The 129,215-nt window shown below is 48.8% G+C and overlaps 2 protein-coding genes across 2 annotated transcripts; one reads left to right on the top strand and one right to left on the bottom strand.

Moving 5' to 3' along the window:
• The first annotated feature begins 46,457 nt into the window (after window positions 1-46,457).
• Window positions 46,458-104,787, top strand: PTK2B (protein tyrosine kinase 2 beta). The gene is made up of 31 exons (XM_054576001.1): window positions 46,458-46,552; window positions 49,583-49,820; window positions 67,296-67,474; window positions 67,961-68,048; window positions 69,276-69,355; window positions 78,832-78,894; window positions 79,080-79,134; window positions 79,569-79,709; window positions 80,051-80,125; window positions 80,702-80,803; window positions 81,533-81,650; window positions 82,201-82,240; window positions 82,660-82,706; window positions 83,832-83,882; window positions 84,355-84,452; window positions 85,271-85,355; window positions 85,593-85,693; window positions 85,978-86,093; window positions 87,674-87,774; window positions 87,957-88,046; window positions 88,927-89,131; window positions 92,122-92,230; window positions 93,504-93,569; window positions 94,691-94,816; window positions 99,210-99,356; window positions 99,578-99,613; window positions 100,022-100,046; window positions 101,502-101,548; window positions 102,234-102,371; window positions 102,696-102,776; window positions 104,448-104,787. The coding sequence occupies exons 2-31, from the start codon at window positions 49,620-49,622 to the stop codon at window positions 104,661-104,663; spliced, it is 3,027 nt and encodes a 1,008-aa protein (XP_054431976.1). The 5' UTR covers window positions 46,458-46,552; window positions 49,583-49,619; the 3' UTR covers window positions 104,664-104,787.
• Window positions 104,788-107,395: 2,608 nt separating this feature from the next.
• On the bottom strand, window positions 107,396-115,574 carry CHRNA2 (cholinergic receptor nicotinic alpha 2 subunit). The gene is made up of 6 exons (XM_054575916.1): window positions 115,502-115,574; window positions 114,539-114,690; window positions 114,057-114,101; window positions 112,627-112,736; window positions 108,950-109,955; window positions 107,396-107,521 (listed from the first exon to the last, which is right to left on the bottom strand). The coding sequence occupies exons 1-6, from the start codon at window positions 115,572-115,574 to the stop codon at window positions 107,396-107,398; spliced, it is 1,512 nt and encodes a 503-aa protein (XP_054431891.1).
• Window positions 115,575-129,215: the final 13,641 nt, after the last annotated feature.

Genomic DNA, 129,215 nt, shown 5'->3' on the forward strand with positions numbered 1-129,215 from the left:
GATGAATAGAGTGTGTGCCTCTCAATAAGGAGGGATGTTGAAAAAAGTGAATATGTAAATGTTTCAGGGTAATATTATGTAAATGTGCCATTTTGGGGACACATGTTTTAAATCACAGACTATATAAAATGATACATAAAATTGAAAATATGGCTTTTCCCCAACCCTCCCTGTGTGTAAAACATTCAGACACTTCTCCCCCACCTTTGACATCCCTGCCGTCCTCACAGAACCGCTTTTTGAATCCATTGTCTGTGTTCTGACCTGTATCATTGTCCCTAAGGAGAGCTATCTATTTCTTATTCGGCCAGAAGTGTTTGGTCATTTATTTATTTGTTTATTTATTTATCTCTTCATTTACATTTAGTCAGCGTACAATCTTATATTGATTATGTTAGCCTCAGGTGTACAACATAGTGACTCAGCATTTTGATACCTTACAATGGGATCACCCCACTATTTTTTTTTTTTAATAACAGCTTTTGTTTTGGGAGATGTAATTCACGTACCATAAAATTCATCCTTTAAAAATGTACAGTTTGGTGAATTCACAGAGTTTTGCAACCTTCACTGCTGTGTCATTGAAGAACATTTCATCATCCCCAAAAGAAACCATTAGCAGTCACTCCTTATTCCCCCGTCCCCTCGGTTTCTGGCAACCACTAATCTACTTCAAATAGAATTTCTCTGTTCTGGACTTTTCATATTCATGGAATTGTGCAACGTTGTAACCTTTTGTGAGTAGTTTCTTCCACTTAGCATAATGTATTCAAAGTTCATTCATGCTGTCGCATGTATTAGTCTTTCATTCTTTTTTTATTGCCCAATAATTCCATTGTATGGATATGTCTCGTTTTGTTGACCCATTTGTTTGTTGATGAAGATATGAGTTGTTTCTACTTTTTGACCATTATAAATAATGTTGCTATGAACATTCATGTACAGGCTTTGGTGTGGACATATGTTTTCATTGCCGTTAGTTTAATACCTGGGAGTGGAATTGCTGGGTCATGTGATAACTCTGTGTTTAACATTCTGAGAAATGGATGGACTGCTTTCCACAGCAGCTGCACCAATTCCCAATTCCCATTACCAGTGAGTGATGATTCTAGTTCTTCTCCATTCTTACCAACACTTTGTTATTGCCCATAATTTTGATTACAGCCAGTCTAGTGCACATGGAGTGGTATCTCACTGTGGTTTTAACTTGCATTTCCCTTATGACTAATGATGTTGAACATCTTTCATGTACTTATTGTCCATTAAGTATGTCTGCTTTGGAGAAATGTCTAACCAAATCCTTTAGAAGGTATTTCCTTTAGATAGCCACAATATACCAGTAAATATATTGCTTTTAAAAAGATCTTTTAAATGTTTGCTTACAACAAATTCATCACTTATAATTGGGAGGCTATACCTCAAGAAAAGTTACTAAGTCTACATTATAGTCCCATGCTTAAAAACCCCCAACAGTTCTATCCACTGACCTTTGTAAGCATCCAAGACTTGCATTGACTGAAGTGGAGTCAGGTTCATATTTTTCCCCAAACAGTATATTTTTGTTCAAAACAGAGTAATTGAGGAAGAATTCTGTCTGGGCTAGAATATAAACGTCCTCTTTTCTGACAGATAATTTTGGAGAGGGGGAGGGCTTTACCTTACATTTAAACATGTATAATACTTAAAAATGGGTGGTGGATGGACAGATGGACAAATGACTTTAGATATGAAGGCATGAGTGAAAGAAGGAAGGAATGCAAGCCGGTAAGCCAGTCAACCAAGCAACCACACCAATCTGTCTCTCTATTCCTTCCTAAATCCTACCCAGAAAATCAGCATTGGTCTTCCTCTTATACTATAGAGAATCCTATATGAAACTGTTTAGAAAACAGGTTTGCAGTTACAAGTTAGAAACAAAACACCATGTTTTCTGTTGTGTGGAATATCTTTATCATCTTTTAAAATGGGAGAACCTGAGTCTGCCTAGTTTCCTGAAGGTGATTGAGGAACCCAAAGATCAAGTAACGTGACTGTAGGATTTGATTCAGAGGTGTAGTTGCTGGAGCAGGACCTGTAGGGATGCATGTGATACCAGGATTCTCTTAGGGTTTGCCTTGCTCAGGCCCTGAGTCCACTGCTGCTCTTCCACCGGCGTGAGGACCTCAGGGTTGCTGATGCCACATTTGAGGGGCCTTTCCCTTTTCTCTTCTCTGCGGTGGGACAGCCACATCCGTCTCCAAACCACGCTCACTAGTGATTTGCCAGTAAATTCCCCAGACTTCCCGGTCCAGTCTCCCGCTTTGGTCTTCTCTTAAGAAGACACACGTGAGCTGGAGAATAGGACTCTGGATTTTAGGGTAGAGCAAGGAAAGAAGAGAGACAGAATAGCAGGCAAAGGGACAAGAATGGAAGCTGTGGCCAGACATAGGAAGAAGTGGCAGAGACATGGGTGAAAGTTGTAGAGGTGGCTGTTAACGGCACAGACTCTAGAGGGGGAATAAGTGACAGGTGATATTGCTCTTTAGAGAGACCTTCGTGACAGTCTCAGAAGGACAGGCTTCTGTGGCATTTACTCTGGACTGTGTGTGGTCGGAGTTGAGGTCCGGGAGCGAGGGACGGGGGAAGGACATGTGGGCACGGCCTGGACTCCTTCCTTTCCCAGCGGTGGTGTGTAACAGAAAGTCAGGGGTCCAGGTCTGTGTCTGTCAGGCAAGCGTCCGGGTCCATTCCATTGCCTTTTAGTCCATTCCTAGATGGGATCCCAGTGGCAGCGACAGCTAGTCTTTCCTTCTGAGCCATGGCAGGACTGAGTCAACACTGTCCCCCCAAGCGGGTGTTTCCCTTGGTTTTTTCAACCTCTGCCAGGAAGGAGAGTTTATATTCTTCTTCTTCTTGAAGTTTTGTTTCTTTATTTGAGGATGTGAGAACAGTGGCTCTGACATGGTGAATCTGAGACACAGCTCCCCACTATTTAGCACCAGCTCTGGCCCAGGGGCTGTGCTGGGCTCGGGGATACAAACACGAATGAGGGACCGTCCTCAAAGTGACTGAGCAACGCTAACAGTCCCAATAAAACCAGATGTGTTGTAAGAGGGCGGTCAAATGCGAGAGGCACGAAGGCCAGAGCTACCAACTTCACCAAGGGGAGACTAAAAAGGCTTGACAAGCACGGTGCTTCCGGGAAGGGTTTTGAGGAATGGATAGGAGTGCACCAGGCAGACAAAGGGCAGGAAGTGTCTTCCAGGTAGAGAGCACAGCGTGTTCAAAGATAAGAAGGCACCGAAGAGCGTGGCCTGTGTGGGAAGCTGTGAACAGCTCAGGGAGGCTGACTCCAGCAGGACTGAGGTATTGCCCTTTATCATGGTGTCTTGGCACTGGACGTTATTCTCTAACAACAGGAAGCTCTAGGGTATATAAGATAAGCATATACTGGGCTATATCGCTATGGGGGTTTTTTAAGCAGGGAAGAGAGTCAGATTCTTATTTTGGAAAAGAGAGCTCTGGCCCCAGGTCAGAGCAGCTCTTGTGCCAAACACAGAGAAGGCTTTGTATTGGAGACCCCGAGACAGGCATTTCTGGGGCTTGGACAAAGGCTGCCATGCGTACTGCCTGGAGCTCTGCCTTCGGCTCGGGTGTCTCAGCTACCCGCACCGCTGGCTGGCCAGAGAGGCCGGTGCCAAGGGCTGGCCCACAGGGCATGCCTGGAGGAGGAACCCGCTTCCTGCCGACTCCCCCTTCACATCTGTGTGCAGAGGGGAGCTGGGCAAAGAGGACAGAGTGTGGCGTGTCCAGATGAGCAAGAATCCAGTGGGGAAGTGCAGAGGTTGAGACGGTACTTCCTTTACAGGAATCTATGAAGAAGTCACCTACCTGGAGAGCGAAGGAGGGGACAGATATCTAATTTTTGCCCAACAGTAGCAATAGGGTGTTCCACTGGGACTATGGAGCAGACAGGATACTCAGGACTGGAAGCCTCTGGTGGAGGGAAAGGGGACCGGGCATGGGACAGAAGCTCAGATGCCACCTTCGCGGCAGCCCTCCTGCCCGAGCTCTCGGCTGTACCAGCTGTTCAGGCCAGGCACGTGTTATCTGGAGATGGAATTATTTTTCACCAGTACATACCTTGCTAAACAGAATGGTGGAAGGCAGGGACCTTATCTTGTGCCTCTTTGCCTCCCAACCATTTTCTAGCGAATGTTAGGATGTGATTCTTGTACTCAGCCAACATTTGTTCAGATCTGAGGAGGTTTTAGGGAAATGAGCTGAGGAAAAAGTATAATTTAGAGGTGGTCTCCGACACCTGTGGAAATGGTGGCGTCAGAGGGATTTAAATGAAAACAAGACACATGAAGTTTCATCAGCTGTTAAAAAAGACCTGGGACAGAGGGCTTCTTGATCCCAGGATGAGCGCACTTGGGAGAACATTCGGAGTGGCAGCAGCCTGGGCCCCCCAGTGTAGCACAGAGTGGAGCTTCTCGAAGGCCAGTGCCATCAGAGCCGCCAGGAGGGCTTTTGACAGCACTAGCTGCGGCTCCAAATCCAACTCCAACTCCAGGGTTACGGCTGCGTTTTATCGGGATGGAGACCAAGAGTCTGCATTTCTGATGGTTTGGCAGGTGATGTGAATTCTGCTGGCCCAGGAGCCACACTTTGAGAACCATGGGTGTGGAGCCAGCTCTGTTACTCAGGGGCGAGTGCTCAGAACCCCCATCTGCAGTCAGACCCAGGCAGCCATTGCTTCCTTTTTTGCTTTTGATTTAAAAAAAATATTTTATTTATGTATTTTTAGAGAGGGGGAAGGGAGAAAAAGAGGGAGAGGAGGAGAAATATTGATGTACGAGAGATACATATCAATCGGTTGCCTCTTGCACGCAACCCATGCATGTGCCCTGACTGGGAATTGAACTGGCGACCTTTCAGTTCACAGGATGGCACTCGATCTACTGAGTCACATCAGCCAGGGCTGCTTTGTTTTGTTCCTAACACTCCAAACATGGTTTTGATGCCCACCCTGAGTGAAACACCCACCCCGCATCCATTAGCTCTGCCACTGAGCCCCACCTTTCATCTGCCCAGGGCCCCCTCAGGGCTTGGTGGACTTTCCCTGCTCTGGCTTTTGTCCATGGTCTTCTCTCTGTCAGGGATGCTGCTCCCAGGCTTCCTAAATGCCCACCTCTCAGACCCCTCTAGGCCTGAGCCTCGCTGCCTACTCGGCGTGCCCTCCCGCCACCGTGCCCTCAGTCTGGCTTCCTCCCACCATCCTCTCTGTCCCTTCAACCTTCTTCCTGACTCTGATAGAACTTTCCTTCTGCCTTATTTTATTGCTGATTATGTGTGTGCTCTCTGTCTTAGTCGGTGTGGGCTGCCATAACAAAATACCACTGAGTCCGCGGCTTGAACACCAGACATTTATTTCTCACTGTTTTGGCGGCTAGAAGTCTGTGACCAGGGTCCAGCATGGTCAGTTTCTGGCGCAGGCTGTCCTCATGGCTCGTGGGCCTTTGCCGTCTTGCTGTGTCCTTTCACGGCCTTTCCTCAGTGTGTGGAGAGAGAGAGAGAGGGACAGAGAGAGGGAGAGAGAGAGAGGGGGGAGAGGATGCTCTGGTCATTCTTCCTTTTCTTATAGGGACACTAAATCGATCAGGGCTCACCCCATCTCCAGATACAGTCATGGGGGTTAGGGCTTCAACATTTGGATTTAGGAGGGACAAAAACATTCAGTCCAGGACATTGCCTCTCCCAATTAGACTATAAACCTTGGCGGTCACAGTCATGGCGCCTTGTCTGCCCTCAGTGGCTATTGTGGGAGTTGTTCCCTCAGTGTCTGCTTCATCACTGTGAAAGTTTGAAAAACAGATTGAAACAAGCCAAGACCCATTTGTTTACTTTGGCCCTTACTGGCCCCTAGTTCTTGAAATGTGTCCATAGAGGCCAAGGAGGTGGAGAAGAGAAGGTGCTGGCTGCACCCCGTCCATGAGATGGCGTGGCCGCGTGCCAGACTTGTCCGTGGGCTCATCAGCCTTGAAAATAATGTGATTACTAATCTGTATCAGTCAGGGAACTACCACCCCCAGAACCATATTAAGAATGTTTTCCTCAGGCCAAAAAAAAAAAAAAGAAAAAAAGTGCTGCCTTTGGCAGCCAAGTCCGCCTAGGGAATCTCATTTTATGATGGATCCTTCTCTTTTTTTTGCTCCTTCCTGCACTTCCTCCAGATCTGCACCTTCCAATTCTCAGTCTATAGGTAGCCAAGCCCTTGTCCTGCCCTCTTCAACACTTGAATAACTTCCAAACATGGTTCCTTTCCCCAAGGCTGTCTGTTAGTTCTTGCTCAAATGAAACCTCTGAGGTTCCCCAAGCCAATGGTGTCCCCTGGTGTGAGGACCCATATGAATCCTAGAAGCCCAAGTGACCCAGATACGTTTTTGGGAACTACTGCCATTTGCTGTCTATTTACAACAGCTTAATGACAAGGTCATCCCAGGGGAGACTCACAGAACGTGCCTTGAACAGGTCATTGCTTATTTTTTCCACCAACATCTACCTTATTCATGAACCTTGTCCCCTGCCTTCTGGCCTTTTCCCTATTTTTTCTTTTTTTCCTATTTCTCTGAGTCCCCTGGCTAAAGGAAAAAGAATAGAAACGTGCCCTAAGTTTGGAAAAAAGGTTCCTAGGCTCAGTTCTTGACCCCATCTTTCACTTCTTAGGAAAATGGCAAGCTCCTCAGCTTGCTACTTTGTGTGCTGTCCCCGGACTCCATATCCTCCCTCCCTCCGCCCCGCCCCTCTCAGCACAAGCTTGGGCCCGATACTATTGCTCCTTTAAATATGGAGCGATCCAGTCTCCCAGTGGAGTCAAGGGAACATCCGCCTTCACACAAACAACTCGCAGTCCATCAGCAGGCAGTGTTCATAATGGTTAGGAGTGAGCCCTCAGACTCAAGGTGTGGCTCCTCACTTCCTGGAGATGTGGCCTCAAGTACATTCTTAACCCTTCCAATCCTCAGCTTTCCTATGGCCTAATGGTGATAACAGTAGTGCTTTCCTTAAAGAGACAGTGCAAAGAGTAAAAAGAGATAATGTATTTATGTGTATAAAGCACTTAGCACTGGTTGCACCTATGGACGCAATACATTTAACGATTATTTTAATCAATGGCATACTATTAGAACACAATAACTGAGATGTCACTTGCCCCTCCCCCACCCTGTCTTTCTCACTTGGTGGACACCTCAGCTCTGCAGGCTGTGGCAGCCCAAGGTCCTGCCCCAAGATCTCCGCCAGTTCTAGGCTCACTCCCCTGTTCTCTGGCCGGCTCTGTGCTGTCAGACCTTGTTCAGGCTCATCGCCCCAAGGCACAGAACTCAGACCACTCGCCCATGACCCAAGAAGTCCAAACCCACAAAATGCTGGGTTTTGTGGTTTTACAGAAGAATTGGAGGGGGGAGGAAGAGTGCTATGGAGAGGGTCGGGTGCGGCGACATTAGTCTCTTTCTGCTCTCCTTCCCCTCCTCCTTCCTTTGCTTTTCCAGAGCAGTGAACAAATTATACCTGCCCAGCCTCCCTGAGCCTCATGGAACTGCAGTGATTTAGTGGAGTGTTATCTTAGTCAGTGGAGCTGCTATCACAAAATACCCTGGACCGTGTAGCTGATAAACAGCATTTCTTTTTCACAGTTCTGAAGGCTGGAAAGTCCGAGATTAAGGCCCTGGCACATTCGTTGTCTGGTGGGGACCTGCTTCCTGCTTCATAGGCTGTCTTCTCACGGTGTCCTCATGTGGTGGAAGGGGCGAGGGGTCTCTCTGGGGTCTCTTTGATAAGGACACAAATCCTATTGTGAGGGCTCTACCCTCATGACCTAGTCACCTCCCAAAACCCTTACCTCCTCATATCATCCATTGGGGGGTTAGGATTTCAACCTATGAATTTGAAGGGAATACAACTTTTCAATCCATATAGCAGGCATATTTTTAAACAAACACAGTTTTATTACCCTCTCCTGAGAAAATAGAAACATCATCATCTTTTACTTATATTTAAACAAAAATGCTACATCCTTGGGGCAGGACAGCACACGCTGACACGTGGGTGAGCCTGAGTGGTGAGCGGCAAGGGGAAGGTGGGGGCTTGGAGGGCGCGGCCTGTGGGAACAGACGCCCGTTCCCCAGCAAAGCAGGCTGAGCCCGGACTGGGCTCTTTACAGCGTTCGAACGGAAGTGATTGCTTTCCCCACACTGCACGTCTGACTTTCTGGCCGTGGGACTTTGTAACCCATCAAAAATGTAAGAAGTAGACAAATTATATTACATAGTGTTGATTCAGGCATGAAAAATAAACAAAACCTATGCCACGCTGACACGTACGGGGAGATGACTCAGGTAACAATGTATATACAGCTGCCTCGAAGGAGACCGGGAGCTCATCGCCCCGGAGGTCACGGGGGTGGGGGGCTCAGGTGGTGGCGGGCACTTGGAGAAGCAGGAGAGGCTTATACCACTGGCTGCAAAGTGACTGGCCTTTTGGACTCGTCATTCCCAAAGGTGTCCACACTCCTCGTTCCCCAAAATGGTATTCACATCTCACACCTTTGTCAGAAGAGCGGTTTCTTCTTCCCAAATGCTCCTCATTGCCTCTTGCTTCCTCGTTCTTTTTATTCACCATTTGAAATCCTCCTCAGCTTTCGGCTGCACCACCTCTGCCTTCCTGACCTCCTCTTGCCTGTAGTCAGAATGACTGGCCCTGTTCTCACTGTTCCCAGCACATGGCCTTGGGTGACAATGGGCACTTTGTCTGTTGTGCTCTCAGTGAGCCCTGTAAGACCATCTTACCTATCTTTAAAGCTACCTATCTGGTGGCTTAGTCAGTGTCTGGCATGCAATAAATCCTCCACATATCTTTTTTAAAATTCTCACCAGAGGATATGGTTATTGATTTGAGAGAGAGGGAGAGGGGGAGAGAGAGAGAGAGAGAGAGAGAGAGATCAATGTGAGAGAGAAGCATTGATCACTTGCCTCTCATATGTACCCCCAACAGGGGATCAAACCCGCAACCTTTTGGTGTATGGGATGATGCTCCAACCAAAGGAGCCACCCAGCCAGGGCTCCACATATCTTTTAAAAATCCATTCACTGTGATTCTGAAATTATGGAGAACCTCGTTCAGCTACAAGTCTGGTCACTCCAGACCATGGTATTTATGACACGCAGTTTGCCCTCTTGGAATTTCCATTTCTCATTTGTGGATGAGGAAGAAAGAACTCAGGAAAGGGGTTCTGTGAACCCTTATTTTTACTCTATTCTCACAGATCTACTTGCTTTCTGCTTGCCATGTTGCTGTGACCATGGGGAAAGTTATGGAGAGTTTTCTTTGATCACAGAAAAGTGGAGCATCTTAAAGGACCAGAAACGCCCCCATGGGAAAAGAATTATTTGGGAGAAGAAGTGAATAGACTGCAAAGTCAACTGGTCTAAACTCCATCTCTTGGAGAGAGGTCTTCTTTCTTTTGAGCACCTGTGAAAAATGTCGCTCTAGAGAACTCACCATTGCGGAAGAAGCCTTATTGCCAGAAGATTCTTGCTTTCGCGGAGCTGAGCTCTCTAAAACATGCCTGCTGGAGCTAGAACTGCCCTCTGCAACAGCCCAGGATAATGGCTGTTTCTCGATATGACAGCCCCCAAAGAGAGGGACCACCTGTCCGTTAATCTCTGATTCAGACTTAACATGAAGAGCTGTCTCCCACCCCTTCCTTCTGTGGCATGGTTTTCAGATGCCCTGCCTTCTGGCTCTCCACTTCTGCACCAATCATTTGTCACCACCTTAAAATGTCACGGCCAGCAGCACACAGAACACTCCACAAGAAGCAAGGCCTCTTAGCTGGTGGTTCCCGGACGTCGTCACGGTGGGCTCCTGTCTTCCCCCTCTCCAAGTGGGCCTTTTGTTTGGGAATATTCTGCTAATGAGTCCTACTAAGTAAAGTCCACCTACAGATCTCATGTTGTGTGACTTCCTCGGCCTGGCTTCCCAGGCCCCAGGAGTCCTCTGCAGCTCGTGTCTGGTCTGCTCTCCCAGCCTGGCCGCCTACCATTCTCATGTCCATTAGCTCAGGCTGCTGAAACAAACACTGCCAGCTGGGTGGCTTAACCAAAAGACATCTTTTTCCTCACAGTTCTGGAGGCTGGAAGTCTAAGATTAAGGTGTCAACAAAGCTGATTTCTTCTGAGGCCTCTTGTCTTGGCTTGTAGATGGCTGTCTTCTCCTTGGATCCTCACGTGGTCTTCTCTCTGTTCATGTTCTTGTCCTAATTTTCTCTTCCTATAGGGACATTAGTCATATTGGATGAGGGCCCACCCTAATGACCTTATTTTACCTTAATTACCTAATTCAAGTTCTTATCTCCAAACACAGTCACACTCTGCAGTACTGGAGGCTAGGACTTCAACCCAGGAGTTTGGGGGGACACAGTTCTGCCCTTAGCATTCTCTTCCTTACCTCTGTCCAGTTAAGCTGATTTTACCTTTTCTTAGAACATAGCTTTTATTTTTAGTTCTGATGCCTCTGTTCCTCTTCCTCTTCCCCTGACTTCCCTACTTCTCTTTCAAGGCCAGTCTTCCAAGAAGCTCTCATGCTAAGTGGTTGTCCAGTCTGTTTAGACCCATAAAGATGGAGAATTTGCTTGCTCCTGAACCAGCCCATTCTGCTGAGTCAGAGAGCATTCCATTCTAGTAACATAGACCTAGGACGACCTCGTGTTTCACAAACCAAAGGTGCTTTTCCTTCCAATTTGGATAAAATGATCTCTTTATAAAAAAATTATCTCCAGATAAAATGAGAGCTGAGTAGGATTGGGGGGAAACAAATCTGAAACATTCCAGTAGTTGAAAACTAGTGAAACTAGATGCTGAAGCCTGTCTGCTCTGAGATACTGTCCTGGGGGGGGGGGGGGGGGGGGTCGTCTTACTCAGAACGTGGTCCTCTTTCTGTGTTGTAAACACTCAGACATGTCTTGATTGCTTCCCCACACTTCAAGAGAATCGCCCATCCACATTCCCTCTGCAGGACAGAACTTTCCTAAACTTGACCTGCCAAGATCCCTCAGTCAAAACAAAATTGGCAGAGCCCATTTTTCTCTCCACTCCATTCTGCACTTCCACCCCAGCATGCACACACTCCGACGCGTGCGCGCGCACACACCTCCTAGAGCTTCCGCATTGTATATCATCTTAATGCTGTTGCCTAGCAACCAGTAAGGGAAGTGTGATAGCACCTCCTAGCACTGTCCATGGAACACAGCAGACAATACAAACAGTTCCCTGGCTTCTTTCTGCAACTAGAGGGAGGTAACTGTCAGAGGTGGCCAGCATTATGATCCAGAGATATTGGCTCATCATCCAGGAGACCCAAATTGGTTGCTGCTTTGCTTTTACTTGGCATTGGGTAATGCCTTTGTGGGGGCGGCTGGGTAGGTGGTTCTGGAAGGGCCGGATCTCTCTGCTTGCGTTTGTTCTCAGGATGCCTGTGATGCAGAAGGGCAGCTTGCAGAATCCTCTCTGCTCCCACGCAGCCCTGCCCTGCACCAAGCCCGCATCCCACCGGCCGCTGTGTTTCCTGCAGTCTTTTCCATTTGGAGGTTGTTCCACACGCTCTGGCATGGCCCTGCCCCAGTGCCCTTTGTGCAGCCCTCTGTGCTTCCAGTCCCTGGTTCCTCTGTCTTTCAGATGCTTCTCCGGGCTGCTGGACAGCCCCAGCTCCTCTGGTCACTCATGTCCCTTCCCCCTCAGTCCCTTACATTCCTTCCATCCCAGCCTCAGACCACTGGGCCAGACGCCACACAGGTGGCACCTGAGGTCCAGCTGCCCTCTGTGGATGTCCTGATCAGGTACCGAACTGTTGTGACTTGGAATTCGCAGGTGTTGTCTAGCATGAAATAGTAGAGAAGGCTAGAGAGTACGGATTCTGAAAACATGTATTTCAATTCTGGATTCCTTTTTTTTTGACTATGTGATTTAGGTTAAGTTTTTCTAACTTCTGTAAGTCTTTGTTTTCCAAGGAGATGGGAATATTTGCCTCACTGGGCTATTATGACAATTCTATAAACTAACATATAGAAAGAACCCAGCAAAACACACAAAATACCGTTGGAGAACTCCAGTCCCTTCCTGTCCTTCCACCCCTACTTCCTTACTCTTCCTCTGGCACCTGCTCTTCCTGAAGCAAAAACTAGTCTTCTGGTTGGATTCTCAGAGGCAGCGCCATGTCGTAACAAGACATTGGGCCAGGGGGCCAGAGGTCAGCTCAAAGTCTGCCACTTATTATCTCTGACCTTGGGTCCTGCACTCAACAACTCTGAGGTTCCTTTTGCTCACCTGTGAAATGCACCAAGAGCACCTGACTTGTCTTAGATGCAGAGCCACTGTAAAGCTCAAATGAGATAATAGTGTGTGCTAACGCCCTTTACACTTGTCAAGGTCTTTTATGACTGTATCGATTGAAGTTCTCTTGGACAAACCTGGTCCCATTCCCTCTACTTTGTAAAATGAAGAAATTAGATTCCAACATGTCTCAGGCCCCCTAAAGTTCTGAAATTGTAGCACACTGAGAGATGACAGCTACTTGCCCTCCAAAGGTTTCAGCAGACAGAACTGAATCCTCTTTCAAAGACACAGGATTTGTCTTGTGGCTGTGAGAATAATTTGCATTGATATGTCCACTCCCCAATCCCTGGGGTCCCATGAGCAAGACCACTGGTTATCACCCAGTGAAAACCTCACCCAGAAACATTCTAGAGGCTTCTTATAGGTCTGGCTTGGGAATGCATATAGCCCAGTCCCTTCGATAAGGAAAATAAATGAGTCAGAACATGCCCACAGGGTGACAGAGGGACCAGCGAGGCAATCGCTGGTGTAGGTGTGTGAAGTTTGTGTCACGGCCCTTCCTTGGTGGCGATGTGCTTAGTAGTGGCCTGAAAAAAAGCTGAATTTGCAAATGGAGGATACTTGAAACAAGAGATGTTAATGTAGGTAACATCAGTAATTTACAGTAATTTAAATAAAAATATGACCAACAAACAGAATTTGGATGTTACTGAAATCTTGAAGATGGGGAGGCTGGCCAAGGATGAACAAACGTTCCAGAGACATTTACATCCTCTTCAGTGAGATTTCCTCCAGGCAATTATAGAGTCTCCTTATAAAAAGGATCCCAACAGGGAGGATGGGTGATGCGAGCCGTACTTAAAGCTCTGGCTTGGCTTAGACAAGGGTGCAGCCTCACTCAGTGGCTGCACTGCTGCCCGCCCCTGAGGCCCAGGACTTCTGGGGAAGGGTGAGGAGAGCCTTCTGTAAGAAGTGGGGCCTCCTGCTGTACAATAAGGTTGCAAGAGGTCAGATACAACACAGTGTCAAAGGTTAACCGCAGTACCACTAACTCTTTACAAATACAGGTATTTGGGTGGGGAGCAATGGAGAGACAGATGCGATCTGTGTTATGACTGGGTCCATGGAATAGTTGTCAGAGTTAGAGAGTGTTAAATTGGAAGGGACCTTGGCAATCACCAAGTCCAACCCTTTTATTAACAAATAAGAAAATGGTCATCAACATGTTAATAGCGGTCAATTTGGGGTTGCAGAAATGTGGGTGATTGTTATTTTCTAGGTTGTTTCTTTTACTTTTTAAATAAAAATACAAAAGTAAGAAAACAGGGAAGTGACTTGCCTAAGGCCCTAGTAGCGATGTAGAGGCAGCAGTTGCCTGGCCCCCAAACCTGCTGACTCGCATTCCTCTGCTTGTCTCAAGCGGATGGGGTGCAGGGGGTCGGGGGTGTCTACCTGAGACTAGAACTGGGCTCCTGAAAAGATATTTTACAGTAAGAATGTAATCGTGCTGCCCCTTAGTCTTCACCTTTTAAAATTTACCTTTAAATTATCCACATTTTAAACTTTCCAGGATAATTTTATAAACTTTTTCTTCTGAATCAAACATAGGCTTATTCTACAGGAAAAGTGAAAAGTAAAATGCCAGTTGTAAGCAAATCTCTCAACCCACACCTGGTTCTAAACACCGCCTGCCGAGGGATAATGTGGAAATGGAACCTGTGTTTGGTTTTCTTATCCCACATCCCACATAGCCCATCACTTCAGGAAAGAGGCACCCAGCCAGTGGGGCGGGCAGAGCACTGTGAACGCCGTCCCCCACACAGGCTCTGTCTGCAGCTTTTGTTCCACGGTCTTGTCAATACATATGACTCAGCCTGCTGTTTGGGCCCCACCTCCCCTGCGTTCTGCTGGGCCTGCCATACGTGACTCAGGGGGCCCACGGGTCGCGCTGCCTCTCACCTCCCCAGCTGACCAAACTCCCTTCTGCTTGTCTGAGCCCTGAGATCCTCTACGCTTCCCAGCTTTCAAAGCACCGGTTAATATAGGATGGCGTCACCCCCACCATCCCATTTAAAAAAAAAATTGCTGTACACTTATCTTGACACACTGCCAAAGTGCTTTTTTCACCCACCTACTCATCTATAATATTTGTAGTCTCCAGCATATGCATGATAACCAGAAGGCCAAGTAAAGGTCAAAATGTGTTCCTGTGAACAAGGAAAACAAAAGACAGGAAAGCCTCCCAATCACCTCTCTTCTTGTAAATGCCTGTTAGAGCAAGAACATTATATGCTTAGTGTGGGTAGAGGATGGGTCATCTGGGCCAGCCCACACTTGTGAACTTGCTGTGCCTGGGAGAGTCAAGATAGGAGCTTCAGTTTATTTGCAGGCAGTTTATTTTGAACTCAAGGGAAAAATAAAATGTCCCAGCATTTTCTATAACAAAAATAACAAAAAGCATTAAATAAGAAGCATGGGGTGTCCCTCCTCTAAGCCACTGGGGCCACAGTAACCTCAAGGAGAGAGAGGCGGTGCACTGCCTGCGCGTGGCGCTGCTGATATGAGCTCAGGATTAAAGGGGCTTTAATGTCAAGAACATTTCTGTAGCAGCTCCTGTGGAAGACGCCCAGGAAGTCTCTAGTGCAGATTTGCCATGAGCTACACATCAGTGGGGCTGTTAATGTCAGAGGCTGTGTTCCATCAGATGCCCAAGATAAAGGCGATGTGGTTACTACATCAAGCCATTGAGTCACCCTTAGTTTGGCAGATGGGGTGCCCTGTCTAAGAAGGTACTGTTGTTTGCCAGGACATCTTGGATGGAGTGCCCATTGCTTGCCTAGCTGTGGTAGGATTTTTCGCCCTCCTTCTCCTTTCTTCTCATGGAATAGGAAGGGCCCACCTTGGCCTAATTGTACATGGTGACTTCTGAGTATGAGGAAGCAAAGTCCCTAATGCTTTTGTTCACTCGCGAGTTCTCTCTCTCAGATACACACACACACACACTCATACTTTGGTCACCACAACACACCCCCATCCTGCCCTGTAATGGCAGATCAGACTAAGACCAGTTTTGGAACCAATAAGGCACTTTAGTGGTTGGGTTGTTCCAGGAGGTGCTGCTTTGAGGGTGTGATCCCCCATGGTCCAGCTGCTGTGGGAGGAAGAGCCTGGGAATGCCCACTCGTTTAGCCTTATCAGTCACTGAGATCTGACCAAGGGTGGCTTTGGAAGACTTTTCCCAAGAACAGGAGAAGTACAGCATCCACAGATACAAGCCTACTACTGAGGATGAGGTGAGGAAAGGAAGGCACCACACACCCGTTAGTGTCATAGTCAGTACTCTTATAGTTGCAGGTGACAGAAACCTCAAAGAGGGGATTTGCTGGCTACAAACTCAGACTGAAGGAAGATTCTAGAAGCAGCTAAACTCAGAGATGACTGCCACTAGAAGCTTAGACACGGCCAAGTGTCTCTGTGTGTAACCTCTTTGCCTCTTTGGTTCTCTCTGCATGTTGGCTTCATTCTTTCAGGGCAACTTTTGTAAAAGGTGGGGGACATAGCTGCTAATGGCATCCAAGCCCTCACCCACAGCCTTCTCAACCACAGGAAAAAGCCTTTTTTTCCCCTCAGCTAAAGTTTTAAAAATGCCAGAGAAGAACTCTGATTGGTTTAGCTAAGATCATGTGTCCAGGTTGGACCGATGCCCCTGGCCAGGAGGGTGGGGAGCCATGATTGCCCTAGTTTGAGTGACGCATCACATCCTGTGGTGCAGACCACAGGTAGGAGGTAGGAGTGAGGGTCTGCCATGATAGTAGCCTCCTTGAGAACTAGCCAGTTGCCACAAGAGGAGGAATGCTTCCCCGAAAAGGTTGTGAGTGAAATTTCTCTGAAGGTGGAGGAGGTGTTGCAGACAGACCAAAAAATTGTGTTCTCCTGCAATAAATTTGTAAGCTTTGGTCATGTAGCAGTTTGTGACCTGTGGCGAACAGGTATGTGAATCTGTTGGGAGACCGTTGAATTTGAGAAATGGTGACATCTAAAGTGTTTGAGAATTGAGAATGTATAATTGTGTTATGGCTAAGAACTAAATGAAACTTTGCAGAAAGAAGAGGCAGCAAGATCATGAATTATACATCAATAAATCATTTACATAGTATTAGGCTGTTTGACAATAATTAATGTGTAAAAGAGATAGCTGAGCTTGACTTCCTGGTTAGGTTGGCATGTTTATAAGATTTAACAGAAGAAGCCACATGTTTACAGGTTGTTCTTTCTTTCCTGGGTTCAAAAGCAATGTCGATATTAGTGATAGTCTCTCCACAGAATCATCCCTGATTTTTTTTATTGTACTACACGTATCTGAAACTGAAAAACAACCTTGCTCTTCCATCTTGAGTGAATGGTGTTCTTAGAGTAAATGGCTATTTTTGATTCTGCCTCTTAACTCTTCGGACTGTACTTTGCCTTGTTCAAAGGGAGTTTTAATGTTTTAATCCTGGTGGGTACATAATAATGGCCTTCCACAGATGTCCATGTCCTCACCCAAAACCCTGTGAATGTGTTAATTTATATGGCAAAAGAGACTTTAAGGGTGTGATTAAATTAAGAATTTTGAGATGGGGAGATGATCTTCGATTATCCTGGTGTACCTAATGTTTTCACAGGGTCCTTGTAAGGGTGAGATAGGAGGGTCAGAGCAGGTGAGGACAGAAGGAAATGTGACAACAGAAGCAGGAGTTAGAGAGAACGAGTGGAAGATGCTACTCTGCTGGCTTTGAAGATGGAGGAGGGGACCATGAGCCAAGGAATGCACAGTTTCTAGAGGCTGAAAAAAGCAAAGAAAAGGATTCTCCCCTAGAGCCTCCAGAAGGAGCACGACCCTGATGGCACCTCAATTTTGGGACTTCTGACGTCCCAAACTGTAAGACAAATTTGTGTTGTTTTAAGCCATGAAGTCTGTGGTAATTTGATACAGCAACAGTGGAACACTAATACAACTACCTTTCTAGAAAGCAACTTGGCAACATGCAACTACCAGATATAAGAGTTTATGCTTCCAACTCAGTCATTTTACTTCTAGGACTCTCTCCCAATGAAATAATCAGATATGCAGTAATGCACTTATCTATTAAGAGGTTCATTACAATATTATCTATAATAACAAAACCACATGAAGACTCTACTGGTGGTCTTATCTTTATTTCAGTCACAACATTGTTCAAGTAAGAAAACATGGCCCACTGAACGATGGCCATCCTCCTTTAAGGTGCTGCTTCTAGGATGTGTTGTAATCACACGTGAGGCTGGCTTGTGCTAGAAAATGACCGTGATGACAGCGTTGCTCTTAACCTACTGGCTCAACAAACACTGAGCCCTGAGCCAGTGGGGAGTGGTATATAGGGACCAAGGACACATGGGATTATGGGAGCTGCAGGAGCCTGGCCAGAGATGGTTATCAACACAAAGCCTTCTCAGAAAAGGTGGTGTTCCTCTTAAAACCTGAAGGATCAGCAAGAATGAGCTGCAACTGAAAAGCCAATTCATGGAATGCAGTCATCTTCCCATGCTGTACGTGCATAGTACCTGAAAATGGGGATAGACCCAGGCTGCTCACCAGGAATTCAGAATGCTCTGCAGTCTGAAGCAGGACTAGTTGCCCTCTCGTTAAAGAGCTACAGGAAAAAGCTGGAAACAACCTAGATATCTTTCAGTGGGTGATTGGTATACTACTCAGCAATAAAAAGAAATGGACTATTGATACATAAAATAACCTGGATAGATCTCCAGGGCATTATGTGTTGTGAAAATGAGTCAATCTTAAAAGGTTTCATACTGTGTGATTCCATTTATGTAACATTCTTAAAAGGACAAAACTAAAGAGACAGAGCAAATTATTTTAGATATGCATTGCTTAACAATGGGGATATATTCTAAGAAATGCGTTGTTAGGCAATTTCATTGTTGTGTGAACATCATAAAGTGTACACACACAGACCTAGATGGTACTGCCTACTACATACCTAAGCTCTATGGTATAGCTATTGCTCCTACGCTAAAAGTCTGTACAGCATGTTACTGTACAAGACAACATGAGATTAAGTCAAGCACAAGATAAAATGATGCGACCAACAGAAAACATGAGATGTATGAGGCTGCTGTGGGCATAAATTGGCATATTGTTTTACAGAAAAATTTTTTTTAAGTAGAAAGAATGCACTCTGATTTTCAGTCAAGATGGAGGAGTAGGTAGACACGCTTCACCTCCTTGCCAACCACAAAAAGGAATTACAACTAAATCTCAAAACAACACCCAGAACTGTCAGAAAATTGAGCTGTATGGAAGTCCAATAACCAAGGATTTAAAAAGCCACATTCATCCAGATGGGTAAGAGGGATGGAGATGCAGAGATGGGGCAGAGAGGCTAGGAGACATGTTGTGGTGCAGCAAGGCAGTGACGGTGGGGGAATGGGCGCGGGCAGCCCCTCATTCACGTGTGGAGGCTGAAAACTGGAGGCGGGGATACCTTGGGAGCGAGTGATCCCAGCTCCAGACCAGACTGCATAGCCCAGGGTTCCAGTACCAGGGAGATGAACACTTGTAACTTTGGCTGTTAAAACCAGTGGGTATTGGGGCAGTGGAAGAAACTGCTGGATTTTCCAAAAACTTCACTTAAAGGGCCTGCACATTCTTAAAACATACGTAAACCCACCCACTTTGGGGTTCAACATGAGGGCAACAGCTGGAAGGACGCCAGTTACAAATGGGGACTGAGTGAAGTAACTGGAGATGGGGAAAGGGCCGGGCAAACCCCCAGAAGCCAGGCCGCAGCACAGTCCTCTCTTTGAGCCCTCCCCGCCACACAGAGCAGCAAAGCAGTGAAGCAGGTTGCCCTACCCTGGCGATTACCTAAGTCTCTGCCCCACACAATTTACAGATGCCTTTTACAGGGAATCAAAGCAGCTCTACCTAATACACAGAAACAAACAAACAAACACAGGAAGGCTGCTAAATTGAGGAGACAAAGAAATATGGCCCAATGAAAGAACGGACAAAACCCCAGAAAAAGAACTAAATGAAACCAATATAGCCAACCTATCAGATGCAGAGTTCAAAACACTGGTGATCCGGATGCTCAAAGAACTCATTGAGTACGGCAACCACATGAAGGAAGAAATGAAGGTTAACACTAGATGAAATAAAGAAAAATCTACAGGGGACCAATAGGGAAGGGAAGGAAGCTGGAGTTCAAATCAACAATTTGGAACATAAGGAAGAACTAAACATTCAACTAGAACAGAAAGAAGGAACAAGAATTTAAAAACATGAGGATAGTATAAGAAGACTCTGGGACGTCTTAAAAGGTGCCAACATCTGAATCATAGGGATGCCAGAAGGAGAAGAGGAGGAGCCAGAAATTGAAAACTTATTTGAAAAAATAATGAAAGAAAACTTCCCTAATTTGGCTAAGGAAGTAGACATACAAGTCCAGGAAGCACAGAGAGTCTCAAACAAGTTGGACACAAAGATGACCACACCAAGACACATCATAATTAAAATGTCAAAGTTTACAGATAAAGAGAGAATCCTACAAGCTGCAAGAGACAAGCAGAGAGTTACCTATAAGGTAGTTCCCATAGGACTATCAGCTGATTTTTCAAAAGAAACTTTGCAAGCAAGAAGGGACTGGCAAGAAGTGTTCAAAGTGATGAAAAGCAAGGACCTCAACCTAGATTATTCTATCCAACAAAACTATCATTTAGAATGGAAGGGCAGATAAAGTGCTTCCCAGCCAAAGTAAAGCTGAAGGAGTTCATCATCACCAAGCCATTATTGCATGAGATGTTAAAGGGACTTATTTAAGAAAAAGGAGAAGATCAAAACTATGAACATTAAAAGGGCAACAAATTCACAGTTATCAAGAACTGAATCTTAAAAAAAAACAAACGAAGCAAACAACCAGAACAGGAACAGAATCACAGAAATGGGGATGATCTGGAGGGTTATCAGCTGGCAGGGGGAAGGAAAGAATGATGGAAAAGGTGCAGGGATTAAGAAGCATAATTGGTAGATACAAAGTAGACACGGGGATGTTGAGACTAGTATAGGAAATGGAGAAGCCAAAGAACTTATGTGCACGACCCATGGAATGAACTAAGCAGGGGGTGGGGAGCAGATTGCTGGAGGGAAGTGGGGTACTGGGCAAAGGGGGGCAAGAGGGGAAAATTAGGATGACTGCACTAACATAATCAATAAAATATGCTTAAAAAAGAAAGGATATGCTTTGAAATAACAATAAAATAATATAGTAAACACATAAACCTGTGATATTATCATTAGTTATCATTATCAAGTATAATTGTATGTGCTACCCTTTTAATACGACTAGCAGAGTCCTAGTGTTTTTTACACCAGCATTGCCACAAGCATGTGAAGAATGCATTGCACTATGATGTTATTAAGGCTAACATCATAACATCCCTAGATGGTAGAAAATTTTTAGCTCCCTTGTAGTCTCAGGGGATCACTACTGTATATGGGGTTCGTCATTGACTGAACCATTGCTGTATAGTGCGTGACTGCAGTGACAGAGAGGGGGCGGCAAGTGTGGCTCTAAAGAGGTCACACAAGGGAGTTCTTTCATGGTGATAGAACAGTTCTGTATCTTGACTCTGGAGTAGTTACACAGTCATATACATGGGATAAAATTGCATAGAAACACACACACACACATCCATGTTAAAAATGGTGAAAAGGGAATGAGGACTATTGTCTCATCACAGTATTAGTCAATGTCAGTTTCCTGGGTTTGCTATAAAACTACACGTAGTCATCATTAGGGGGAAGGGGGTCAGTGCACACAGGACTCTGTGTGCTATTTTTGCAACTTCCTGTTAATCTACAATTATTTTAAAATAAAAATATCTGTTTTTTGAGCTTTGGACTTTGAACCCGCTGGTGGCAGGGTTTAGTCACTGATGGTACAAGTTCACCGAATCACTTCAAAGATTGGATTATATCAAAAGCCCAGGTCTCAGGAGAAGTTTAAACTTACATCCTGGGGCAGTGGTTCACTTTCATACACACAAAAAAAATTTTTTTCTAATCCTAAGCATTAACTAACACCCAAAATGCTGTCTTGACTCATGGGATCCATCAGCTCTTGACATCATCCAGACCTGTATCTAGAACTCCATTGTAAAAAAATCTTTACAGACATGTGTTAGGTCCTTGTGAAAACTTCGTTTTAATGTAAGCTTCACACCACACTGTCAGTTTTTGTCTTAATAAAACTATATAGATTTATAAAAAATAAATAACCATAGACTAAAATTCCTCTGACCGATGATACTTCTTTTGTCCCCAGGAATTTTTTCACCTCTCAAATAGTTCCAGGTCCATTTCAATGGGTGTTGAAATACCTCATGGTTCCCCCACCACTTCTAGGCATCCGCTCATGGCCACGTAGGACAGAAAGCTGATGCCAGCAGCAGGCAGCCGTGGACTCCCTCCCAAATCTGCAATGCCCTAGGCCCCCATGCCTGCCCTCTCCCTCAGCAACTAGCAGGAGCGCCATTTCCCAGCCACCACCTGTGAGGAGATTGGCTGTTCGTGAGACACGCTGGACATGCTGTAAGAGCCCCGCTTTCTTCCTTTCTCCTTTTCCAACTCTGGATGAGGGACTGGAAATAGCCTGTACACAGACTAGAGAGAGGGAGGACAAACCTTTGTTGAAGGGGAGATTTGGGTGAAGTGAAGAAACAGAGAGCGAGTAGGTGCGCTGGCAGAGTGGCAAAAGCACAGGCTTGACGTATGATCTGAAGTCATTCATTTATTCAAGCAGATGTCTTTAGGCTGCTATAGCGGAAAAACCATAGACTGAGTGGCTTAACAGCTCTGGAGGCTGGGAAGTCCAAGACCAAGGCACTGACAGGTTAGTGTCTGATGAGAACCTGCGTTCTGGTTCATAGACAGTTTTCTTTTTTTGTGTGTCTTCACTTGGTGCCCAGGACCCAGGGCAATTAAACCCAACAGGGGTGGGGGTGGGTGGCAGCGGCAGGACTTCCCCTGGCATCATGCCCTAAAATGCTGCCAACTACCCCAAAAGAATGCCATGTATGCTAAAAAAAAAAAAAAAGGATGTGAAAAACCTGTCTATAGAACATTGCACCTGGTATATTTGGACTAGCGGGATGGAGGGAAAAAAAAAAAAAAGCCAGAACTGTATTTCTTTTGCCTTCTGGGTCTAGACTTGGGGATTTCTTCTCTTTCCAGATGACAACCCGGAAAAAGAGCCCTCGATTATTCTGTAAATAAAATTTTTTGGTCATTCAAGTAGCCAATGGGATGATGAAGGGAAGGGCGGGGAAGATTTGGTTTTTTAAAGGAAAGAGTACTGGGCTGGGAGAGCCACGGCCCAGCTCTCCCTCCATCTCACTGTGGCATTGTGGGTCAGGGGCTCATGGGAGCCAGGCTCCTCCTATGTAAAATTAGGAGATTACGCTAAGGGAGCTGGAAGGACCCTTCTCTTCTACCTCTGGTAGCCAACATGGCCTCCAGAGGAGATGGGCGCTGCTGGGGCCACAGCCCCCCTACAGTTCCGGGGTTCCCAGTGAGCAGCAGTACCTTGGGCCTTGATACCCAGATTCTCTGGGATTTGGAGCAGCCTTCCTGCCCACCTCCCCACCCCCACTTCCTGTCACTGATAACCTGGATGATCCAACGTGCTCCCTCAGGAATGTTTCTCATCCTCAAACCCATCTGTGCAGCCAGCTCTGTTCAGTTGTGCCAAGAAAATACAATCTCTGTGTCATGAAGCGAGGAGCTGAGAGTGAGGAGTTGAGTGTGCGCTTACTTGGTGTTTACTAACCTGCCTGGGTTGGGCTGGTGGGAAGGAAAGGCCCTGGTCTCCCTTTGGAACTTCCTTTTATGGACACAGACTGCCGACCAATCACTGGCAGGCCTGTCCTAAGCCAGGTCTGGCCTGGAGCCTCCTGTCATTTTGCTGACCCAGTCTGTAGCTCTGGGGGCAGGGCCAATAGAGTTGTAAAGTTAATGAAAAGTTAGCGCCTGTGGCACTGCCACCAGCCAGCACTGCCCCGGGCTTGGCTCCTCCTCCCCTTTCCCCACCTTTTCCTGGGACAACCTGTTCTCTCCTCTTCACTTCCTGGGCCTGACTCAGCCAGGGGCTCCCTCTCAGCATGGCAGGTATGTGTCACTTCCTTGTGCTGGTGAGACCCAGATGTCCAGCGTCCCTCCTTCACATGACTGATTTAGTCTGATTGAAAGGGTTGGCCCCTTGAGGCCACAGCATAACAGATCCTGGTAAGGATTTACTGTTGGGGTGAATTTATCCCCTGTGGGAGGCTTTCTGTGTTTTCACTGAGAGATGTTTGGGAGAAATGGGATGGGGACAGTCTGTTTCATTGTATTTTCTGCCACCCCCATCCCTGCTCCTAGCCCCCTGCCATCCCCAGAACTGCTCTGCTTCCCCCTTATCTATCTCCCCCTCCCCACTTTTTTGGAACCCTTTGGCCTTGCGGGAAGCCCCTTGGTGGTATCACCAGACAAGGGGCCTGGTCCTGAGCGGGTGAGGCTGCCCAGGTCCAGTTGGTACTATGTGTGTTCTTGACTTCACATAGGAAAGATTTCACAACACAAGTCCAGGTGACTAGGAGGGTACATATATTTATTTGTTTATTTTAAAATTTTATTTATTTATTTTTAGAGAGAGGGGAAGGGAGGGAGAAAGAGAAGGAGAGAAACATTGATGAGCAAGAGATACATGGATCGACCGCCTCTGGCCCCCAACTGGGGACCTGGCCCACAACCCAGGCATGTGTCCTGGCTGGTAATCAAACCAGTGGCCTTTTGGTTAGCAGGTCAATGCTTACCACCCAGGGCAGGGTACATTTATTAAAGCTGGGGACAGCAAAACAAGGAAGAGCTTAGCACAGAGGAAGCAACAGGAGAGCCTAGGCTGGGCTGCCTTAGCCCACTGGGAAGTCACGCAAGAGGGGTCCTTGGGGACAGGTTCAGGGGGTTAGCCTGGGACAAGCTGCCAGCTGCCCATTGCCTTCGAGTTTAGGAGACACACCTGCCTGTGGGAGAAGAAGTGAGGGGAGGAGGAAGGAAGGAAAATGGGTCTGGCTGCTCCCCAGAGGAGAGCATGCACGCGGGGTCCTTTGTCTTGAGGCTTTTATCTCTCTCTTGCAGGTGGGAGGGAATCTTAGGGAAGGCTCAGGGGAGGGTTTCAGTAGAATATTCTTCAGTTTTCTAGATATGCCCTTTCGGGGTCATGGTCTCCACTGATTGATCAGTGACAGGGCAGGGGGTCTTTAGTCATTGCAGTTGGTCCTGCCTGGCCCACCTGGTTTTGCTGCTTTTCTGGGGCTGGAGCTGAAATACAACTGAGGCCTAGATGTTGTCTCCAGGGAGGAAAGTCCACGGGAGGAGAGATTACCCTGGGGGTGAGGTCCTTGTTTTCCCAGTTTTGCCCCCTGCCAGGTTCTCAGGCCTCCTGCCCTGGTGACCATCTGTACCGGGCTGTACCTTGCTCGCCATTGTGTTCAGCTCTCTCTCAGTTTCCCTATTTCACTTGCCAAAGCGTTTTCCAACTTCTCGCTTTCCTCTCTCAGTAGCATCCTGACCCTCACTGGTGAGGCTAGTGGGGGTGGTGCTGAGCCCTGTGACTGGGCAGGAGGGACCCAGCACTGCAAGTCCATCACTGGCCAAGTCCATCACGGACTGACCTGGTTAGTGCTTCTCTATCAGACCAGGGCAAGAGCCAGTATGCAGGCAAAGAGCCATTGCCATGTGACATTGAAAACCACTGGGGGAAATGAGGTTCATTTAGTAAGTGCTGGTATTGTCACAACTGCTCTGCCAGCATTGTCTCAGAGGGATCCACGTGGCCAGAGTCGGCTGGGAATTCTTATGATATTGGCTCCTGAGCCAGGTCTTCAAAGGATAGCAGCCATCCTGCTCCCCTCATGGTGGAAAATGGGAAAAAGTGCAGGTATCCCACGGGGCCTGGGAAAATCTCCTTGCTGGTGTAGGGACTGGGAGAAGGGCCAGCACGTTCTATTGGTTCTTCTGTGGTCCTGGACCTGGTTCTAAGGGCCCCAACTTGAGCTAGTGGGAAAGAATTTTCTGGGAGTACCTGTCCAGGGAGGTGAGAGATCTGAAGATTGCGTCTCGTGAGACTGTTTGAAGGACATAAAGCCCGTTTAGGCAGGGGAAGCTGGAGGAGCTGGTGAGCTGTTTTCTTATACTGAAAGGTTGTTACGTGGAAGTGGAATGAGTTCTGCTCTGTGTATGTCCAGAAGGCAGATCCAGGTAGTTACAGAAAAGTGTAATCGGGCTGAATATAAACAAACAAGGCTTTCTTATTATTAGAGGTCTGAGCAACGGAACAGACTCCTAAATTTTGAGGTAGTGAGTTCCTTATCACTAGAAGAATTCAAGCAGCAGGTGGCCAGGGCAGAACTCCTGCACCAGGCTGGAGTCTGGACTGCATGAACTCTTAACATCTCTTCCCACGCTAAGCCTCTGTGCGTCTCTGATTCAGGTCCAGCCCTGCCCTTTCTTCCTACTCTGCAACGCTCCCACAACCTGTTTACACATTTCTCATCATGGGCCTCCTTCATTGAGCAGCCGGAGACTCCTGGTCTGGCCTGTGCCTGTGCCTGGGGTGGGGCTCTGTGAACATTGTTGGCAGAAACCCCAGAAGGGTCTGCCAAGTGCAGAGCTGGTACAGTCAGTAAACGTTTCTGTTGCATGTTTCTGTGAATTCTTACTGGTCATCTCAGCCACCCCTAGTCCTGTGGGTCAAGATTACTCTGCTTCATGCTGCAGATGAGGAAGTAAGGAAATACCCAGACCACTGCAGGTCTAAGATTAGACCCAGACTCTGCCTTCCAGCTCCTGATGCTGTTTGTGGAGTGCCTGCTGTGTGTCCGTACACCCTCCGTACAGCCTCAAGCAGAATCCTAGTGCTGCTCTGAAACAGCTGCATTATTGCCCCATTTTACAGAGGAGGAAACCAAGGCTCGGAATAGTTGGAACTGTGTCTGGGACACAGCTAGTAAGGGCAGCTATGCTGTTAACTCCTCCACCAGAGCTGCAAGGGGCAGTGCCGAGGGGAGGGGGGCTCCTGGGCAGCTGTAAAACGTACCCCAGGGGACTGGCTGTGGCCATTCAGTGTCATACTCCCAGATGAATGACGGCCTGCTTCATGTGTTCCAGGTCCTGTGCTAAATGCAGCTGGGGAAAAAGTGTATCAGGATACTATTCCTAGCTTACAAGAATCCTGTAGTCTAAACCAGTGAGTCTAACATATTTACAATAAACCAGATTTGTCTAATACAGAGCAAGAGCTGATCTTATTAAAGGGAGGGGAAGGAAAGCTTTGTGACAGAGATGGGAATGGGAAGTGCACTTTGCAAAAAGCCTTAGATAGGCAGACAAACCGGGCCATGGGGATGGGAGATATTGTGTTCGGTGCCACATGGACCGATTTGGACCCCTGAATTCTTGAGTTATTATTAAGCAAGGCTGATTGGCCCTCCCCTTTTCTCTACCCACCCATGGATGGCTCCAGTCCCAAACAGAACTTGCCAGCTCAATCTTCTCATCCTCTGACTTAATGAACGGCCTCACCGTGGTCCTACGTTCTGGAGAAGGTTGTAGATGACTTGGGCTCCTGCTCCAGTCGGCTACCAATTCCTGTGGATTCTAGTAATCTTCCTGTATCCACTCCTTACTGTTGCCCCCCATTTGGTGTGAGACTAATTCTTCTTGCTTAAATTATGCATCAACCACCAAATTGCTGCCACAAATCTATCTTACGCATGCATCGCTGTTGGGTAGAGTCACCTTCATAAATAAGCCTTGGCACTTTGACTGAATCCTTATCAAGCCTTCACTTTTCTGCTGTCTCATCAGCATTCATTCTAATTTTTCTGCCAACCTTCTACATCTACCTCCTTTCTTTACAAATGTATCATCCTTGAAGGCCCAGCTCAGAGGCTGCCCTTCCCAATCAGGTGAAGTTAACCCCTGTCTCTTTGGTTGCTCCCTGGGTATAATTTGATTTGTGCCTCTCTGGTAGCACTTCCCACACTTTGTCATGGAATTAATCTGTGGACACATTTGTTTGCCCACCTTGGTTATAAGTTCCTGCGTCACACTTTGCCTCCTTTGTATTCTTTCTCTCTTGTCCGCCCACTTGGTGGGGGCTTAGTGATGTTGTTGAGTTGATGGTAATCACAGCCCCAGGCTGAGGGAGGGCAGAGGAGACCCTGGGAGAGTGGCTGCACATGCACATAACTGACGCCTGGCACAGTGCAGCCTGTGCTTTCTATGGGAAAAGAAACATAGAAAGAACAGGGACCTGCCAAAGCTCTGGCTGCTTTCCTCCAACCACTGACCTCTCTGCTTCACTAAGTACTCTCTCCTTGACTAAATTTTACTCTTCTCTCTTCTCAACTAGGCCTCACCCTTTGCCTGCTGTCCTTGGGCCTGACGAGCTCAGCTCAGCAAGAGTCCCCTCATCCTTAAAGCCTAACCAAGTTCCCCTTAGTGATTTCCATCCACTGATTCCCTCACCTTGCCCGTAGGCTGTAAACTCCCAGCTGCCCCTGTTTTATCTGGAGATGCCTTCAAGCCCTCTCCCCCATTGCAATAGCCTTGGATAAAGTCTTCCTTGCCCATTAGCTCTGTCTTGTGCCGTTTTTCTTTGTGCCTGCATGTGCACACAGGTGAACTCTTAACACAGCATGCTTAGCAAACTCTCTGGTTCTCTTGGGTTGTCTTATTCTCTCTCCTGAGCTCAGAAAAGCTTCTGGGAAAGGATATTGAGGTATGGGAAGAAGGAAGCCACCTGTCACACCTGGCCATGGGATCCCCTGTCAGGGAAGAGCTGGTCACTCTCACTAGGGCCTGCGAGTGACTTCAGGGCCATGTTCTGCTCTCCAGCCTTTCTGCTCTGTAGCCTTCACAGCTCTGTGCCCATGAGACCATGGAAAGAACCACTACTGCCTTGGGCTGGGAGGGAGGAGGAGGGGAGCAGCAGGGTGGGAGTGGAAAGAGCACCCAAGGGTGTCTCCCTTCCAGGCTCTTCTCTGTTCCCATCCCTTGTAAAGGGCTGTTCTAACCTTGGTTCCTGCAGATTTCTCTGTCATTAGAGGCGGTTCTCAGCATATCTATTTTGGAGCTGCAGCTGGTTGCTTCTCAGAATAAACAGAGCTGTGATATTGGGATAAAAGAAGAAAGACATGTTATCTCCTCTCTATGCCCTCCCTCTTCCCAATGTTTTTCAGCCTCCACTTCTCTTTTTAAAGGCCTTGCCCTCAGACCCCTTCCATCTCACCCCCTGCCCCGTAGCTCTCCTTCTACCCTCTTAAACCAATCACAGGCTCCCCTCCCAGGCAGGTGAGGGCCCTGATGTGGCCAGTGGCCAGGCGCTTGCTCGGCATGGGGTTCCAGGGCTTGCATAGAGCTCAATGTCAGGTTATACAGCAGTTCATATATTCAGGACTTAAGCCAAAGAATCTAAGAGCTGGTCCAGCCCCTCATGCTTAGATGAAACAATTGAGGTCCCACTGGAGACGTGCGGTGTTCAGGGTCTCAGAGCTCCTGGGGGTTAAGGTAGGAGCTGTGACACCCTGACCATGAGGTTGTCCTTGTACTTTTCTGTGTCATTATCAGAGTGGCTGTGTTGTACTGCAGTTGAAATGGGAGCTTGCTGCCTCAGGGACAGGAAATCAGACTCTTGTTTGGGACACAGCAGATGTGAGGTACCCAGTGTACTTGTGGACTGACATGGCTTCCAAGAGGGATAAAAGCAATCGGGGGCACTTTCTGGTTACCTGGGGGTTGGAGGGTCTGGTCAGTAAGGAGAGAATGAAGAGGCTTGTGTACGTGGTCACATCCAAGACCAAGTTTCTCATCGCCCCTCATTGTGCGTTCCACCTGCAGTGGGTCTGACGGTGCATCTGTGGTTGTGCAAGCCTCTTACTTACCTGTTCGGGTCCATCGGGAGCCCTTCCTTCACTGCCTTTGTCCTTTCCCATTCCCTGCCTCTTCCCTGTGCTTGCTGTGTTTTCCCTTTTGTGAGCTCTGCCTAACTCCCCTCGCCACCAGCCCTGCATCTGCAGCCTGCTGTGTGGCCTGACCCGCATGGGGTTACAGAGGCTGAGGAGAAAAGGGGACAAGCCAAGCCACTGCAGTGGGTTTCTTTTCTTGCTTTTGTTTCATTTTTAAAAGATGTAACTGTGGTTAAACTCTCAAATTAGCCTTTGGAAACTTCAGTGGACCACCAGTAGCAGAGTTGTTGCTGAGGGGTGCTGAGCTGTGAAGGACCTATACTCTGAGCACCCCCATTGGTTGAGAGAATTGTAAGGGCGAATGTCAAGGTCAGGCACTGGAGACAGCCTGGCTCTTCCATGCACCCTGGGAGGCAGAGGATCAGGAATGTGGGTTTTGAATTCAAGTGAACTTGAGATTGTATATCCATTCCATCGTTTCCTAGGCCTGTGACCTCAGGCTGGTTATTTAAGTGTCTCTGAGATTCTATTTCCCCATCTGTAATATGGAGATATTAACAGTATCTATTTTGTAGAACAGTGCATTCTTTAATTCAACACATAATTAATTGAGCATTTTCTCCTAACCAAGCCCTGGTCCAGGCGTGATCACACACAGTGGGGGGAAGGACTAACACATGGCCTGTCCTTGTGATACTCATGTGTCTTGATAAGGGAACAGGATATATATATGCCCTGACTTAACACCATGATGATGCACAAAAGTGCTTGATAAATTATAATTGTTATTATTATATTCAACACTAAAAACATGGTATAAATAGGCAGAGAACCAGAAAACGTGTTGCCACCCTATAAAATGTTTAGCTTCTTTAGATTTATAGCCCTTTTTTGGTTCAAGAGAGCATATTAGTCAAGGTTTCCCAGAGAAACAGAACCAATAGCATATACATGCATATGTCTTATGCATATGCATATGAGTATGCCTATATATCCTAAATATATGATACATATATATGTATATGTATAAGGAAATTTATTATGAAGAATTGGCTCACGTGATGACAGAGGCTGACAGTTTGCAGGATCTGCAGTGGGCCAGCTGGAGGCCAGAGGAGGCAAGGGCACGGTTCTCGTATGAAGGCTGGCAGGCGCGGGACTTGAGCTAGAAAGGCAGGAAAAGCCAGCGTCCTACTTCAAGGGCCATCGGTCAGGAAGAATTCTTTCTTATGCCAGAGAAGGCCAGCCTTTTTGTCCTATCAGGCATTCACCTGACTTGATGAGGCCCACCCACATGGGGAAAGGCAAATCTGCTTCTCTCAGTCTACCGATTCAAATGTTACCCTCACCCCAAAACATCCTTACGGGAACACCCAGAAGGAGCTCTCACCGAATATCTGGGTACCGCGTGGCCCAGTCAAGTGGACAAACAAAATGAACTAGCACAGGGCTCCTGGGTTGGATGATGTTAGAGCTGAGAGGGCCCTGGGGGAAGAGCTGAGTGTCCACCCTGCCCTGAGGGGAGGGGGCGCCTGGCTGAGGTCAGGACAGCAGACTAGCTGTCCTGGGGCTCAGTCCAATCCAAAGATTCGTTTTTGTTAGTTTACACTATGTTTTGTACGTTTGTGTCACTTAAAAATGACAGTTCACATTAAAATCCGCATTTCTGGCTTCTCATCAAAAATTTCAAGAAGTGGTCACGTGGAGGTCAGGAGCCACGGCTCGCTCTCCTGTTGGCTTAGCATTCAACCCCCCGCCCCCGTGCCTGAACTGCTGCGCTCGTACTTATCACTCCTCTCCTGCTTTATGAGAAAAGACCTGAACGTCAAGCCCCCTCCCTGTCCCAGTGGGGAGCATGTCCACTGCATGCTACATTATCTCTGGTGAGAGCGTGGTGGGCGGCTGAGACTGTGTTCAAAGCACACACCCACGACCTTGCCCCTGGTTTCCTACAAGCTTCTTTGACAAGCTGCTATTAAAGTACCCCCAGGATTGTAGACCTCCCAGGGCTCTTTGACTGGGAGGGGCCTGGGGGAGGTGAAAATCTCCGTCCTCTCCAGCTAAGGAAGAGCCAAGCCATCCAGCAGACTTAGCCTTGTGCAAGTGGCTGGGGAGGATGAGCAGCTTCTCTCTGCCTTTTGTGTTCTGTAAGTTTGTACCAACATTTAAAAATTAGAGACTTCACATTCAACATCTCATGAAATACTAGAAGAGGTTGCATGGAGATCAGGCATCTTTCCATGTCAGGGTGTCCTTTCTTCTCCTTCAGGCTTGACCTTCAGTCATGAGACTTAGGATGGAAACCTCTAGAACCAAAGAATCCCGAAAAACATACCTCTTGACTCATGAGGTCAATGAAGGAACTGGGGGTATTTAGACGAGAGAAGAAATGCCTCTTGCGGTACCAAGAGCTGTGGGATTGATCCAATTCTGGGTCTCTCCAGAGGGCAGGAGTCCAGCTGGGGACCAGCAGCTGTGAGAGGTCCGGTCTGTGGCAAGCATGATGCAGACTTTTCCAGCAACGCCAGCGCTTTAGAAATAGAAAGTCCTGGTGCACAAGTCAGCAAGGCCCCACGCTGGGAGGCAGTGGGGGCTAGAGAGGGGATTTGATGTATCAGGAGTTCCAAACTTTTTTCTTGGATGATACACACAGACAATGAAAATATGGTTAGGCTGGAGGTTTGGGGATTTGAACCCCCAAAGGGGTTGCACACAGACCCAGAGGTTCGGGCCATGGCAGGCCTGTTGGAGGGGGACCCAGCATTTATCTTAAGCAGGTATGGTAAGACAGGCAGACATGGAGACAACTGCCATGAAAGAAGTAGTTTATACTCACAGGTTGCTAGAAACAGGAGGCACAGGACACTATGCAGGGCCACGCAGGGAAGCACCAGGTCAGTCAGGAGGCAGAGGGAGCGAGGGAGGTATGTGGGCAAGAGTGGTCTTTAATGTGGTTTTCTTGTGAGGGAATAGATGAGGCAGGGTTTGCAGGCTTAAGGTAAGTTAGTTTGTGTCACATCAGTGAATCATGGGGCACAGGACCTGCCCTAGTTGTCTGGTACCTGGTGGCCCTAGGTAATTAGGACAAGAGAATGGTGGACTTGAGTGTATGATAAAGGAGGTGTGGCGGTGTGAGTTCTGGATTGGCTGGTTCGAATATGAAAGGCACCCACTCAACAACTGGCCAGCACTGGGAGGGACGGTCTAGAGCCAGCATGGTCCCAGAGGTCAAAGCAGCAAGTACAAAAACTAGAGATCACGGTTATTACAGGGTAATCACAGTTATTACTGCTCACATGCCTGAGGGTTGAGAAGACCTCTTTCTTGACTTGCTGTACTGACGTCTACACCTCTTTCTGGCCCTGAGGTGCTGTAACTGATAGCATGCATGTTCAAGCCGGAAGTGGCCTGAGGGTCCACACTTACTCCCTCTTTGTACAAGGAGGAAGTTGGGCCCCGAGAGGTGAACCGACTTGGTCAAAAGCTCAGAGTAAGTTACAGAGCAGGGCCTGGCACCCAGTGCTCTCTTGGTCATTTGTGCAGCTGAAAGGGACCGGAGGTAGCAGGCATGGGATCTCCATCCAAGAGTTCACAGTAAGATTGCATGACCTAGGAAAGACCTCTACCTGCAGCCTCCAGGGTTCCCGGTGCAGGAGGAAGACCAGAGGTCAAAAGTGCAGTCCCTGCCAGAACATCTCTCCTGACTCCCCCTACTCTGTCCCAGACATACAAGGAAGACTTAGAACCTTGGTCTTAGAGCTGGATGCAGCCTGGAATGAGAAGACCTGATGCAGGTCCCAGCTTTGCCCTGCACCATGTGTCTGGCTTGGGCAGCTCATTTCCCTCCCTGGCATCAACCGTTACCAACTGTGATCCAGTCATTCCCAACTTGCTGGATATCATCCTTCCTGTTAAAATAAGCATTCCTGTCCCTTTGCCCCACCTGCTCGTTCTGATCGACAGTCTCAGGATAGGCCACCTCTAACGGCCTTTCCCTGAGGGGTATCCACCAGACTGGAAACCACTAGACCAGATCATCTTAGAAACCCACTCCAATGCTAAGTGCTACATTGTTCAGGTCATCTGGGCTGGTCCACGTGGGTAATTCACTAGCACCTCGCCGCAGAGGCTGTGGAAGGGGGACTGGAGAGTCAAAATGACTTATTTCTTAAGTAGGTCACAGCTACTGGGTAGGGAAGGGGTGGAGACCAGAACCCAGGTCTCCTGCCTGTGTCAGTCGTCACAGACCGGGAGGCCTGAACAGCAGACATTTATTTCTCACAGTTTTGGAGGCTGGAAGTCAAAGATCAAGGTGTTAGCTGGGTTGGTTTCTTCTGAGGCCTCTTCGTGCTTACAGAGGGCTGCCTTGTTACCCTCACGTGATCTTTTCTCCGCATGCAGCTCGTGTCTTTGTGTGTCCAAGTAGCCTCTTCTTGAGGACATCAGTCAGATTGGATCAGGGCTCACCCTCACGGCCTCATTTTACGTTTAATCTGCTTTAAAGACTCTGTCTCTAAATGCAGTCCCATTCTGAGGTCCTGGGGGTTAAGGCTTCAGTATTGGAAGTCTATAACCCTGCCTCCTGGGCTGTGTTCCTCCCTCTGCTCTGCTTGCCTCTCCCACGGCAGCCTCTCCCTCCCCCAGTTATGCCCTTAACGCCACTCCTGACCTTAGTGAGCCCAGCTGTGTATACTAGGTGTGCCGTGTCCATCCATGTCTGGTTCGGTATTTGTGCCTCTGACCTGTTTGTTCCCAGAAGGGCCGTGGGCTGCTGCAGAAAGCAGGGAAGCCTGTGTTCTGGATTCTTTATTCCCCTGACCTGGCGCACAGCCATGTTCAGTTAGGCATTTGACAAATGATGGCAATGTGATGGCGATGTTGACAGCCCAGAATAGAACCACTGAGTGGGAGGTTAGTCTGCTCAGCTGGTGCTGTGGGGACCAAGGGGGGTGTGGTTGCCACCTCAGCTCAAGGTGGAGCAGGGACCGCAGTTCGGACTGAGCGTTGAGCAGGGGCTGCCACTGTGACTGCGAGGTCATGGGAGAAGGTCCAGGGTGACCTTCAGCGCCCATATGCAGCTCTAAAATCCTAAGAGCCTACATCTAGGCCCAGAGAGCTGAGAGCTTCAGGCTTTGGCCAGGCAAGTCCGGGCAGGCCCTGGAGGCTTGACCACCGCAGTTGCCTCCCCCCACCTCACCCGGGAGGCTGCACAGCCTCTGGAGGTGTCTGCATCACTGATATCAGGGGAGCTGATCCAGGATGATTTCTACGGGTTTCTTGAGGTTGATGTTACAATGTACATGAGCGGCGGGCGGTCCTGGTATGGAATGATCTGTGCCTTTCCACACTAGTGCTCCCTCCCTTACAAAGGGGCCAGCAGCACCTCCAGAGAGAGGAAGGAGGAGAAAAGACAAGTGCTTTGGGAGCTGGACACTTGTTACTGCGTGCATGTGATGGGAGAGTGTATCTACTTTAGGCCGCCATTAAAATGTAGGCCTCCTTTCTGGGAAGGCGAGCATGTTGGCTCAGGCTCGAAGATGCCTCCCCCAATAGGCCTGTCCACGGTGGACAGGAGGAGGTGTTGGATGCAGGTGTGGAAGGTTCCAGAAGACAGAGTCCTCCTCTGTTTGACTCTATTAGCTTGCTGGCATCATAGTCCACAGGGGTCGCCCTGACTCCAGCAAGTACCAGGGGATTTACTTCGGTCGAGCTGCGTCTCCTGGCAAGGACTCAGGTTAGGTCCTTCAGTTCTGCTGTTATAGGCCATCAAAGGGTCCTGCTCTGTTCCCCACGGCGAAGATTTCCGCTTTGACGACTCTGGCCCCAGTTTTCTCATCTGTGAAACAAAGGAAGTAAAAGCAGATCCTTTGTAAGTCCCTTCAGCTCTGGCTCTCACCGCCTGTGAGTTTATAATCTTAGCTGTCATATTTTCTCATTTGTCAATGTGTTACTCCTTTTTCTTTCCTTCCTAACTACCTGGTCCCTTACACTTTTTTTTTTCCTTTTTTTTTCCTTTTCCCTCACAGCCCTCATGCCTCCCTCAAGGACCCAGGGTCTCTTGTTGGGGCTAATGATTTTAGCTCCCAGAATTTTAAATCCAAGAAGGCACTTTGAGAAACATCTCATCTGGTCCAGTGGCTTTAACCTGAAATTTAGAGCCCCTAAAAGGTGTTTTGGGGGTTTTGCAAACCCTGAAGCATTTTCAGCCAAACATGAGAAATTAAACCACCTCAGGAACCAGGCTCTCACTTCGAACAGTTTGAAATATTCATGCTCTGGACTTTGTTGCAAACATGTTTCTCTCACCTAATTCCTCACTTTTTCCATGAGAAAACTGAGGTCCGGACAGGTGAGGTGGCTTGGCCAAGTTATCTAAGTACCTTTCTGGCATTGAACTTGCATGTGATTCCAAAGAAAATTCTCAGTTCATAGAAGGAGAGAAGTCATAGACCTGGTCCCTCTGGGGGCTCCTGAAGACGTGGATGGGGACGTAACCCCCACCCGCCCTCTCCCCCGTTTCTGCCATGCCCTCCCTCCTCTCCCCATGTAGTCTCTCCGCTGTCGCAGGGCACTTTCTGGGTCTGTGCTCTCTCCGCCTTGGGCCGTCTGCGGTGAAGCTGCGGAGAAATGGGCTGCTGGTTGCTGTTAGTTTTTTTTCAGATTTCCTGTGTGCTTCAGAAACCTCAATGAAAGAAGAGCTAAAGTAAAAAGGGCTAAGGACCATTATGCCAAACATAGACTTATGTAAGACACTGGGGAAGCTGGATTCATGATTTTTATAGAACTAAAGCCCAGGACTCTGATATCCGCCCCCTCACTTGGCTGCTGGGGAATGTAGGTGCTTGAGGACGGAAGTAGGTAGTGGAGTCCTGGTAGTTCTCAGACTTGGGTCAAATATATCTACAGAGATGACCAAAGTGATTCCTGAGGAGTATTTATCGTTCAAACCAAATCTATCAAAAGGAAAACTTAATTACCCCTCTACTACGAGGGTTTGATTGTTCTGTGCCTCTTTTCTGCATACAACCCAGCTGTAGCCATGGCAGCATATTCGTGTAGCAAATATATATATATCTTTGGAGTTTTTATATTACTTCACTTGCATATGCCTAAGTAGTCTCCCTATCAATTACCTTTAGGCCTGACAGGAATTAATATATGAGGGAAGTTTTGTACCTGGGTGAGAAGGACAGAATTATGCAGAAACATCATGCTCCCTTCCCTTCCCTTCCCTTCCCTTCCCTTCCCTTCCCTTCCCTTCCCTTCCCTTCCCTTCCCTTCCCTTCCCTTCCCTTCCCTCCTCCATTTTCTTTCTTTCTTTTTTTCTTTTCATGAACGTTGCTGAGCTATCTGCCTGTAACCTCTTGTTCTCCGGGCCTCCTACTCAAATTGTGGCTCACAGGGGCCCCTAAGGAGCAGTCTTTTCCTGGACTAGCCTGGCCGTCTGGCTCTGAGTTTGGATGCCTGACCTTGGGTCCACAAGACCTTTCTCTTCCATAGTTCTTTTCAAAGAATAACTAATTTTGCTACTTTTGGGGCTCAGGAAACTTTTGGTTGGGTTTTCCCTTTATATTTTATTTTTGTTTTTCTACCCAGGGAAAAAAAATAGAAAATCCTACCGCAGCTCAAGTAGCGGTCAGGAAGATTGAGAGAGGGGAGGCATGACTGGGGACTTTCTTGCCGCTGCACTCAGGGTTACCCTACCTAGGAACCACCATGGCTGGAGTTGTAAACAACCAGAGTTCCCCCAAATTTTCTGATTTTCTGAGCTCTGAATAACTGAAACCACCTGTTTCTTCTCTTTATATTTCCCCATAATGGGCTTGGGTAACATCAAAAAATGAAAACAGAAACCACAGCTGTGCTGTAAAGTCAGAGGCTCAGTGATATCCAGGAAGGTCCTGAATTTAGAAATGAAACTCACTGACAAAGGTCATTACACCAAGAAGTCATTCGTCAGTCACCACGCCGGGGGCGGGAGGCCTGGGTTCCCCTCAGGGCCCTCCCATTTCAGTCTCTGAAATCCAGGACTCGCCCGTGAGACAAGGGCTAACTCAGCTTGTCCTCTCTTCTCCCTGGGTGTGCATCAGAATTACCTGGATGTTATTTAAAAATACGGGGGGCTGCGCCCCAGCTCCTGAGGTCTCCATTCATTAGGATGGGACTACTGCTTGAGATACATCCATATACATACATATGTAGTGTTAAAAATTATTCAGACAAGTTAAGAAAACAGTAAAGCAGATTTTATTGGGACGGCTACTACAATGGGGTTTTGTAGCAGGGGAAAGAAATTGAAATAAAACAAAGGAAAGTGGGGATTTATAGCCACGGAGCAAGGTGGGGTGAGTGGATGAAAAATTACTAAGACAGTAGGATGATTCTTTTCTAAATTGATCTAACCAGATTCATGCTGAAGGCAGGCCAGAGTGATCAAATATTCCCTAGGGGATAGGGCCGGGGGGTGTGTGTTGTGAGAAATTTGATCAGATAGCAAGTGTACTTAGCTTTAGAAAGTGGGGAATTATGGCTCAACCCACTGAGCAGGATGTCGCTAAATCTGGACTCTACAAGGATGGAGACAGAAACTGAGATTCGAGTCTAGGAGAGCAGAGAATTCAGAGAAGTCTGACTGAAATTTGGTCAAGGAGAGAATCTTGTCGATATCTATATGGACACGAGCTTGCAGCCAGGGTGTAGAAGCCATGGGACCAAGTGCTGTGTGAGGAGACGTTTCAGGTCCAACAGTCCACTCTTGTCCCATGAGAATCCAGGACCCAGGGGACATTACTCTGGGGTGCCTATGGGCCAAGGCAGTCCCAGACTCTAGATTATTGCAGGGTGTCGCAGTCAAGACCACACCTGGAGCTCCTTGGACTTTGAATCATGCGTCTGCTCTCTACGTGCTGTGGGACCTATGGGAAGTTTCTCTGCTCGGCCTCAGTTGCCTCAACTGTGAGATGGGTGGTTATAGTACCTGCTTTGGGAGTTTGTTATTAGGGTTGAATGGGCTCACCGTGCACGAGAAGTCCTGGCCCGGGGTCGGTCTAGGGAAGGGCTCTGTGTTACTGCTGTTGGCTCTCAGAAGTGAGCCCTTTGACCGGCATGCCGGGTGGGAGGAAGGAGGAGGACATGTGCTCAGGGTCGCAGAGATGGAGAGGGAATCAAGTCACAGTGGGGCAAAGACTGTACCCCACCGCAGTCATTGCCAGCCCCTCTGTCCTCTTGGAAGATGGCCTAGAGTTGAGATGACTTTCTGGAGTCCCAGGGTTCTCTTGGCAAATTTCACTGCACTATCTTTCTCTCCTCTTCACTCTAATCCTGATTTTGGATAGGATTCAGAAATCTGGATTTCAGGAACATATTGGCTCTTAGTCTAGCTTTGGGGAAAGAAAACGGGCTAGTCTCTGTGCTACATGGAGAATCCAGAAGGTAAGGCTGTGTCTGAGGAGGAGCTAGAGGTAGATGACTGAAAGAGGGCTGGCTTCTGTCCTTGTGGAAGCCACTTATTCTTTAAATATATATGAGCATAACCAATATAAGAATAAAAGAACTTAAGATCTCTTAATTGCATGTAATTCTAAATATAGAAGCATTTTCATGTAGTTATCATCACTACATTAACTCCATTCTCTTTTAATATTTTTATATAACGTTTTCTTGTATTACCACTGCTCATGTTGATCAGGATTTATCGTTACTGATATTGCTTAGAATGGTTCCTGAGCATTTGGTTCTGATTTCACTATTTAATTTTAAATAGTACAGCTATGTACATCTCTATGCAAATGATCCATGCTCACCCCTTTAGCTATGTGGGGGGCATTTCCCCAAGTTGGGTGACCTGGTCAACACGTGTGAGTTGTTATATGTTTAACTAGCTTGCTCTTCAGAAAGCCAGTTATGAGTCAACTGGCCATTGTACCAGTTTCATTTCAAGCCCATAAACAAAAGATTTTATTATTTTTATTTCAACATCTTGCCTTGTTTCATAGGTTTGTACTGGTACGGCAAAGTTGTTTCCCGTAGCATTTTTAACTGCTGAGGATTTTTCCATCTGTTTTTAATTTTTCCCATCTTTTGACACACAGGTGGCATCCTGTTTGCTTGATGGGGCATCTAAATTGCTGTTTTTTCCAGTTCGCATTAAAGTGAAAGCTGATCGCTGCAGTGTACAGATGGGGGCGTCATCCTGTTCGATGGTTTGATGTCTGTTTACAGAAAGCGAACCTGTAGTGTGTACTGGGTGTGCACAGAGTAGCAGACTAGGGCTCGGTAGGTGGAGAAGCTTGTTCGAGGGGACGTTTTAGTTGTTTCCAGGGTGGTAATAGAGGAGGGGACAACACCTGTACTGTTAGACGTGGGTTTGCCCTTTCTGGTTGGAAAAAAACCCCTGAGTTTATTTTTTATTCTCATTTTTTCTGTTTATTAAATGTGTCATAAAAGATAACAATAAAATTCTATGTTGCCATCATTTTTATGCATATGAATATATCAAAAAACCAGCATTCTTTGTAGTGCTGCATGGCTGGAAACTGCGGAGCTTATGCGTGAGTTTCTGTCTGAGCGGAAGGCTGGGGGCCGCGCTGGGAAAGCCATGTGCTGAGTGTTCCTGTTTGGCACAGAAATAACCTTGGTGTTGGACACAAAGCCCAGAATAGTGGGCTCACTGGTGGGAATTGAGCTGCAGGCTGGGTCTGCTGGGCTCGGGTGGGAAATCTGAGATCTCGTCTGGCCTCCACCACTTAGCAAAGGTGACCCTAGGCAAGCTGCCCAGTCACTTTTCCTCATCCTCCAAATGGGACGGACATCCGCCTTGAAGCTATCGGCAAGATAGCAAGGGGGCCAACATTCTCGAAAGAGACACGCAGTGTGCGGACTGCAAACCTAGAGACCCTCTTCCTCCTGTCTGGTGCACTTTTTTTTTTTTTAAACTTTGACTTGGATGAAGAAGTTGGGTCCATCTATTGCATGGCAGCCCTACACCCATTTAAAATTAGCCGTCCTGGCATCACTTCTCAAGACTCCCCTGTTCCTTTAGTTTTCAGGATCTGTTTCATGTGACAAGGTCCCCAGTCACAGAGGGCGCTGAATGTCGTCACCCTAGAGCACGGTCTCTGCAGCCACCGGGCCCTGGGCTGGCAGTGTGTCGGTGTGGTCTCATCTATGCAGAGCCCCGGGAGAGGTCACTGACCTTATTTCAAAGATGTGCTGGTAACCCCAACACTGCATGAACTTTGGCAGCCATATCACAGTAACTAACTGTGAGTTCACAGTTAGCCTAAGCCCCCCTTTAAAAAAATATCCCTGTCATTGCTAAGCCACATCTTCCTCATCCCAATTTGGGGAAGAATTTTTTTTTTTATTCTACATGAAGAACTTCACATTATCCCTTTCACAAGTTGTATTTTGTAACACTTGGCTTGTCTTGCCAGCCTGTGTAGATTGAGGGAGTTCTTTGTGGTCTGCAGTGAAAGTCACAATCTCTCCTAATCCTGTGCTCAACTTGGCGCTTCTTGTCTGGTAACCACAAACTCCTTAATGCCTAACAAAAACGTGTGAACAAGGACGAATTAAAATAAGTCAGTCCTCAGCTTACTATGGACATTTGATCAGCAGCTGTGAGGAGAAACCATTGACCAGTTATGAATCCTCCTCCTTGTCATCTGGGTTCTTGGTAACCTCTTAGGAAACTGGGGAAGAACTCAGTCAAATACCCAGCTGAAGTGCTGATTCATCATGATACCAAATTTCCCTGCTCAACAGCCAGCTCTGTAACGCACCCAGAGAGGGAAATGAGATTCACTGGAGTCGAAGGCTGAGAGAGAAAGAAAAGTTTGAGACCATGACTTCAAGTGGAGAGGCTGGAGAACGATTTAGTTCAGGGCTAAAGATGACGAAGAATGTGGTTTTGAAAATGACAGACTTTAGGAGATTGGAGAGCAACAGAAGATCCTTGGAGGGAGGACCACATCTTAAATTCGGTGTCCCCTGCACCTTGTATCTTGGCGTCTTGAAGTGCTGAGTGGTGATACCACTGCAGGGACCAGGTGACATCAGTGTCAGAGGCAGGCTCGAGGCCAGTGACTCTGAGGTTTGCCCTCCCCCACCGCCCCCCGCCCCCTGGCACCGTGGCCTCTCGCTGTGCAGGCACTGGTGTGCTGGGACCTGCTCTTATGTCTTGGCAGCACCCATTTCTGCCCAAGTCCCTTTCAGTGGGGTCAACGGGAAATGAGCAATAATGGAAGCATTTATAGCAGAGCCATTGGCAAATGCTACAAATCAAGTCACGGTTCCCCTGGATTGTTGTGAAACATATCATGGCCTCCCTAGAATTGTCCCTGCTGCCTCCCAGCTCATGCCTGTGCTTCTGCCTAGGGCCAGAATTATATTTTTTAAATGAAAAGCTGCTGCTCCACAGGGTAAAGTTCAAATTCTTTAGCATGTTGCCACCATCTCATCTCATTTCCCAACGATCCCTTACCACTGTCCTTGTCAGCCATACATCAGGTCATGTAGTTTCCCCATCTTGCTGGGGTACCTTTTCCCGAGTTCCCAGGGCTTCTGCAAGTTCCCTTTTGAGCTCCTGTGGCACCGAGCTTACACCCCTATCAGCCCATGTCATGCTCAGACTGTTTTGTTTTCATCTTTTTCCTCTACTTGATTGAGTCCTTGGTGGACAGGGACCCTCTTCTGTTTATCTTTGTATATTCAGAGTCTAGCATGGCCTCCACCGCCCAGACACAAAAGGTGGGGTGGGGGTGGTTTGAGGAAGGGAGGAAGGTGGAAAGAGGGGAAGGAGAGGAGGAAAGCAAGAAAAGAGGGAAGAAAGGAGAGAAGGAGGGAGGGAGGAGGGAGAGAGGGAAAAGGCAGAAGGAAGGGACGGGAGGGGGAGTGACTGAAGCGGGGAGGAAGAAGAGAGCGTGAAAAACAGACTAGACAAAATTACTCATGAACTGGCAAATAGGAGTAAGGTGAGTGATTTTTTTTGAAGGATTGGAGAAGCGGTGGAGACCAGAGGTCACACAGGAAGTAAGAAAGATCTGCCCAGCTGCAGGGGTCACAGCTCTTGAACTAATGAGAATAGAGGGTCCATGAACAAGGGAGGATGAGTAGCACATCCCTGTTTCTCCCACTTGCCCCCCTGAAAGCAGCCCCAAGGCAGGTACCAGCCAGAGAATGGCACCGAGTGAGTAATGTGTGCGGGGGAGGTGGGCTGAAAGTGCCCTGGAGTCTCACTAAATGTTTTTGAGTGACATTGAATTATAGCTGGTGGTAATCACCATTTTTCTGGTTCCTTCCTTTGGAAGGTAATGGAGGGTGGATACTTAGAGAGGAGGGGAAGGGATTCACCAGATGATAGATCTGGCGGCTCTGAAACAAGGAGGACGCTCATTCTATGGGAACTGGGGACCGAAAGGGCTTGGGCTGGGGAGGGCATGCTGCGTGGAGCCACTAGGGCTCAGCTTGCCCAGAAATGCAGGCCTGGCTCCCTAACACTACAAGGTCACTGCCAAGTAGTTAAGTGGCTGCTCTCAGCCAGCCTTTGCGGAGGAAAGGCAAGGGTTCCCCATTTTGTTGATGTGGAAATGGCAAGAGGAAGTGACTCAGAGTTGGAGTGGAAATAAAGTGTCTTGTGACATTCTGGCTTCTGTGAGATTCAAAGGGCTGGTGTTCTGAAGTTGCCATTAGGTTTCCTTCTACACAGCTGCAGTGTCCTCGGGACAGACGATGGCCCTGTGTGTGGGCAGAGGGGAGGAGGTGGGGGCGGGCAGGTGGACGGAGGAAGGCACGTGTTGATGGACAGACAGCCTCGGAGAACTCGAGACAGAAGGGGCTGCCACAACCACCTGATCCCGGACTTACCAGGCCAGTTTCATTTTTTACAAGTGAGAACTAGTATTGGGTTTCTGATTCTTACTAGTGCCAAGTCACGGTATTTAAAAAATACATGTGCCAGGTGGTTGACATAAGTAATCTCTGATTCTCCAGGAATTTCTGCAGTATGGGCCATGTTAGTCTCAGACCTCAAGGGAGGAAACCGAGGCCTGAGGAGGTGACCGTATTGAGATGACATAACTGGTAGGGGCAGAACTTTCAGTTCTGGAGACAATACATTTTTAGCCTCAGGCTCCCAGTGTGCACTTTCATGTCTGGCTTCCCAAGAGGCCAAGCTTTGCTGTCAATTTCCAAAGACAATTGTTGTCACTTCATTAGTGAATGAACATTGGAAACGCCCCAAAATGTGGAAAGACATAGTGTTAGAATGAAAGACTGCCTTCAAATGGAATACATTGACCTTTATGGAGAATTCTCTACAGTGTCCTTATTTTTTCCATTTTGCCATGGAAATGGAAAATACCATGAAAGGCCATCATCCACCTACCTGCTGCTGTTTGGGAACTCTGACCCATCTGGTGTGAGGTGTCAAGGCACGAGCCAATCAGTGGTAGAGCTGAGCACTAACTCCAGAGCACGGTGGCAGGAGAGCCATGACGCCAGCCCTCTGGTCCTTGGCAGTTGATAGTGAAGCTTGGTCTCTTGGGAAACCTGATGTGAGAGCAGACGCTGAGAGTCCTGAGGTTAAAATATTGTCTTGAGGATTGAACGTTATGCCCTAGATTTAAAGGAGAATGAAAAGGGGACCGTTAGTCATAAAGGTGGCGTGATGTCATGGGAGAAGGTGCACACACATCTGACTCCTTGAACCTGGGTTTCAAACTCCGCGTCCTCAGGGCTGCAATGCTATACCCATCTGGAGCGTTTCTTATGAGGGACTTCGGAGCAGGGCAATTTATTTGGCCTTTTTAAATTTGGCAATTTAAGTCCCCGCTACTTACGAGTGGTGTGATCTGGACAGTCCCATTGCTAGGCCTCAGTTTTCTCTCTTAAAGTCTGAGGATAATATTACCTATCCTACAGAATTTTTCTAGAGACTTAGAGATTACTTACATACACTCCCTGGCACACAGAATGTGGCCAGTGAGACATAACATGACCCTACATGGTCTTCAAGTGTAAGATTGTATTTTTCTGGGGTATTGGCCCCTGTAATCCTGATATCCTCTCATGCCAGGGACACAGCCCTAGGTACGGTGACCAACCAGAGACTCTGAAGGGACTTAAATTCTGCTTCAGTCACCCCTCCTTCAGGCAGGTGAATGTCTTACCGTTCAGGAAGAGTGTCATTTATTTTCTTCCTGAAGACTCCGGACATCATCCAGGCTTTCTTAGTGCCTTTATTTCCACTCCATCCAGTGCAGGTTTGGGCCAAGACATTCTCATGGCCAATCAAAACTTTTCCTGTTTTAATTTGAGCCCATTTCCTTGTGTTTGTTATTCTTTGACTTTGACTCGGGCAGATCTGGGGGTTGGGAGGCGAGCCGGAGCCCAGGATGGCTCGGAGCCAGGGTTTTCGCTGGTGCGGCGGGACGTACTCTGACACTGCTCACGGGGTCTGGGGCTGGCCGGGATGCAGGGAGCAGGGATTGTCACGCTGGGGGTCTAGGTCTGGACTGGAGAAAGCGGCTGGACTTTTGGCTGACAAGTTGAGAGTCAGAGGATTTTGTGATCACGTGACCAAGTCGTAGCTTGGGAAGGGGTTATGCTCTCTCAGGATTCTTCATGGACTGGGAATATTTAGTGCTGGGGTGATCCATTTCTTCTTGCAGAGAGTTTGTGCCAACTTCAGCAATATCAAGAGATACTACTTTCTTCAAAGAAGGATAGGAAAATGGGAAAAACTGAACTTGGATTTGAATCTGCTTTGGGATCCAAGTTTTCTATTCAAGAAGTGAGAATCCTGGACCAGAGGGCCCAAACTCTCCCGAGTCTGTTTTCTCATCTGTACATGGGCATAATCATCCCTGTGCATCTCCCAGGACTGTTGTGCCCAAAAAAAAAAAAAAAAAAAAAAAAGTATGTTTATTTTAAAGTTTTAAAATTGTAATTATTTTGGAAAAAAATAGCCCAAGGTGACTGTTGCACAGAACTGAAGGCGGACCTGAGGGGCTCACATCAGGCTGAAGGGAGATCCTGGGTGGCTGAGGCGACTTGGCTAAAATACTTCGCCTGGAGCCCTTTTGACCGCTGTGAATGCTGGCTGCTGAAGCAAGGGCCGGGAACACCGATGAGGATGAGAAACCAGCGTCCTTCAGGCGTGTTGGTGACAGCCAGCACACCACTCTGGGAGCCGGGGGGCTGTGCTCGGCCAGATATACAACATGAGCATTTCTTTTCGGTCTGGGTGGGGGAGGGGCTGGCTCCTGAGTGGGCTGGACACTGTGCAGGTGGGGTGGGGTGGGGCGTCAACCATCATGCAGTGGTTTCTCAGCATTACATTTTTTTCTTAATAAACTTTTTTTTCAAAAGAATAGTTGTAGGGTCACCCCAAAATTAAAATGAAGGTACAGAGATTTCCTAGATACTCCTTGCCCCCATACCCCCCACAGCCTCCCCTACTGTCGACATCCCCCACCGGAGTGGTCCATTTGTTGCACCGTGAACCTACCTCCCTTGACACATCATAATCACCCAAAGTTCATCATTTACGTTAGAGTCGTACTCCCATAGAATGTACAGCACTAATGAGAGTACAGCCCTAATGTACACTATGGACTTTGGGTGGTTATGATGTGTCAATGTGGGTAGGTTCCTACAGCAACAAATGAACCACTCTGGTGAGATACGTCAATAGTACGATACAGAATATGACCATTGCCCTAAAACTTCTGTGCTTCCCCTACTCACCCCTTCTTCCTCCAAACCCTGGCAACCACTGATCTTCTTATTGTCTCTGCAATTTTGCCTTTCCCAGAATGTTACAGAGTTAAAATCATAGAGTATCTAACCTTCCAGATTGGCTTCTTTTACTTAGCAATATACATTTAAGGTTCTTCCATGTCTTTTCATGGCTTAATAGAACATATTTTTTAGCATTGAATAATATTCCATTGTCTGGATGTACCACAGTTTATTTATCCATTCACCTACTGAAGGGAATCTCGGTTGCTTCTAGGTTTTGGTGATTATTATGAATAAAGCTGCTATAAACATCCATCTGCAGATTTTTGTGTGAATGTAAGTTTTCAACTCCTTTGGGTAAATACCAAGAAGCAAGAGCACCGGATTGTCTAGTAAGAGCATGTTTTGTTTTGTAAAAAAACTGCACAACTGCTTTTCAGAGTTTGCACCAGCAAGGAATGAGAGTTCCCATTCCTCCACTTCCTTGTTACATGTTTGTATCTTCTTGGTTCCTCAAGTTTAGAAAAAGGCCATATTTCCTTGCACTGTTGGCTGTAGCTGCACAGGTTTAAAAGCACTGTGGGGATCTAATCCCTTTCTACCCTCTTCCTACCCAAGACTTTGCCCTGGCCTCTCTCCCAGGCTAAGGTTCCTTTCTAATCTCCTGCTCTCTCTCTGCTTCTGTGCTCTGCCTTTCAGAGAACGTTTATCTCCCTCACTCTTCTCTTCAGGAAATGATGCACAGAAAGTCTGCAAATAGGGCTTCTTAGATCGCACCAGCCAGATCTCTTGAATTTTACTGACATCTTATTTCTACTCAACTGTTCTTTCTCACACTCTTCCCTGGTGTTTCAGGGAGTCCCTGGGGCGTCTCCCATTGACTCATCGCTCTAACACCATTTGGCGGAAGAGATTACCTGGGTCAGGAGGACATGTGCCAAATGGTACCTCCCCATCCCCTTCATTGTGAATGCCCAGAAGCCACGTGGTATAACCTGCAGGTGTCGATATAATGTTCTTCTTTCCAGCTCTGAGTACATGTTCCCACCAGCCAATATGACAGCACTGATTATGCCCCTGGTTTCCAAATGACCTAGGGAATGGAAGCCCTCTGGCCTCCATTAGTAGGAACTAGTCCCTGGGGACAGATGCCATCTGTCACTCCATTGTCTTCCTACCCCCGATACCTGTTTCACAGAACTGCCTCATGAAGGCCCTGCCTGAAAAGTAAGTTTATACAAATAGAAGCCAGGGGTCATGGGGCCCCTGGCTCAGCAGACACAGCAGATCCTGAATCTGTGTGTGTCGTTTCCGTACCTGTGCGCCTACCGTGCCTGTTTATACTAGAGTGTACACTCTTTGGGGGCAGGACACCCTTGCCTCATTTCCACATCCTGTAGCAGGTCTGCCGCGGTTCCCTCCAGCAGCCCCTCGGGCCTGGCCATTTCTGTATCCTACTGCTTCCTGCTCCATGCAGGTGTCTGCATCTTTGTGCCTGAAGACGTTCCCTGGCTCCTGAGTCCTCTCCGCCCTTGTGCAGAACTAGCTGAAATGCTGGGAACGATGCCTGTAAGAAGCAGAATGGAAATGCCCTAGACCCCTTCCTCCCTGGGAGGCGTGGCTCTCTGGAATTCCTGGGCAGTTGCCTAGATGATGACGACTGAGTCGATAACCCTCCTTTGGCTGTTTTCCCCTCCCTGTCACACATTCCCCCCTCCTCTAGTGGCTTTCTTCTCAAGTCACCTTCTCTGGAGTCCTGACTGAGGGTCTGGGGAAACATAAGTACATGTCCTTTATATAGCAGAGTGATGGCACATAGGACATGCCTAGAAGATATTTGTTGAGGAATGATGGGTACTTCTAGAATATTCATATTAGTTTCTGAAATAAAACAGACTGGAAGCTCTTTTCTCCATCTGTCTTGTCCCAAATTTTGGCTGCCCTGTGGACTCAGGCTGCTGCTCAGCCGTTGTCTGCCTGTCCCCAATGAAAGGGACACACCCTGCTCCTTTCCTTCTCCTCACAACCCCCTTTTCATGTCTCTTAATACACATTGTTCTTTTTCCCCCTGCAAAGGAACGACTCTTTGAAGCTAATGACTGTGCGCGCGCATCTTTCTAGCACCCAGCACAGAGTGAATGAATGAACGCAGACTTTGCTTCCACTCCAAAAATATATGACTCTGCATTTGTATTTTAACATTGCCAAACCCATCTTCTTGCCACCAATTTCTAGTCTAGGACTATCCCCTTAAATGTCTCTCCAGTCTTTTGTTAGAATCTTTCTGTAAGTATGGGTTGAGAATGAGAGCAAAGCTTAGTCTAGAATAGTGGTTCCTGACCCAGACTGAATGTTAGGTAAGTCCTTGGAAACTTAAAAATGCCAATGCCAGGCCTCCCCACAGGCCAACTCAGCCGTAATCTGTGAGCACAGGGCCTGGATTTAGGCTTTCTTACAACTCCCAGAGGATCTTAATGCAGAGCTAAGGTTGACACCGTTGGTCTGGAGATAGAACTTCCATGGCTTCCCTTCATAGCCTCCTGCTTTAGACTGGGGTGGGGGGGGGGGCACGGGGCAGGGGAGATTAACTCAACAGTGTTGTGTTGGATCGCAAGGACCAATTTTGCTGAGATTCAGGGTCAACTAAATATTCCTAGGATTCTTATTGTCTATGTAAGTGTCAACCAAACTGTCATCAGAACTAAGTAGGTCTGCCAGGGGCCCAGCCCCCTTCCACCTGGCAGCAAGACCTCCCACCCTGGGCAGCTGGAGTGATGTTCCTCCTGAATTCTCCTGCATGCAGTGGATGATGGGCTGCGTGTTGAGTTCCTGTGGATTGAGGCCTCCTGTCCAGAAAGTCTGGGCCGGCAGCTTTGGGTGGGGGCTTACAAAGCCATCAGCTGATAGCCTGGGCTCCTCTCCCCCAACCTAGGCCCTTTCCTGCCTCCTCCTTCCAGGCCACCCTTTTTCCAATTCTGTTTCTTCTTGGATTTTCCCCCGTCCCTGCTTCTCTCCTGCTATTTTCCACTGTCTTCTTTGCTTTCTCTGCTCAGCTGTGCCTTGGAAGCATGCTGTGGCCGCCTCCTCTCACAGCTTCGTTTGCAAAGCATGGGCCCTTTGCCTAGGAGCCAGTGTGGGAGGAGAAAAGGAATGGAGAGAGGGGGCTTCTGGAAGAGAGTGCTTGCAGCCTGGGAGTTTGAGGTCCGGGTTTCATACCTGGATGTTTATGCAAACTGATCCTTTGTGCTTCAGCTTCCCCTAGTCAATAAATGCCAGTGCCTTTAAGAGAGGTTTCTGGGAATGGGAGAATGTGTTGTTTGCGTGGGTCTCAGCTTGGTGCGTGCTGTCCCGGGGAGGGGGGAGGTGAGGCATGTGGGCCTCCACGGACTCACTTCAGGGCTCTCCCTCTGCTGTCTCCACAGGACTGCGATGTGCTGGTCTTAGCTGCTGTCTGAGAGGATGTCTGGGGTGTCTGAGCCCCTCAGCCGAGTGAAGGTGGGCACGTTAGGTCGGCCGGAAGGCCCCCCAGAGCCCATGGTGGTGCCCGTAGACGTGGAAAAGGAAGACGTGCGGATCCTCAAGGTCTGCTTCTATGGCAACAGCTTCAACCCTGGGAAGAACTTCAAACTGGTTAAATGCACTGTGCAGTCCGAGATCCGGGTGAGTGTGGCAAGTGGTGCCTGCTCTGTCTGTCTGTCTGTTTCTCCCTCTCCTTCCGGGGCAGCTGAGTGGCTCTCCTTCAGCCCAGCAGGCTCCCCTGTAGCCAGCCCTGGGCTGGGGGCACCAAGGGAGAAGTTCTCAGCCTGCAGAGCCAGGCCCCCTTTCAAGGAGCCTGCAGCCCCGCTTCGCGAGTGGCCTGGGGACAGATTTTATAGCTTTCGTTAGAACTCCCGATCATTTGCTTGGTCTTTGATTCAACTCATTTCAACTCCTTAAATATATATGACATTTGAGTTTCTGTAAGAGATGTAAGAGCTCCCACCGTCAAAGAGTTTGCACTCTGGTGGAATTAGAATTAGGGAGATGTAGAAGTGATGAAGTTGAAAATAGAACAAAAATGGTAAGGACATGTGCTGAGTGCTTAGACACGGGTGCTGGTGGGGGCATTTAGAGGATAATAAAGCACTAGAGATGCCCTGGGACAGGTGAATGGTTGGCAGGCCCTTTCTGAGGCAATACATCAATTGGCTCATTCTCATCCAGCATCACGGAATCTGTTGTGCAAGTCTAGATGGCCACTGCATCGGGACGCCTCAGCACCAGGAAGGCACTTGAGCTTAACCAAATGTATAAGAACTTGTCGTCAGAAATAGAGTTACAGTACAGTGATTGATTTAAGTGCCTACATTTATTGAACAATTACTGTGTACAGCCTGGCTCGATTCCTCTCCATACATTATCCCACTGAATTGTCCCAGCGACCTCGTGAAGTTAGATAACGATGAAGACATCCCCTTTTACTACCCAGAATATTCCTTTCTAATGATGCAAAAGAAAGCCAGATTGGTTCTCAAAAGGTTGCTTGGTGGGATGGTAATTTGAACAGAGGAAGCAGGGGACTTTTGGGAAAGCTAACCAGGTCTGAGAAAGCTCCAGCCCTCTCATTACCGATGCTTCCCCTGTCCTAAAATCAGTATCCCCCAAACTCTCCGTGGTCTCCATGTCTCTTCTGGTCCGTGCTGGCAGTGCCTTCTGTACGTCTGTCTGCCTGGCTGCCTTCCATCTATTACAGCACACGCTATGCTTCAACACACCAGAGTAAATGATTAGGTCACTGCTTGGAGAGTTATCACAATTGATTATGGTTTGGTTACTCCCCCCGTTTCCTGTAACTGATTTGATTAGGGCCTTATTTGCTCATCTCATGGTTCCGGATATGTAGATACAATTGTGTACTTAGAGAAAGCCCTGGATACCTTCTTCCAGGAGGGTCTTTTCATATCTCTTTAACCCTCTACTTCTTGAGTCTTCCTTTGGGTATATCATCTACACAGATAGCTGATGCCGATGCCTTCCACTGTAGGTTTTACTGGTGTAAGTTTCAGAAGTTAACCTGACTTCCAAGTTTGGGGGCACCTCCCTGCCTTTTTGCTGAAAGTCAGAGAGTGTCTGAATGACCCAGATCAGGCTGTGTTCTGTGGAGTTAGTGAAAAGGGACCTGAAGGACCGGTGGAATTGAAGTGGCAGCTCCGAGGGGAGCAGAGGGCTTTTCACGAGGAGGGAACAGCAAGAACAAAGGCAGGGAGGCTGCTAAACAGTGTGTAGTTCAGTTAGGCTGGAGCATGGCTTATATTTAGAAAAGTGTTTAAAGTCAAGATCAGAAAGGGAAAGTTGATGGCAGAAAAGCAAGGGCCTAGAATATCAGGCTGAGGGATTTGGACTTGTTCAGGCACACAGTTTTTAAGCAGGGGAGAGGCTCTTCTGGAGCTGTCTGATGTCTTGCTGGGTGTTTAAGGGGAGAAAACACAGCAGACTACAGAAAGGGCAATGAGACCCAAGTTTAAGGAGAATGGCTAACACTCAAGGCTTTATCTGGAGGGGTATGAGAACAGCGGTGAAGAACAAAGAAAGATCTGATGGCCTTCTAGGAATTTATGTCCAAGCCTTCTGGTTTTTCCTGTTTCTGATCTTGCAGGCAAAATATCACCTGTTAATTGCCAACAGCCATGGCTATAAAGCCACCTGGACCTTGAGCCAAGTACTGCTTTCTACTTACAGGTTATATTGCCTCAGACCTAATACTTAACCAATCTGGCTTCAGTCTCCTCATAGAGTATCACGCCCATATGGAGCCTTGTTGTAAGGATTAGAGATGATAGATAAGAAGTGGCTACATACAGTAGGAGCTCAATCATTGGAGCTATTGATTGTGTATGTATTATATTGTCACCCCACTCAGGAATCTCCAAGGGTTTCTAATTACCCATAGAATAAATTTCAAATTGTCTTCTTTTAATGTTTATCCGCTTATCTGTCATATTTTGAAATAGAGATGTAAGATGATCAAATTTGTGTTTTGAAGCAGTACATGGTATCCTGCAAGATGTGAAGAGGTGTTTCATGGAGAAGGGGTTTTATGGTCAAAGAAGTTCGAGAAATGCTTAAACAATTCTGAACAGATTTCTTTGCGACAAGACTTATCGGAACCTTCAATCTGCAGCTGTGCATGGTGGCTCATTAAGAAAAGGGCCACAGAAGGATGTTTTAATTGCCTGAGAAACTCTTCTTTAAGAGTTGGACTGCTAGTTCTCTGGGAAATCGTTTGAGGATCTGTTTTCCCAAACTCTGACAACAGTTCAAAAAGGGCAGGAGAGAGGAAAGGCTAGGGAGAGGGAGATGCATTAGGGGGCTGCAGCCGCAGTGCGGGTGGGAAATGGCGTGGACCTGGACCAAGGGAGTGGCACTGGGAACAAAGACAAGTCAATAGATCTGAGTGCATACGAGGGGGCAGACTCATCAGAATTTGGTGATTAACTAGATGTGGGGAAGGAGAGAGAGGTAGGAGACAAGATGACTCGGGCTTTTGCTTGGGCAATTGAATGGGTGTTGATACCATTCGCTGAGCTCACAGCAGAGGAAGAAAGGGAGTTCTGAGATTTCAGCTTCATACGTGTTGTGTTTATGAAACATCCCCATGGAGGAACGTGGGCCTGGAGCTCCAGAGGGAGAAAGGACCTAGGGATGAGGATTTAGGAGTTGTTATGCAATGGATACCATGTGAATGGCTAGACTCACCCACAGAGAATGAGTAGAGCACGTGAAAAGAGTTCCAATTAGGAAATCTTGGGATCAGCTTCTGAGGGGCTGGTAGAGAAAGAGGAACAAATGAAGGAAAAAGTTGAATCATCTAGAGAGAGAGATAAAAAGAAACAAAAGAACAGGCAGGGAGACAAAGGTAGAAGAAACTTTGAGGAAAGAATAGTTAGCAGTGTCAGAAAGATCAGGTAAGATAAGGCTAAAAATAGGTTCATTGGCTTCAGCAACAGGTGACATAATGACTTTTTGATGGAAAGTTTCCGTGCAGAGATGGGGGTAGAAAGCCTTGTGCAGTCAGTTAGACAGTGGAGACAATGAGTATAAGCAACGTTTCAGAGAGATTGTAATCGTGAAAGAGATGGCAAGAGAAATGGTGTTACCAGCAGAAGGAAAATCATAGGTGAAGGTCCCGCAGTGGAAAAGCACAAGACAGGTTTGAGGCTAAAGAATGGCCAAGGTTGGCTATTTAAACTGCATTAATGATTTTAGATTTTACCTCATGTCTTGTGGGAAGTCACTGATTTAGTTTAAGCTTATGAATCACATGAGATTGCATTTTTAAAAGATCACTTGGGTTACATAGCAGAAGATAGATTGGCGGAAGGCAAACATGAATGTGGGGAGAGGTTAGGTGGCTTTGCAGTCATCCAAATGAGAGGTGATGGTAGCCTAGATGGGGGTTAGAGTCATGGTGGCGATCATGTTGATGATGGTGGCAGTGACAGTGACGCGTGCAGTGGTCTCGATGGTGATAGCGGTGATAATGAGGACAGTGGTAATGGTGATGGTTGGCGGTGGTTGGTGGTGGTGATGACGGTGATGACGGTGATGATGGTGATGGCAGTGCTGCTGCCGAAGGTCAGGGTGGTTGTAACGATAGCAGCGAGCACTTTTGAAAGCACAACCTAGACATTATCCTCTTGACTTCTCAAAAGAGCCCTATGAAGCGCATACTGTTATCTCCATTTTGTATATAAGGAAGTAAGGACCAGAGGAGTGAAGCAAATTGCTAGTAAGTGACGGAGCCTATTTTCAGACCCAGTCAACCCACCTCCAGAGGCGGTGCTCTTAACCGTCATGGTGTATGGAGAGAAGTAATTATAATGCAAAAAATTGAGGAGACGGAAATGAAAGGTTTCGCTGATGGACAGGAGATGCAGGAACAAAGAGGAAGGAGGTGTCAAGACTGGAAGCGCTGCTTCAGGCGGACAGGGCCGCACTCCCTAAAGTGAAGAACACTCGAGGAGAAGCTAACTGCGGAGAGGGGTGTTAACAAGTTCAGGTTTGAGGCCTGTCAAGGGCCATTGAGATGCTATAATTTTTTCACGTGAAAATGTTGAGTACACTGTTTGATACATGATTCTAGAGAAAACTGGGCCGGAGATAGACATATGAGTGTTGTCAGCCTTTGCATGCTGGCGGAAGCCATGGCTGTGGGTGAGATCATTAATGAAAGAGTCCTGAATAATTTTATCATCCATTCCACAAATATTTGTTGAGTGCTCCAAGTACCTGCACCATGCCTGCTATGGCATAGGAAAAATCATCCTACCTGAAAAAACAGACATACTCCCTGCTTTCGTGGGACTTCCAGGCCAAGGGCAAACCTGACATTGACTCACGCTAATGAATGAAACTTTACAAGTGGAGGCAAGTACTGTGACAGGAAGAAAGAGGTTCTGTGAGAGTAGAGAGTACAAAAGATCTTGGCCCAAACATCTAGAAACAGCTTTGCTACTCAGGGCCTGTTTGTTGTGGACGCTGCATCCAGCCATGTAGGTCCAGACGCAGCATCCCTGCCCGAGAGCCTCCGAGAGCGGCCCCTCCCACCCTCTGCCTCCTGACCTCTCCTTTCCTTCTTCCCTAGCTGGGCTTTGCCCTTTGGTGGATTTTTCTACTTTCAGCTCCACATCTTCTTTCACTGTCCTTCCTGTGCTCAAAATACTGCCAGCTCTTTCAAACTTGCCAAGTGCTTGTCCTTCCATAAGAACACTTCCGACGTCCCAGCACCCCATCTAGCTGTGTCTGATCAAACAGATGTAATCCAGGACCTTTGGATTACACGCAGTCCTTTGCTAGCACGTTCCCAAATCATAGTTACTCCATGCATACTTGCTGAATTCATGTGTTTCTTTTTATTCTCTGTTTCTTTCTATGCGAATATAGGCAGCCTCGCGATGCTTCCTCTGAGCTGTTGAGAGCTGTGTAAGAGCTGGCCCTTGTGCTTAGGACCCAGCAGACGTTAGATAGGTGTTGAAGCACCTTGCTGAATTTTGCCCCTCCTGATTTTCCATTTCCCTTTTGTTTGGCATTCTTTGGAAATTGTGTTTGTTTGGGAGTTCTGAATCCCTACAGCAAGTGGAGGCTTATATCATTATATATTTCTCTAACATGCTAATTTGCTTGTCTGGGAAAGGGGTTAAGATAACACTTTGTAAACACCCAGCAGAGTGCCACTCAGACGTGCCCACACAGGGCGTCTCTCTGACTCTTACAGCCTCTCTTTCACATTCTCTCCCTCTCCCTCCCTCTCTCTCTCTCTCTTGCTTTCTCCTCCCCACCCCCTCTCCTTTTTCTTTCTGCTCTTTGCTCACTAGGTTATGTTGGCTATGTCGACCATATGTCCTGGTTTGTCTCAGACCGTCCTAGTTTACACGCACTGTCCAGGGATGACTATTAACACTGCCCCTGCCAATCTCAAGAACATCCTGGTTCTTGGGATAAATTATCAGGTCACCTACTGTTAAGTGCCACATTTGCTCCTCTCTCTGCCTCACACTGACTTGCTGGCTCATGGTGTTCTCTCTCCGGCTAATCTCAGATGACCCATGCTCTCTGCCTGGGCCCATCTCTGTCCGCCATCGGACCATCTGTATCTCACAAGGAGGACCTGAAGCAGAAAAGCAGGCCCTTGTCTGTGACAGGGTGTGGTTCCCAGGGTGCAGGCAGGGTCCCACATCCAAGACCGTCTCCCTCAGCCAGCCTCTATCATGCTGAAGAGCCATGTTCAAGATTCGCCCTTGTTTTTTCTCAGAGCATTACCCTGCTTGGAATCCACATTTACATCCTGGGAGACACAGAGACTGAGCCATGCTGTGCCCTTCCCACCAGGCCCAGTTGTGTCTCCTGCCCTCAAAACAAGGCTCCCAGGCTGCAGGGCTGGCTGGTGGGGGCCGCCTGCCTGATGTGTGAGGAGGGCCGCGTCCGGTCCTCGCCTGCTCTGCGCATGTTGGCACTCACTGCCCTCCCCAGTAAATTCAGAGGTCACACAATTCATTCCAGAATGTTCCCATAGATACTGTGGCCCATTCTGCCCTATAGTAACCAGAAGATCATCCCAGTTAGTTTAGAGTTTTGACCTAGCTCTTAACCAGACACGGGGCGTCATGGACTGGATGTTTGTGTCCTCCTGCCCTGCCCTCCCAAATTCCATTTGTGTCGAAGCCCTAGCCCCCAGTGGGGAAGTATTGGGGGGGGGCCTTGGGGAAGTCATGAGGTTTAGAGGAGGACATGAGGGCTCCCACGGTGGGATTAGTGTCCTCATTAGAAGGCGAAGGGACCAGAGTTCTCTCCCTGCTGCATGAGGCCATCTGCAGACGAGGAAGAGGACCCTCACCCAAAACCAAATGAACTATGAGAAATGAATGTCTGCCATTCTGTTCTAGCAGCCAGCCTCCGTGCGGGCAGAGGAGTCTCCAGCCCGCAGTTCATCCGCTCAGGTTCTTTGTTTCCGGAACAATCCTGAGCCCGCCTTCAGGTGCCTCTAGGGGGAAGACCGCAGTTTGAGGTGCAAGAAGGGAGAAAGGCAGGATTACCTGTCCTGGGAAGTTGCTATTTCTAAAAGAAAGGTTACCTTGAAGAGAATAAGCAAAGCTGAAGAAGCTCACCCCACCTCACCCCCCACCATGTGTGAGAACAGTCCCTGAAACCTGCAGATGAAAGGGTTCAGCCAGGAAACCACAAACTGTTACCACAGAGACACTCACAGTGATAAAAAAGAGGTACATTCGCAAGGACGTTTTCCTCTCTGCACCCCCTCCCCACTTCCTGTGTGTGCTCCCCAGGCCGGTGCCCCTACCCACAGCTGTCTGAAGGTGGGGGCTCAAGCATGCAGATCTTTATTTATCTGGGTAACTACGTTCATTATATCGACAAATTAACAGTCAGGTGCCTGTGCTTTCATTTCTATTTTTACTCTGGCAGTTGCATTTCTGAATGTCCTGGTTAGAGAGAGGCTTTTATCACATCAAAATGAATGCTTTCAGAGTGGGATGTTATGCTAACTTTTATTATTTTGTTCATCAATCACTTTAAAAAAAAAAAAGATCCCTTAGGTGTATTGAGAACTCAGAACTTGTATAGCTATTGTACTTGGTTCCCAGGGCTGCTATACCAAATTACAAAAAACCCCCCAACTAACTGGTAGTTTAACACAACGGAAACATGCTCTCTGGCTTCTGGAGGCCGTTGGAACTGTGCCCCCCTCCGAAAGCCCCAGGGGAGGAAGCCGCGTCGCCTCCTGTGGCTTCTGGCAGCTCCAGGCTTCCTTGGCTTATGGCTGCATGACTCCTCTCTCTGCCTCTGTCTCCACATCCCCTTTTCCTCTTCTCTCTGTGTGTCTTTTATAAGGACACGTCATTAGATTTAGGAGACACCCAGAGAGTCCAGGATGATCTCACCTTGAGATCTTTAACTTAATTACATGTGCAAACCCCTTTATCCCAGTGAGGTCCTATCACAGGTTCTGGGGGGTTAGGGCGTGGCCATATCATCTGGGGGACGCCATTCAGCCCACTGTGGCCACTAATTAGGATCACAGTGTCTGCCGCTGGTACCCCCACTCAACTGTACACAGTCCATGTATACAGTATGCAGGTGAGCTTGAGCAGTTTGCACACATGTGCACACCCACACTGAAGCGCGAGGCTTTGTCAGGAAATGCCCACAGAGCGCAGGCTGGTGGAAGCCTCTTTTCCTTATTGCTGCCTGGGATTCGCAGTTGCCAGGCAGCCTGTGGCCTGCCTCTGCCCTGGCATGATATTTCCTGTGATGTTGTCTGGCTATGTGATGCCACAGGCTGGTCCCTTGTCACTCCTCAGGCGATCTCACCCAGTCGCATAGCTTGAAATTCTAATTTTAACCAGTGATGCCCAAAAATGTAATGCCTCCCACGGCTCCAGCTCACACATCCACCTGCCTCCTTGCCAAGGCCGCGGGATGTCTGGCTTCCATGTGAAGAATCAAACTCATAATCTTCTAAAAGCCCCCTTTTCTTCCAGTCTTTCCCTGTTTCGTTGATTGCAACTCTGTGCTCTTAGGTGTGTCTCCGGCTATAGACCTCACAGTCATTCCTGGCCTCTTTTTCCTCTCACGCTGTGTATTTAATCCATCAGGAAATGCTGTCAACCCTACTTTCAAAACATATCTGGCTCTGGCCGGTGGCTTAGTTGGTTGGAGCATCACCCCACACACCAAAAGGTTGCGAGTTCATTCCCGGGTCAGGAAACATACCTAGGTTGTGTGTTCGATCCCTGGTCAGGGCATATGTGGGAGGCAACCAGTCGATGTTTCTCTCTTACATTAATGTTTCTCTCTCTCTCTCTCTCTCTCCCCTTCCTCTCTCTAAGATCAATAAACATATCTTTGGGTAAGGAGTAAAAAAAAAAAAAATATCTGAATTCTGACCACTTTGCTCTCACCATCTCCACTGCCTCTACCCTGGCCCAGGCCATCAGCATCTCTTACCTGCTAACTGCTACCAGCACCTCCTAACTGCTTCTGCCCTGGTACCCTTGTGGTTCATTCCACAGGCAGCGGCCAGCCATGGAGAATTTTCAAAATGCAGGTCAGCTAGAGGGATATATTTGAGGTATAGCTTAGGTCACATCACTGCTCTACTTTAAACTTTCCAGTAGTCCCGTCTTACTAAAAATGAAACCCAAAATCTTTACCTTGGCCTACACCAAGGATCAGCAAACAATGGCCTACAGGCCAAATATGGCCCACCATCTGTTGTTGTAAATAAAGTTTTATTGGAACACAGCCATACTCACTTGTTTACATATTGTTTATGCCTGCTTTTGAGCTACGACAGCAGAGCTGGGTAGTTGTGCCTGGTCTAGCTTCCTCCCCTCACTTCCCTTTAGGCCCTCTCCTTGCCAGCCCCACGGGCACACTGGGGCCGCCACATGCCGACCTTGGGGCTTCTGTGCTCTCTGGTCCTTTTTCCTGGAAGACTCTTTCCCCACACGGCCACCCCTTTCTCCCTTACTTCCTTTGGGGATCTACACAAATGCCCCCTTATCAGAGAGGACTTTGGGGGCCACCTCATGTAAAATAGCAGCCCTCTCTCATTCTGGTGCTTTGACCTACTCTGTGTGTCTTCTTAGCACTTATCAGAACCTGAGATATTATTATGCTTATTTGTTTATTGTTTAACACCCCCTCTCAATAGAAAGTAGATTCCAGGAGAGGAGGCCTTTGCTTTTGTTTTTCCCAATTTCATTAATGAAATTTTCCCAATTTCATTAATTGCTCATTAATGAGTGTAGAATTCATTAATGAGCAATTACTTAATGATGGATGGGTGGGTGGATGGATGGGTCAATTTTAGTTCTAAAACCAACAGAGGCTGACTAGAACTCCATGTCTCAATTCCAAATTCCAGTGGAGGAGAAACAGTTTCTGACTGACGTGGCATGTACAGAGGGCGGCATCTCGGGTCTGTGGCAGCGAATGCCCAAGAGGGGCTGTGAATAGGGCGGGCAGATGGGTTTATGTAACCACTACATTAGTGCTCCTGGATGAGGCATGTCATCTGACCTGTGTTTTGAGGGGAAAGGTAGGAGAGAGAGAAGGAGAAAAATGCTGATGTGAGAGAGAAGCATTGGTCAGGTTGCCTCTTGTACGTGCCCCTGCCGGAGACCAAACCTGCAGCCCAGGCATGTGTCCTGACCAGGAATTGAAACCCTGACCTTTCGGTTTCTGGGATGACGCTCCAGCCAACTGAGCCACAGCGGCCAGGGCCAGAAAGTTTTAAAAATACTAGGTTTCCAAGTCCCATATCAAATTCACTGAATCAGGCTCTCGGGGGTGCTGGGAGCCATCACTGCCACAAAGGCTCCGCGTCCTCTACCTGCAGGACCCTAGCCGGCTCCCCCTCCCTGGGAAAGAATTATCAGCAGTCGGGGAGGGTGGGGAGCCCTAGGGAAGAGGTCATTGCTATAGAGTCTGAGGGTTCACAACATACTGAGTCTGAAAGGGTCTATGAAAAGGTGACAGAGGAGGGCAGGATGGAGCAGAAGGGAAGAGAAAGTCTGTTAGATGAGTGGTTCAAGGTGGTGCCACAGCACCTCCGTGTCTGCCCTTCTAGCGCCTGTCAGTCTCTAAAGCAGAAGTGGCCTCCTGGAGAGTGGGGACTATGTCTCATTCACGGTTGTATCCCCAGTGCCTACGCAGAACCTAACACAACGTAGATATGCGGTAGATGTGTGTAGAATGAATGAATGAACCGATGCCTGGAGGGTACTCAGATGAGGCCAGTAATCACCTAGATCACTTGATATGAATACCAAATAGGAAGTTGACTGGAGGGAAGATTAGCATTCATAAATGATAAAGTGTAGGAGGGTTAACAGAATTTCAGCTGGTTTAAAAATAGCATTCCCTGTGTAACCTTGAGCAAATCACCTACCTGACCTCCCTAGGCCTCAGTTTCTTTGTATAAAAACGGAGTCAATTTAAATGATCTGTACATTTACTTAAGGCTCTAAAATTCCAGTCTAATTTTTATGATCTTAATAAACATTTGAACATCTGAGTACCTTAAAGCCACAGATTTTATTTTTCTGGCTATGCCAGTAAGGTCTGCTTTCACATCTGAGCTCCAAGCTGAAGAAGACAAGATGTCTGTTCAACTTAGTTTCATCAGGACCTGAGTGAATTTGGGCTATTCTTTTGCTCTCTGACCCTGTGACATTTACTGTTTAGAGTGCGAGGCCCCACTTGGTAGCACATGAGACAAGCACACAAGCATGAGCTATGGCATTCATCTCACCGTGGAAGATAAGATCTGCTCCCATGGTTTCACTTTGAATATTTTATGTCTAATCTGCAAAACCAAGCTTATAATAGCTAAATTTAAACATTTATTTTAGAAGAGTTTTTTTTTACAATTATAAAATGAATATATGAATGCTATACATGAAAGGAAAACTACAGACCAATGTTGCTCATGAACATAGATATAAAAATCCTTAACAAAGTGTTAGCAAATTGAATCCAACAACACATAAAATGAATACATGTTTATTTAATAATAATAATACATTTCTTTAGCAGCACTAAACACAAAGCCCCATGCTAAGCTCCTTGCTTGTATCATCTCATTTAATCATCAGAATAAGCCTATGAGAGAAGAATGTTTTTATATTTTACAAATGACCAGTTGGAGAAGTTAATTTACTCAAAGTCACGGAGCACATCAGAGATGAAAGCTTCTGCCTCTGAAGCCATTCTGTTAATGGCAACGTTATACACAAAAGTTCAAATGCAGGAAACCTGGAAGAATAAAAATCTACATGGGTCTAATTGCACTAACTCAAGACTGTCCACGTTTTGACATCTATTTCATTCTGGATTTGGTTGTTTCTGCTCTGTCACTGTTGTACTTTATTATAATACAAACAAGAAATCCAAGAGTTGGGTGATACGTGGAAACCCCATTAAGAGATGGAGAGGGCCCCGTGTCACATGCTTATAATTTAATATCTGCTCTTTTTATTTATACTGCATGTTATCTAACCCCACTCCTTTTACAGGTGAGGAAGTGAGGGTTAGGAGCCCAGATTCTGTAGACTCCAAAGCGTGTGGTGCTGTTAATCACCAAACTCCTGATCTCTTGAACATTTTTGATGGGAGGTCACTATCCTTCATGATCCCAACTTGTTATCCATGGGGCTGGCCCACTATTTATTCCCTCAAATAGTTGAGGATCTTCTTGGTACCAGGCACTGGGCTGGGACCGGGGATGATATTGTGTGTAAGGTTTGGCTTCTGACCTTGATTTGAAAGGTTAGGAAGACAAATATGGACAATCGTCTTAGTTCTAACTGGTAAATGTCTACATTAGTTTCTTAGGGCTGCCATAACAAAGTACCACAAATGGGGTGACTCAAAACAAAAGGAATTCATTCTCTTGCAATTCTGGAGGCTGGGAGTCTAAGATCAGGGTGTTGGCAAGGCCAAGCTCCCTCTGAAACCCCTAAGAGAAGGGTACTTCCTTGCCTCCTACTAGCTGTTGACAATCTTTAGCCTTAGTTTGCTGGCAATCTTGAGCATTCCTTGGCTTGCAGATGTAGTAGTCAAGTCTTCCATCTTCACCTGGCATTGTCTTTGTGTGCATGTCTTCCTGTATGTTCAATTTTCCCCTTTTCCTAAAGACATTGGTCATATTGGATTGGGATCACCCCAATGACTTTATTGTAATTTCATTAGTCTGTAAAGACTAATTTCCAAATAAGGTCACATTGTAAGTACTGGCTATTCAATACATCTTTTTTGAAGAGACATAATTTAACCCATAATAGTATCTTGCTGGATGTGTGTGTAAAGGTCTTTGGGAATCCTGAGAAGGAAACGAACCCTTCAAGGCGAGTCAGGGGGACGCTTCCCAGAGGGACTCACAGTGCTGATTGGGTTTTACAGGATGACTGGAAGCTCTGCTGGACGAGGGGACAGGAGGGAGGGGAACCGGGGGTCCTCCAGGCGAGAAGAGCATGCTGTGCTTGGAGAAGAGAGAGAGTCATCCTGGGAGGCTGGGGCTTAGAGCGCAGCATGGATGGGCATGGGAGCTGAGATCAGGAGGAACCCGTGCAGGAAAATTCCAAAGGGCTTTTATGCCTCATGCTAACAAGTTTGGATCTTATCCTAGCATGTAGTAAACGAGGACCCAATAAGGATTTTTGACAGAAAGTCACCTGTTTGAAAGTGCCCTCAATCTCAACATGACACCTTTTTAAATAGAATTCAGGCAAGACTTTTTGGAATGAAGGCTTTGATTTATTAAAATTTTAAATTGAGTCATTTCTAAAAAGAGGAGCATTTTGACTTCATGGAGCAAAACTTAAGGAGGGTGCCTTAAATTAAGCCTGAAAGCAACCTGAGGGCCAGCGCCTCAGCCTGGGTCCCAGGAAAGCAGACCCCGGGAGGGACGTCCGCGGAGTGCGCCGTGAACACTCTTGTGAAGCTCACCTGAGGGGAGGGAGGGGCACAGGACGGGCAGAGGGAGAGGCTGGGCTGCGATGCTGCCATGACTCAGGGGGCTCTGAAGCTGGGATGGCCCCGCAGAGCTCTTCCAAATCGGGATGAAAGGACAGAGCCTTTATACCCCTGAAGTGACCAGTCGCTGGGTACAGGCGGCCCCCAGTTAGAGGTGTGACCTTAGTAAAGGTGAGGCCAATTCTAATGGAAAGTGGGTGGTGGGGGGCGTCTCTCAGTTATCACGATGTTTCTAAAAACCCAGTCACTAACACAGAATATGTTTTTTAAACTCAAGGATAAAAAGAAGTTTAGGTATTTTATTTTTAGAAAGAGGTGGGCCTAAGAAACTCGTGAAACTTACAGAGATGACTACAGAAGTTATAAAATGTGGCTGAGGTACAGGATAGACAATTAGATGAAAGGAACAAAGAAAGAGATGAGAAACAACCCCTTCCTCCCCTACAGAGTCACCTAATGGTAGACATCCTTGTAAAAACAAATTAATTTTAAACCACATTGTACACAAAAAAACAATTTCTGATAGGCGTTAAAAATGAGACTGAGAACCAATAAAGGAAGAGAAAGTGGAATGAATAATTAATTGCTTGGATGACCTTTTCCTTTTTGGGAGGATAAGTTCCCTTACTCTGGCCGTGGAGATAAGCATCCAGCCCTTCTTTGTTTCTGGCCTGTAAGAGGAAATGCCAGAGAAGAGGGAGAGAGGCAAAGGCAGTTTGGGGTCTTCACACTATTTGATAAAGAGAATAAATCAATGTCAGTCAAGTAGGAAGGAAAGCCATAGAAACCCCACTGCTCGCAATAGAGCGCCAGTGAGCCAACGGGCCATCTGAGGACCTGCTTTTCAGTAGTTCTCATCCAAGCAGAAGCAAAGTTTTTCCTGTAGCGAAAAAGAATCCCGGTCTTATCTAAAGAGCAACTGGTAAAATTAAGACCGCTTTTTCTTTTTTCCTATCATGTTATTGATAGGAATTCAGTGAGTAGGTAGACATCTTATACCACTGTTTTTGAAAAAATGATTTGTTAATAGAGTAAGAAATATTGACTCACCAATGACAATCTATGAGCGGTGGGCAGAGGGCTGATTTTGCTGCTCCCGGCATTGGCCGGAGGGGCTGTGTGAGTATTTGGGAAGCGGCAGGCAAGGGCGAGGGAGGCAGGGCTGATCCAAAAGCCTCCGCAGTGAGATCATGTCAAACCTCAAATGTTTTCTTTGTTTAAGCTGATTCCTATCCCCACTCTGGGAACCTCGGTGGAAGCTACTTTCTCTTGCCCACCCACTAAGTAGAAGTTCCTTGTGGTGAGGGCTCCGCGTGAGCCCTGGGGCTCCTGCAGTGTTTTGCAGAGTGAGTATGTCATAGATCATCGCTGATGGTTTGAATGAAGGAAACATGACAGCTTCACATGACAAGGGTGGAGACTGTGGTTCAGGAGTGTGTCATCCTGCCAGAAGGACTTGTCAGAACTGGGGCCAGACCCTGGGTTTGTGTGATTCCTCAGTGAGTGCTCTTTCTGGGTCGCCTGTGAAGGCCGGCCTCATCGCTCCCCGTCGTGAAGGGCACCTGAAGGACTAGTGCACTTGGCAGGGCAATTCTGGAGCCAGCACACACTTCTCAGGGTGAGGGCACAGTGCCCTACGAGATAGCCCTGCTCAGCCTCAGCCTCAGGCTCCAGGGCTCCCAGGCCACCCACACTTCTGCCTAATTGGCTACAAACATAAGGGTTCTTGGGTCTAGGAACACGCAGTGGATTTAGTTGTCCTATCTCTTTGGTCCCCTCCAATCTGAAAGAGTCAGTAAATCTGAGAGCGTGCAGGCCATTTATTCTACCAGTCTCTGAGAACACCCCTCACCCTGGCTGTCATGGCTAGACTCAGCCATGACATTTTGGCAGAAATACCTCAGAAGTGGTGCTGTGTTCTTTTTGGTGGATCAAGGTGAGAGACCTGCTCTGTTTACCTGTGCAGCTGATGATGATGATGTTAACATGGGCGACCTGGTCATTCGTGTCTGCCAGGTTTTCCTCGGTACATGATTAGTGTCTGAGGGAAGATACGCCACGGCCGTGCCGCTGGCCTGGCTATCATCAGATCTCCGCCCTCCGGTTTTATCACCCATTGGTGAATCATGCCTGAAACAACTAATGCTGGCTGGTGTTCTACTGTAAAGAACATTCCCTTTTCCCTCCTTTATTTATTTGTCTATCTCAGATTCTGTTTTATTCAGTGGGATGTAATTTACTCCTAGCTTGTATATTTTAATGCTTAGGTTGTCCCAACTTTTGGCCAGTGCCAACCCCTTTAAACTGATCCTGTCTCCTTGATATATAGGTATAGGCCCAACATTCTCTAAACTCTTTTTTTTTTTTTCTTAGCACAGAAAGGTGTTCCAGGCTTGTCTTGTACTTTATTTGTCCCGTCCCTGGAATCAGCTATTTCTTCCAGGAGCCCTGGATCCTTTTAGTGGAGGAGAATATTTAGAAACTAAGACTCAGTGTTTGGTATGCAAATGGCAATCAGGTTGTTATTGATCCTAGGCTCTTTCAATAAGCAAAGCACTGGTGTGGCCTCTCTCTCTCTCACCATGAGTTCTCACCAATATTCCAATTCTAACCCCTCACCAAGGGTTCTCTCTATCTTTCCCCTCTCCATAGTTTGAGTACTTTGTTCAACAGTAAGAAGCCCATTTCCCATTGTCTTCAATATATTCACTCCTTTGCTCCATCTCCCTGTAGGTAACCAATCACCTAACCACTCTCGCCATCTCTGCCCAGTCCCACCTGCTCCTTTGCTCTGAGCCTGGCTTTGCAGCCGCCCTTAGCCTCACTACTGTGACTTGCGGCCATCCCACCACCCCCAAGAGAATGGAAAAAAACAGATAAAAAAGGTGAAGAAAAAGAAACCAGACTTACATTTGGTTTTTCCAATCGTTCTTTGTTTTTACGAAAGCACCAGAATCTACATTGGATTGTTGTGTTGAAAATAATGCTAGCATTTTTTAAAAAGTATTTACCTCATGGCAGATTTTGCCCTAAGGAGTTTTGCCTAATTTAATTCTCATAAAGTCATTCAAAATAGGTGTTGTTATTTTCTCTGTGTTGCAAATGGTTAAATGTAGGCTTAGGTGACATGCACATTGCAAAGTATTCAACAGAGATTGATCAGTGCCTGAGAGTTTCAAAACTTGCCTTTGAGGGTCCTCTCAGCCCCACCAGGAGCAGGCTCGATTCACCAGTTATGTATGGAACCACATAAGAAGCCTGAGTTAAACCGGAACCAATGTGACTCAGAACCAAGCGTGGCCCTATAGATGGGCTTCCAGGCTGCTGCCTAACTGCCCTCCTCTTAGTTCCGCTCTGGCTCTAGGCCAGGAAGCTACGTCATCAGGAGGCTGGGCAGGCTGACTTCTGGTCAAGAGGCCTGGAGTAAGGAGGGCACCTAATTTCTTATCAGTACTTGATTTCCTGTGGTCAGGCTTCTTGTGTGGGGACTGTGCCACTTAATCCCTTAATGTGAGTCCTGTCCTTCTGCCTTGCCCAGCCCCACCATCCCACAAAGGCATCTTGGCCTAGTAGAAGTCCTCAGAGTCCAGTGGACCAGGGTTCAAAATCCCAGCTTAAATCCATGAGCTATGTGGCCTCCATCAGTTTTCTTATCAGCCAAATGGGGATGTAACACCTGCTTTCCTGTGTTGTATGGATTTAATGAAATAATGAATGCAAAGTGCCTACTGCAGACCCTGAATAATACCAGCTAAACTAGAGACCGCTCAGAGGGAGCTTTTTAAATGGTGGATGCTCAGTAATTGTGAATTGGTTTGGCTTCATGCTTTTTGTCTCGCTGCTTTTTCCCTTGCTGCTTTTTCCCCTTTGCTTGTGTTCTCTTCTCTCAGTTCCTCCGTCTCTGCCTCATTTTTCCAGTTTGCTCATTCATCAGACAGAGTCCACTGAGTACCAGGCCTGGCACTGAGTGCTAGAGAATCGTAAATGAATAAAACACTAAGACGGAACTTCACCCTAGAGAGTCACACTTCTGGGGCTGCATGAGGACTATGGGGGCCTCGAAGGAGGCACCTCTGAGTCGTGTCCCTGTCTCCTCCACAGGAGGTCATTGCCTCCATCCTGCTGAGCGGGCGGATCGGGCCCAACATCCAGCTGGCTGAGTGCTATGGGCTGAGGCTGAAGCACATGAAGTCGGATGAGATCCACTGGCTGCACCCACAGATGACCGTGGGTGAGGTGCAGGAGAAGTACGAGTGTCTACACATGGAAGCTGAATGGAGGTAGGAGAGGAGCCCTGGGCTCTCAAAGGGAGATGGGTGTGGAGGGGGGAGGCCCTGGGAGCACTTCCCAACCTCTGAGAATCTTCTAGAACATCTCAGTGATGTTTTAGGCTTAGGACTAAGCCTGCAGTGTCCAACGCATGTATTTGCCAAGGCTTAACATGGGCTCCCAGCGCACGCCCACCGGGGGCTTGGTGCTATGGAGCAGGAACGCGAGTGCCGGGATGAGGGTGAGCCAGGCCAGTGCCCTAGTGGTCCAAGGAAAACGGCTGCCAGGAAGAGGAAGTGGGGGGGGGGTCAGTACTAGAGCTGACCACCACCTGTTGGCCACCCCTCCGTCCTCTGTGGTCCTCCACCCAAGTGTCCTAAATGGGTGGCCAGAGACTGTGGGGGCAGCCCCTTGCATGTGCTGGATGAGGTTACTTCTGCCCTTGGCCGGCCCTACGCCTCCTTTAAATACAACAGAGTCCTAACTTCCTGTCCCAGGTATGACCTTCAAGTCCGCTACTTGCCAGAAGACTTCATGGAGAGCCTGAAAAAAGACAGGGCTACGCTGCTTTATTTTTACCAACAGGTAAAAGATAATTCTTGTGCCCAAGGCCCTGTTATACCTTAAATGCCAAGTATTACCCATGCTCTCCTAGGAGATGGAAGGACAAAGCCTTGGAGGTTCCAGTCAAGGAAACTTCACTTGGGGACATTCCTTGGCTCCTGCTTAGTTATGACTCTGCCTCTCTCACAGCCAATTAAGTGCCCGCTAACCCTGCCCCATATGCTCACGGCTCCTCTTGGGACTTTCCTGGTGGCTCTTTATTGCCCAGGAGCCCTGGCTGGTGAATCAGCAGAGCAGGTCGAGGAGAAGGCTGTCATCTTAGACACACAGGCTCTGCCGTCTGACTCACCTGCTTTCTTGTCCAGCTCTGCCACTTTCTAACCTGGTGCCCTCAGGGACTTCACCTGCCTGAAGCTGTTTCCCCTTGTATAAAAGGGGGATGATAATAATAATAGTAACACCTACTTTATAGGGTTGTTGTGAAGACCAAATGATACCATTAACAGTGTGTTGGTAAACGAGCTCTCTGAAGAAAAAATTCGTGATGTGTAGAACTTCCAATTCTCATGGTGTAAATAGGCCTGTTTTAACCTACTGATGTAATATCAGTCAGCTTGCAAAATTAAAAAAAATTTGCTCACTGGCTCTTACGAGCTTTTTGGAGCTTCTCCAACACACTGACTATAGTACATTTAAAGTGCCCAACACAAGACCTGGACCAGAGTGAATGCCAAGTAAATGTGAGTGGCCATCACTCTATTCTGTCTGACCTTCTCTCTCTCCTACCTCTCTCTCCTGGTTTTCTGGAGACCACGCCAGACTTTTCTTATACAGTGTCGCTACTTACCAACAAGGTTTCGGATAAATTACTGACTCCTCCCCAGATCCCAGTGTTCATATCTCCAAAATAAGGAGTTGGGGAGGGGAATCCAAATTTCCTGCCTCGTGGATGATGAGAGAACATGTCCAAAGTACTTCAAAAACCCAAAGGCCCCATCCTGTGGAGGCTCGACCAGCACTGCTCGGGGTCCTGGAGGGAGGCGGAGGCAGAGCGGAGGGCAAGCTGCCCCCTCCCTCTCTCCCTCTCTCCCTCACTTGCCCTGCGTCTGTGCGCGGTGGGCGTGTGAGAGAGGCAGCCCAGGGGAGCAGGATTGTGTTCCAGGCGCCCACCAGCTCCTGGGGCCTCTGCTCAGGGAAACAGGCAATGAGGGCGGGAGTCTCAACCTTGGCCTTTTCCCCCACCCCCAGCTCCGGATTGACTACATGCAACGCTACGCCAGCAAGGTCAGCGAGGGCATGGCCCTGCAGCTGGGCTGTCTGGAGCTCAGGTAGGTGGCTTTGACGCCTCTCCAGGGAAGGCGCCTGTGTCTCCCCTCCTGTGCTGGGCTCCTGGCCAGCTCGACTGTCCTCCAGGGTGGGAAGCAAGAGCACATCTGTGAGCTGGGAGGGGACAAGTGGTGGCCGACAGAGGATCAGGCCCTGAGGCGCTTGCTGTCTAGACCCTGGGACTGAAGTGAGTGCCAAGTCCCCCCGGGCGGGTGTCCCCTTCTTCCTTTGGCTGCCACTGCCCTTGCCTCCAGGATGCCCGCTTTTTCCATCTGGCTGCCGTCCAAGTGATTCAGTAAACGTTTCTTTGAGATGTAGGTGGGATTCTGGGAGATACTCAAATGCTGGGGATCCCATCTCTGTTGTTCACCGCCATGTCCCCTGCTCCTGCAGGCGCTACTAAGTATGTACAGAATTAGCAAATCATCAAGAGAGGCCCTTAAACTTATAGTGTTTGGGAAGTGACAGGTGTGTCTACAATTGATCATAATACAAGGTGGGATGAAATATGTGCCAGCCAGATGTACATATAGGAGCCATTAATCCTGCCTGAGGGCATTGGGAGGAGGAGACTGGAACTGCTCCAGGAAGGAGGAGAGAGACTCCCAGCAGGAGATGCTGGAGGAGTTGGGGGCGGGGGAGTATGCATTCTAGGCTCAGTGACCAGTGGAAGGAAAAGGCCAGACTGGGGGATAGAAGGAGGTTAGTTGTGGGAGGTAGGTTGGGGCTGATGGTGGAGGACTTTGAATGACAGTCTAAGAAATGGGTCTTACTCTTGGCTGTTAGGCCAAGGAGGGTGAGGTGGTTAAACCTGTGTTCTTACCCAAAGCAGCACCATTCCGTTCACTACCCATCACCATCCACCTGCCCATTCCACCCTCCATTGCTTTTTCTGTAACCCCTTACCTGTCTTACAACAGTGGTTCCAAAATCTTGTGGTGAATCATAATCACCTGAGAGCTTGTGAAACTAGGATAACCCTAACCCCACCCTTGGGAATCCTGGTTTAGTAGAGCTGGATGGGACTTTAGGATATGCATTTTTGACAAGCCCCACCCTCTCACCCCCACCCCTGAAACAAGTTGAACACCGTCAGCCTCATGAGTGGACGGAGGGACTTCCAAGACCGCTGTCAGGGAAAGCTTCGGCAAAGGGTTACTTTTGGTTTGCTCGAAAGGTGGTTCCAGGAACAGTCCTGATCCTACCTGTGATCTTGAAGTTATAGAGAGTATGACCCCGCTGCTGCTTCTGGAGCCATGGACGAATTCTCCCTCCCATCCTGGGTCTCAGAGACGGTGCTGAGGCGTCCCCTAGGGAGGGCCGTGAGGTGGGAAGGAGAGGACCCCACTTTTATCTCCGCATCTGAGATGTTTGTGACAGAATAGGTCCCAGACAGCCTCGGGGGGCTCCTCTTTGCTTTCCCACTTGATGACTCTGTTTCAACAAGATGGGGACCACGAGGGTCCCCTGTGCAGAGGACGTCTGCAGCTTGTGATGCTACCGGAAGACAGACCACCTGTCCACCATTGGCGGTGGTCCCAGGATTTCTCTGCTGGTGGGTTGGGAGTTGTCTGTGAGGGTTACTTTATTACGTGTGCCCTTTCATACCTTCCAAGTCCACGACAGCTCCTATAACCTGCGTTCCATCTTACGCAGTCTCATTTCCTCTGAAATTAGAAAAACCTCAGAAAAGCTTATCTTTTCCTTTTTATTTGTGGCTCTCATACCCAGGACTCTATATTCACTTTGAGACTTCAATAATTTAAGTCACCTCTCAAAATATCACTTAGTAGTAACATAACAACAATGAGAAGACTTGTTAGCATTCTCTTTTATTCTTATTTCCTTGAATTGTTCCCAAATTATTACTGGTCAAAATAATAGTAATAATAATTATTATTATTTAGTGCCAGGCACTGTGCTAGATGCACTGGAGGACACAATGAGCTCTCAACGTGTTTCATGGTGTCTGCTGCCTTATCAGCTCAGGATTATTCCAGATCCTATGTTTGTTTCATGACAAGGACATATCATCTCATGTCTCCTGGGTCTGAAAGACAGAGTCAGATAAATGTGCCTATTCTTACGGGTTGATCTTCGAGTTGTAGGTTATATGATATTAGGGAGAGAATGCGGAAAATGCCTATTTTATAGGCTTAACAGAAGATTTAAAAACCTGTGATTTTTAAAGGTGATTACAAAGCCATGCCTTACCATTAACCATGTACCATATGGTCTATATGATTTTACCATATAAAATCAAGTTATAGCTATTTCTCACCAAGAAAAATGGATACATTTCTGAAAAACAGGCCATAAGGCAGAATTTTTCAGGGTTGGGATTTTTTTTCCCCCCTGAAAAGGTCCCAGAATGCAGTTTACCCACAGACCATGGGCAAAAGTTCCTTGTCCTATTAACATCATTGATTGTATCACCTAGGGAAAAAAGTATGGTGTCTTTAGAAAAAAATTCTGTCCTGGCTTAAAAAAAAAGTACGATATATACACAAAATATGAGTTTAGCAAGATGAATCCTCAATGGATTCAATTCATGTTGAGGAGCAACTGGGCATAATGATGAAAAACGAAGGGTTTGAAGCCAGGTTGCCTGGGAGATCCTAGGTCTTCCATTTACTGGGCAAATCACTTAAGCTCCTTTTGCTTCGGTTCTTTCATCTGTAAAATGGGAATGATAATTATGGTAGCAACCCTATAGGATTGTTATAAGGAATAAATGAATTAATGCATTTAAAGTATTTAGAACAATGACAGGAGACAAAGTACTCGATAATTATTCATTATTTGTATTAATTATTTTTCTCTTTATCCTTATTCATTATTTTTAAATTTATTTTACTCGACTTTATTTCTTAGAGCAGTATTAGGTTCACAGCAGTATTAAGGGGCAGGTGCAGAGATTTCCCTCATACCCCTGCCCCTACACGGGCACAGACTCCCCTCTTACCGACATCCCCCACCAGAGGGGTACATCTGTTACAGTCTTTGATCCTACACTGACACACGATTATCACCCAAAGTCCATAGCTTACATTTAGATTCACTGTTGATGTTGTGTATCTGTGGGTCTTAACGAGTATATAAGGACATGTAGCCACCATTGCAGTATCATCCAAAATAATTTCACTGTCCTAAAAATCCTCTGTGTTCCACCTATTTATTCCTCCTTCTCTCCAATCCCTGGCAACCACTGATATTTTTACTGTCTTCATAGTTTTGCTTCTTCCAGAGTTTCATATTGTTGAAATCATACCTAATCAGTTTTATAAATTTACTGGAGGTGCTTTATAAATGCCAAATATATTATTTTATCTACATGTCCCCCCATAAGTTAAAATGTGAAATCCATGGCCCACATGCCATGAATTAGTACCTGCCCAGTTTGAGGAACCAAATAGTTTCCCCTTCTCCTGAGACATCAGGACCATTGCCACCCCCCGGCAGCGTCCCAGACACTCTGACCTAAAAACTCAGAGTTAATGTGTAGCCCAAAAGTTGTCGAGTAGTAACTAATAATAAGTAAAGCTCGGACAAAGAGCAGTCAGCGGGCTTCAAAAGGCATTTCGTCCCATAGTTTAGAAATGTTAGTGATGAATCAATATTCCCATTGCTTTTTAGAAGGAAAACAACCAGCTGGATTTTCAAAGATGTTTCTTTACTTCCTGCTATGATCTCTTGAGTAAAAGTTAGGGACTTGTGTCTGCCCCTGGGCCCTCTGTCTGCCTGGTGCGTTAGCCTGTCAAAATGGCAGACCTGGGCCGGGGAGAACCAGCCAGGCACTAGAGGGCGCTCCGAGCAGGTGCTTCCTCATTCAGCGGTGGCGGCTGGGGCAGGTTGGGGATCTTTGGGTGCTCACGGACAGCTGCTGCGATGGTGCTCAGTCCAGAGGACTGAGAAGCTTAATTTCTGGAAAGAGCAGTACATCTGTTAGCAGGGCTGACAGTCTCTCAGACATCCCGCTGATGTTCAACTGTCCAAATGTTAGAAACACACAGATCATGGCACACTTGAGTGATTGGGTACCTTTGTCAAAAATAACTCAGTAATTGATCTTCAGTGCATGAGAGAAGAGCAATCAGTGATATAGGGAGTAAACTGGATTTCAAGAGATTGGGATGATTTAGGTATGTTACTGAGTTACCTTTTTCCTAATTAAACATTTTTCCATTCACCACCTGCTTAATCACTTTAAAATTGCTATTATTTTCATATGTTTTAATTCCCCAGTGTTCATTTCAAAATTTATTTACCCTTCCATTTAACCAACCCCAGCTTTTGTTTTGCTAAGGCTTATTTAAATATTCTAGTCCTCAAAATTCTTTTATCCACCCTAGTCTCAATTCTCATTCCTTCATTCAACAATGATCATAAACCAGGAGTGACATTAAGAGATCTGTGTCTGGGACTCGGAAGCAGCTTGCACCCCCTTAGTGAGTAATGCATCTCCTCTGTCTGGCATACTCTTCTCATTCTTCCGCCTCCCCCACTTTTTAAAAAAGATTTGATTTAATTTAATTTAATTTTTTAGACAGAGGGGAGAGGAGGGAGAAAGAGAGGGAGAGAAACATCGATGTGTGGTTGCCTCTTGTGCGTCCCCTACTGGGGACCTGGCTTGCAACCCAGGCATGTGCCCTGACTGGGAATTGAACCAGTGACCCTTTGGTTCTCAGACTGGTGCTCAATCCACTGAGCCACACCAGCGAGGGCTCATTCCCCTTTTTAGCCCGGTAAACTATTCTTTATTTTGGAAGCTTTAGAAAATTTACTAAACCAGTATTGCCTGTGTGTCCTCTGCAGTCATAGTAGACCTTAAAGCAGACCTGTAAAGTGTCAATAATAAACAATATGGTGGCCACAGGGTCTTCCTGCAAAGTCAGCTAAAGGATTTCTCCATCTGGAAGCCTTCCTTCCCCTGCCCACCCCACCTACCCTGCCCTAGGCACCAGCTGGCTCACACGCACTGGATTGTGAACTCTTGTCAAATCCTTGAAGTCAGGATTGGCACTCCCTTCCCCTAACACCTAAAGGGGATGCAGTCTATATCGAATGAATGGATAGCCCTGAAAGAGCTAAATTCTTCTTCTCTGGTGCACATTGGCTAACATTTATTCTGTTAGAATTAAGTAATTGCCTATGGAAAACCAATTTGTTCAGTCACCGAAGAGTTCATTTTGTAGCTCACCCAACCAGTGGCAATTGGGGATGGTCACGCTGTCTAGCATGGACACTTTGCAGGTGTGCTCTGAGGTTTTCTACGAAAGTGGAGGGCAGGTAACACTGGCTCAGAATACTTTCTAAGTCTGTCATTATTGACTGTGTGGAAATTTGGGATCTTAACCATAAGCGCTTCAGTTAGAAGTAGTATGAAATGATTTTCCTCCAGGGGAGAATCCTGGATAGGTTTCTTTCTTTTTTTTCTTTTTAAATTACAGTTGACATACAACCTTACATTAGACAACCCATAATTAGACATTTATATAATTTATGAAGTGATCACCCTGATAAATCTAGTACCCATCTCACACCATACATAGTTTTTACAATATTATTGAGTATATTTCCTATGCTGTACTTTACATCCCCATGACTGTTCTGTAACTACCTTTTGTACTTCTAAATCCCTCACTTTTTTCACCCTGCCCCCAATCCCTCTCCCATCTGGCAACCATCAAAATGTTCTCTGTATCTATGAGTTTCTTTCTGTTCTGCTTGTTCATTTATTTTGGTTTTTAGATTCCACATATAAATGAAATCAGCTGGCATTTGTCTTTCCCTGTCTGACGTATTTCACTTAGCATAATACCCTGTAGGTCTGTCCACTCATGTTGTTGCAGATGGCAAGATTTCATTCTTTTTCATGGCTGAATCATATTCCATTGTATATATGTACCACTTCTTTATCCATTCATCTACTGGTGGACACTTAGGTTGCTTCACATATATTGGCTATTGTAAATAGTGCTGCAGTAAACATATGGATGTATAGGGTTCTTAAGTTCTGTCTTTCCTGCTTACCTATTGCCTGGTTTCCAAAGATCAGACTTGCCCCAGTCAGCTGGAATACTTCGCTAGCCTCTGTTGTCTTGCTCTTTCCAACACCTAGTAGAGAGGAGGGTTGGGGAAGAGCCACACTTCGTAGTTCCCTAAGTTCTCTCCTTGAGTCAAGCTGCCAGGGTTTCTTGACCTCAGCAATAGGGACATTTTGAGCTGTATAGTTCTTTGTTACGGGGACCATCCCTGTGACATTGCAGGGTACTTAGTAGCATCCCTGGCCTCTGCACACTAGATGCGGGTAGTGTAACAACCAAGTGTGACAATCAAAAAGATCCCCCTACATTGCCAAGTGTTTCCTGGCTGGGGAGGGAGGTCAAAATTGCCTCTGGCTGAGAACCAATGAATTAGGCCATTGGAAGCTCATATATTCGTACCACAAAATGTTAGGCCCTCCAACACTCACATTTACGGAATTGTGCTTTAATGTTATATTGTTGCTATTTACCAAAATTGCAACAGGAGAAAAAGAAATATATAATACTGGCTTCTCATTTTTTTGGTAAAATAAATATTGAGGATATTAATTTTCTTTCAGTAAATGCTTTTTCAAACTTTTTATTTTAAGAAATGAAATCTCTGTTTCATGGTAAATGTTTTCTCTTGGTGAATTATGCACTTAGTATGGTCTCCTATCCAATATCCTGGCTTCCTGGACAGTCAAACCCCAAACCACAAGTTTGCCCATTTCTTTAGCTCATTTATCTCATTGCCTGGTTTCTTTCTATGCCTATTTTATTTAAATATGTAAATTGTGTATCCTTACATCTTTTCTTGGTGGGATATAGGCTGGAAATGCATCTCAATATTGTAAGATATAATTTAGCAATATTCACTGAGCCATCATTAAATATTATTACTCCTTAACACTCGTTTTAATGTACCCATTTTTGGTTCTGTAAGATAAATTTTATATCAAAGACTTTATCTTTTGCTTTCCCTTCATTCTAACTACTGGCCTTTGAAACAAATCAACTTGCCCCAGCTAGAAAGAACCATTTGTCTTACTGTGCCCTTCTTACCACACAGACATTCTTTTCTTTCTTATTTGTATTCCACCTCATTTTTTTCCTCATCTGAGTGAAGCAGTTGAAGTATTTGAGGGTGATGACCTGGTGTAAGTGTGTGTTGGGGGCTGGGAAAGGGGCGGGGACCATAATGAGAACAGAGGGCAGGATAAAATAATTGCTTTCAAATATATGATATCTAAGAAAGGAATGAAATATAATATTTGTAGCTCCAGGGGCCCAGAGAGAGGAAGGGAAAGGAAAGAAGAACTTTCTACTAGGTAAACATGCAGCTGTGGAGGGGTCCACCTCAGCAGGTGGTGAGCCCAGACGACTTGTATTATGATGGATTGAATAACCTCACTGCCTTAATTTTTTTCAAGTAAAAAGAGTAATACTTGTTCAATGTGGAATATTTGGAGCATGTAGAAAAGAAGAAAAAACTGACTAAAATCACCTGCGATTTAATTAACCAGAGCTAACTTCCGTGAACAAGGTAGATCCAGTCTGATTTTTTTCCAACGCACTTTTTTCGAAAATTAAAACCATGTTTATTAAAACATAGCTACTTAACCTGATTGACAATATATTCAACACCACCGTTTATTAAGGTGATGGGATTAAGCAATAGAAATTGATAGCCATAGAGATGCGGATGGCAGCACGCGGAGCAGTCACTAATGTTGAGGTGACGCAGTATGGGGCCAGCTGAGTGCTTGGGACAGTGCGGGGCGGGGCTAGAGTGCGTGGGTTTCCAGCCACAGAAACTGGCGTGCAATGGGATTGAATGTCAACAGTCACTGAAAAATAAAAATACAATTAAATTGAATTTTAAAAAACCATTTATTGAAAATTGTTGAGGCTATTTATATAATGAAATATTATGCAGCAATAAAAAAGAATGAAATCTTGCCATCTGCAACAACACAGATGGATCTAAACAGTATTATTGTAAGTGAAATAAGTCAGGCAGAGAAAGACAAATACAGTATGGTTCCACTTATATGTGAAATCTAAGAACAGATAAACAAACAAACAAACAAAACAAAACAGAACAGGCCCTAGAAATAGAGACCAAGGGTATGGTTATCAGAAAGAAGGGCGGAGAGGATGGGTGAAAATGGGAATATAGTTAATAAGGTTGTGATAAGTCTACAAGGTGACGGATGATTGGTAGAATTAGAGGGATGATTGTATTGTAAAATATAAAAATGTCAGATCATTATATTGTACACCTGAAACTGATGTAACCAATATAAGATAGTACACAAACTACAATTAAATTTAAAAGTAAATTAAAAACACCATTTATTAAGAATTGTTAAGGATATAACATTGTGTGTTTTAATTGGGGATTTCTTTTATGATTTCAGGCTTTCGATGTTCTTTCCGGTCCCAAGATTGGGGACTATTTTCCTAGATTTTCTTGTAGTTTGGCAATGATTTTATTGTTACATTTATCCCTTTAGCCCATTGAGGCTAAATGTTTAAAATAAAGCATGAGATGAAGATCTAATCTTAATATATTCTAGTCACAGTTAATTGTCTAAATTCATATCTTTGGAATCATAAGTTACTTGGCTCTCTCTGCTTGTAGTATCACAACAAACTGTTCTCAGATGTGTATAAAGACAGCTGGGTTGAAGGAACAGAGTCACTCTAATGTAAGATTAAAAGTGTGACAAGGTCTGCAATAGTCAAAGAAATTTCTAGGCACGGTGATCCAGGCAGAGCAGGTCAGAGACACAAGAGGGGACATTGGCTATTTGATCTTTACTTAAACAACAATTGCTATATATAAATAATACATAAAAATGTCCATCAAGACATACATTTAAAGGGACAAAGAATATATGTATATTAAATAATTAATAAATGTCACGCCTGGTCATAGGATTAAGGATTATTTTTATTTTTTTATTTTTATTCTTCTGTTCCATAAGTTCTAAAGTTTTCATATGTACTACATTTCATAATTATCTAAATAGACACACACACACACACACACACACACACAATGTTTCAGGGAGAGCAAAAGAGGGAAAAAGAAATCGCAAAAAGAACCCAGACCTTGAAGGTGGAGGTGGGTGTCCCTAAATTGATAGCTTGAGTGCTAGCTGTCCTGGGTCATTTGTTTTTAGAGGCCACAGAACTGCCACTTTCCTCCTCTGCCCAAGAGCTCGGCCCCAGAACGGAGCCTCCCAGAGCACAGGCCTGGAGTCTTTTCTAGAAATGAGACTTTTCTAGGCATCAAGTGTTTTGACTCTCCTAACTTTCTCCCTCCCAGGGGTTCCTGCACGTGGCAGGGGAGGGGCTTCTGGGCCAACGCTGGGCACTGGGCGACCAGCTCTGCTGGCTCTGTGCTCCGGCCATCAGCCTCTCCATGGCTTCTCTCTCTCTAGGCGCTTTTTCAAGGACATGCCCCACAACGCACTTGACAAAAAGTCCAACTTCGAGGTCCTGGAGTAAGTCCCCAAACTGGCCCCTGCCTCTCCCCCATTCCTGCTGCCCTGCTTTTCCTGCCCACCCGCTACTCCCCTCATCCCCAGACCAGAGCCTGGCAGGCCCCCTCACCTTTCCCTGATTGGCCAGAAGTCCTGGGTTGGGGGAGAAGGGGTATCAAATGATGCTTTTCTTCTCCTTCTTTCAGGAAGGACGTAGGGCTTGATCTGTTTTTCCCAAAGCAGATGCAGGAGAACTTAAAGGTCAGTGGTGGGCAAGGGACCCAGAAAGACCCTCTCTGTGCTGGTCCCCAGGACTAGAACTAAAGGTATTGGGTTGGGGAATACACAGGGATGCACCCAGGATGTCTGTGTCATCTTGGGCCATATGGACATAAGACCATAAAATGCATCCAGTGGGTCCTTTCCGTGGCTGGGGATCGGGAAACCTGGCTCTAATTCCACATCAGAGGCCAATTAGCTGTGTGCCCTGAGCACTAGCCTTGCTGCCTGCCTTCCAGGGTGATGGTGAGCCTCCCCTGAGACAGCAGGTGTGTGCTCTAGGTAAGAGATCGCCACTGCTCTCCTGGCAGGGGCCTGGGGACCGTCCTACAGCAGCAGGCAGGCTCTCGGTGAGACCCTAAGGGAAAGAATCAGAGCTTGGAGGGGCCCGCTCACCACTGCCTGTCTCCCCCCAGCCCAAGCAGTTCCGGAAGATGATCCAGCAGACATTCCAGCAGTACGCCTCGCTCAGCGAGGAGGAGTGCGTCATGAAGTTCTTCAACACCCTCGCCGGGTTTGCCAACATCGACCAGGAGACCTATCGCTGTGAACTCATTGTAATTCTCTCCTCGAGCTAAATTCTGGACCTCTTGGGAAAGGGAGCCAGGGAGCCATCAAGGAGGGGTTGGGAAGGGGCTTTGTTTGCTTGTACTGACCTGCCCTAAAATGCAACCTACGTTAATCTACTTGCCTTGGGAAAGGAACTGAAATCTTGGCCCCAGCTCTGGGAGGTGGGCAGGGTTTTGGGAGGGGAATAATCTGTGTGACAGGAGTTTAAGTGGAAGGAGCTAGAGGGCCCAGGAGACAGTAGCCTGTGTCTAGCTTAGTGGGCTTCTTTCAAATTTCTGAAACAGGGGGAGGGCAGGGCTTGGGCAACCATTCCTTCCTTTTATTCCAGCAAGGATGGAACATTACTGTGGACCTGGTCATTGGCCCTAAAGGCATCCGCCAGCTGACAAGTCAAGATGCAAAGGTAGAGAGAGATTGGGGGCAGGGCCCACCCAGCCCTAGGCTGAGCTGCCTTCCCTCTCTGCTGCCTCCTTCCCTGTCCTGCCCGATCTGTCCTCCCCACCCCATCGGTGTGCGCAGCTGCAGCGAGCCCTTGGCACACCAGCATGGGGCTGGTGGCTCCTTATTCCATTCTGATTGTACCCTGCACAGAGGCTGGGTGTGAGGGGGCAGGGAGGACTTGGGAGTGTGGGGCAGAGGGAGGGACACTACTACTGGCTCTTCTGGCTCAGATACAAGTTGTTCTTCCAATGGCAAGATGGGCCATCACTCCCCTGGGAGTCAGAAGACCTGGGTCCAGTCCCGGCTCTCCCACCAACTTGGCATATGACTTTGGGCAAGTCCTGGCTTTCTCATCTATAAAGTCAAGGGCTCAGACTAGATGGTCCTTCCAGCCTTAATAGTCCTTGATCATTTCTTCATCCCCCCGAGAGATTCCCAAATTCCATTTTTTCCTTGTGCTCCCCCCATACTGACCAGTTTGCATGGCTTGATCCCAAGAGTGGGGTGGTCTGAAGGGCCCTCCCTTCCTTTCCCACAGCCCACCTGCCTAGCCGAGTTCAAGCAGATCAAGTCCATCAGGTGCCTCCTGCTGGAGGATGGCCAGGTGGTGCTACAGCTGGGCATCGAGGGCGCCCCCCAGGTGAGCATCCTTGGGAACTTGGAAGTTCTGAAACAAAGGGATACATCTGCAAGCTGGGTGTTTTGCATAGGTGATCAGAAAGCCAGGGATTCTCTGACCTCTGAGATCTTGTTAAAAAAATAAAAACAAAACTGAACCCAGTTACCAGACAAGGTACCAGGATGATGATACATTATAAGGAAGATAGCTCAGGATCAAAGCAGTTTTAAAAAGTATTTAAAAAAAAGGTTGGGGAGCTTTTCTGGGGATGGGTAAGGGTGGGCGGAGTAAAGGTGACCAGAAATCGGGTGCTAGTCAGTGGTCTAACTGAACAAGTGAACGATGACTCAGAATTAATTAAGACCTCAAGGACCCAGGGTTTTGTGTGGGTACGAGAATCAGAGACACCTCAGACTGAAGTCTGCTTTCATTCATCTATACCCTGCCCCACTCCCTTCCACTTCCCTTTTCTCTTTCTGCTCTTTAGTATTTTGTACCTACCAGACACTGAGAGACTAAAACAAAGTCATACTGGAACTGGCCTTCTTAGAGTTTAAGGCAGTCAGTTGGGAAGGGTGACAAGAGCGCCCCCTGGTGGCTATGGGGAATGCAAGCCCAGCCCGAGGACAGGCGCGGATGGATCCTGGCTGGGGGTGGATGGCAGGAGTATGCAATTTCTTCTCTTTTCCTGTCGGGTAGACTCCAGCCAAGGCTCTGGGGTCTCATGCTTGGCTGGTCTCTTCTCTGCAGTCCTTGTCCATCAAAACCTCCTCTCTGGCAGAGGCCGAGAACATGGCTGACCTCATAGACGGTTACTGCCGGCTGCAGGGGGAGCACAAATCCTCTCTCATCATTCATCCCAAGAAAGGTGCGTTTCCACGTACAGGCAAACTGGCCCAGTGGGCATCTGGTGGCACAGCTGAGCCAAGCTGCCTCCCCTACCCCTGAGAGAGCAGGCGAAGCTTTCACATATTGGTCAGCAATATGTGAAAGAAGTGCCTCTGATAGCGGGTAGAGGTGCTCACCCAGCCCACAGGATGTTCTCTATGGTCCCATCCTGGGTCCCAAGCTACAGGCCCCGGTGCCACTGGTCAGTGGTGGCCTGGAGGCCAACTTCTGGAGGAAAGGTCGTGGCAGCCCCAGGAAGATCAAAGCTATTGCTAGAACCTGGCTGGTTTCTCTGCTTTGGAATGGGACCAGGAAGCAAGGGTCCGGGCTGGAGGAAGCCTAATAATTTCTTCTACAAAGAGGATTCCAATTCAGGACAAAGGCCCCCAATTTCCACTCAGACATTCAGAGAACACAGAATGGTGGGGAAGGGTCTCCCTCCGGCTGGGCCGTAGGAGCTGTGAGGTCCGCCGTTCGTCAGGACCCTGTGTCCCCAGCTCCATCTCCTTTTCTCCCTCCCCTCTTCCCAGATGGTGAGAAGCGGAACAGTCTGCCCCAGATCCCTGAGCTGTGAGTACAACCAGACGGCTGGGAACGGGCACTGCCCTCAGCCTGTCTCCCTGGGAGAAGGCAGAACAAACAGCGAGCCTCCAGCCCCATCCTGGTCCCTGGGGGAGTACGCAGGAACCCAGCATTTCACCAGCGGCGGTTTTTTTTGCCCGTAAATTTCTCCCAGTAAACTCTTGCAGGGATAGGCCTATATTCTAATGCCACCTAGCATTTAATCCTAGGGAATATTGCTGTTGTCCCTTCCCTCCTGCCCCCTGGCAGCCTGGGCCGTGCTCCCAGCTTATTGTCATCAGGGTGCAGACACTGTGTAGCGGTCCCTCCAGGTGGGGCCATGGGACAGGGTGGGCCGAGGCTGCCCTCGGGGAGCATTACCGGGCTCTGGGCTAACCGGGCTCCGGCCCTCTCGCCTCCTCCCACAGACACCTGGAGGCTCAGCGGCCCCACCTTTCAGAAAGCTGCAGCATAGGTAAGCCTGCCCACCTGCTTGCTGTCCCTTGCCTGTGCCCAGAGCCTCTCTTCTGCTTGCTCCTGTGACATTGTCAAGGTGTCCCTCAAAATTACACAAAAACCAACTTCCCCTAGGACGTCTCAATGGTGGCTTAAAATGTCCATCAATCACAATAGCGAACATGTTTTGAATAGTTAGTATGTGGCAGCATGTCTGTCTTAGTTCAGGCTGCCATAACAAGACACCACAGACTGGGAGTCTTACACAACAGGCACTTATTTCTCACAGGTCTTGAGGCTGAGAGGCTAAGAGCCAGGTCTCGCATGGTCTGATCCTGGGTGAGCATGCTCTTCCTGGTTTGCACACAGCCACCTTCTCTGTGTCCTTCCATGGTGGACAGATGGAGAGCTCTGGTCTCTTCTTCTTCTTTTATTTTTTTTTTTAAGATTTTATTTATTTATTTATTTTTGGAGAGAGGAGAAGGGTGAGAGAAAGAGAAGGAGAGAAACATCAATGTGTGGTTGTCTCTCACGCGCCCCCGATGGGGGGCCTGGCCCACAACCCAGGCGTGTGCTCTGACTGGGAATTGAACCAGTGACATTTTGGTTCACAGGCCGGCACTCCATTCACTGAGCCACGACAGCCAGGGCTCTTTCTCTTCTTATATGTCACTATTCCCATCATGGGAGCTCCCCCGTCATGACCTTGTCTAAACCTAATCACCCCCTAAGACCCCACCCCCAAATACCATCACCTGGGGGTCAGGGCGTCAACATACGAACTGGGCAGGGGACATCACAAACATTCAATCTGTGGTAGCATTAAATACATTACAGATATTATTTTATTTGATCTTTAGGACATTCCCTAGAAACATTCGTTTTACAGAGAAAGAAACTGAGACGAAGGGAGACTAGCCAACGTGCCCTAAATAAGGCGGACGGGCAGCAGCGAGCAGGGGCTCCCACCAGGCACCCTGGGCTCTGTGGCCCCTTGGAACCTGCGTCCAAGCCCCGGTTCTCGCCTGGCTCCTCCCAGTGATGTCAGCCTTGGTTCCACTGGCCTGACGTGGGGGGTCACACACCTGGGTCACACACCTTGGAGGGCGTCTTGCCCACGGATGCTCTTTTCCTGTCATTGCAGAGTCAGACATCTACGTCGAGATTCCTGACGAGACTCTGCGGAGGCCTGGAGGTAGATTCTTGACCCACCATGTTGGCCACAGCCAGGGCCCTGCGCAGGGACATTGCAGGGACACATGTGACACCACAGGGGGACTTTCTTTTATTGTCCTCTCCCATGTGTGATTCAGACAGGGACAACCTGAGCGAGACACCTTTGATTTGAAAGCCGAGATCATTCTTTCATCCCCACACTATTGCCCTTTCACCTGCCTGTGGTCGGGTGGGGACCCTGAGAGTGTGGACACGGGACCGGCTTTCAGAGGGAACGGGGTGGGGGCTCTTCCCTGGGTCTGAGACAACTTAACATTCTAGGGCCCCTTTCCCAGCCCAGCCCCTGGTCCTTGGCTGAGGTGTTGCCGGGGGTCTGGGCACGCCTAAGAAGAAGGGGAGCAGAACCTGGCATTACAGCTTGTGGACACTCAAAATCCCGAGGTGTCAGCCGGTTTCTGAACGTGGGGACTCTGCTCTCTCTATGCGCACAGGCCTGCAGTATGGCATCACTCGGGAAGATGTGGTTCTGAATCGAATTCTTGGGGAAGGCTTTTTTGGGGAGGTCTACGAAGGTGTCTACACGAATCATGTGAGTTCTGGCTCTGCCCTGACACCCCCTTCCACTTTGTGAGGGTGAGGGAGGAGCGCGAACCTTCCAGGGCTGGAGGCGGCAGCCACGCTGTGTGAGTCTTCATGCACTAAGCATTTGCAGTATCTGTGAAATACCCAGGAAGTGATGGAAACAAGAGTCATCTCCAAGGATAGCGATGCCAGGGATCAAAATAGAGGCAGCACCAGGAGAGGGGCGACTGACCCTTGGTGGGAGAATACAAGTGGGGAGGCGTGATAACATGCAGTTCTGAGGAAAGGAAGGGCGGATCTGAGGCCGGAGTTAGTGTGGGGGCCACCGGTGGGGTGGGACATTGTTCGTGGCTGTGCTTCCATCAGGCCTGGGGAAAAGGCAGAGCGGAAGGAAAGGGGCAGGAAACATGTGAACACTAACAATACGGAGAGAAAGACACCTGGAGGCCGTGCCCGATGATGGCCTTACACATGTTCCACATGCGCCTGCTCACCTTGGGCAGATCCTCGGCCCCTCAGCCTGCGTGTCCTCATCTGCACGGCCGGGACTCGAGTTACCGGACCTTGAAAGTCCTTTCCAGTCCTTACGCACCCTGATCAAGAAGAAAGAGAGTAGGGAGGAGAGGAAAGGTGGAGAAGAGAGGAGAAGGGGGAGGAGGAAGAAAGGGCAAGCATGTGCTCTGCAGAGACCTAGAGGCCAGATGTCACTGGCCTTCCCTTGGCTGGCGGTGAAGCCTGTGGGAAGATGACAATGACACCGGGAAGGGACACTTTCTTTTGGGCACTGGGTTGGACCGAGGGGCTCTGAATTCACTGTCATTGCAGAAAGGAGAGAAAATCAATGTAGCGGTGAAGACTTGCAAGAAAGACTGTACTCAGGACAACAAAGAGAAGTTCATGAGTGAGGCAGGTAGGTGTCCCCTGAGGAGGGACACAGCCCCCGAGAGCTGGAGAAGACCCCGAGGCGACACAGATCTCCAACACGAGAGAGGGGCCCGGAATTCGGGAAGGGGGTTGTGTGAGCAGTGCTGGGGCCCACGCGGGAGGAGGGGTGTCACTCCATTTCTGCCGGTTGGGACAGCAAGGCATGTTTCTCCCAGTGGACCTTAGAGCCGCTCCGGCCCGTCCCTCTCACCCCTACTTTCAGTGATCATGAAGAAACTGGACCACCCGCACATTGTGAAGCTGATAGGCATCATCGAAGAGGAGCCCACCTGGATCATAATGGAACTATACACCTACGGGGAGGTGAGTGGGAGGTCGCAACAGGGAGCCCGGTGACTCTGGGAGCTGGCTCTGCCACAGCTGAGCAGGGTGGCATGTGCTTGAAGGAGGGGCCCTTAACACCCAGCTTCCTGCCTTCTGTATTCAGCTGAAACAACCCAGAGACCATTTGTAGACGAAATCGCTGGAACCTCTTGCAGCCTGGGTTAGCCCTCCCCTCCACTCCCCGCCCCCACCCATTGGCCTGGCTCCCTGGCTCAGGCCGAGGCCATGCCCTGGTCTTGATGGCACCTTCCCCTTTCCGGCAGCTGGGCCACTACCTGGAGAGAAACAAGAACTCCCTGAAGGTGCTCACTCTCGTCCTGTACACGCTGCAGATTTGTAAGGCCATGGCCTACCTGGAGAGCATCAACTGTGTCCACAGGTGCGGCTGGGGTGGAGGCCGGGCCCCTCGATCTGACCCTGCAGAGCTTGGGGTAAAGCGGGGCCTTGGTGTCACACAGACCAGTACCAAAACCCCAGCTTCGGTGCTGTCTAATGTGACAACTTGAGCACTTTCTGTGAACCTGTTTCCTCATCTGCTAAGTAGAAATCGGAATATGTACCTCACAGGATCATTATTAAGGGTGAATCTAAAGTCCTAGGTGTCTGATTGTAACTCGGTGCATTCTAGTTCGCTTCCCTGTGGGTTCCAGGAAATCACTTCCCACTTGCTCTCCTCCCTTGAGCTCATTCGGTGCCATAGAACCTGGTCAGGAGGGACTGAGCGAGGGCCGCGCTGGGAAGATCCTGGGGTTGGGCCTGTCCAGCCAGAGCGGCTGGCACTGCCCCATGGCTCCAGGCTACCAAGTCCAAACCTCCCTCTGTCTGTGCAGCCAGCCCCTCCTCCTCCTGGCTTTGCTCCCACTCCCTTAAAGGACGTCCCTACCAGAGGGGACATGATCCCCTACGGGAAACAGAGGGGGTACCCTCAGAGCCCTAAGGTGTACGGGTGAATTCTTCAACCCAGCACCACGGATGTCAGCCATGTGGCCGTGTGAAGGATATGCAAAACAAGCTTGGGGGATATAAACATTTATTCATTCATTCATTGACTCACTCATTCAACAAATATTATGGAACCCTCACCCTGTACCTCCAGGTACTATCCTAGGCTCTGGGGTAAAGTCATAACCAAAACAGAGAAAAATCCGTTTCTTGTGGAGTGTCCCTTCTAGCATGAGGCTGAAGTGAGACCGGTGAAGATGGTGGGATAAGGGACTGTTTCCTTTGTGTGCGTGACATCTTTTCAATAATGAAGACACGTGGCAGGGAGGGAGCTTGCCTGTGAGAAGCAAGCGGACAGGCCAGTTGGGGTTGGAAGTGACGCAGGGACATGGGGTGAACTCTGTCCGCGAGCGCTGCCTGTGAGGGTGAGCGCCCAGCCCTGGGCTTAGGCTGCCTGCTTTCCTACCAGTGACCGGCTGGGCCCGCCCCTCCTCTGAGCCAGGGGCGCGGGGGTCTCTTCGAGCTGCCGCTGCTCTGAGCCGTGCACAGCCCTCTGCACGAATGCAGAGAAGATAACTGTGACCGGGAAGATGGTCGGGGTTCTTTCTTGGAGGAGAATCAGCAGGGTGACACCGTCCTTGGCACGGGGACCATATAAGCAACAGGGCAGGAGAGTGTAGGGAGCAAGTCCTGGGAACCCGAGACGGACTTCGCGCTGGAGACACGAGAAAGGATGATGGGAGTTAAGGCTCAACAGGGAGGTGAAAGGAGGTGACAAAGGCCTGGCGTGTGGCAGGGATTGGAGGGCCACCCAGGCTCCCACCTGTGCAGGGCTTCGGTAAGATGACTCTGTGGGCCAGGGGCGGGCTGACCGACGGAGCTGCCTGACTCTGCTCCGGAGGCCAGGTCCCTGGCCAGCACTCTCCTTTGTCTCTGCTCATCCATCTGCCTGTCTGTCTGTCGGTCTGTCTGAAGCGTTCTGAACCACCTTACCCTTGTCTTTGTATCCTTTTGCAGGGACATTGCGGTTCGAAACATCCTGGTGGCTTCCCCTGAGTGTGTGAAGCTGGGGGACTTCGGTCTCTCCCGGTACATTGAGGATGAAGACTATTACAAAGGTGAGGGGACCTTCTGGCCTCTGCTTCACGTCCGGAGGGGTCGCTGAAGCCAAAGTCCCAGGAAAAAAAGGCTGTGTCAAAGGTCTACAGGTCCTTGGGTTGCCAGAGAATAGGCTATATTTTTGATAATTCTGGATCTTTCTTCCCTAAATACTACCTGTAAACCTCTACGCCACTCAAAGCCTCTGTGACTCGTCTCCCCATCAAATGGATGGCACCTGAGTCCATTAACTTCCGCCGCTTCACCACGGCCAGTGATGTCTGGATGTTTGGTGAGTTGAATTTTGGGAGGGTTTGACAAGGGTTTCGCTTCTCACCCCCATGACCAGGCTAAGAGGAGGTGCCGAGAGTGGGGCTTTGGAGCCCCCTGCTGGGCGGCACGGTTCTGTTTTGCTGCAGTCACTGAGAAGTGTCAGAAGTGAGAGGCCAGTGGTGTTGAGGTGCTGGGCCTTCAGGCCTGGCCTGGGTGGTTGAGTTAATCTTCCTGAAAAGGGCTCTTGGGGTGAGAGTGTACGCCACCAGCCAGCCCCAGGAACTAGTGTGGGGACACCAGAGAGGGGATGCTCAAAGGCGAACTGAGGTTTGTCCCGAGAAGGGGGTGCAGGAGAGGCGAGGACGAGGCCGTGTGATAGACAGCCCCTCGCAGAGCACGCAGCCTTGTGGGTTACCCCTCTCAATTCTCCACAGCCCACCAGTAAACTGTCATTATTATTAACCTCAGTTCCCGGGCACAGAAGCTGAGGCTCAGGCAGGTCAGGGGCTTCCCCTTGATCACACAGCAGCAAGTGTTGGCTTCAAACCCCACTTTTCTGATGGAGGCTGCAGTCCTTCCTAAGGGAAGGTACCAGCGGTCCCAACGATGTGCCTTTGACTGCCCCACCTTACCCCACAGAACCCTAATAGCTGCATGTGGAGGGGACAGAGAGAGGGGGACCTTAGTTCACTTACAGATACACTGACTGGTCCCTCAGGGACCACTATGGTGACCAGGACCCCCGGGATGCCCAGGGGGGAGGCAAGGAGACACGGGTGCTCCCCGTGGCAGGGGCCGAGGGCAGATGACGATGGCTGTCCCTGGAGAGGGTGCACTGGCCCCCCCAGGGCGAGTCCCTGCCCCAGCGCAGGTCCTGAGCCCTGTCCTCCTGCTCACAGCTGTGTGCATGTGGGAGATCCTGAGCTTTGGCAAGCAGCCCTTCTTCTGGCTGGAGAACAAGGATGTCATCGGGGTGCTCGAGAAGGGCGACCGGCTGCCCAAGCCCGACCTCTGCCCGCCTGTCCTCTATACCCTTATGACCCGATGCTGGGACTACGACCCCAGCGAGCGGCCCCGCTTCACCGAGCTCGCGTGCAGCCTCAGGTGAGCATGGAGCAGGTGCAGGGGCTGCGGGCACAGGCCCCGAGGGGGCCAGGCTTCTCTGCCGCAGCACTTACAGGTTTACAATGTACTTTCTGAAACAAGATGCATGGTGTCCTTGTCCCCACCTTGTGCATGAGAGAATCAGGTTTAGAGCTGGTGACTCACCCAAGGCAGGGACAGGTGGGGCTGGGACTGGCCCCCGGGACCTCCCCTCTGACCTGCATGGGGCTCCGTGTCCAAGGGGAATTAGCCGACCCTCCCAGCAGAAGCTCGGACCCTTTGTTCCTCCCAGATTACAGGGAAGGGAGTCCGTTTTGACTGTGAAAACAGTGACTGAGTGGTCACCTTTCCCTTCTGAATGGAGCATTGGTGGCCTGGGGATCCTTATCAGATGCCCAGAGCCATCATTCCCCGGGCTGGGAGGCCCGTGGTGAAGGGTGTTTTGGAGTATATTTTAGAGGGATCTCTGTTTCCTTGATGGCCTGCTTGACATCAGCCCCTCCTTGGGAGACCTGACTCCTTTTGGTGCCTTTTAAGGCAAATTTTTCCTATAAAGGGCCAGGTAGTAAATATTTTGGGCTTTGTAGGCCATGCAGTCTCTGCTGGAACTTCTCAGCTCAGCCTCCGTAGCTTACAGCAGCCGGGGACAGCATGCAGTGAGTGGGTGTAGCTGGGTTTCAATAAGACTTTATTTGTGGACACAGAAATGTGAATTTCATATAATTTTCATGTGTCTTGAAGTACTTTTCCCTTTTTATTTTTTTTCAATCATTAAAACATTTCAAAACCATTCTTAGTTTGGGGCCATACAAAAATAGGTGGTATCCAGACTTGGCCTGCGGGTGGTGTTTGCTGACCCCCACTTCAGGGAATCCAGTGCTTAGTTAATGTTAAATTGTGCACCCTCAAGGCCTGCAGCCACCGTGTCGGCATATTTATAGGGCAAGAAAACAGCCCTTGGGAACCGTTATGGGAGGCACTGTGGGTAGGATGCTGGGAGTGACACCGTGTTTGTAGAGGCAGAGGCGGCAACGCAGTGTGCAAGACCCCCAGCTTAAAAGACCACCCTGTTTCTAGCTCCTTGTTGATACCCCCAGTTAATTTCAGACTTATCTCTTGCTTCCTTAGAAGGGAGATTCGGGAAACCAAAGGGTTCCAACAGAAACGTATTTGAAAGATGGAACCTGAGAGAGCAAAAGCTCTGGGGTAATGAGGTGGCGGTGGGGGTCTTATTTCATCCTGGGTGTGAGGACCAAGGGGAGCTGTGGCGGGGTGCCCCACCCTGGGCCGACAAGCGCACCCATCCGAGACGCTGGGCCGCCCGTCGTGGATCGAGCTGGGAGCTGGCCTTTTTTTGAAGGGTACCCAAGACCCCAGTGACCCAGACCTCCTTCCCATGCCACAGCCAGCGGTCCTCTGTTAGAGTTAAAAAAGGGTGTGATGAGTGTTTCCCGGTCTTTTGGGGGGGGGGTAAGAAGGGCCCTTTTAGTATCAAAATTTGATAATTTCTCCATGTAATGTCCCTTACACTTTTGGAATCTGTTGATTGACAAAATGTAGTAAGCTGTAGGATGAATTTTTTATTACACACAATATAATGGATATAAATCTGAAAGCACAATATCAACTATTATGTATTCAGCAGTACTGTTATTAAAAATGATTAAAGAAGACAATTTAGGTGATGCGAGGTTTATTTAACATGCTGTGAAGCAGGCAGTCTCCATTCCCAAGGGTCAGAGAAGTGCAAAATGGGGCAGAAACCGGACACTTTAATGTGATAAAGAATAAGGAGCAAGGGAAAGAAAAGTAGGAAATGAATAAGGAACAAGGAAGGAGTTATGGAGTCCAGAGTTGTCTTGGCATCTGGGGATTGGCTGACTGGCTATACCTCATTTCCGGTCAAGCAAAGCCTCTAGAGAGACATAAAAGCTATCTAAGTTTTGGTTTGCTCCTGTGGCATCCCAGAGAGACTCTATCTTGGGCCTAGAAGTTTCTTTCCCTTTCCTTTCCTTTCCTTTCCTTTCCTTTCCTTTCCTTTCCTTTCCTTTCCTTTCCTTTCCTTTCCTTTTCCTTCCTCCCTTCCTCCCTCCCTCCCTTCCTTCCTTCCTTTTAAAATATTTTATTTATTTTTAGGGAAAGGGGAAGGGAGGGAGAAAGAAAGAGAGGGAGAGAAACATCAATGTGAGAGAGAAACATTGATTGGTTACCTCTCACATGTACCCCAACTGGGGATTGAACCTGCAATCCAGGCATGCGCCCTGACTAGGAATCAAACCCATGATCTTTTACTTTTCAGGGTATGCCCAACCAACTGAGCCATACTAGTCAGGGCTAGAAATTTATTTCAATCATTCATAATACTTGGTCTACAGACAATGCATGGCATTGTGAATGCACATGTAAGGATGTGGATTCACAGACCCTACAATTATTGCAGAATCCTCTGGGGTTTGTGATTCCCAGGTTGGAAACCACTGGATGGGGTGAGACAGGCGAGAAGCAAGCGCAAGGCCAGCATGGGAGTGATCCACAGCCCTTTCCCATTAGCGCACTCCAGGAATGTGCTGAGGGAATGTTTAGTGAAAAATGGGAGACACAGAAGCCAGGCCTTGGCTCTGACATTGGCTGGGACATCAGAACCCTACATAGGGGGTCAGGGCCAACAGCAGGCACAGGGAGGCGAGAAGCATGGGGAGGTGGGCTGGAGACATGTTTCCATGGCCCCGTTGGGCTGGGATTATCTCTCCAAGGAGTGTTTCCCACTGTGGAGCTGTTCCTGGGATCCAGCCTTGGCGTGGAAGTGACCTCAGGGCCTGTATCCCAGCCTGTCTCAGGGGGTTCTCCCCAGCGTAGTCTGAGGAGGAGATAAAAATGGGACCCGGTGGTCATCCTGGGCCTCTCCAGGCTTCAGTGGAGTGCAGAGAGGAGCCCCCAGGAGCATTTCTGACCTTGTTTCTCTCTCCTTATCTGCCCTGACCCCATGGCAGTGACATTTATCAGATGGAGAAGGACATTGCTATAGAGCAGGAGAGGAACGCTCGCTACCGACCTCCCAAAATCCTGGAGCCCACAGCTTTCCAGGAGCCCCCACCCAAGGTAAGCCAAGCCCCGGCCTCACTGGTCCCCTGAGTCACAGCACGGCCGCGTCCTCATCTGGCCTGACTGTCCAGCTCCTCCCTCACAGCACAGACAGGATGCGCCCCTGTAATTCTCCCAGCCCCTTGACGCAACCGCCCATCGGCACTGAATTCAGCCCCTGCCCCCACGGTGCCCTGGCAGGTGGAATGGGAGACAGCAGGACAGCACCTGCTGGTGGGGCAGCTGGGCAGGGAGTCGCCCTGGAAACACTCTCCTTCAGAAGCTTGAGCACTTTTCTTTCCGCTGTTTTTTTTTTAAGGGCACACTAGGTCCCCATAAGGGCACGTGATTGGGGAGTGTGCTTGGCCCCTGAGGTCCAGCCTTCGTGTCCACGCCCTCCATGATGTCTCTGGGCTCAAGGGCCAGTGGCCCGTCTCTTGTCCTTTGGTGGGTGGGTTGGGAAGGACAGACAGCGCCTGTGTTAGTCAGCTCGGGCTGCCATAGCCAAATATCATAGACCAGGTGGCTTAAACAACAGGCGTTTGTGGAGGCTGGGAAGTCCAAGATCAAGATTCTGGCAGGTCCAGTGTCTGGTGAGGACTCTTCCTGTCTTGCTGACAGCCACCTTCTCGCTGTGCCCACACAGGGCCAAGAGAGCAAGAGCTCTGGTGTCTCTTTGTAGTGCTATAAGGACACTAATCCCATCATAGGGGCCCCACCCTCATGACCTTATCTAACCCTTACGTCCCAAAGGCCCTACCCTCAAATACCATCAGGCTGCAGGGATGGGGTGGTAGGGCTTCAACATATGGCTTTGGTGGGGACACAAATGTTCAGTCCAGAACAGAGCCCTGTCTGCTGCAGGGCCTTTCCCAGCATCCATCTGGCCCGGTGTGCCTTTCCCCTTCCCTGAGTCAAGGCCCAGCCCAGCTTTCATCTCCTGCGTGAAGCTGCCGTCAGTGCCTGAGCCCCCGTAACCTCCTGCCTCTGGATGTGCGTGGCTCTCGACGGCTGCTTGGCAGATGCTCCCACTCCAAAGAAGCTACACAAAAAGAGACCTGTAACCCCTCACTTAGCGATGACCCCGAACAAGACAGAGAGGTGGCCTCTTTGTACCCTCCCATCACTCAGCATGTAATGGGTGCTCAGTAAATGAACACAATGAAAACTTTGTCCCTCATCTTCTCCCTTCTGAACAAGCCTGACCTGTCTCTGACCTGATTCTCCCTCCGCAAGCTGTGCTCACTCAGGGAGAGACGCGGGAACCAACTTTTCTCCGTTCTCTCCCCAGCCCAGCCGACCCAAGTACAGACCCCCTCCACAGACCAACCTTCTGGCTCCCAAGCTGCAGTTCCAGGTGAATATAACCAGGGGGCTGGGAAAGTTCAGGGCCATTTCTCATCTTGGTCCTTCCTGAAATTCTGTTCTCATGCCTGGGGGAGCAGCAACCAACTGCTCAGGTGATGGAGATGGCCTGCTTTGGTACCCAGCAAAGAATCTGAACGCAGAGTACCCAGAGATCAAAAGAGCAAAAGAATCCAAGTGCAATTCCACCAGGCTGTCCCCAGCAAAGGCGTGCTTTACGCCCAGCCTGCCTGTCCACAGTGTCTGCTGCTGTGTGTGCCTGCCTCTAGCTGCCTCTTTGTGCCCAAAGCCTCCCTGGTCTCCTACCCTGAGCAGAGCCTTGTGAGAAGGACTCTCAGGCAGCTGGGGACAGTTGATGTTCCCCAGAAACTAGAGTTGCTCCCTGGGGCTCCCGACAGAGGTGGTCAGTGAAGAGAAGGGTTTCATCTGAGCTCTCTCCCACCTTTGTCGTCACCAACCACAGGGTCTCCCTGAGCCGCAGGCCTCTGTCCTGTGTACCCCGCATCTCGGACTGAGGGAGCCCCACCCCTTCTCTTTTGTTCTCTAATATCCCTCCGCTCAGAGTCACTGCCCGGGGCCCAAATAAGCCCAACCAAGAGCAAACATAAATCCTCTGCATTTGAAGGGAAAAAAACAAAACAAACAAAACACGATGCAGAAGATAGAAGCAACATCACAAAAAACAAACATACCTTTTGCGATGTTTAACATAGTGATCAAACACACACACACACACACACACACACGCATCTGTGTGCTAATTTTATCTGTGAAATAGGACTCTTTCCTGAAGAGTCCTGAAGGAGGGGACAGGCGCTCAGTCAGTCAGTACCGACCCATTTGCAGAGCGCGGGAGGCGTGCTAGGTGAATGAGAGGCCGCGGTGGCCGTGCCGAGTCCTCGCCAAGGGATGCCTGTGTCTGTTGCTCTGCCTTGTCTTCCAAACAGGGCCAATGAAATGCTGATGTTACATTTTGTATTGGCTCCTGGAGACCAAGTCCTGTTTCTCCCATGGTGCTCATGTATTGTTTCTTTGTGCTTAGTTTGTAGCAGCTAATTGTCTACCTTCTCGCCTTGTCCCTGTGCGTGGTGCTTCTTTGCTTCTCCTGAATAGGTCCCCGAGGGTCTGTGTGCCAGCTCACCTACGCTCACCAGCCCTATGGAGTTCCCATCTCCCGTAAACTCGCTGCACACCCCACCTCTCCACCGGCACAATGTCTTCAAGCGCCACAGCATGCGGGTAAGAGGGCTGTGCATGCTGGGTCCCAGCCCAGACTGAGGAGGCTAATGCAGGGGAGGTAGCTGGGACATCGGGAACCCCGCAGCCTCAGGCCCAGGAGGGGCCCTCCATGCTTCCATGAACCAGTCAGGCCACGGAGGGACTCTGTGGCTCTCTGTCCTTTGCAAACACATCAGAGGCTGGGTGCCAAGCCAGGCTCTGCTCTCAAGGATGCCAGCTGGACCTGGACCTGCCCCGTCCACACTCTGGTGCCTTGGCAAGTGATATAAAGCCTCCCCTTTCGTGAGCCCTGGGTGTAGTGAGGAGTCTTGTGGGCAGAGGCAACCAAGCCTGTTGGTGCCGGAGAATAAGAGATCCTGGAGGTTCTGTTCTGCTCTGCTGTTCCTGCCTGGTTGCTTTGGGTGTTCAATCTCTCTTCAGTCAGAGGAAAGGCTTCCTTGTGGCTTCCATTCCTGCTGCTTTTGTAAAAGTTGCTGCTGTTCAGGAAGGAGCTTGGGGCCTATACCTCTTTGTTGTAACTGCCAATACGAGGCCCTCAGTACTTCATGGATTAGCATCTGATTGTCATGGCTTGTAAAATAAATAAATAAACACCTAGCCAGATGGCTCAGTTGTTTGGAGCATCGTCCCATAACCGAAAGGCTGAGGGTTCAATCCCCAGTCACAGCACAAACCTAGGTTTTGGGTTTGATCCCCTCTCTCTCCCTCCTCCTCTCACTCTTCCCCTTCCTATCTTTCTAAAATCAATGACTGTGTCCTTGGGTTATGATTAAAAAACTAATGAAATAAATAAAAGCACCTTTGTTTGCCCACTTGTCACTTGTCACCACCCATTTCTCCTTCAATACAAGTAGCCCTGTAGTTGCCATGGACATTTGATATATTTTACTAACCTGAGTCCTGCTATGTGACAAAACAGACTAAAGCCCTTACTGTTTTAGCTCTGGCTCCATATACATGCATAGTATTTCACGTTCAGTATACATGCCTCTAAAATTTTTTGGAAAAACTATGTGACTATTCCAATAGATTTAGAAAATGTAGGAAAGTACATAGGTTGATATATTCTGTGCCCTTGTTCTTAATTTAGTAAAATTTAAAAATGAGTAATATAACTGAGAATTCTCAGCAGCAAGATCTATTGTGGAATAAAATTCCCCATTTATCATTTAAACAATTTATATCTTGGCATATACTTAACAATAACAAAGCTGCATTTTGAAGCATGCACTATAATTTAGGCAGTGCTCAGTTCCTCCGCCCCCCTGCCCTTGACTCTTTATTCGTAATTAATTGAGTTTTAGTGAGTTTTGCTTTACAATGTGACCTTTTAGAAAGAAGCTATTTTGCATGTGTGCGGGGCGGCATTGCCTTTGTCTAATCCCTGCTTCCTGGTAAAGACTTTGTTCAATTCCATAAAGACAAGCTGTGCAACAAGAAAAAAAAAGACCTTTTGTGTCGGGGGTTCAGAAGTACTTTTCACAAGGAAAGTCTGCCTAAGAGAACATAATGAACATTTCTTAAAATAAACCAGAAAAGGTTAAAAATATAAACTCCATTTTACGGCATACATCAGAAACGTGAATAAAGCCTTTTCCAGGTAGAATGCTGAAAAAGCTATAGGCTTCCTGCAAAGCATTTAACAAATATCGGGGATGGGTTTCCATACAAACCCCCTTTTCACTAACTGACTGTATTGCCTGACTCATCTGGGAGCCTGTGGGACGCTGCACCAGAGTCATAATGGCAGCAATCTCCCAGCTGAGATTTGAAGTAAAAGTAAAATTCAGCGCAGTACGTTTTGCAGGTGTGCTGTTCTGGGAGCTGTCCTGGGAGCTGTCCTAGGTGCTGACAGGGGCCCAGGCGACTCTGCCTTCAGTGAACTAACAGTTGGCCTGCAGAGAGAGGCAAGGTGCACATCTCCCCGTAATGCAAGCCAGAGAGCTGTGAGTGGCACACGCGTTTCAGCAAACGTGCAGTGAGAGTTCAGAGAGGAGAACAGCTCTTTCCAGCTTTCTTTTTGTCAGCTGGGCCTGGAAGGGTGGGTAGGATTTGGACAGGAAGAAACTGGGATGAGAGGAATGAAAGGGGCAGAGGCATCAGGAGGAGCCATGAGTGAGTGATGGGAAACCACAGGGCAAGTGCAGGAGCTGACTGGCTAGAGTGAGGAAGATGCATGCAAAGATAGAAATTAGGGTGGGGGGAGCAGGTGGCCAAGTTCTGGAATGGTCACAGCTGGTGGAGTCATTTAAAGCACCACAAAGACCTGATCCCTCTTAAGAGTGACCAGCCATGTAAATATTTGTTGCCTGATAAGAATATCTGAGGTACATTTCAGAGAAGCCCAAAAGAGATTCAATTTTTTTAAAATCTTACTTTCTCCTTGAATTTGATTCTGAAATTGAAAGACGTAGGAACAGATCTTTGAATGCATCTTAAAATATTCTGTGCGATGCTGATCAGGCCTGGGGTGTACTGGACATTTGAGTGATAGGAACCTTTTTTTTAGTGCTTACAAATTACATAGTGTATACTTGACTCCTCCTACCAGTATTAACTCTAGTTTTTCTCAGGCCACACATTTTCCTTATACCTGGAGATTCCTAACTCTATATTCAAAATGTTTGACACTTGGCTCCGGTTTGTCACCATCTTTCAGTAGCCTGGGGTGGCCATACCATTGCAGTTGCAGGTGTTGACATATATAACTGGGGCTATTTATAACCTTAAAATTCCGTTAAAATTTGAAGCATCGTCCTTTGTGAAATAAATCTTATTTATTTTTATGATTCTGTGATTATAAAATACTCTTATGTTCTGAAATTTGTTTTCTTAAAATAAGGCCTGCCTCAGTAGGTCTCAGCGGAGGCTGATTGTGCCATATTTGGTGATGCCTGGGGGCATTTTGTTACAACTGGGGAGGTGCTAGTGAGCAGAGTTGCCGCCGAGCATCCTGCAAGGCACCGGACATCTTCCTCCAGTAAAGAATTACCTGGCCCCAAGTGTTAGTAGCACTGAAGTTGAGACACCTGGTCATAGCCCGCCTGAGAACAGGGTCATTGCATGTTATACTGTCCCTGACCTCCCTGCACCCATCCCTATGCCTGCCACATAGCAGTGGCTTAATACATAGTTGTTGAATAGAATAATGAACACAGAATATTTCACCAAGAAATCTAAGTTGTGGGAAGAAGTATTGTTAGAAATTGAGAGCAGCAATTGAAACTGAATGAGCACTAAGAAAATATCTCAACATAACTGTCTTGTTATATTCAAGTGTGTTTTAGAGAGTTGAGTGGGGAAAATAGCATAGCATTAGAGGTTCGGTAGAGAGTATGGCTTACTAAAGTAGAGAACGATTTCTGGCATTTTATACAAGTGACTTGTATGTAAACTGGTCACTTCAAAGGAAACAATCGGAGGGACCTGCTGGCCTGGATGTCAGAGGGCGATCTTGCCCCTGGCAAAGGTCATCCTGGGCTTTAAGCAATCCAAGAAAACAAAACAAAACAAAACAAAAAACCAATAACACTCACAAGTCCAGGAGTCCAGGTGCAAAAATGGGCAGCAGAAATAAAAGCAAAACAGCGTGAAGCAGATAATTATATAAATGAACCCTTGAGAAGGCTGAAGGGAAAGCAAGCAGTAAGAAAACATGCAACACCTTCTTTTTTGGAAATAGCTGGTAAAACTATGAATAGGTCCAAAGTCCCCCAAGTGAATTAAAACAAGGGTTGGGTTCATGAAGTGAGAAGAGGAAGCATGTATTATGTGTCTATGCATCTATGTTTCTTTACGTTTTTTTCTTCATTTTATCTCTTAGTTCATGCATTTTTTTTGGTTAAACAACCCAAACTACCATCTTGATAGAGAGTTTGTTTTAATAAAAAGGCACGATCAAGGGGCGCATGCTGTTGTCCCTTCCCTCGGGCCCTGCTCCACTGTGGGGCTGCAGCCAACACCAGCTGCTCCATGGAGCTTCCAGACCTGCTCAGCGGTGCTTGGCTGGAGAGAAGTGCCCAGTGCTTTTATAGGGGGTTGGCTTTGTACTTCTGAATTTATTAAGCGACAGCAACCGTGACAGGTACCAGCTGAGAAAATAACATTAGGGCAGTAATTTGAAAATTTACTTGTCTAACAGATCATGTAATCGTTTGAATACAATGCACATTAAACACCGTGTTCCGGGTTTGGCATTCCATCGCAACACAGGCATGTGCTTGGGGCTGGCGGACCCAACAGTAACAGTCTGCATGTATGACTGTGGATCTAAGCACAACATTGCAAGGCCAAGTCTTGTGGCCGTCACGAGGCTCTTCAGAGGACTGTCCCTCCTCCGAGTCTGGGGATGAGGCTCACTGTGTCCTCTTCTCTCTCCCTGCTCTCCTCCCAGGAGGAGGACTTCGTCCGACCCAGCAGCCGAGAAGAGGCCCAGCAGCTCTGGGAGGCTGAGAGGGCCAAGATGAGGCAGATCCTGGACAAGCAGCAGAAGCAGATGGTGGAAGATTACCAGTGGCTGAGACAGGAGGAGAAATCCTTGGTGAGCAGCCCCTGAGCCATGGGTGGGACGGGACACCATTCTCAGCGGCGCTGCTGAAGACACCTTGATAAAAGTACTCGCAAGGGAGAGGTGTCCACGCCATCACGTCATGTCATGTGCTCCTCTGCCTCCCCACGGACTGCAGTGAATGTCCTCCGAGTGTTCTTCAGGTTCCTAGTTCTGGAATTCTAAGTCCTTTGCTTTGGTTTTCTCCTCTGCAGGATCCCATGGTCCACATGAGTGACCGGTCCCCATTGGTAAGTCTCTGGGAGAGGCCTCTGCTATAGAGTGAAGGCTGGGACGTCCTCATAGACTGCAGGGCCGCAGCTCCAGGCCCCGGGCCTGCACCTCTCTCCCCTCTGCCTCCCACCTTGGGAGCGAGTCTATTCTCTCTCCCTTGACCTCCACGAGGCCCTTTTCCTGAGCTCTCACTTGATCTGCACCCATAGCACTGCCTTCCTCTGCCCCAGTCCCCTGAGCCTCTTAGATGGGAGGATGTGCCTCCAGCTTGCCTTTTCATCAGGAGCCCCCCAGAGTCTCTGCCCCCACCCATGTCTATGATCTCTAAACCTCTAAATGCCCTGTGGAGGGGGTGAGAACAGGTCATGGGGGCGTGGGTTGTCCCAGAGCCACATCAGTGATGTATTCTCTTGCCTTCCTTCCAGACCCCAGAGAAGGAGGCCGGCTACAGTAAGTATCCACGCCCACCCTCTTGGTGGGAGTTGCCACTTGACCTCTTGTGTTGAGCCACCGTCCTTGCTTGCTGCCTGCCGTAGAGAGCAATAGAGTGTACTCGCAGTTTTAAGAAACATCTGCCTTGTTTTGACTCAGAGGGCACGGAGAGGTGCCATCTTGGAGTTGGTAACTACCCTTCCACGCCATCTGTCGCCCCATGCACTGCCTGCCCGGCGCCTTTCTCATCTTTCTCCCTGTCCCGGGGTCCTTAGTCTTCTTCCCCGTTTATCTCCTCCTTGCATTTATTAGGAAGAGGAGATGACTCTCTTTCCTTCCTACCTCCCACTCATTCTGTTGGAGGCTCCTCATGGAGGACAATAAGGTGGTTCCCTGGCCTCTCTCCGCTGAGGCTCATCTTCCCTGGGCCTGGGGGATGGAAGGGAGAAAGGGGGTTGCTAAGCCTCAGGGTCTCTCCCAAGGCCCCTGCTGAAGCGTGCGGGGGGAGGAGCCAGCAGTACGCCAGGCACGTCCTCACCCTCCTAGACGGGTGGGGCTGACGATGGTGAGGATGACGGTGACAATTATGATGAAGACAGAGTTACAGAGAACTAGACACAAGCCAAACTCAGGCCCAAGTCACTTACAGATGTCAACTTGTTTAATCTCACGGCGACTCTATGAGATATGACAATTTATTATTAGGCCCATTTTACAAAGGTCATGAAACCAAGGCATGGGGGGGGTTCAGTAACATATCCAAAGTCAAGCAGCTGGTGATTAGCAGAGCTCAGCTTTGAGCCCAGGCAGTCTGGCTCCAGGGACCCTTCTGAGCACCCCCTTATTTGACAGATGGAAATTAAGGCCCAGGGAGTGTCAGTGGGCTGCCCTGTGCCACACAGCCCTTCGATGGAGGAGCTGAGAGTAGAACCGGTCCTCTGACTTCCACTCCGGGGCCGGCTCTTCCCGCAGCGCCCAGGGCCGTGTGTGCCTTTGCCTATCAAAGTGGAGCGTGAACAGTGCGGTTCATCTGCTGTTTCACTCCCTTGACTCCCCCGAAGCTCCAAGCAGACCGTGGGGGAGCGCTCACAAATCCGCCCCACTAGCTGCTGGGGCCTTGGCCCCTCAGCCAGCGCTGCCTTCCTGGGGAAGCTGGTCCCTCAGGACTGTCAAGGCCAGAGCGCATGCTGTCCCTCGGGCCGGACGCCCAGGCTCTCCGGGGCCGGCACACCCTCGGCAGCCCCTCCAGCACTGCTGTAGCTTTCACTTTTCCCTTCCGTGAAGTGGACACCAGGGCTGTCCCCGACTACGGGAGGGCCAGGGAGGTGACTTTCTCTGCCATCCTCTGGAATTAGGGCTTCCTGTCTCGGGTCTCCTGGTAGCAGAGAGGGGATTGGCTTGGCTATCAGCAGGCACAAAGGGAAGGGCCAGGGTGCTGGGAGCTGCCCCAACTCACTCTCCCTCCTTTTGCAGCCGAGTTCACGGGCCCCCCACAGAAGCCACCACGGCTGGGTGCACAGGTAGGTGTTGGCTCTGCCGCAGATGGTAACGAGTTTGAATCAGGGCTCCCCAGGACTGAAGACTATGGATTGCGAGGAGTTCACAGGCCTTCACAAGTAACCTAGTCCAGCATCCGCGTGCTACAGCTGAGGCCCAGAGAAGGCAAGCGCCTAGCCTAAGGCCACACAGCTTAGCCATGGAAAAGCAAGGGGAAGACCAGTCTCCTCTCTCCCCTGCCTCCTACCCAACCTGAAGGAGAGTTCAGTGATCCCGCCCTAGAGCAGCAGTTGGGGCCCCTGCTCTCGGGCGTGCCCCCTTGGGTGTCAGCACCCACCTTGCTCTTGCAGCAGCCGGGGATGGATGCTGGTTTTCCTCACTCTGGAACAGCGGTCTCCAGCCTGGCCTGTGCCTTAGAATCACCTGAGGCGCTTTTGAAAGCCGCCCGGCCTCCGGCATCCGTGCCCCGGTGACGGTTCAGTGGGTCTGGCGCGAAGCCGGCCACAGTTTGCCTGAAGGCTCCCCAGCAGATTCTAATATGAGAACCGCTGCCCCAGAGGCAGAAGGGAGGGGTGCACCCCCAGGACAGGGCACTGTTACTTTGGAGAAGATCTTTTCCAATCGGGCTGGGGGCTGAGATGGCACCTGTAGTTCCTGTCCAGGAGAGAATTGTAGCATCCCCCTGACTTGAGACCCCCGCCCCGCCAGTCCATCCAGCCCACAGCCAACCTGGATCGGACTGACGACATGGTGTACCTCAATGTCATGGAGCTGGTGCGGGCTGTGCTGGACCTCAAGAATAAGCTTTGTCAGCTGCCCCCTGAGGCTTACGTGGTGGTGGTGAAGGTGAGCGCCCGGGCAGAGCTGGGGCAGAGCTGGGGCAGAGCTGGGGCAGGGCCGGGGCAGGGCCGGGGCAGGACCGGGGCAGGGCCGGGGCAGGGTGGGGACGCTACGCATCCCAGCCGTGGAAGGACGTGGCAGGGGCTGAGCTTCCTGGTCTGCCCAATGGGGGTCTTTCCCAGGAAGACCCCCATTAGGGCCAGGTGGTCAGAGGACCTGTAGTCCCAGGTAGCCCCGGCAGGCAGATTCCAACCAGGGGTGCTCTCCCTGAGGGAAACTTGGCTTTCTCAAAAAGCAAAAGCCGCAGTCACCCCGCCCTTTCTCTCCCAGAATGTGGGCCTGACCCTGCGGAAGCTCATCGGGAGCGTGGACAACATCCTGCCTTCCTTGCCGTCGTCTTCACGGACAGAGGTGAGCGTCCTTGTCTCGGATGGTGCCGCAGGCTCCCCTTCCCCTCCACCTGCCCTCTGTGTTTCACACGGGGGGCTCACCAGGGCCACCTGGGCAGTCTCATCCCTGCCTGCTGAACCTGCAGCAGGTGGCCCTGCATGGCTTATCTGCACAGGTGCCACTAGGGGCTGAGTGGGCACCTAGGGACCTGGCCAGCTTCCTAGGGCCAGTTCCCTGGCTTAGGTCTCAGACAGTTGCAGCGACATCTTACTGTGTAAGGGCACACAAAGGAAGATGCACCTTCCTTTTGGCTCTCCTGGGACCCTTTATCTAGTCACCCTCCCATGCTAAAGACAAGCTGAGTGTGTCACAGAAACAGCAGTGAAGGTGTCATTTGTTGACCATTTAATCTAATTTTATTTATTTAAGAGAAACAAACAATCACCAAACACTGAAATGGGAGTCTCATGCTCGGTATTGAGGTGGTGCCATGGTGGGCCAGATGGCTCCTCAAAGAGGCGCCCCTGCTAGCCCCCAGCACCTGTGACCATGTACCCTTATGTGGCAAAGGGGTCTTTGCAGATGTGATTAAGTTATGGGCCCTGCTATGGGGAGAGGACACCAGATCATCCATGGGGGTCTAATGTAGTCACAAGGGTCCTTATCAGAGGGAGGCAGAAGCAGAGTTCTTGTAAGAGTCAGAGAAGGAGGCGTAGTGACAAAAGCAGAGGCAAAATGATGTCTCCTTGGGCTGGAAGGATCCATAAGCCAAGGAAGGCGGCAGCCTTTAGAAGCAGGAAAAGGCAGGGGACAGATTCTCCCCCAGAGCCTGTAGAAGCGGCACAGCCCTGCCGCCACCTTGACTATAGCCCCACAGGACCCATTCCAGGCCTCTGATCTCCAGAACTGTAGGAGGATACGTATGTTGTTTTAAGCCACTGCGTTTGTGGTACTTGGTCACCGCAGCGATAGGAAACTCATGCAGTGCCTCTGCTCACGTGCTGGTTATCTGTCCGGAAACCCCACAGCCCCTGCCAGGCTGTGGTTTGATGGGGCATCTCCCTGTGGTGAGTGGCACAGGTGATTACCGAATCCCCACTGCCTGTGACTGCTCAAGACAGGACAGTGCTGGGGCAGGGGGTGGGTTCCCGGCATCCCTTTTGGTGGCAGTGGCAGCCCACATAGGAGCCCCAGCCAGGCTGTCCTGTCTGACATGAGAGCACCTTACCCTCGGCATGATGGCCCAATCATTCATTCACCTGCTGAATACCCCTGAGTGCTGAGTACATGCTCAGAAGTGCGCTAACCCTGGGCCTATGGCCACAAACGAAACCCTACGGCTCAACCCACAGCCCCAGAGCTCTCTGCCTCATGGCCGACAGCTCACGGATGAATAAATGCACTTGATCCCCCAACCATCCACTTGAATGTGGGGCCAGCACAAGAAGATGTTGTGATAAAGGGAGGGCCCGTGGTGTTGGATCAGACTGGGCTGGCGTGGGGTGGGCTGGGGTCTGGATGTCTGCAATGCCTGTCCTTGGTGACTTGGCTCCAGCCCCTGCAGGGCCTGGGACTCAGCCCTGGCCTGGGTCTGACTTGCGCCCCAGAGAGATTCTGAGTACCTCCGCCAACGCCGAAGTGGACACTTGTGTGGCTTAGGTTCCCAACCTCTCCTGTGCACTCTCCCTGCAGATTGAAGGGACCCAGAAACTGCTTAACAAGGACCTGGCAGAGCTCATCAATAAGATGCGACTGGCCCAGCAAAATGCCGTGACCTCCCTGAGCGAGGAGTGCAAGCGGCAGATGCTCACAGCCTCCCACACCCTGGCTGTGGACGCCAAGAACCTGCTTGATGCCGTGGACCAGGCCAAGGTTCTGGCCAACCTGGCTCACCCGCCTGTAGAGTGACAGGGTGGGCGCCACCTGTCTGCGTCTTCTACCCCCCGCCTGTTGTATACCTTCCTTGCCCCCGGCCCCTGCCTTGCCTTCGGTCACGTGGGTCTTCTCAGGGGGAAGGCCGAGGGGAGTTCTTCCCTTGCCACTTTGCACGACCCCCTCCCCCTCCCCCGACCCCCCCGGACGGGGCTGCTCAGGCTGCAGCAGGACAGAGGGGACTCAGGGCTGTAGAATCCAGGGGGTGACAAAGAGGACTCAGAGGGAACACAGCTGCCACTGGCCACTCCCTCCTCTTACTTGCCTGGCCTGTTGGGGAGTCACGCTGATGCCCCTAGAGGCCACAATGGCTTTATGCATGGACACAGCGGGCCATTGGGGAACAAGCTATCCCTTCTTGCTCTTCTGCTCACAGACGCAGAGGGGCCAGGGAGGGGCTTTCTTTTGCAGGGTAGACAGTTGGTGAGTGAGGGATGGTCCTGGCTTTCTTGTACAGTGTATATTAGAATTATTTAATATGTGAGTTTGGTCTGGACTGACAGCCATGTGTCCCCTGGAGGGGGGACCTGGGACACAGTCCAGCAACGAGTTATTGGGAGACTGGGCACAGGACACTGTGTTGTCAACATGCCAAGTATCGAGGAGAAGGGGAGTCGAGGTCAAATAGGACTTGGATCACAATCCCCTTTCTTCCTCGCTCCCACTTCTTCTCTCCCTATTTTGCCCTCTTCTTTCTTCCTCTTTTCTTACCCCTCTCCTTCTCTTTCCCCCTTTCTCATCAGTTCCCTCCCTCCTTCTCTCTCGTGTTTGTGCAGAACACTTTCCGTTCTTTCTATTTGACTTGTGGATGAATTAAAATTATACTATTTGCTTTGTGGTTTGATTGCTTTATTTGTTTGACCTGCTCCAGCCACAGCCCTGGAAGAATCTGATTGTTCTCAGCTGGGCATAGACCAAGGGTTGATGCTTGGGCTCAGTGCAGAGGTGCCTGGTGATGCCGGCCAGTGGGATCGGCTATGAGCCCAGCGCCTTTGCCTTGCACCTGACCAAAGGGACGTTTCCCAGTGGAGGCTCAGGGCAGCCCCCGACATAGCCACAGGGGGAATGTCAGTCGAATGGCATGGCATCCAAACAGCCAGGGCGCTTGGTGGGGGGTGGGGGGCGGCCTCTGGTGCTCCTACGGATGCTAGCAAGGGGCCCCACAGCTAAATGAACCACAGCTTTGATTTTATTTGATCTCTCTACAAACTTGCAAGGTGGATGGGAGGTGGACTAACATAGGGGAACAGCAGTGCACGGGAGATCCAGGCTGGGAGAGCCAGGAGGGAGGACGAGGCCTGGGCACTGTTTGCATGGAAGCAGGGAGGGGCCAGAGACCAGAATGGGCCACGGGGCTGGGGGTCTTGGCAGAGAGCTGCGGAACAGAGGCTGGGGTGGGGGCTTTGGAAGGAGAGGACCCCAAAGACCGAAGCGAAGTTGGAAGCTTGCCCTGCTCAGCTTCCTGTCTGGGGTCCCCAGACTGACCCAAGAACCCAGTCTGGGGTTCTTTTAGCTGCTGGGGTTCTACCCCGGGGAAGTGGGACTAGATGGGGCAGGGGCTAACGTCCGGTTCCCTGGCTGGAACTCTCTGGGCTCCCCCCACAACTGAGGGCCATAGATTGCTGGATTCCAAGGTTTGAGAACAGACTGCACAGGGCAATTCAGAGCAGGTCAGACACATCATGGGGCTTTGGGAAGGACCGGGAGGGCAGACGGGGAAGGGAAGCAGTCCTGGGTCCTGCAGTGTTGGCACTTACATAGCAGTCTGGGGTCCAAAGCAAATCACTCACTCCTGAATGCTGACCACCACTTGCCCCCTGGTAGAGGAGGAGGGAGAGAGCAAGCTGCAAACCTGAGTCGGATCAAGAGTGGCTCAGGCTGGCCTTGTGGTTTGTCCACAAGAATTGAAGGGCAGATGGTACCCCTGTAGCAGGGATGCTCAACACTGCCAAACCTCTAGGGGCAGGCTGGTGCTGAGGGAGTTTGCAGCAGGTGGGATGGGGTGCTAATCCCCCTTCCTCTGCCTGAGGGTCTGCCCTGCAATTCCCCTCCACCTGTAGCCTGCCTGCCCTTTCCTCCCCTCCCCAAAAGCCTTTAACACTCTGCTGTTAGATTTGTGGTCCCAGACTCTAACTCCTTTCTCCACCTGGCTCAAAGACACCCCAACCTACCTTCCCAACTGCCAGCCACTGCTCCCCACATTGGAGCCCCACCTCAGCTTGGCTGTTGTAACACTTCAGGCTTATTCCTGAATCCAAAACATGACTTACAGATAGTCCTTCTGCCCCTGCCCCTCGTGGCGCCCTCTCCTCTCTTCCTCAAGCACCCAGCCTTTGAGGTCTGCGTTCTGTTCCTCTTCTCCTGGCCTCACCCCTTGACCCTCCTGTCACTCAGTATCTGTATAGCTCCTTCAGGAGCATCTCATTTGCTTCACATTGTCCCCACCGCATCATAACCTTCTGCAGAGCAAGTTCTCTCTTGTCCTGCTCCTCGGCATCCAAAGCCAGGCTCTGCGCCTAGTAGATGCTCAGCACGAGTACAGTCCTGCCAACTCAATGGGGTCAGGAAGTCTTCGATGACTGGGCCAGTGTAGGGACTCTGGGGAGGGGCACCTGCAGTCACATGGTGTTGACCCAGAGGTGGATTCTAGAGGCAGCAGCAGGGAGGGTCAGTAGTGCCACCTTTTGGCCAAAGCCAGGGACGTGAAATCAGATCATTCCAGCCAGGAACGGGGGAAGAAAGAGTCCCACGGTCCCCAGGAAGCAGACGATGATAAACAGCCAGAGGAATATCCTGTCAATGACCATGGCCACGTACTTCCAGTCTTCCTTCACCTGCAGGTGGAAGCGGGCTCACAGTGACAGGGGCCAGGCCTCCGGAAAGGGAAGGGGGCCCACCCGTTTGCACAGGGGCAAAGGGGACCCCATTGAAACCTTGAGAAGCTAAAGTGGGGGTGGGTAATGGGGCTGTCTCCCGACTCAAACAATGCTCTCCTAAGTGATTCCTACTCTGTCCTACCCTGACACAGCCCAGAGCCTTTCCCGAGGCTCTCAAGTTCCAGGTAAGAGAGGCCGGAGGGACACAAGAAGGTTCTAGAACCACCCAGGGACCTACAGTGGTTTAAACACACCACCCAGCATTTACAAAATGGTGAAGACCTTGCTGCCCCACGTTGCCTCCCCACCCCCCACTCACCCGTCCACTCCAGGAGATGGACAGGCAGGTAGGTGAGGGCAGGTTGGGCTCATGGAAGGTTGGAGGAGTTGAGGGATGTGCTTTGCAGGATTCAGGCTCACAGCCCAGGCAAGTGGGTCAGAACTCCTAGCTGCTCCCAGATTAAATAATGATCAATGTTTCTTATCTACTCAACGAGGCTACCTGGTGATAACCTCCCGGCCTTTCACGCTTCCCTAAGTTGTTAAAAAGGATTCTGTGATGCTGGGTGGTGACCGGCTCACCTAATAACGCTGGGCAGGTAGGGGCCAAGGAGGGGAGCCACCTGGTACAGCCAAGCTTCCTCAGGGTTTGTGTGTGAACCATGAAGTTCACAAAATACCCAGGCCCCGCAAATGAGGAGGAGGCGAGGAAGACCACCAGGACAAAGGAGGAGGGCTGCCACTGCAGCAGCCTGATGTGTGGTCTGTCCTGATGATGCTCCCCCAGAGTCCCTCTGCCCCTCCCCCACCCACAGGGTAATGGGGAGAAAAGGCAGTGAGGATGGCGTGAGAAGCTCTGTCTTACTGTCTCCTGGTTAGGCTTAGCTGGGGCATTCTCTTTTTATTTTATTTCCTCTTTTAATTTTTTAAAACCCTCACCTGAGGACACGCTCATTGATTTTAGAGAGAGGAAAAAGGATGGGAAGAAAGAGGGAGAGAAACATTGATGTGAGAGAACACCATCAATCAGTTGCCTCTTGTACACACCCTGACTGGGGACAGAACCTGCAGCCTAGGCATGTGTCCTGACCAGGGTTCAAACCCATGACCGTTCGGTTTATAAGATGATGCTCCAACCGAGTCACACTGGTCAGGGCAGCTGGGGCATTCTTGGCTGCTGGTCTGCCACCTGCCACTTCATGTCATAAGAGTTGCTGGCTAGACGTTCTCCTCCACTATTTATTCCAGACTGCCAAGGGCCATGACTGAGGGAGATGGGTTCTCATACAAAGGAGACTGGGCTGGCTGCACCGAACACCCTGGGGTAAGGAGATTCCCTGCTAGGCTGATAGGGTCACCCAGGGGAAGAGCCGAGCTCCAACTCACCGAAGAGTCGGCATCCTCAGACCGCAGGTGGTCAGCAATATAGTGCACGCCTTCCAGTGCCTTCTGCATGTGATGTGACAGTGGGAGCCCACCCTTCTGCAACTGGGCCTCTGCCTTGGGACCTGAGGCCCCTTGGTGCAGATCAGCACGGCTGTGGAGGACACCCGTGGAAGGGTATGACACCCACCTCTCTTCTTCTTCCTCTTCTTCCTCCTCCCTCTCTTTCGCATCCACGTTGGTCTCCAGCCAGTGATAGGAGGAGCTGAGTTTCAGATCTGGGGAGCCATGGAGCTCCAAGGGTGGCAGAGGCCGTTTCATCAGAAGCCACCGTGGCACATAGCTGAGAAAGGCCACCCGCACCCAGTGGGGCATATTGTGGGTGCTGGGGGAGCGGTGGTGGACATTGAGGACAAAGACCGTGATGACGATGGACAGGGTGACGAAGATCATGGTGAAGAGCAGGTATTCTCCGATGAGCGGGATGACCAGGGAGGTGGAGGGGATGATCTCGGTGATGAGCAGGAGGAAGACAGTGAGCGAGAGCAGCACAGAAATGCACAGGGTGATCTTCTCCCCGCAGTCGGAGGGCAGGTAGAAGACGAGCACCGTCAGGCAGGAGATGAGCAGGCAGGGGATGATGAGGTTGATGGTGTAGAAGAGCGGCAGGCGCCGGATGACAAAGTAGTAGGTGATGTCAGGGTAGATCTCGGCGCAGCAGTCGTATTTCTTGCTGTTGTAGGTGCCCGTGGCATTGACAATGGCCCACTCGCCACTCTCCCAGTAGTCCTTCAGGTCCACCGTCTCCTCCATCGGCTCCAGGTCAAACTTTGTCTTGTCGTACGTCCAGGAGCCGAACTTCATCTTGCAGTTCTGCTGGTCGAAGGGGAAGAAGGTGACGTCGATGCTGCAGGAGCTCTTGTAGATGGCCGGGGGCACCCAGTGCACGGTGCCCGTGGAGAAGACATGGGCCTTGGTCATGTGGTTCACCACAAACTCCCCATCGGCACTGCGGAGAGGAGAGGAGCTGGAGGGCCTGGCACACCCCGCCTGCCTGAGCCAGGCTGCTCCAGACAACCGGCAGCGGGGGTCCGGTAACAAAGCCAAGCCCGTCTAAGTTGTGGGGCTTACTCTGGTGAGGGAGACTCTTCCGGCACACTGACACTGACAGCTACTGACGCTGCCTTTTCAAGCACCATTTTTTTAATGACACAAGTAGGAATTTTGAAGAATATAAAAATATTCCAAGAATGTCAAAACCAGCCACGATTAGCATTTTGATGTTATCTACATCATGCATATTGGATTATCCCATAGATCACATATACATCTGTGATCATTTGATATTTTGTAGTGATTATTTATGAGTATATTTCCTGCCCCAAGCAAATGGTAAGGCCTCTCAGCTTGGGGTCAAGTCTTTCCACCTGGGTTCTCTAGTGCCTTCTCTAGTGCCTTGTTGAGAAGAGACCCAACATCTTTGCTAGTAAAGGAAGGTGATTTCTTGACGCACCCATTTCCCGTGCATTCCTGAGCCAGCTTCGTCCACTAGAGCCTACCTGGGAGCTGCAGGGGACACATATGAGGCCGGCCTGCCCCTACAGAACCAGGAGGAGAGGAAACACAGTCCCGAGCCCCTACCATACAAGGGAGGCAGCGTGACACAGCACTCGGAGGGCTGACTGAGCTCCTCAGAACTTCGGAGGGAAGTGCCCTTCTGGCTAGAGTGACCAGGGCCACCATGAAAACTGCCATTTGAGCAAGGCCTCGACCAATGGGAGGATTTGGCGGAGAGGTGAGGCGGGGAGTGTACCAGCAGAGCTTCCTCCAGAGCAAAGAACAGAGGAGGGGAAGGACAAAATTCACAGGATGTGCCTAGAATAGAGGGGCAGGGCCTGTTACGTCACAGAGCTACGCATCTAAGGGCCCACAAGGGCTCTAGGGACACTTGAATAGGGGTGACCAGTCAGGCAGGGCCTCCTGGGAGCTTGAGCCATTGATCCCCCTTGGGGGGTGGTGACACAGTGTTCCACACTGAAGTCTTTAACAAGCCATCCCTCCCTTTCCAGTTCTCAAGGTGGATCCTAAAGGCCCGAGAACCAGGAGAATACGAGGAACAGGCTAATTTCCCATGGAGTAGTTCCAGGCTAGAGACTGGAAAATGGGGCTCTTTTAAAGAAAAGTTGGGCAGCAGAAACTTTGAAAGAGAGTAACAGATCAGGGCAGAAGTTTTTGAAAGGCATTTGTGTTGTCACATGTAATTATCACTAGAGGGCAACATGGGCCCTGTTTTGAGGAAGGAAAGTGCAATGTTCTCGATTTTCCTGTAAACCTGCAATGGAGTGTTTGGGTGGAGGAGGCCCTTCTTCAGATGTAAGGATTTGGTTTGGTTGAAGCCTTATTGGTAACCCTGAAACTCCAGGTCTCATCTGATGCTAAGCACTTTGCTTTTGACTTCTGCCAGATGCATAGGAAGCAGAAACTAGCTGGAGTTTGAGTACCTGCTCTGGGCCATAGACATATGGGGTGAGGTGTCTGTGACTCTGGTGGCACTAGGCACCTGTGAGGTTAGACCTGCCAGGTAACCCCTGCTGACTGCATATATAGAAATGGCTCTAAAGATTCAAAAACTCATTAGTTCTAGAAGGAAAATACACTTGAAGATCCTACAGAAAATACAATTAAACCAGACTTCTTATGATTCAATGAACTATATCATATTTTACAGGAAATAAAGAAAGAGATCCCAGGACAAGGAACTATCGTTGTTCCCTTCTGACTTACTGGAGGCACCGAAACTCCAGAAGTGGATATTTTCCCTTTGTTGTATTTTTAAAAAAATGGTGGGTTGAATGGGTTTCTTGGCTGCACAACTTCTAACAATGCTTAAATGCTGTTGTGTACTGACATTTTCCAAAGGCCGAGAGGGTCAGCGGCACGCAATGGCATCCAGAATTACTTGACCACAGGACCATTTTTCCTATCTATTCATTCTCCAAGAATTCCACAGAGCCCCACTTTAGAACATGTTTTAGATGAACAAAAGGTCAAATATCTTTTAATTTTAAGTGCTTGACTTCTAAATAAAGAATTACCTGCTACCAAATACCATACATAAAATTATAGATCTCTATTTCTTCTATCAAAAAACCCTCCAAAAACCCTACCTTCCCCCTCCCGCTTATCCCCCACCCAGTTCTGCTGGGGCTTTCTTTAGATTCCTCTGCCTTTTATTGGCTTCTAGTCGTTATACTCAAAGACTGGTCCTTTCTGGTCTTGAATGCAAGGCAACCATAAGAAATATGGTTTTTAGGAACACCCACACGAAGTGAGCTTGCTCCAGCAACACTGCCACCCTGCAAAACTCCAGCCCTTAGGTGCTGTTTCCACAGTCTGCACCAGCCACGTTTTTAAAATTATTGTGTTGGCAAATCTGTGTCTCATTAGCACAGCACCAGGCACTGATACAGAATAGGTACGCAATAAATTTGGGTGTATGCGTAAGAGCACAAAATGAAAGGAATAAAGGAATCAAGAGAAAGGGGCGGGGTGGGGTGGGTGGTAGTGGTAAAGCAGGAAGCGAGACCGCAGGCAACAAGGGTGAGACTTCCCAAGTCCAACCCAGAAACCCCTCCCAGGTTCCTCCCAGGAGCCTTCCCAGGACTCCAGCGACTTCCTACTTGTTGTAGAGGACAATGTCCGGGATCCAGATCATCTCTGAAGGGACTCGGAGGGATGTGATGTTGCCGAACTCGGCCGGGTTCCAGTGCAGCTTGTGGTCTCTCCACTCCTGTGTGTGAGCAGGGGAGTCAGGTTGTCTGGTGCTGCACAGGGAGAGGGTCTTGGGGCAAACGGGCAGCCTGGGGACGTCCTAGCCACGGGGTTCAGGGTCACCACAGAGCCCATCCAGCTCCACGGTCCCACGGAGGAGAAAGGGCTCTGAGCTGGGAATCAGGAGCCAGGTCTAACATGGCCAACCCTCTGGCTTTGCCGCAGCTCCAGTACTTAGAGTCTCGGGCACACTTAGTCGACGTCACCCTAGTCCTGCCTCTAACCTTCGTTCTGCTGCTCCCCAGCTGACGGCTCCGGGGAGCCACCCCACTCGTGTGTGATAACATTTTTTTAATGCATCACAATTTACAAAGTTATTTGCACCCTCAATGGGAGAGTGGGGCAGGGAATGCCATGCAGGTGCAAGTATTTCCCCATTTAACAGATAAGGAAACTGAGGACCAGAGAGGTAAAAATCTGCCAGAATAGGCAGCTGAAAGGGGAGTCAACCAGCGACTTGCAAACTGTGCTTCAGAGCGCCCCCTAGGAGTCCCAGCAGGGCTTACACCAGCAGGTGCAAGCCAATTTGTTTTCTCCCTCAAACCAGGTTAGTATTATTCACTCTCTGAAATGTCCTCTATGGCATTATCACAAATGGTGACTACATGCAGATGTGCGTATTGATTGATTTAATGCCTTTGTAAGGTCCGTGAGGCCAAGGACACCATCTGCATTGCTGGCACCAGGCCCTTGGTAGATGCTTAATAAAAGAGTATCCCAGCCATGAAAAAACTCCAAAGCTGTATGGTCCCATTTCCAGGGGGTTTCCTGTGTCCCTTTCAGACTTAAAAGGAACAACTACCCCCAACAGAGAATGACTGGTGTTGGCACACAAGCTTGTCGTTTGCGCCATAGGAGCTTATAATCATTAAAATAATAACCACTACCATTGATAAAGTCAGCTTTGCTGGGGCCCTTTAGATTATTTTTTCTAATCTTCACAACAATCCAATGAGTGAGGGTGAGGAAACTGAGGCAGAGTCCTGCTAGTGAGTGGCAGCCCTGGGGATTGAACCCTGGCCTCCCCGACTCTAGGCCTGCCCTAAGTCCAGGGGCCATTTTGTTCTTGTGCATTTGTGCTAAAACAGTGCAGTGTCACACCCTTGAAAAGGTCCCCCTGCACGACAATACCTTTTCCCCTCTAGGAATGGCCATGTCACATTTACACAAATGCATCAACCTGGGTAGGGACCCAGGAGGGAGGGGAAGCAGGCATGTAAGAGGAGAAGCATTGCCCTACTTCTGCCTTCAGGAGGGGTGGCGGGAGGTGGGGGCTCACCTGCTTTAGCCAGACGTTGGTGGTCATCATTTGGTTCTTTTCATCCTGGCCAGTAGGCGGCGAGAGAGAGGATAAGAGCAGTTAGAGTGACCGAACCAGCCCGAGAAGACGGGGTGACATGGGACAGGCTGATTCCAGCCCCTTAGTCACCAGAAGATCCTCTTCCATGACACAGCAAACCCAGCCCAGCCAACACCCCTCCTGAAACCACCCCTGACTCAGATCCTTTAGGGTCCCACGGGCCTCTTGGGTCCTCCGGGCTTGTGTCCAGGGGAACAAGCAAAGCATCTAGAAAACCCTCTGCTAAATCGGTGTCCTCCCAGAAGGGTCTCCAGGGCTGGGAGGAGGGAAGCTCTGATTGAGGTGGGCTGGGGGGCCGGAAGGAGAAGGGCTGGAGCTGAGGAGGGAGGGAGGGCCCTGGGAAGAGGGCCCGTAATCGGGGGGCTTATCTCGAGGGCTCAGAGGTGGTGGGATAGGCATACCACGTCGATGAGCTGGGCGATAGACAGCCCAAAGCGCACGATGACCACATCCGAGGTGTTGGGCACTGGCCTTGCCCAGCGGTTGTAGCCCCTGAAGAGGTGTTTGAAGAGGCGATCCTCGGCTTGGGCGTGGGGGGCCCGCTGTGCCAACACTGGGGGACAGGAAGGAAGAGTGGGGTCTCTGGGAGCTCATGGTGGTGGGTGCTCAGCTCCCTCTCCCATCAAAGCCACTCAGCCTCACCGAGCCTCAGTTTCTTCATCTGTAAAGTGGGGACACTATCCAGAACCTATCTCACTACACCGTTGAGGATTAAACATAATAACGTAAATGAGAACCTAACAAAGCAACCAGCACATGGTGGGAGCTCCGGAACTGTCCATTGCTCTGTGACTATTTGCTAAAAAGGCGTGGAAATAAGTGCCGAGGAGGGTGCCAAGGCAGAGGAGTGGGGACGAAGTGCGACCTGGAGACGAGATTCCGCCTAGAACTGAGGAGCTAGGAAAAATGGCCCCAAATTGTCTGAGGGAACTGCTTATGTCCGTTCTGCGAACATCTTCACCTCCTAGGGTTTTGGGGCGTTAGCAAGTGGAGACTACTGGTTTGAAATCCAGAAAAGCCCATCAAGAGCAATAGTTGCTGTGTACTGAGTACCTACTGTATTCCAGGTGCCGGTCACAAAAGGGTTTGCTCCTACAATATTCATATGCTCCTACAATAGACCTGGGAGGCTCACAGCACGATTGGCATTTACAGATGAGGAACGCTGAGGCCAGGGCAGGTGCAAGGTGATGCCGCCGCTGGCGCCAGAGCTGTGCGCGCCCTGACCCCGTCTCACCGTGGAATGAGCTACCTGAAGTATCCTGCAGCTTTGGTGGGTGCCAGGGGCCTGGCTGCAGGGGTTTCCTCCACAGCGTGTGAGCTAACAGGTGTGACACGATGTCCTAGGGATGACATTCACTCACCTGCTGGGATCAGAAGGAACTGCCACAGGCCAAGCTTTGTCCTGGGCGGGAGTGCAGGCTGGGAGAGGCCCATGGCTTTAGAGGGCAGGTCTGGTTGCTGCCGAACATCAGAAGGAGGTCAGGCCAGGGCTCTGCTGTGGGCTGACCCTTGACTTGCTTCCCAGCAGGGCCTCAAGTTGCTGCTGTGGCGGAGCTCCGGCTGGATTCCACACGGCTCCCTCTCACTGCCACACCTGAGCAAGCCCGGAGAGGGTCTTGGGGCCTGCGTCCTTGATACCGGCGCGCCTTTGCGCTGCCCACTCCACACAGGCGCACCAAGCGAGCTACTCTACCCTAAGATAAGCCCTGACCGATGGGCAAAAGAGGGCGCAAGACGGTACCAAAGTCCCCATTTTTCTGGCCTCAGGGTTGCTTGTGTAAAATGAGAATAAATGTACGGAAAAGGGTGGCCAAAAGGAGAACTTGGGTGTTATTTATGATAGCCTAATGGTGAAAGCACCAGATTCACCTAGATCCAAGGTTCTTTTATGGGAAAATTCACTCACTCCTCTTTCCAACCAAGATAACAGCCACAGACCTCAAGGCTATGATTTGTTTCACCTTTCAACCAAGTGCGTTAAATAAAAGAAAGATTTTTCTCCCCATTAGTGAGAATAAAGGGGGAAAAGAAAGAAATCCAGGCATGTTAAAATTGCATCATATAAAGATCCATGAAGAGGAATCTGGGACCCTCTGGAAGAATGTGCAAATGAGACTCAGTCAGCCCTAGAAGACATATCCCTGCTAGATGCCTCAAATTTACATCCCTTGTAATTAGTTCAGTATAATAATTTCATTAATTTGTCTCTGGAAACCAAAGGAGAAATTGTTCCAGGTAATTGACACTAATCAGAGTAACCTTCTACCGCTCATCAGAAAGACCTTAAAAGAGAAGGAGCCCTTAACCCCTTGATCCTGGAGGTGGCTGGATTGGCAGGCTTGGGAGAGAGGCGGCTGTGGGGGGATGTCCCTGTTTGTAAAGGGGGTAGGGGTGAATGGGGTGCACAGAGAAACCAACACAAAAATATTGCATAAGTGAAGAGCTGAGACACCTGCCTCCCTATTGAGCTGGTGTCGTTGCTGCTGTTCGAGGGTGTGCAGACCACTCCCCTCCCACTCCAATTCATTGCAGCCTTTCTCTCCCCCCTCTTGAATCCTGGTCCCGTTGAAGTCAAGGTTATTGGGGCTGCTTCTCTGTCCACCTCCCTACCGCAGCTGGCTTTCAATTTCTCACCCACTGGGCACATTCTATTCTTCTCACAAGCACCGACTTCTCTAGAAAGCCTGTTCAGATCCCACCTAGCCACTCCTTGCCATTGACACCCCGGCACCCCCAGCATGGGAGCTCCACCTCTCCCACAACCATGAATACCCCAAAGAAAGCCCGTTGATTAAAGCAAATGATACTGTTTCTTCTTCCACATAATTTCACTAAAAGTGCTTAGGGAAGTGAGAGCATATTCATAGCTTTTATATCTGCTCTGCCCAATAAATCAATCAATTGCAGAAACTTAACATCTCAAGGTTGTGTGAATCTTTAAGGTCATCGGGATTACCACAACAGCTGACCTGGGAATCCCCTCAACAAATTCCAGCCTCAGAAGAACCCCAGCAATGAAGAATTTGCCACCTTTGAAGTCAGTGAATACCACTGATGTCTGTTAGTCATTATTAAAGGAGATAGAGTATTTACTGAACGGATCAACAAATGACAAAAGAAGGAACAGTAGTAATAACGACATCAAAGCAGATTCAAAATAGTGAAGTGACAACATCTGAAACTAAGCTACATTCACCAGGGGGAGAGATTGACTGTCATTGTGCCCTGAACAGCCCTGGCAGGGACAACCAGAAGACTAAAATTTTTCTAGGAGCAGGCAACTTCCCACGTTCTGACACACCCCGCTCCTAAGTACCCAGATGCTGTTAGTCTGCTAGTATCCCTTTGACCTTGCCCCTACAATGTTCTCACCCCCACGGTATCCCCACACCCACAATGTCCACAACACAAGTCTAGGGGGGCACCTTTCTTACCTGTGACCACAGAAGACAGGCCATTCAAAGAATCCCAAAGCCAGCCTAGCTAGTAGATTCTGGGTCATTGACAAAAGTATCCACCCCTCCCCCCGCTGCGCCCCACCGAAACAGACAGACAGGTGCAGAGCAGATATGGGTGACTTCATTTCATTGTCAAAAAGAGCCTAGAAAAGGACACACCTTGACAGATGAGGAAGACCTGAGAGTCCCCTGGATTCCTGGAAGGGCCGGACAAGCCCTGCAGACAGGCCTGTTTGCTTGGGGCTCCCTGTTCTGGCAGCCAGAGAAGCTTCATGCAGGTGCTTCTGAGAAGGGTATCACAAAGGCTTCTGCAGGTAAGAGGCAAACCAGTCCACAGGAGGGGCCGCTGGCTTGGCAAGCACACAGACTCATGCTCTCATCCTCTCTCTCTCTCTCTCTCTCTCTCTCACACACACACACACACACACACACACACACACACACACACACTGGAGGGGAGGAGGAGGAGGAGCCTGTGACTATTCAGTCTGTGTCCAGTGGGAACAGACAACAGATTTGCTTTCCAGTTACTAGGGTGCTTTGCTCTTTGCTCTGAAGGACCTCATGCTCCCGGATCATTGCCTGAACCCCTGACCCACTTGCAGGTGGGGAATTTTCTGGTTCCTGGGGTCTGTGCATCAACAGAACAGTATCATTTTGAGTAAAAGAAGACAGAGGACAGAGTCACCAGCCAGCCAGCCTCTGGTTCTTTCCTTGCCCATCTCCCTGGGAGGACCCCCCCGGTGCCCCGCCACCAGTCTCCTGTGGGGACACTAGGCACCTCGGGCTACCACCTGGTTGGGTTGCAGCGTGCCTGCCACCTCTCAGCCTCCTTGCTGGTGACCTTGCCCTCCATGTCCCAGAAGAGCAAGGTCATCCTCCTCCACACCATAAACAGCCTCCTTTCCACCTTCCTCATGGCAAACCAGGCGTCCTGCTCCTCCTCCTGTGCATGGCAAAGCTAGCACCTGTGGTCTGGATAGTGTCTCATCTATTACATGTCCCCAGGCTTTCCCGTGTCTTCTTCTCCCCCTCCGCTTGTTTCTCCCACTCAGCCCGTAAGGGAGTTCACACTCCATCCTGAAAGCACTCTGTGGCTTCTGCTTCCCCTTTAAGCTACTTGCTACTTCATCCCTTCTTTTGCCAAAAGCAAGGGGCAGCCCTGGACATAACTGCCGGGGATTGGTTTCTGCCTCTGCCCCTTAAAGGCCGTGTGATTTGGGGCAAGTCTCTTAAGCCTTCTGTGCCTCGGTTTTCTCACATGTAAAAGGAGATTGTAGACAATGGTTACTGCTTCATAGACTTGTTAGGAGGATTAAATGAGTTAAATAAATAAAAGGCTGAGAACAGTAGAATAGTACTATATATACATCTGCACATATGTATATTATCGCTAATATTAGCTTTTGAGAAAATTAAAATACTTAAAATACAAAAAAATCACAAAATACCTCTATTCCCACTATCCATAATTAACTGTTAATATTTCACCGTATTTACTTTCATTGGTATATAAGTAGGTGTGTATACATGTATATACATCTCTGTGTGAGCGTGTTTGTTTAAAATTATACAAGTATTAAATGCATACATTCTCCAAAGAGAAGGACAGAAGAGCGCTGAGCTCCAGCCACTTCGCGCCCGCAGGCCAGCGGAAGGACCCTACATCACTTGTGCCGGGGCAGACTCTGAGCCACGAACTCTGCGCAGGTAAGCACTGGACGCTGGCCCCCCGCTCCCCGGGCCCCCGGGGAGTTGGCCGATCCCCAGCCCCTCCTACATCCTCCCCTTGCTCCAGGATGGCGGCGAGTTGGATATAAATTGCCAGGCAGGGACCTCAGCGCCCCACACCTCCCATGGCAGCCCGTTCGGGACTTCCAGCCAAGTGCCCCGCTCTGGTACTCGCGGGCATCCGAGGCTCCTAGCGGGCACGTTGGGGCGGCTGGATGGACGTGGCTGTCGCGGAGCCCACGAAGTAAGGGAACGGCGCTCCGCGCCGCCGAGGCAGTCCTGGGCGCTCCTGCCTCCTGGACCTCTGCCTGGGAGCCCCGCCCTCGCTCCCCGCGCCTCCCTGCGACGCCCGGAGGCTGAGCAGCCCCGAAGGTGGCCCGCTGGTCGGAGATCTAGAGACTCAGGCTGCCAGCCTCAGCTCCCCGCTTGGCGCCCTCTCAAGCCTCCCACCTAATACCCTCTAGACCCCGCCACAGCCGCTAGGGGAGGGGACTGGTCTGTCCCCTTGAGGTCTAAAGTAGTTTGGGCCACAGCTGGGAGCAGTAGAGGGAGGGAAGCGCTCGAGTCCGGGAACGGCTGGGGAGAAGAAGGGGGCCTGCCCCGGCTCGTGATTGGGAGTGGGGATGGGCACAACAGCCACGAGTCAAAGCTCTGGAGCTCCCCAAGCCGAGGGAGGCTGCGACCCATCTGGGCTTGCGCGCAGGAGAGTGGGTTGCTCAGGGTTGGTTCCTGTGCCCAGGTCAGGTAAGAAAGCGTTAAGTGCATAGTCAACAATGGTGGGGTGGGAAGCTGAGGAAGCCCTGTCTTCTCCCGACATTGTCTTTTTCCGACCCCTTTCAACACTTAATGGGCCTGGGGGAGGGGTGACACCCTGGAGGTCCAAAGAATGGGTAATTCTCAGTGGGGAAAGGCCTTTAGGGTACTGGGAAAAGCCCCGAATCCGTAGGTGCTGGGGTTTCCCGGAGAGGTAGGAGTTGGCTCGAATCCCCCCCCTACACACCCCGTAAAGATGAGGCAACTGTCTGCGAGCCTACTGTGTCCCAGACCCTCCCCAACACCTTACTGCATCATATTGTTTACAAATGGGGAGAGTGAGGCATAGAGAAATTAACCAAGTAGTTAAGAAGTTAAGCAGGTAAGGACCAGGATTTGAACCCAGACTCTAAACCCTACAACCTTAGCCTCACTGTAAGGCCCAGGAGGTGAGGGGCTGAAACTTGATTCCTCCTTTGGGCCCTTCCAGGGCTCAGCCCTGCCTCCTGCCACCCACCAGACCTGCCCTTTTCAAATCTTTAGCCCTTCCCACCTGTGCTGTCCCTACCCCTCCGGCTCTACTCCAGGCCCCTGCCCTTGTCCTTCTGTCCCCTTTTTTCTTCCCCAGCTCTTTACCTCTGAATTCCCTCAGCAGAAGAGGCCCCTGGAGTGAGAGACAAGCTTAAGCGTCTGTGACTATGGCCCCACCTGTAAAGTGGGGACTGTGCCTCTCCAGTGTGACTATTATGGTAAGGAACAAAACCTAATGGAGACCAGGAATGAAATTTAACAGCCCTGTTTTCATCCTGGGAATACAGCAGTAAATTAAGCAAATGCTCACGATATTCAGACATTAGCATAACAAACTTCTCAGGCTCTGACATTGACATTTTAGAATCCGAATCAAGCAATTCACAAGGAAGGGGATTGAAATGCGTTAACAGCCCTGACCCGGTGGTTAAGTAGGTTAGAGCGATGACTCTACGTGTCAGTATGTGCCAAGGTTGCCGTCGGATCCCTGGTGGTGGCATGTGCTAGAATCAGCCACTGAGTGCATGGATAAGCAGAGGAACAAACTGATGTTTCTATCTCTCTCAAATCAATAAATAGGTTTTTTTTTTAAATGCAGTAACGTATCAAATTAATCGATCAACATTTGGTCCTCAATAATAGATAAGGCAACATAGCTGTGTGACCTGGAATGAGTTCTATTCTCTGTCATGCCTCAGTGTCCGCCTTTAGGCTGAGGAGATCACTGAATAGTCCCCTTCAGGAGGTGAGGTCTAGATTAACGCATACCAAGTGCTTACCTGGAGCCTGTGCTTAAGAGAACATAGGCTATCACCAGCCCCAATCTTGGCAGAAAATGCAATGCTGACACTGAATGTATGGTTATGCCACTTCCCCTTAGCCCTGGAAACCTTTCACCCACCTTCGTCCAGTCTGTGCTCAGTCCCTTGGGCTGTGTTGTAAGGTGGCCTGGCACCCTCTTGCCCGCACTTGGATGCCTACCATCTTAAACACAGCCTTGTCCAGGAGCTTGGACTCTGCTGGGAACGAATCTGAGGTTATTATCTCCACAGGGCTTGTCCCCTCTGCCTGTTCTTGGGCCTTGATATGTCCCAGCTTGGAAATGGGGGGAACCCAGACTCAAGTCCCGCCTGTTCTATGGCTTACATGCCCGACATTCCCTGCAAGCTAGATGTAGTCCTGCTGTTACAATTGAAAAAGCAGGAGAAACAACTTGTCCAAGGACACAAACGCTTCAGGGGAGCTGTGGCTAGATGGAGACTGGGTGTCCAGAATTCCAAGTCTAATGATCTCTGTGTAGGACCCATCTCTGGTACGGCATCCAGGCGTGGGACCCAGCGGCATAGCCTGGAGTTCTCACCTTGTACTAGAAACCAGAGTTATTAGCACAAACTCCAGAGCTCGAAGAGAACCTTGCAGGGAGAGAGCAAGCTGGGCTGAGGACCGGTGCTCAGAGATCCCCATGTGACCGCGGGATGCTGACTCAGCTCCCCAGCACTGGCTGCACTAGGCTGTGCTGTATGTTTCTGGGTCCCCGCCACTTCTAGAGATGTCCTCATGCTTAGAGAGCAGCTGGGGGCAATAGATTGGAGGTTCATCCCCAGACTGCGGTGGTGACCCTGGACGAGTCGCTTGCCTCTTCTGAGCCTCAAATGAGGAAATCATATGTAATATTGGTTAATAATATGTACTTTGCAGTATCGCTATGAGGGACTATCATGACCATAAATGGATTTTTATCATTGGGCTGAACCTGGGTTGGAGATTCCTGCTGAGCTGCTAACATTCCTTGTGGTGCAGTGTCTGCAGTGTTTTCCTTCCTCACACAGGTGACCATAAAGGCCAGAGGGAAGACCCCGTTTAGGTCACAAAGGCCTGCAGATAGCAGGGAAAATGCTGGCTTTGGGGGCAGCATCTTGGGTTCCAATCCTAGCTGTGTGACCTGAGGCAAGTCACTTCACCTCTCTGAGTGTTCGGTGCCTAGTAGGCTCTCAACAACTTTTACAGGATGCTCAGCATCCAAAGAGCATTCAACAATACTGTCCATATTTTTCTACCTCCCCATACCACCCCATCCAACATTCTGTAATTGTTCCTAGAAAAACATACTTAAAATTTTCCATGCTGAAATTCTCCACCTCCCTGTGGCATGAAATCAATTGTTTGCATTTAATCTGACTTCTCAAATTAAGGGGTAAAATTTGAGGTGAGGGTAGAGGGTGGGGGGAGGAGATGAGAAAAACCAGCTGTATTTCTGTTTACCTGCAGGATGGCGGTTCAACAGCCCAAGAACTACTATGTTTCCTTCTGAGCACCAAGAACCAGGAGTCAGGTTTCACTACAAACTGTACCATTCCTTTCTGGCTAGTGTGGACTCCTCCTCACCATTATTACTGTTATCACTATCTTATGTTCATCTGAGGCCATAAAGGACTGGCCAGAAAGGGGACCTCACAAAAGCCTAGAACTTCAGAACTGGAAAATATTTAGAGGCTGGCTTTGTCAGCTGGCTGCTTTGCAGACCCGAGGGACTAAGGCCCCCAGAGGGGCAGGGGCTTGCCCAGGACCACCCACCTGCTTCTGGCAGAGTTGGACTATGAATTCAACCCCCCAACTCCAAGCTCCAAGCTCCATGACCTTTCCAAAAGTAACCCGTGTCTTGAATTGGGTATGTATCCATAGTACATTCTTAATATACCTTTTTTTTTTAAAGGAAGAATTGTTCAAGAGAGGATGCAGAGAGTGTGAGTTGGTAGAAAAAGATCTTCAGCTCAGAAGAGTAGAGTTCAAGTCCTTGACCTGCGGATACACTCACTACGTCTGTGAACTTGGTCACATCATTTACTCTTTCTGAGCTGCAGCTTCCTCATTTGTAAGTCAAGATGCCTGAGGAGCAAGATAGAGCGTTGAGACTTCCTTAAGACTTGGAAGAGATCTAATTTAATCAGTTCATCCTTGAATATTTATAGCCTAGGTTATGGCAGGTCACTCACAAACTGCCCTCCTATGGCAGCAAGGGACAGGTGTGGCGGATTGTTGACCCGCAGTGAGCCAAATCTCTCCCTGGCCACCAACACTGGAACTAATTAATAACTGTCCTGTTGGCTTTGACAGGCCAGGACCCAGATGATCCCTTTGACCAAGGCAGTGCTAGCCTTGGGCTTTGTTTGTCCCTTCATTGCCCATAAGTAGCTTCTGGTGGGAGAAGAAAGGGGTTGCCCCTGTTCTAGGAAGTTCCTGTCTCAGTGGTGTTTCTTGAGGGCTGGTTTCTTGGCATTGTCAAGGCAGAAAAGGAGAAAGCAGAGTCAGGAAGGGGGAGAGGTGAGTGCAAGAACACATTCATTCATTCATTCATTTAACAAACTTTTCTTAGCCCAACTGCCTGCTAGGCCCACGGCTAGATGCTGGAATTCACAGATGAATCTGGTCCAGTTTTTGCTTTCAAAGGGCATCCAGTGTGTGGGGAGATGGTTGTGTTAACAGACTGATACAGAGCCCCAGGTGGTGGTGTAAAGGAAAATGGAAGAACTGTGGGAACAGAGGAGGCCACCTACCTGTGCCTTGGGTGGAATGGCTACAAAGAATTTCTGTAGGAGGTGGCATTCAATCTTGTTTTCTCCCTCCAACAAATATTTACTGAGCATCTTCTATAGCAGATGTGGTTCTAGGTGCTGGGGATACAGCAGTGAATGGCACAAAGTCTTTCCTCCTGAAGCTCCGTTGTACTGGAGGAGATAGACCATAAAATCTTTATGTTAGTTTCAGACAGTGATGAGCACTGTGAAGAAAATAAACAGGGTCATGAAATAGGGAGGGAGCGAGGTGTGGTAGGGGCTTCTTCACCCACTGTGAGCCACAAAGGACTCAGAGAACATGGACTTTGAAGTGAAAAATGAGAGGAAGTGAACCAAGTAAGTGTTCCCAGCAAGAGCACAGCCAGTGCAGAAATCCTTAGAGAAGAGAGCAGGGCACGAGGCCCTGAGGCAGTGGGGCAGGGGCAGGAGATGGTGTCAGAAAGACAGGCAGGACCCCAAGCTTGCAGACAGCCAGTCCGCTCTGGAAGACTGAACAGGGGCTCGCCAGGGGAAGTAAGGGGTTGGGTGACCTCCCTTTGTTGGATGGTTCCTTAAAAACAGTTTGAATAGGAATGGCCTTTGAGGCTTGGCACTCTACCCTTTTCCAGGTACAGATGGGGTGACTGAGGCCCAGAGAAGAAAAGTGACTCTCTTCCTGAGGTCACAGTGGAATGTGGTAGGACTGGTCCCCTATCTACCCACCAGTTTCTCATCAGGATGGCCTCAAAACCCCTCTGAATTAAGGTGGACATTTACTAATCATGTACTATTTGCTAAGAAAGCTACATTCCTTGCCTAATCTGACAGGAGAAAGTGAGGCTCAAGGAACTGGTTAAGAGTCAGTCAAGTCTTAACTGGCTCTGGCCACACCTCACGTCACTCAAAATGGCGCTAGTACTGCAATAGCCCTCCTTGGAACAATAGCCCATGGGCATATGTTCCAAGACACCCAGTGCATGCCTGAAACTCTGGATAGTACCGAACACCCATGATAATGTTGAATTTATAGATCAGGCACAGTTAGAGATTAATAACAATAACTAATAATAAAATAGAATGATTATAAAAAAAGAAAGATAATAAGACAAAGGAAGGAAGGAAGGAAGGAAGAAAAGAAGGAAGAGAAATGAGGAAAGAAAGAGAATAATCATAGATTGTTTCAATCAGGGTTTTTGGTTACAAGCAAATAAAAACATGTTGATTAACTTTTAAGCAACACATGATTTTATCCAAGGACAAATGGATAAAATGGGTAGTCCACAGAAGCACTTAGGAAGCTGGAGAACGCATTTGGGGCACAGGTGAGAACAGGGAAACCTCAGTCACACTGGAGCCAAAATCACAAGCCACCGCCAGCATGGTGGTCCCGGCTGCAACTGCAGCGATGGATACAAAGCCTTGTACTGTCCCATAGCTGCCGTAACTGCTGTGCCTGGACACCAGCCATTCGTGCTGCTGCCATTGCTGCCAGAATTAATTCTCCTCCGTTTCTGCTTTCTTCTGGCACTAGCTCCCAATACAAAGGTCAGGACAGATGCATCTGATTATTCATGTGCCCATGAACTAGACAAAACGGAGGCTGGGGAAGCAAGATCTGGTGTTTGAGGGTCTATGTGGAAAGTGGGCTATGCCACCTTCGAGGTGAGGACATCCCCCAAGATATTTAAAAGAAGTTTAAATGCTGGGAAGCTCCCCTAAATCTAACTCTTTGGTTCCTAACATTAAGGTATAGCCAACTTTGCATATTTACACTTTGACACAATTGCTTACATATCATTGTTCTAAAATCTGTACCCAGTGTTCCAAAGATCTTGACCAAGTTGGAAGCTGAGTCCACTTGCTCCTGCCCTTAACTGTGATTTTCAGCTGATCTGACAACCAACCTGAACAATCAACGGAATCTTAGCAGGTACGAAGCTCTGAAGCCAAGGAGTACAGAAGATGCTTCGTACCATCAAGTGAGGGGGGCTTTTATAAGCGGAAGGGGAGATACCCTGTGCGTGGCTCCTGTCACAGCTGAGAGACCAGACAGAAATCACAGTTTGGGAGCTCCCTCCTCCCCCAGAGCAAGGGGTCTTAGTTCCACACAGGGATCCCCCACCTTAATGGGGGGTAAACTGGGAGGATCTTCTGAGTCTGTGAGACCTGGACTACACACACGCAAAGCAAGCAGTACTCCCATAACTGAGGTGCTAACATGTAGAGCTCCAAATAGGGGTTCAGAACCATGAGAAATAAATTTAAGCCAGCCAAGCTGTGGCTCCATCTCCCCATATCATCACAATGGGGATTAGAGCTTCGACATATGAAGGGGAGTCACAAACATTCAGTCCATTGCAGTTGGTACATGAATGGGACAATTCAGTAGAGTAGCTAACTAATGATGAGGAGGAGGGATTGTCCCTGTGCCTACAAAGATACCAAATCCAATGCCTCAGTGGTAGAGTTGGGCTTAGGCTGGAACAGATGCTGCTGATCACTGCAGCTGGAGAAAAGGTACAGTAGAAATGGCCACAGCTACAAGCAGGTGAGTCAACAGAGGGGTGGGAGTTTGTGGAAGTTTATTGGTTGCTCTAATATTCTCAGTAAGACAAGAAGCCAAGATACTGGCTGAGAGTGATGATGGGGGAAAAGCACGAGAAACTGAGGAAAGAAATTTATTGTACAGTCTCCTGAGAGATTAAGAGAGAGAGCAGACCAGAGAAGAGCAATAGAGTTGGTGGGTGGGAAGCAGTACCATCTGGGGAGGCAAGGTTGATGTTATGAATCTTCAGGGAAGATCTGGCAGCGACAAAGACTAAAAAGGATGTCTACCCCATCCCCTGCCAGTGGGACAAGGGCAGGAGGGGAGAACGGCAGAAGCAGGTGTCCCAGGGTAGAGCCAGATTTCAGACAGAGCAAGGAGGGAAAGAGAATAGAAAAGAGGTTTTACTGATGATAACTCTGAAGTTCCAGAGGGCGCGGTGATTGTCAGCATGTCCCCAAAGGCACAATGAAGAGTTTCGAGTATTGGTCAATCTACTGATTCACTGTCCCTGAATGATTGAAAGTCCAAGTGACAGTTTTATATTTTCCTCTTAACCAAAGATTATTCCCATCTTAAAGCAAAGACTCATAATCTAAGTTTCTTATTTTCCTTCTCAAAAGAGGGATCTATAAAATCCAGTTCTGTCAATGTGTCCTTCTTCTTTGCTTTGCTACTTTTTTTTACAAGCATATATATGTATTCATCAACAGTACTGTACCAGTCAGGCAACAGAAACCACTCTAATTATTTTAAATAGATATTTAATACAGGAAATTAAGAGTCTATAAAAACTTTGAAAGGAATGCAGGAGTGAATTTCAGTCTTGACCTTTCAGAAAGGCTCTGAGAGAGCACCAGTTCTGCACTGAGAGCTGCAGCTTCTGCCCCAGTCAGCAGGCGAGCACGGGCATGAGTTCAAGTACATGGTTTAGGTGGGAACCAAACATCCAGAAGCAGCTCCAAGTTCTTTGGATTGAGCAATTGAGTGAGTGGAGATGCCATTTAGTGAAACAGGAACATAGTGGAGGAAAGGCTTGGGAGTTGGGAATGGAGCGAGGGTCCCGTTTTAGCCATACCTTTGGGTCACCTGGCATTCAAAAGGAGATGTTGAGTAAGAAGTCGGATATGCAAGTGTGGAGACCAAAGGAAAGTCTAATTTGGAGATTTCAGTTGTTTGGAGTGGTGTGGAGTGGAGATTTATAGGTTTTATATTATATAATTCATGCTGCAATTTACGTTCCTTTTTTAGATTCAGTTTTACTTTTGAGGCCACCAACTTCCTGAGAGACTACTGTATTCACTTCTTTACCTCTCTTGGTCTTCAACCCGAGGGTAATATAGCTCTGCCTCAAGAAATTCTACAGAAAGGATTCTGAAAAAGGTCACCAGTGTCTTCCAAGTCCAAAACTGAATGGTTTCTTTTCTGTTCTCTTTGCATCATTCAGCACTGTTGACTGCTTTTCTGTCTCTTAGGAGTGGATCTCAGAAAACATTAATAACTGTCTCAGGTGCCCTGGCTGGTGTGGCTCAGTGGATCAAATGCCACCCTGTGAACCAAGGGGTCACGGGTTTGATTCCCAGTCAGGGCACATGCCTGGGTTGGGGGCCAGGTCCTCATTGGGGGTGTGTGAGAGACAACCACACATTTATGTTTCCTTCTCTCTCTTTCTCCTTCCTTTCCCTTCTCTCTAAAAATAAATAAATAAAATCTTTAAAAAAAACCCGTCTCAAGTTAGATCCTAGAAGAGGTTATAAAGCAAGAGAAGTAAGCATGAACACGGTTCATCAGAACAAAACACTCTGAAATAGATTCATTTCTCTTATCAATCATGTTGATGATTGGAATGCTGTAGATTCAGTACCTGCTGACTTCAGAAAGGCATCTAACAATCTCTCACACACATTCTTCTAGCTAAGTAGGGGAGAATCTCTTGTATAAATTCATGGATGACACATTCAAGAGGAGATCTCCATTGTCTGTGTACCAAGCCCAGCTCTCAGCAAGTTGGAACACTAGACCAAAGCATATTTTAATTCGTGGAGTGACACTGCAAAGGTGTGGAGACGCCAACAGCCACTATGCAAGCATCACCCAGACACTCTTAAGCAAAGTTTTAGATTTTCCAGCAACACAAATGAGCCAATAGTGTGAAATCTGTGATTTAAACAAAGACCGCACAGTTTTAGGTGGCATTAGTACAAGTAGAAAGTACCAAAAAAAAAAAAAAAAAAAAAAAAAAGTCATAAGTAGTCTGGACTTATTTCTTCTAAGCCCTATTCCACAAGATGGGAAAGTATGTATTCTGGACCGGTATACCATAACCAGAGCAAAATGCATTTCTAGAATTAAAAGGAGCGTGGTCAGGATAGTGAGAAATCTGAATGTATGTGCCGACTCTACAAAGGAATGGCAACAAAGCTATTAGTTTACTGGATATGCCAATCCAGAATAACACAAGGATCCCAATATTGAAGGAAGAAGATTTCGACAGCACACACAT

Source organism: Pteronotus mesoamericanus, unplaced genomic scaffold (genome assembly GCF_021234165.1).
Source record: "Pteronotus mesoamericanus isolate MK-2021 breed Mesoamerican mustached bat unplaced genomic scaffold, CSHL_Meso_final contig_32, whole genome shotgun sequence".
NCBI classification, from domain to species: Eukaryota; Metazoa; Chordata; class Mammalia; order Chiroptera; family Mormoopidae; genus Pteronotus; species Pteronotus mesoamericanus.

Bases quoted from the DNA above. Each gene is read 5' to 3' on its own strand.
- PTK2B (XM_054576001.1), top strand. From the start codon at position 49,620: ATGTCTGGGGTGTCTGAGCCCCTCAGCCGAGTGAAGGTGGGCACGTTA. The intron at 85,356-85,592 runs GTAGGTGTCCCC...CCCTACTTTCAG, and splicing joins GAAGTTCATGAGTGAGGCAG to TGATCATGAAGAAACTGGAC. The intron at 101,549-102,233 runs GTAGGTGTTGGC...CCGCCCCGCCAG, and splicing joins CACCACGGCTGGGTGCACAG to TCCATCCAGCCCACAGCCAA.
- CHRNA2 (XM_054575916.1), bottom strand. From the start codon at position 115,574: ATGGGCCTCTCCCAGCCTGCACTCCCGCCCAGGACAAAGCTTGGCCTG. The intron at 114,691-115,501 runs GTGAGTGAATGT...CCTGTCCCCCAG, and splicing joins GTTCCTTCTGATCCCAGCAG to TGTTGGCACAGCGGGCCCCC. The intron at 109,956-112,626 runs GTAGGAAGTCGC...TCCTCTCCGCAG, and splicing joins GACATTGTCCTCTACAACAA to TGCCGATGGGGAGTTTGTGG.